Source organism: Adiantum capillus-veneris, chromosome 16 (genome assembly GCF_014529385.1).
Source record: "Adiantum capillus-veneris isolate H3 chromosome 16, ASM1452938v2, whole genome shotgun sequence".
Taxonomy (NCBI): domain Eukaryota; kingdom Viridiplantae; phylum Streptophyta; class Polypodiopsida; order Polypodiales; family Pteridaceae; genus Adiantum; species Adiantum capillus-veneris.
This window is the reverse complement of record NC_140946.1, coordinates 91471107-91599089: the sequence shown is the minus strand read 5'-3', so window position 1 is coordinate 91599089 and position 127983 is coordinate 91471107. Positions and strand designations below refer to the sequence as shown.

At 42.3% G+C, this 127983-nt stretch overlaps 1 protein-coding gene and 2 pseudogenes across 1 annotated transcript; 1 reads left to right on the top strand and 2 right to left on the bottom strand.

Moving 5' to 3' along the window:
* Nucleotides 1–22935: 22935 nt before the first annotated feature.
* On the bottom strand, nt 22936–32815 carry LOC147439448 (uncharacterized; annotated as a pseudogene).
* A 6603-nt stretch (nt 32816–39418) lies between these two features.
* On the top strand, nt 39419–82402 carry LOC147439446 (cyclin-dependent kinase D-2-like). Its single transcript, XM_086485299.1, has 7 exons — nt 39419–39664; nt 58530–58828; nt 58938–59046; nt 59166–59291; nt 59372–59607; nt 59684–59974; nt 81884–82402. The coding sequence occupies exons 1-7, from the start codon at nt 39569–39571 to the stop codon at nt 81936–81938; spliced, it is 1212 nt and encodes a 403-aa protein (XP_086341425.1). The 5' UTR covers nt 39419–39568; the 3' UTR covers nt 81939–82402.
* LOC147439447 (uncharacterized) lies at nt 72723–78651 on the bottom strand (annotated as a pseudogene).
* Nucleotides 82403–127983: the final 45581 nt, after the last annotated feature.

Here is a 127983-nt window from a genome sequence, read left to right as displayed (position 1 = left end):
TATTTGTTGGTGATATGTCGTATATGCATGAGGTGTCAACTCTCTCTTTCTCGCTTTCACGCAAAAGATGCTCAGAAGGGTGGAGGTGGGCTAAGCCAAGGGATGAAGTAGACTTTGGGGTTTTGGGTGGTTTGGGGGGGGGAGGGCTTGTGGGCAAGCGATGGAGGAGGCGGAGAGGGTTCAAAGGTGCTGATGAGGTGGTGAGGGAAGAGAAGGAAATCTTTTTTGCCAATGTTTTTATTTAAGTTGTATCAATATGTTGGTAGAGCCACCCAACTCATCAAAAATGAAACAAGTGATAAAATCACGAGGCCTGCCATCTATCTTAGAATTGGAAGGGTTGGTTAAAGTTTTAAGACTACTACAAAGCCCCTAGTGGATAGAAATTGCTAGGAAGTGAATAATAAGGATCTGAATCGCCTTGTTCACTTATGGGACAGTAACAGTAAGAGTTGAAAAACCATTGACTTTCTGGCAACCGAGTATCAACTAAATATTGTTAGTCAACAGAGTGATAAAAGAGCTTGACAATGTTTGTACGCTTTGCCGTACATGTCGAAGATGGGAACTTGCCTATGCACTGTGTGCGAGCCTCAAAAGGTTGCAAACACACAACTAGAAGAGCTTAGCAAGCTCAAAGGGGCAGGGGTGTGTCACTCACTCGTCAATGCTTCTGTAATGAAGGATCCTGTGCTGCAAAGAAGAAGGACCCGCCGTCGATGCCGCACGCAACCGCCTCAAAGTCACTGATGCTGCCGCAATGCTCGATCACTCTCTCTCTCTCTCTCTCTCTCTCTCAAGCATACACACACACACACACACACACACACACACGCCTATGAGCACACAAAGGAGAAGGAGACAGAGATGGAGCAAGAGCACTTCTTAGCTTACACCTTCAAGAATGAGGATTTTTAGGTCAAATGGACCTTTTATAAGAGTTTGGCCCATTCACACATAGGCGCCCACAATGGTCGGTCGTTGCAAAACTACTGTAAAAATAAGATAAGTGGTGTGCCTCTCATCGGCGATCACTACACACCTATTGGACCGACAAGCCCAGTCCATGACTCAAACAAATAAATAAAATGCGTCCGTCGAAGGTGATAGGGTGTCCGTGAGTGTTAACATGCCCCCCTTCCTAATGTAGATTCCGTCCTTGGAAGCTATTGAAATGAAGCCCTTTCGTCGAGGTGGAAGAGCATCCGAGATTGAATGTCCTTCGCCTTCTTTAATCACAGCAAAATCAACCCAAACTGGCACAATAGCTGCATTCTCATATACAATTAAAAAGCATATGCATTTGTAGGTAGACAGATTGATTAGTAACAGAATATTAAACAATTTGTCAGTAATAAACATTAAATTATAATATAATCAAACGTATAAACAGTTGTAAAGGCAAAAAACTAACAAGTTTGGGGTTGCTAATTTAACGATCGAAAGGCACTAGAGGTCAACTATTAATACCATGGGCAAACTTCTCAATTTTCTCTGGTCAATTAAGCTATTTAATTGCGAGAGCCAAGTATTTCATGTCCGAGGGCTGACTAGAGGCTATACTTAGAAGACCTTGCAGATAAGCTACGATAAAAGGAATTGCTCATGAAATCATGCTTGACTTATTTTCTTTTCTTTGACCCCCCAGAGTCTTTTCACATTGATTCAATTTTGATGTGTGTGCTTATTTTGTATTCCTTGGGTTTTTTGCTTTTCAAGGAAAAACGCTTACATTGGGAACCTCTATGGCTCTAGTACCATAGGTGATACATGTGAGTGAAGTACCAAATCAAGCTGGGGTTTCTCTTCCAGTTTAAGATTTTACATTGTGGCACTTTTGATTTTTTTTTTCGTCTTCAGCATTTTAATTTTGTAACTTTGGAGGGTCATTTAACACTATTACCCTCCCTAGGCTCATCACACTAGTGAACTCCCTTTATAATACTTAAGCTAAAGGTCAATAGGGACTAAGCCCACTAGAAAGCCCTAGTACATTGCACACGATGTTGCCTAAATCGAATTAAGAACCTAAAGTAACCATTGATTATTAGGAAGGCATTCCCCATGGTATTAAGAGAAGATCGTTAACTCCTAACTTGGTCAAACTAGCTTAGTTAGACTGTTTGATTCTGAAACCTAGACAAAGGATTATGACAAGGGATTATGACAAAAAATTATATAGAATTTAACGTTTAATCTAAGAAAATGTGTGGAATATTGTGCTACCAATCACATTTAAAGCAGACAAACATGGATGCAAAAACAAAGACAAGGGGCAATCCTAATGGTCAAGAAACACCTGTTTGTGTTGATGATCGCGCTTGATTTGAAAAGTGAAGAGAGAAAGATTCCATGAAGGTCCAAATACTAACAACAGCAACACGTTCTTGTACACACTAGGAAACGCAAAGAATACCTCTAGGAGACACATCAGTGGAAAGAGGCACCAACCCTTATTGAACACAATCAAACAACATAAGGAATCCTAACCTGATTATTTGCACTCCCCCTAGAGAGTCAAGGAAACAGGATATTATAGAGGTTAGGAGGGAACCCTAAGGCTAAACCCCTATCCTCGTCATCATCAAGAAAAACGAAGTCATCATCAGTGAGACCATATGTGCCATCCGTGTAATCATGTAACTCTTGCTCATCATTAGAGGCACAAATGTTCACTAAGAACATCACTAGATGTCTATAGTCATCTTGGTCAAGAGGGTAAGTTTGTGCAATTGGAGAGACGTCCTCTACTAAGTGTGGATCAATCGTGGTCAACAGACGTATCAGCCATTCTAACTCCTCGAAATTCCTCTCACAAGCTGGCGTACGTACCAAATCCCATTCATATGCAAGCACCGGGTAGACTATGTGAAACACTTGTGAAAAGTAAAGAGGGTACCTCTGACCTGAGGTAGGAGTGGACGACTCTAGCGTACTAGCCATATCTGTATACACAAATAGATGATGGTTAGAGTGAAAATATTATAATGGTCTTGTCAAAAGATTGTGTCCTTGTGCATAATGTGTTTTTATGATTTTGTAGGTTCCAGATTTTTGTTTGGTGTCTTTTTCTCTTTTACTTTTTTACTTTTTTTTTCTTGAGTATAGGGATAGATAGCTATATATATACCTTCCCTAAGATTGGGAGATTGAGAGGTCAGGGAGGAAGATTAAGAGGGGAGCAAGTAAATGATGGATGTCAGTAAACACTCCCCCCTTCCTTGGGTAGATCATATCTTTTGGAATGATATCGTCACCTTTGAAACCAATTGTTCCAAGTTGTTATAGGTGAAGACCTTGTCCAATAGTTTTCGACCGCCCTAGGCATTTCATCTATTGTCAAGGTGGTAAGGTATTGTCCCATAATTTTATTTGCAACGTTGTTGTAGGTGGTGAACTTACAACAGGAGGTGCAAATTCTTTTTTGTTTGTATGGATATGTACAATGGTAGGTGGAGGTTGTGTCGAAGCTTCTATCTCTATATATGAGCTACCTGAAGAGCAAGAAGCTTCATTTTTTTTCTCTATGGTTGAGCTGAGAGAAACAAGCCTTTCTCGCTTGGTTACCCAAACTAGCTCGGGAGCAGGTGTATAGTGTTCTGTAAGCTTTCCTTTCCCACGATCTTCAATCGGCTTTATCATCACAAGATTTTACTCACATGGGCAAGTGACAGGTAAGAACACAATTTACGTTTTGGCACCCAGATTTGATCATTTCCTTGATAGTAGCCTTGGGTTTCCAATAGTTGTTTAAGAATCAAATGCAACATTTTCTTACATTTCCGAGAGCGAGTGGGGCGTTTCTTAAAAGGCTCCTGTTTTTTAGCATTAGCCATGGTCGCTAAAGAAGCTTTAGGGACCCACTTGTATGTTTTCTTCATTATATTAGGATGCACTTTGTGTGTCTCAAGCTTTGTTTCAACTACACAAATTGAAGCTCTAGAGAGTTGGGCTATAGGGACATACGGTTCAACCTCCTGGACATGCAATGTTTTGGGTTTTATTTTTTCAAGAGGAAATATCTCAAGGACTATGGCTTGGGTGGTAGGGCTAAGATTTGGTTTCTTCATTGTAACGCTCCCAGTCCCCCAATCAATAGTGCATTTGGTGGCTATCATCCACTCTCGTCCTAGGTTTATATTGCGTTCCACAGTTTCAGCAGGCATTACCAAAAAGTCTTGAGCCACAACCCCGTTGTCATAACTGACAGAAGTGTGCCAGATTCCTAAAATCGTAGTTTTTTTCTTGTTGACACCCTCAACTTGGATATTACTCTTAAATAGGGATGGCTTTCCCAATTGACGCCACACCCCATATGACAACAGATTATATTTAGCACCTGTGTCTAGCAATGCGTTATATAACACTTCCCATAGGCGCTATTTAGTTCAATAGGGTATCGTAGAGGTGTGTCAGAGTCCAACCAACCATCCTCTATGTCAACGTAGAATGCATGTGTAACTCCAAGGTTGGACTCTCGTTGGCGTCTTATGCGTTGTTATTGCTCCTAAGCCTCAGCTTGAGCTTGTATCTTCTTCAATTCTGTTTGTGCCTTGGCTGCCTTTTTTTAATGGATGGCACGTAGCTCCTCTGGCTTAAAGGATCATAGTATCTTTTAACTTTTCTCCCATTGCGGAATCCAATGGTTTCAATTCCATCAAGAGTCTCCACACGAATGGTACCTTGTGGGATGATTTCACATACTCTATAGGGTCCTCTTCCTGCATATTTCAACTTTTTCTTCTCGTTTCGCACTCCATACATAAGGACTTTATCACCAACATTGATATCTTTGTTCTTTAGATGATGGTCAAACCATTTCTTCCTCCTATCTTTCTCCACAAGTGCATTTTGCACAGCCAACTGTCTCTCTTCATCCAACCTCTCAAGGATGTATAAGGGCTCAACTAAAGGGTTACTATCCCAACCTTCTTGTGTAGCTACGTGCAGACTAGGAATTACAAAGTCCCACGGCATAACTGCTTCTTGGCCATATACCATTTTGAATGGTGTACAATTAATAGCCACTTTGTAAGAAGTACGGTAAGCCCATAGAGCTGATGTCAACTTCAAATCCCAATTTGTGCGATGAGCTTTCACTATTTTGGTCAAGATAGAAATTAAGGTTTTGTTAGTGCTCTCAGCTTGGCCATTCGCTTGTGGATAATAAGGTGTAGACTTATGGTGGGCTATCATGAAGTTGGTAGTGAGTTCCTTTATCACTCCATTTATAAAATGAGTACCATTGTCACTCACAATTTCAAAGGGACAACCAAATCTTGTAATAATGTTCTCAAATATAAACTTGGCAGTCAACCTTGCATCCACCTTGCGTGTTGCCTTGGCTTTCGCCCACTCTGTCACATAGTCAGTGGCAATGATATCGTGATTGAGTGCTACAAGATACTGGACTAATTGGGCCTACAAAGTCTAAATCCCATTTTTCAAATGGTTGAGTCACTTTAACAGAATGTAAGGGCATCTTATCCTTTTGTTGTGTGATCTTGTAACGGTGGCATTCATCACATCCTTTTGCAAACAGTGATGCATCCTTGAATAAGGTAGGCCACCCATAGCCTGATTGCCACACCTTTCTAGCAGTTAGTTCCCCTGAAAAATGTCCTCCGGCTATACCCATGTGGGCTTCTTGCAGTATGTATAAATACTCATCTTCACGAGCACAACGTCTAAGAATATGGTCCTTCCCTAGCTTGTAGAAAGTTCCTGCAATTAGAGAATAAGGTTCACATTCTTTTAACAGTTTTTGAGATTTATTCTTACGAAGCTCTTTAGGTGGGAAACTGTTAACTAAAAAGTTCACAATCTTCTCACTCCATTTAGGCATGGTCTCGATTAGGAATAGGGAAGTATGGGGCAATTCATTATCGATTCTAGTAGGGGCTTCACCATTGGGTATGGGAGACAGATGATCCTCCATGACATGTCTTTTACCAGGTCTCACCACAAAAGTAAAATCAAACTCAAGAAGAATTAACAACCATCGTGTAATTCTTCCCATGGAACAAGGTTTATTTACTAGATACAAAAAAATTTGATGATCAACATATGGCAAGAAGGTAGTAGCAAAATTTCTTCACTGCATAAATCATAGCTAAACCTTCCCTCTCTGTATTGGTGTAGTTTCTCTAAACATCGTTTTATTGGCGACTTGCAAAGCTAACGGGATAGTCCAGTTTATGTTCTCCTGGTTGAGCTAGAACACACCCAATTGCAAAGTTTGATGCATCAATATGCACATGAAAAATTACATTTCAATCAGGCACTCATAGAATGGGAGTGCTTGTCAAGGTCTTTTTTAATGACTCATAAGCATGGTCACACTCCGCAGTCTAGTGGAACTCAGTAAGAAGCTTGTACAAAGGACGAGCTATCTCAACAAAGTTTAAAATAAATTTCCGGTAATAACCAACATAGCCCATGAACCTTTGAACTCCTTTATAGTTTGTAGGTGGTGGCAAATCAGCAATGGCTTTAGTTTTTCTCTCGTCTGTGGAAATCCCATTTTTGGACACTATATGCCCTAAAATGACTCCATGTTTAACCCAAAATTGGCATTTAAAAGGGTTTAAGGAGACGCGATACAATCTGCACTTCTCGAACATTTTTTGTAAACATGATAGATGTTCTTTCCAAGAAGAATAAACACAAAGGTCATCTAAGAAAGCTTCGCAAAACTCCCTCAAATATTCTCTAAAAGCGGTGTTTGTTAATCTTTGGAAGGTAGCAGGAGCATTGGTTAAGCCAAAAGCCATAACACGAAATGCGAACACTCAAAATTCGGTTATAAAAGCCGTTTTAGCTTGGTCCTCTAGTGCTTAACTATCACTAGACCATCATAGACTCCATTACTTCCATGGATAAGTATTCTTTGAGCCTTGGTATACACAACCTTAGGCTCCTCCGTGGTGTGGGATTTGAAATGATCGGGTGTAAGGTGTAAGTTTGTGGGGTCTTGTTGTTTTATGGACTGTGATTTCTCTTTCGGTTTCTTTTTTTGTTGAGCTAACTCTTTATTTTGTCGTCTCCTTATGGTACGGCTCAACTTTGGCTTCTTTGTAGCCTCTAGTTGTGCAATGTCAATGGGTTGTGGACTACACCACATAACGCTTTGAAGGTATTCACCCCAGTTATCTACTAGCTTTCGATGAGCATCACATGCCCCTATATAATTAAGCCATTTCGCGGTACATTTCCTTTCATTTATTCTAGCATGCACATTTGCTCGATATTGTCGTCTCTTATATCTCTTACTCTTCTTGTCTAATTTTCTATTACGGCTGATCTCTAGTGAAGATTCACTAGATGAATCGCTACTTGTGTCTTCTGCTCTCCTGGATAGATTGTTATCTAGGGTACGACTGAGCCATGGTTTGTCCCCACATTTACATTAAGATTTAACTCAGATTATTCGTCCTCAGAGTCAATTTCAATTGATGATTCTGACTCTAAATCGTGTGAGATATAGTCTTGTGAGACGCTACTGGTTCCAATGTTAGTCAAGCCTTCATCTTGTAGGTCATCAGAAGCTATATGCATTGCTTCTAGCATATTTAAGGGTACTAGTTGTGGCATTTCATCCCCCTCAAGTGCTACCAAGTTGTCCCCCTATTTTCCCAAGTGTCTATGGTTGTTGCTAGGTGGACCCAATCCACATTGTCAGACTCTGTCATCCCAGGTAGAACATTCATATAAGGAGAATTTTCCCTAGCATCAGTGTCCATTTTACATGTGTAACAATACTACAATGGGGCTGAGTGAACTGTGGTGTCAAATCTATGATCAATTATAAATTTGTTTTCTAGAGGATGTGCTCGACCAGTTATAAGATCCACTTGAATGACAGAATCTAGGAACTGCAAGTAGACATGGTTTTTAGAACAATCATGCACCGCTTTTTCTTCCCTCATGAAAGGACGTCCTAAGATCATCTCAGATGACATAATGTGCTTGGACAAAACCATAACAATGAAGGTATTTTTTATTTTGTGTCCAAAGACCTTGATCTTGAGATCTTCTAGCATCCCAATATGTTTAACAATAGACCCATTGGCCATCATTACTACTATGGTTGTGGTCCCAAGGTGAGGTCTTCCCATAGTTTCCCAGCAATTTTAAGTCACAATGCTAACCCCAGTGCCACCATCAAGGATTCCCTTCACAATTAATCCCTTGGTAGTGATTGGTATGGTCGCATTGGATTCATCACCCTCAAAGTATTGTCACAACTTGTTAACAGGTACTTCTACAACAGAGTTCTCATCTAGGTTGGGTTGTGGATCTAAGTGTTCATCCTTTATTGGCATCTCCCTAGCTCCATCCATCTGTGCAAATTGTGGTAGCTTAACTTTTAGTTCTCCATTGAGGAAAGCTCAAAGAGCTAAGAATAGCTTGGGGCCTCCATATAGTTTGGACATGATGGTGGTTAAAACCTCTAAAGCCATGAAATCCATCAATTTCGAAATATTTAAAGGAACCTTTTGGGCTTCAGTATCTTGACGTGGGGAAGATGGGATTTCCATTTCTTCGATAGGATCAGGTATCCCTCTGTAACATTCTCTCCAACAAGAAGCGACTACGCCCACTTTCCCATGACTTTAAGTCATTTTCTTCTTGGATGACACTAGGTATGGCTAGGGGTCTATGGACTTTGTGAGGTTGTTGTTGCGTAGGAAACACTGTGTTTGTAATCTGGATTTGCCTAGGTGCTAGCTCTAGATCCCTTTGGGTCTCTTCTACCAAACTCCTTAATTGCTTGACTCGCTCAATCACCTCTGTAGGGTTTGGGTAAGATCCTATCTTCTTTTTGGGTCCTGGCCATTGTGGCTCATGACTATCTTCCTTGTTGGTTTCTTTCCTAGTGGTCGTTTTGGTCTCCATGGTTTCATGTGAATCAGAATCCTCTTCAGTATCGTTCATATATACGGGGTCGTCACCAGTCCCTATGTTGGTCTTTGAATTGGGTTTGACTTTGTTGCTTTTTGCAATCTCTTCCTCCGTGTTTTCTTGTTCTTTTGAGAATGGAAAATTGATGCTGTGTCTCTTTCTTCAAGAATATAAATTTTTTTTTGGAGCATCGATCGGTTGAGTACATTTACTAGTACCACATGTGTACTTTGTGATGGCTCCTCGGTAACCTCAATCAAGTTTAATGGCGTGATCTTCGACGCATTTGGATTATTTGGACATTGGGCAATCAAATGATCTATGCCACATCGATTACACATGAGTATCGGCATTGTAGACGTGCTCTCTTGATTGGTTTGCATTAGTGTAGCATTCTTTTGTAGCCTAATAGGACACTCGGCTACATGATGTAGATCCCCACACTCGTAGCATTGAAGAGGCGGTCTCTTGGCAGTGTAATTGATATTTTGGTCTCTTGTCGCAAGAGTAGCTACTTGATAGATAGGTCTGACTTGTCCCCAATAGTCCTCCATGTATTATTTTGGACTTTCTTTAAGTGCATCAATCCCATAGGCAATATTAGGGTCTATATCTTCGTCACAACCTTCCAAACCAACAATAGATGACTCACAGCCCACTTAATCGGTGTTTGCTGTCCTAGCACTAGAGGTGGTAAGGGTGTTGTTTGAACAACATTTTGGGCCCTAGGGACCATGTGTTGTGACATTTGTTCAAGAGGTGGGGCTGGCATCAATGCAGGCACTCAAGGTGTGTTCGTCCATGCTAAGGTTGGTATATTGGCCATCGCATGCTTAAATACTATGCAATCCTTAGCTTGATGACCATACCTCCCACAAGCATTGAAATTTCCATTACATTTTACTCTAAAAGTAGGGCATTCACTGGTACTATGCGGACCATAGCAAACTGAGCACCATTGTTGCTCCCTTCTTGGATACATATGATTGTTTTTTGGAGCACAATTGTCTCTAAGACTCTCTTGAATGGACTTGGTGAGATCTGCTAAAGTCATTCAGATATATTTGGCTCCTTAGCAATAGGCTTTAGGGTCATTGGTTGATGCCCCGATGCTTGCGAGCTAGTAGATTTAGGCTCTACGGACACTCTTTCTCCTTGAATTGTTAAATTATCCTCCAATTGGATCGCATTGGTGGTGACTGCTTGCCAAGTGGTGATACCTCTAATAACTAGGCCATTGTAGATATCCTCATGTCGTAATCCTCTAATGAATCTATCAAGCAATTGGTTATTATTGAAGCGCTCATTTAGATTACAACGAGAATTCAAATGCTTCAAGCGACTAATAAAGTCTCTCACCGACTCTCCTTCCTCTTGTTGGGCTTTCTGGAGTTGAGATGCCACACCCAAAGCACTCCCTCTCGTATGTATTCTTTCAAGAGAAATCTCCCAAGAGTAGAGTAAATCGTTTTTTCTTCCATCCTTAGGGTTCTATACCAATCCCCAACCTTCCCACTTAAGGTTAAGCTTAAAGCATTACTCTTATGCAGGTCATTGTGTTCTCCTAGAGAATTACATATTTGTTCAAACACTTCGTTATGATTTCTCACATCCCCATCTCCACTAAATTTTTGTGTGAGCTTGGCTATTTGTACCGCCTTACTTCTAGGCTCTCTATCAGGCGTGTTACGCATATTTTGAGCAATAGATCGACCGATAACTTGAGCAAATGTTGCCAAGTTACCTAAGTGAGCAGGCACCGTGGGTGAAAGCGCTCCAGAGACTACATATGGAGTAGGTATTGGCATTGGGCTTGGCCCATGGAAGCCCTTGGATTCCAAGTTTGGTACGGGGTGTTGTGCCATGTGGTGACCCAAAGTTTTATGTGTAGCCCATGGCATAGCACACGACGCATGTGACATGCTAATGCTAGCCGGTATGGTCCCATTGACATAAGAGCTTGCATGTTGTGGTTGTGTAGCATAGGTTGTTGAAACAATGGGAGGGGTACGAGCTACATGCGAGGACCCATAGATGTATATGATTGGTACACACTTGTAGGTACTATTGCTGGCATTGAGCTACCATGTAGCAGTGCTTTACTAACAAATGAGGTCCATGGCGTGTTCCTTGGCATGCCCATCATTGGGGTAGGCATGGTATCCGTGGTGTCACAAGGGAAAGATGAGCTAGACTTGGAAAGGTAAAGCTATCACTTGTGGGCTTAGATTGCACTGAGACCCTTGGCGAAACAACATATGGAGGATCCATCGGACTTATTGAGGGAGTCTCCATTTGCGATAAGGTTGGTTGTTTAGCCTTCCCTGTATCCAAGAATCTCATGAGACCCGTTGATGGGCATGTGGATGCCCTTGTTCTGTCTCTCTAGCTCAATAACCGTATGGATGACCTCACAAACTCTTTGTTGTTGATCCTCTATACTAGTGGCACCCGTTGTCGATTGTAGGACATCTAATCAACCCTTGTGATAGGTGTCACATGTGTATAGGTCGGTTAAAATCTCCATTTGTAGTTCATACTCCCAATTTTTGTTTAGGAACGCAGCTAACTGAGTACTGGTATTACCATCCTTTTTCAATTGACCTTTGCTGTTGTCCTCTAGTGAACTCCTCCATTTGCTTTTGACTTCAAAAACTTGATCCAAACAATTTGTCGAGTTCCATCTAGGATTGAGGTGCTAGGGGTGTCCTTTGAACTAGATGCAACGTGTCTCTCTATGGGTTGACCCTTAGTGGTCACTAATTCAAGAGCACGTGATTGCTCGCCTGGCATGGATGTTGACATAGGGGCTTTCTCTTTTAACTCTCTCCTTTTCTCTGCCCTACGTAAGCTCTCGATTTCCTTTTCCCTAGCCGCAATGATATACCGCTCAACCTCTTGCGCTTTGGCAAGGCTTCTACCATCAAGTAATATAACCTCGGAGGGAAATAGCACTGAAGAGTCAGGGGGTGCAGTGAATGGAGTATTCACATGCACACTCTCCAGGAGCATGGGGTCTACGTTGGTCATGAAGGGAAAATTTCCTTCCCCACCTCCCTCATTTACATCATTAGCTTCAGGTTCGGAGCGAGTGGCTCTACTAAAACTTTCCTTCAAGCGGCTAAGCACGCTCGGCCCGGACTATGGGCCCATGGCATGCATGTCTTGGCTTGAGCTATCAGGATTAGGCATCAGGTAACCCTCCATGACATCGTAGTCAGAGGAAGAGTCACTAGATGCAATATGTGGGTCCTAAGTGGTACTACCTTGGGTTCCTGCTAAGGGCCTAGAGCCTAAGGTAGAGGAATAATGAGTGCCCGCGTAAACGAAGACACTCTCTATGTGCTCATCCTCTAGCACACGACCAGAGCGTAGATGCATGTGACCTCAACACTCCAGAAGTGTTGGTGAGTGCCCGTGAAGGCTGCTCACCTAGTTGTTTAGGTGTTTACAACCCGAATTTACCCTCTTTTTGGTCTCAGATTTCCCTATATACTGCACTTTACTGGTACTGTACTGGTAATGTACTGTACTGTCTCAGATGGTAGTATTGGGGACTGACTAGTATTGGTGCATGAGTATACTGGTACAAGTAGTACTGGTACTCGACCTTTACTAGTATTGGAATATACCTATATCGATATACTTCTATACTGGCACTTCTGGTTCTGGCAGTATTGGTCTCAGATTTCAGTGAAGTACTGGTACTGGTATATATATTGGACTTGTACTGATACTACTACTGGCCAGACCTATATTGGACCTGCTATACTGGTACTGGTAGTATTGGTAATGGTACATACGCTCTCTAACACACAACAGACTGACTTAGACTTACTCAACCAGCTCACCTCGCTGGTACTGATACTTGTATTGGTATTGGTATTGGTATTGGTATTGGTACTGGCTGACTAACTGCTTGACTGTGTGACTAACTGGTACTGCTACTAGGACTGTTGCGTGACTACCTGACTGACCGTCTGACCTAATTGACTGATTGACTACTTGAGCAATTGGTACTAGTACTGGTATTGGTAATGGGACTGCTACTGGGACTGACCGATTGACTGCTTTTTAATTTGTACCTTCTTTTGTGTGGATAATGTTCAACTGAGTGGCACCAAGCTCACGCACAGAGCATGTCTCCAGTGCGCACACTGCTGCCCACAGTGGTCGGTCATTGCAAAACTATCGTAAAAATAAGATAAGTGGTGCGCCTCTCATCGGCGATCACCTACACACCTATTGGACCAACAAGCCCGTTCCATGACTCAATCAAATAAATAAGATGCATCCATCGAAGGTGATAGGGTGTTCGTGAGGGTTAACAATGTTGTAATGCCAATCTGTGAATCCTGGATTGAGTGGAACGCTTGGAGATGGCCCGAAAGTAGTCTTTTTGGAAACCCCATTCTACAGACTTATATCATGCATTAATACACGAGAATAATTGGTCTAATCCCCCTTAACAAAATATGGAAGAGACAATCGTTGGAAGAACGGTGGGAGGAAATCATGGAGAACATCTGGAAGCCAAAGTGCTCGCGGTTTCTAAAGATATTTTTGTGAAAGGTGATGTGGGGTGCTATATTGACGGGCGTAAAGTTCCAGGAAAGAAGAATTGGGTCTGATCGATGCTTGGGGTGCAGGATAGCTAATGAAGATCTCTCCCACCTATTCATGGAATGCCAGGCAATCAGAGGCATGGCAAGGAAAATCTGCAAGTGGGTCCAAAGGACATGGCAGATCAGGTTCTCCAAGACTGATATGTTCCTTGGTGGCAAGAAGATTGGAAGTCATGCTCTTATTATCTGCACTAAAACTGTCAAGTACTTCTCCTTCTACCATATATGGCAAGCGATGAACCATCGTGTGTTTGAAGGAGATCTTGATGTGGCAAGCTTCTCAAAGATTATACAAGAAAGCAGCGTGATCATCTATACGCTCGGAAGCAAGCAAACCTCGGGAGATTGGTCTAGGGCTACCCATGCCGTGTTGTCAACCTACGATAAGTAAAATCCTAGAACTATAGTTCACCTACTTTGTAAATCCGGTTATGATTAGCCTCGATGAGAGGCGGAAGACATCCAAGTTGTAATCTTCAGCACCTCAAGGCTCGGCCTGAGCTTGAGGTTTTAGGTTGTATTGTAATTTTTAGTGCTTAATACAATTCATAATGATACCTATGGCCTCAAATTTGAAGATTTGAAGGGTGACTCTCCTACCATTAGTATTACTAGACCCTCGAATGGATGCCATGAAGGTAAAATAAAAACAAATGCGAAAATTTAATTGAGCATTTTAGGGCAGTTTTGTACGCTTGATTGGCGGGGGTAAAGCGCCCATAAGCAAATTTGGAGGTTTCTCTCTGAAAAAGTTTTATCCTTTTGTCGCCTCTTCGTTCGAAGGAGCTGGGGTAGAGTGTCAACTCTACCAAAAACGGCAGAGTGGAGGTGTGAGGGCAGTGTTCATGACATCAGCTTGGATTTCATGACATCAACTTGGTGGGGGTGTCACTGTGGCTTGCAGACGTGCTCTTAGTTCATCCACTCTCTACATTCATTTACTAGCAGCCCATGCATCTAGTGGCTTAACTTGTATCCTTATTGCACCTTACTAACTAATGAATGCATTTAAGCACTCTTTATAGCACTTAAAGCTACAGGTTGCACACCTCATACATATATAAAAATGCCACTGGCATGCAACACTATCTAGACTGCATGCCACTCTAAAGCACTAACCATGTGGGTGCAAGAAACACCCTTGTAATAGCATCCCCTACAAGAATACTACTTGACATAATGTGGAGAACTATCTGCTAGTTTTCTTCAATAATAATAATTTTTAATCATAGTCTTCATCCCTTGATCTGGTGCCCATTTCAAATCGCTCCTTGAATCAATTATCATTGTGAAGTACATGCATGACTATTGGAATTTTGAGCTTTTCAAAATTGTGTCCTGCTTGCAAGTAGTTTACTTGTGTAGCCTCGCTGCAAATGGTAGCAGCAACAAGTGTGCAAGATGAGGAACAACACGCTCCATGACAAAGGATTTAGCAATTTTGAGACTTGAGTCACCTCAAAGGTGCACCCAACACATCACTTGCTTCTATGTAAGTAATTGTAGATTTACAATATACATTATAGGGATGCTATATACCTACTGTATTGCCTTCTAAATCACCATAATTACCAACATACAAGTGATGTTGTTGATCTTTTGATTGAACTCCACTGTTAACAATTCCCTCGATGTTGCCCACACGTCACTGAACATCTACGCCTTTAATGGTCACTGCTTCAAAGCTTCACAAAGGAGCTCTAATTTGCAAGACATAGGCATCCTACAAAGCACACTTAATCCACAACCGTCTCTACAAAGATAATGCAGAATTGAAAGCACTCAAAGGCCGCAACTACGTAGTTACAACTATTCACTATCCTAGGTGAAATGAAATCTGAGAGCGAGAAGGACTAGAGAGAGAACAAGGACCTACATAGAAAGTCCGTTTCCCCTGAATTCTTGCTCAACATTCTAACAGCCTGCACTTCTTCTAGTCATCCTCATGGCTTGAAGGCATTAATGGTCACTGAGCCATCTCTTCTTCTGTTGGCTTTTCTCTACCTCACCCCCCACATAACCCCTCGAAACACACACACACACACACACACACACACACACACACACACACACACATGCTCGAAAAAACATATCCAAAGTACATCCATATAGTTGAAAGAAACCACAATGGAGAAAGGCATTGAAAGCCCACAACAAAAAGATTCTCTGTGTGTGTGTGTGTGTGTGTGTGTGTAGGGTCCTAGAATGGACTCTCCTCCCTTGCACACCAAGCGGTAGACCTGCGCTCTCATGCAAAGGTTGCATGCCTTCACACGGCCCCATCTTCCAGCATCGTGACTTCTTGGTGCCCTCATGGCAGCTTGCCTCCGACACTTTGTGGCCGTAGCATCTCCATGAGAGAGAGAGAGAGAGAGAGAGAGAGAGAGAGAGAGAGAGAGAGAGAGAGAGAGAGAGAGAGAGAGAGAGAGAGAGAGAGAGAGAGAGAGAGAGAGAGAGAGGGACTTCCACCTTCTTGGTGCACAACACCCTTCTCTCCATGTGAGTGCTTGTGATGGCTGTGGCCTAGCATCTGCCAAAGAGAGAAAACAAGTTAGTGTTGTGCCTAGCTCGTGGCCTCTATCCCCGGCCATGCTCCCCCTCCTTGTGCTTTTGCAACCACTCACCCTTGACGTTCCACCTTCCTGCACCATTAAGAGTTTTTTACCCCGCACAAGTCCACATCCACACACACACACAGCCCATGCCCCAAACCCTATTTGCATTTGTGGACCCAAAACCTACAAAATTCCAACCCATGCATGACAACATTTGTGCTTAGCCTGAGGCTATTGATGTGCAAACACACATGAGAGAAGAGAAATGTCTGCAATTTTTAGAAAGAATAGCTTGAGAGTCTACAACCATGAAGCTCTTCTTGCTTGTATCGCCTTGCTACACCCGCACTCCCTTATGCATCACATGCTTGTTTCTTTGAGCTTCACAAAACCGACCCTTGATCCTTGCACCTTCACATTCTCATGATGTTTTTGCACCCAAGCCCTCTCATTTTATGAGACGTTCCTCAAAGCAAAAGCTAAAATAATACGGAGTTTTGAGAGATTTTTATAATCATTCATATGACAACTCTACTAACCCAACCTTTCCACTCTAGGACACTAGAAGATATTTGAAGACCGTCTGCAATGATATCAAAGTCACTTCTAATTTTCTACCAATAGAAAATTAGAAAACAAGTCAATGTTTTTTTGTTATTTTTAGCCAAAAAAATAGAAAGCAACTCTAAGCCTTTGCCCTTTGGGTAGGCCAAAAATCTATTCTATAAGTCATCTACAACATAAGCATTAATGAGTATAATTTATGTAGTTGTTGCGAGAGGAGGCACAAAGCATTAATCATATGAGAAGGAAAATGTTGCTTTCAAAAATTCTACTTGAAAGCAGTGAATAATATAGTTGTTAGGTTGACGCGAGGGAAACTATTTGTAAATGTTAGGGCAACCAAGCATCCAAAAACCCAACCAATCTTTGTGAAGTTACATGTCTTAAATTTAGATTGTGTTGAGAAGGATAATCTCAAGAATATGGTTGCATATAACAGAACACTTTCAACGCTTTCAAAATGGTTTTACTTTCTTAGTGAAGCGAGAACTTTGGCCCTTGGCTAAAGCAATTTTTTATGCACACAAAAGAAAGATATGCACATCATGAACAACATGCAAGCATGTGGGAATTGCCATGCTGCTACAAAATAAGAATAAATTATTGGTAAAACATTCGCATTACTCTGCTTTGGTATCAAACTTGTGTTTTGAATCATCGTTCCACAGTAAAGTAGTGCAAATATAGTACCTCCTCTCATGGAATTAACATTCAATTGAAAGTTTAGCTACATCTCCTCACATAATCACTCATATTAGCATAGCTTAGCTTAGTAATTAGCATGGTAGAGGAGATGAGCATGCATTGAAGCTTGGCTCTTGGTTGGATTTGCATCACAAAGCCAAGAGTTGTTGGTGTAGGCCTCCCTTATCACAAGCTTGGAGTAGGTGGTAAGCTTTCCATTAAAGCTTGAGAAGGAGAGAGAGTCTTCTTTACTTCACACATGAGATTGTGTGAGTGTGTGTGTGATAATGCCTTGCAAAAATCGCCCCCCCCTCTCTCTTGGTCGACCCCTCTTGCTATTTGATCATGCTACCCTCTCATTGGACCTCCCTAGGGCTAGCCAATGACAATTAAGCAGCATAAGTGATAGCCTTCTGACATGTGTCCCCCTTTCCCCTTTTGTGAGATCTTTAGGTAATTTAATAATTCAACTAAACTCTCATTGGACCCCTTTGCCTCCTGGCCAATAGGAATCAGGCAAGCCATTTGGGCTGTTGAATGCTCATTGGACCCCTTGGGAGACTGTCCAGTAGTCTTCTAGAGGGCTTAATTCTCATTGGTTCTTTTATTAAGTGTTTTTAAATTAATTAAACTAGATTTACTCTAGCCTAATTCTCATTGGTCCACCTGCAAGGCCATCCAATAGGATTTGGGTACACCTTGTGGGCATCTGGCCTAGGGAGCTGACACGTGTCCCTCATTCCCTTTGTGTAAAGGGAGCTTGTGTGTGTTTCTCTCTCATCCCCTACAAGCAAGGATCGCCCCCTCCTATGTAGGGATTTGTAAAGACTTTTGGGACACACACAAAGCATCCAATTCCCCCCATGGTTGACCTTTGGACACAAGCTTTGAATTTTGGAACCTTAGCATTTTGGAAGTCTTAATGGGCTGAACCTTAGGGTCTTTTTAGCCCATTGTTGCACATGGCTCTTTTGAAGATGGCCCCCCCTATGGATCTCTATTGTGGCCGATCTGCTAGCTTAACCAATATTCTAGCCTTTTCTCCCCTTGCACTTCCCCATATTAAATGATTAGTTTAACATGAGAAAATCATTTAGGAGAATTAGATATTGATTATTATGACAATTGTGGCTTCATTCCATGTGCCCCCTTTAGAGGCATCCCTACTACCAATCTTATAATAGTATGATCCGTGGATTAAGTCAAATGTGTAAATTTCAATTAATAAAGCATTTTTACATTTTCTCACAATTTGAGCTTATATGTGGAGGAACTACTTCATGAGTCCATTACTCCTTCATGCCCATGAAAAACAATTTGGAGTATCTTTGCCTTTCGTGGGACTATTGAAAATGCATAGTGTGTGCATTGCCTAAGAGGCCCACATAATATATGAAGACACATAGATAGAGATAACTCTTTGATTCATTTGATCATGTTGATTACATACTTATATGGCACGTTATGGTGTGTCTTCACAAATCACATGTATGTGCACACTTGTTTTGCAAAACACTCCCCTATCATGGAAGTATGTGTATAAGAGAATTTCATGCAAGCTATATTAAAGTGCTTTATTGATGGTCTACGTTCAATCTAAGAGTGCTCTACAAGCCTAAAACCTTAAAACACTTAATGGATTAATAATTAGACAACATTGAGCTAAAACAAGTATTGTCATATTTTGCAGATGGTTGGACTACATTCACATCCCACTCAACATGGCCAATATTCACATCTGCTTAAAGAGAACTAATGACATGGTTATCACCCTCAAGACTATCTTCAAAACCAAATAAATAAGATGGGATCACAACATGTGATCCCAATGAGAGGCTTAAGGACAAGGAACAAGATGATCCACCCAACCATCCCTCCCAATACTTATAGGCAGGTCACCGTGCTAGTTCCCCATTGGTCCATTCCCGGTCCTTGGCCTCACATTATCCCCCCCTTAGAGAAGTGTTTTTTTCCTTGAAAACAAAAGCGGGGTATATTTTCTTAAGAATACTAATGTTTTCCCAAGTGGCACTTTTTTCAGGTCTTTCTTTCCACTTAACTAATGCTTGGCAACGATCATGATGACAATATATAAATCATGATAGTCAGGAATGCGCTCAGGTTCATGAGGCTGGGTTGGAGGTTCAATGAAATTGACCAAAACTTGGTGATCAACTTACATGAAAAATCGGATGAATGTGAGAGTGCATGTGTAAAGACAGTTTGAAGTCCATATCTCCAACTCGCTTTATTTTGAATGGGCCATAATATTTAGGAGATAACTTAGGCAAAGGACTAGTTTTTAGACTTTCTAAATGCTATGGAGTGCGTACGAATATTTCTTCACCTTCCATAAAAGTGACTTGCTGACGTTTCCCATTAGCACACTTCTTGTATCTATCCTATACTTGTCGAACATTTTGACAAGCAATTTTTAGCATATCCATATGGCCTTGGATAAAGTCCTTGACTTATTGAATTTTCTCAGTATCCAACCAATTGCAACTAGTGATTTAGGTTGAAAACCCTACATAAGCATGAAGAGAATAAACCTAGTAGTAACATGCTTTGCGCTATTAGAAGCAAATTCCAAAATAGGGAGATAATCTTCCCTATTGGATTGCTTCTTTCTAAGGTACACTTGTAGCATACCTCTAGCACTTGATTAACTCGTTCAGTCTGCCCATCCTCTCTGGATGATCTGCATTATTGAGATTCAATTGTGTTCCCAACCTTTTAAAGATAGCCCTCCAGAATTGATAGTTAAACTTGGGATCACGATCACTCACAATATTGCTAGGCAATCCATATAATCTATACATATTTTCAACAAACAACTTCTTTGGAGTTTTAATGGTGGACTTGGTTGGAATTAGCTTACAAAGTTTATTCAACCTATCTACAATCACCCATACCAAATCTTTATCTTGTACAATGTTTGGTAGACCCACATGTTGGAATTAGGGTTGTAGGAAAACACACACAGCTTGGAGAAGATGAAGGAAGCTCAAGGCACACAACAGAGAGTGTATCACTTAGTGTGCAATGGAAAGATAGATAGCCCTAGAATGATGGGCATATATACAATGCACGGGGAAAAAAACCTCCTAGTGAGGGAAAAAATGCCCCGTTGGTCCTAAGTGTGTTCACACACATCACTACCTCATGTAGATGACAACAAATCCCCCCTGGAGTGATGCGGTGAACGAGAGCTGGCACATGAGTAAAGGGAAATTCCATGCCTTGAGGACATGATCAATCCACAGAGGGGAGTAAGCCCAAAGCTTTGCAGAAATCTTTGAACTTCTCACAAGATAATGCCTTTGTGAAAATATCTGCAAGATTGTCCAATGTTGGCACATAAGCCAAGCTGATTTCTCCTATTGAGAGCCTCTCCCTGACATAGTGACAATGCACCTCAATGTGCTTTGTGCAAGCATGAAAAACTGGGTTTCTCGCAACTGCCAATGCGCTCTGACTATCAGTGTAGATAGTGTTGGTAGTGTCTTGTCCAACACCCAAATCAGCCATAAGGCGTCTGAGCCATACACACTCAATTGTAGCTGTGAAGGTTGTCATGTACTCAGCCTCACAACTAGAAGTGGCCATAGTAGGTTGCTTCTTGCTCAACCATGATATACATGAACTGCGAAGCATGAAACAAAAACCACTTGTGGACACTCACGTGTCAAAACAATCAGCCAAATATGAGGCCGAAAAAGCATGTAAGTATGGCGGCAATGATCCCTCCTTGGGATAAAACAAGCTAAGATGTAAAGTGCCACTCAAGTAGCAAAAAATCCTCTTGATTTCCTGCCAACGCTTAGACCCTGAACTATGCATACATTTGCTGACTTATGAGACTGCAAACTGAATATACGGCCTCATGTTGCATACATAAATGAGGCACCCAACAGCAGTTTGGTAAAGAGTGACATCAGCAGGATCACCAGCATCATGTAGACTCAACTTCAAACCTGTTTCCATGGGAGTGGCAATAGTACATTTTGAGACATTTTCAGCCATCCATGCCTGGAGTAATCATCAGTGAAAGTCACAAAGTAAAGGTAATTGCCCAAGGACGGAGTTTGCATGGGCCCACAAACATCACTATGCACAAGCTGCAACCTGCATGTGGCCCTAACTCAACTATCCTTTGGAAAATTAACGTTGCATCTTACACAAAATATAGGCGGCAAAGAAGCATCCATATCAGATTTCTGCAAACGCAGCAAACTAGCAAAATTCAGATGACGAAAACGTGCATGCCAAAGTTTTGCATCTGAAATAGCCTTTGAATAAAAACTGCATTTGCAAAATTCTGCCCACACTTGTCATACAAAGTGAGCTTATACAGCCCACGACATAAAATGCCAGATGCTACAATTTCATCATCGAAACTGAGATCATATACTACACATTTTTGTCATCCACAAATTTGACTACAAGACCAAGTCTAGCAAGTGCAGATACAGACAAAAGATTCTTCTTGATACCAGGTACATAAAGTGCATCAACAAGTGTGAAAGAACTGCCATTTGCAGCAGTAAGCACAATCTTTCCAACTCCCTGAACCGGATAAGAGGCATTGTTGGCATAAGTAACTGAATTCGCATGAGGGACAGACTCAAGAGAGGTGAACAAATCACGATGTGAGGTAATGTGATTTGTAGCACCACTGTCAAAATGCCACACATGTGAATATGCAGCAACTTACATGCATGCATCATGGACAACAGGACTATAGGTACACTCTGCACTAAAATCCCATTTTGCATCAACATCAGGATCACAGTCTCCTTTTACAGAAGACTCAACAATAGCTGCATTTGTAGTGGAACCAGCATTTGCAGTGGAACTACCTTTTTTCTTCTTAGCCTCTTTTGCCTTTAACTTAGGACACTGCTTGATCAAGTGATCATTAGCTTTACAAGAATGGCAACGCATCTTCTTTTCACTACAAGAGGTTGTGTGCTCTTGTGACGCTTTTAGCGATGGAAATACACTGGGTTTTTATAACCCCCGGCGTCGCTAAGAGCGTTGCTACAAGCGTTGATATGGGGACGTCGCTACAAGCGTCGCTATATGCGTCGCTATATAGCAACGATTATAGCGACGCTGCAGAGCCATCTATAGCGACGTTTATAGCAACGCTGCAGAGCCTTATATAGCGACGTTCATATCGACACCCGAGAGGAAAATTTTTTGGTGATAGGGCATTGAATGCCCTACCACCCATCAACCATATTGAATGTTTCATTAATTGATTCACCTTTGAAAAAAAGTGCAAAGGTAGATATAGACCCAAAATAGTCACCCACAAGACAATATAACCATTAACTCCATCATCCATAGTACGTATTGTTTGCAAAATAAAGATAGAAAGTGACAAGCGTGAATTGATGAAAGTAAATCAATGACAATTGTACACATAGGCAAAATCACTTGATTGTTAAACTTTGCAAATGTAATAGTCACAAACCATTGTCATTATTTCAAAAATATACATGGTTTTCAAAAAGACATATGAAAGTCGTCTTATGATACATAAGCTATGACAAAAAGAAACTAATGCTATCTAGCTATGGCTAAACTGACGTCGTCTAATCAGAAGTCTCATCGCGTCCAAGCGGCGTATCTGTCGGATTCTGCAAAAAAAAACAATAAGACAGCTTTTTGTAAGTATAAACATATAGCGACGTTTATAAAAAAATACAACAAATAGAAAAGAATAAACCCTAATACTAACCATGCCGCCGCAAGAACTGAGAATGTCTATAAGAGTGTTTAAGCCCTTCCTGCCTGCGTACTCACGCTCGTACGGTGTGGGATCACGTCCTGTCATCAACCACTGTCAAAACATACAAAGAATCCATTATGTTAGAATTTAAAAACCCATAAACCCTAAACTATCAAACATAGAGAGCAATGAGAAAACACTTACAAAGTTGGCCTTAAATGATGTCCACCCGCCGCTCCCTAAGTGGTGCGAGCTCCCTGCATCTACTCGCGCTCTGGCTGCCTCCTTTTGTTGCTTCCACTTGTCGAGATTCTCGTGTGCTGCTTTCTTCGCATTCTTCCAATCTTCTTTCGCCAGCCAATCTGATCTGTTCCACCCATGCTTGATTTCTTTTTGCACTTCGGAACTCTTGTGCTTGCAGTATTCGTGCATTCGAACCTTCATCACGTCTTCATTGAAGCGGTCATCCTGTGTTAGAACGGGAAACTCGTCATGAAGCATGATGATGACTCTGTCTTTTAAATCATTCGGTACTTCACTCCAGGTGTTTAGTATGTAGTGTCTAAACACCTGAGAGCAAAGACCGCGCATGCGCGAAATCACCTTCTTGCCTTCATCATCCAAGATGATGCCGTCGCTGAAGTCGACGGAGTAAGGCAAGCCCTCTCGCCGCTAACGCATGAACCTGTGTGTCCCGGCAAGGGTCTCTAGCGGCGTGTCAATGGGGGTACGGACGTCAGGTGTCTCCACTGGAGTTTGAGCCCCGAAGCGAGGAGTGTCCACTGGAGTGACTCCTAGAGGAGTAGCTAGTGGTGTGTAGCTCCTAGGCACGGCAATCAGCTGCGCAAAACCTGGTGTCGATGATGGTGCCGTGGCTGGTGTCGGGACGGGCAAAGAAGGGGAGGGTAAAGAGCCTCGTCGAACACGAGGCGGTGTCAAAGCATCGGTGGCGGCATCCCCATAACAACCGTCACTGCCACCACTAGAGCGCCGGCACCTAGACGAGTATGAAGATCGTCTCGTCGACACCGAAGCTTCAGAGCGTGCTAAATGCTCCGAAACAAAGGGAGATGCGGATGGAGTAGGAACGCGCGATGGTGCACCAGAGCGATGAAGCTCCACGTACCACTGTCTCTGCTGGGGTGACAAAGAAGAAAGAAAATTCTCATCATCCATACCTGCATTAAACACACGAACATTTAAACTTAATATTGAATGAATGGAGTAGAAAACATGGACAAGTAGAGAGAGAGAGAGAGAGAGAGAGAGAGAGAGAGAGAGAGAGAGAGAGAGAGAGAGAGAGAAAGAGAGAGAGGAGGAGGAGGTGCTCGTCGTCCCTGCTTGTGAGAACATACCCAGAGCATACGTACCTGGAGTGGACGCAAAGACCATTAAATACAATGACGTAATGATGCATATAAATGCAATGATGAAATGACGCGTTCTTCTTCTATTCAACTTGAGTGATGGAAGAGGCAAGTCAATAACTCAGAATTTTCAATCAAGAGAGAGAGAGAGAGAGCACAATCAAATATTGCAGTCGAAAAACCAGATGGTGGAGCTGCATGTGGCCATGGATTGCCCAGGATGTGAGCACAAAATCAAAAGAGCGTTATACAACATGGAATGTACTTAGAGAGCCAGAGTTTTTACAAAACAGAGCAAAATTGTTCAAAACGGAGAATGATACAAGAATCCGAACTATCTCTTTCTTTTTTGACGTAGAACTTGAAGGTGCTTGTAGCTTTGGAATGTTCAAAGTCTAGCAGCAACGTGTTCTTCTTCTATTCAACTTGAGTGATAGAAGAGGCAAGCCGATAACTCAGAATTTTCAATCAAGAGAGAGAGAGAGAGAGAGAGAGAGAGAGAGAGAGAGAGAGAGAGAGAGAGAGAGAGAGAGAGAGAGAGAGAGTGCACAATCAAATCTTGCAGTCGAAAAACCAGGTGGTGGAGCTGCATGTGGCCATGGATTGCCCAGGATGTGAGCTCAAAATCAAAAGAGCGTTATACAACATGGAAGGTACTTAGAGAGCCAGAGTTTTTACAAAACGGAGCAAAATTGTTCAAATACAATATTTATGGCTTTAAGAGATCTCTCTCTCATCCTCGCATAGCTCAGCATAACTTCCTATATCTATATAGAGCTCTCCGTTTAAACAGATGTCCTCCGTTTCATTTTGTAGATCCTCTGCATGCACCCCCATAGAGAGTAGCAGCTTGATGTTTGTCTGGCACCACCTCAACCGCTTCTGACTGAACATCTTCTCCGATCTCCTCCATTGATGCCGCTGTGATTGGCACATGGTAGCCTTCATACGTCCGTGCACTACGAGGGGCTACCTCTATGACGTACCACCAGTTTGATGCAGACTTTGTAGGATGAAATATCACCTGCCAGAGCCACATAACTTACATGAGAGCTTCCAAGCACATAAATTCTAAAATGGGATGTTAACTATTTACATACTTACTTGTTCACAATGCTCAAGTAGTACAAAAGTGTCTCTTAGGTCAGTCCATTTCTTATTTGAATCCACCTCAAGAAAACCAGACTCTCCTCTATGCACAGTAGCGTTGCGACCCTCTATGATTATCTTGAACCATTGTACGTCGAACAAGTCGACAAAAAATCCTTTATAATCGATCCTCAAAATCTCTTGTAGCGTGTCGAAGTAAGTGAGTTCCGCCACCACAGGATCTGCATCAGAGGACTGTCATCGACTAGACTGTTCAAATTTTACCATGATTCCACAATCTTGAGTAAAACGCTTTTTGTCGATCCGTTCCACCCTAAAATATCGACCTTTACACCATGCTGCTGTGTATGACTTATACTACAACCAACAAAGATTATGAGTGGCCGTTCAAACATCTAGAAAGTCACTAGTTGTACATTGCAAACTTACCTTGGTCGCGCAACCCCGAGAGTACTCCCACTCTTCCTCAGTCACTTCTTCACCGCACTGTTGTGCGCTTTTCAATTGGTTGTGCAACCATATGAAGCTCATGAATGTTGGTAGGCTCTCCAGACCCGTCGGATAGTGCATCGGTGGTCGTCTTCCTCGTCTCCACTCGATTCGTGCCCTTTGTTGCTCTTGCTTTGCATCCTCATATTGTGAAATCCACTTTTGCATCACTAGATTGTGAAGCATGCAAAATCGGTTGATTTTAGCCTCTAGATCTTCCGTCATCTTCTTCTCAACACCGAGATTGCACATGACAATCCCAGATATGCGCTCATCATCTATGGTTCACCATAGCGTGTCCCGGGCTTTATCAAATCCGTCTAGCCACTCTCCAATGTACACTAGGGACTCTCATACCAGCCAACCTTCTGCCATGCTACCCTTTGGACGTGCCTTCTGACACACATATCCCTTGAGCGTTTTCATGAAACGTTCTAAAAAGAACATCCATCTGGAATGTATTGTGCCAGCTATTTCCACCTCATGAACAATGTGAACAAGAAGATGCACATGAATGGTTAGCATGGTAGTAGAAAAATGTTTCTCAAACATGCACACAACCTCCGCAGCGTTTAGTTTGGTGAATGGTATGGAGTCTACGTTGATCTCCTTTTGTGAGATCCATTGCACCAACTTTGCAAGTTTGTAGATTGTGTTACAGACGTCAAGAGACAAACATCCCTCAATGGCAACCGGTAAAATAAACTGCAAAACACGTGCAGCAATGATATTAAAGTCCACACACGAATTTGTTACACAATTCCCACTATGATATATTCCACTATGAACATACCTGACACATTTTATGCCAGTCATTTGACTTCAAACCGGTAAGCTTTTCTTCTTTAGTAAAACACGTTCGGAGCGAGTGCATTACACCAATGGGGGTCCGCAAAGATCGAATGGTCTCTTTTACTTTGCGTTCTTGGGCTCCTGTGAAAATCCATGGTGCTTTAGGGAGTTTTATCGATCCATCAGACGTTGTTTGCGGCCAATATTGCTCCATACGATCCACATTTCTAAGGTCAACTCTGGCTCCCAAAGTATCTTTCTTGCCAGTCAGATGGTCCCATAGTAGATTACCCACATTCTTGAATATGTGCATTGGATCGAGCAAGTGATTGATCATGAGTCGGGGCTAGTATGGTAACTCGTACCATAGATATAGTCTCTTCATCCCTGGGGACAATCCATCAGCACACATCTCTTTCTGCTCTAACCATGCTTGTGCAGATATCCTCGGTGGCTCTCTTCCCAAAAAGCCGTCGCATAACACATGATTCTCTGGAAGATACGCTTGATGACCTTCGTAGATTTGCTTCGTCAATGAGGGCGCCCTACGTGCATTCAGTCTAGGTCCACATGTGACACATGCTCTGTATCCGCTTGTTTGAAGCCCTGCATTTATACACATGATAATAGATCAGCTTAAGAAAAACCAAGATTTACAGTGTCTGAGTGAGGAGTGTAAATAGATCACCTGAGCATTCTATTAGTTTGGGATAGTCATGCATGGTCCACATTAGAATGCCTCTGATCAAAGCATTCCGTCCACCTGTGTGTTGGCTCATATCCACCACTTCTATGCCAATCCACAATTGTTGTAGCTCTTCCAATAGTGGAAGAAGATACACATCCATATTCTTCACTTTATATCGCCCCGTCACAATCAAGCTTAGCCATAGGTGCCCCTTCTTTGTAGTCAACCATGTGGGAATGTTGTAGTTGACGATGACAACGGGCCATACACTGTAAGATGTTGATCTTTGACCAAATGGATTTATGCCATCCATAGCCAGGCCTAAGCACAAATTTCGAGCTTCCCTGGAAAAATCCGACCATGTTCCATCTATATGTTTCTAGGCTACACTATCTACAGGAATCCGTAGCACACCATCCGAAGATTTATTCTCCTCATGCCATGATGCTAGGGCGGCCATGGACTTACATTCGAAGAAATGATTGATGCGAGGAAGCAGAGGAAAATGTTGCAAAACCTTTTGCGAAATTTTTGTTCCGTGCAGATCTACTCGATATCTCTCGAAATCACATTTCGGACACTTCTCCATGTCTATGTATTCCCCTCTGAAAAGAATGTAGTCATTAGGACAAGCGTGGATCAAATTGTAATCCATACCCAAGTTTCACAAAATCTTTCTTGCTTCCTCTCGGGAATCTGGCATCACATTATCAGCTGGTAGTATGTGCTCTTTGAGCAATCTACACAACATAAAAATACGGTACAATTGTGTAAAAATCTATCAGATCATTATACATTTAGAGTTTTATTAAAGTAAACTAATTGTAATAGATTACCTGAAAAGCGTTGTGACGCTAGTGTCACTCCATCCAAACTTTGCCTGCATGTTAAGAAGAACCAGGAGCACTTTCAATCTAGACACACGTGCTCCATTATACAATGGCGTATCGGCTTCACTTTTCATATCATCATAGATAAGCCTTTCTGAATCCATGATCGTCTCGATCATTTCATCAATCTCGGGCTCAAACATTGCCTCGTTGGGAATGTGGTCTGCATGATCATCCCCTGAGCTGTCAGAGGCTACATCTTGTGGCCTCACATATGCTGCTTGACCAAAGCGCCTGCGCGAACACGTCTATTGGGTTGCAAGATTGCTGCCTGTTGGCCAGCGTCAGAGTCCGATGAGTTATAATTGGCAACAACTCGATCTATAATAGATGGATCGAACTTGCCAAATTTGCGAACGTGCTGCAAAGAAACGCGTCTTGTCCGTCGCACAGCATGCTTGCAATGATTACAAGGACATAAGATCCTCGTTGAGAGATAGGTGTTTCGGTTGGACGGCCCCACATCCTCGTCACTACTCATAATGATGGTAAAAATCTTATAACCTAGACAACAAATTTAATCTTCTATTGGCATTCTTGGTCTTTTATCTCTCTCTCTCTCTCTCTCTCTCTCTCTCTCTCTCTCTTTGTTCACACTGTAAACTATCTCACATTCTCTAGTCATGTCCAATCCCCGCACACCTCGGTCTAGAGGTGCACAGAGATCAGAACCACCGGGTTATAATCTTGTCTTTATTGGTCAATGCTTATATTTGTGGGTACAAGAAATCTACACACCCACGTCTACATGATACTGCATGTAGTGGACAAAACCCCTTTGCCTCTTCTCTAGCTAAAGCATTTCACAACATCTTAACATCTTTTCACAGTAGATCTTTTCACCATTCGTCTAACTCTAATTTTTTTACCGTAATCTCGAAGTTAGACTCTAATATAAAAACTCAATCCAAAATCTTATCTTAAATCTAACCTAATTGAACATGTGGTGATTTGCTCCATTGAAGGGTAAAAGACATACCAAACTCTTCTTCTCAACTTTTAGAGCTGCAATGTGAGATCTAGAGTGCTCCTCCTCTGACAATCTGCAAGCTTTCTCCAATTTGCCCATCAGGGAGGTGGTCTCTCCCAGCAGAATTAATCTGAGAACAAAGCGTCAACAGGTAATAACGTAAATAAACATAAATCTAATCTAATATAACGTAAATCTAAATCTAATGTAAATAAACCTAAATCTAATTTAATATAACGTAAATCTAAATCTAACGTAAATAAACCTAAATCTAATCAAACGTAAATCTAACTAAAAATAAATCTAAATCTAATCTAATCTAACTTAAATAAACCTAAATCTAATTTAACGTAAGTCTACATCTAACCTAATCTTTAACATCTTTTGGGATAGTTCCTACGACGTTAAAAATCTCTTCTTCTTTTGTGTGTGTGTGTGTGTGTGTGTGTGTGTGTGTGTGCCAATAAAAAGAGAAAAATGGTATAACCTTTCTATCACCCAAGTGTGATAGATTGGTTATGCCATTTCCCTCTTGAATAACAGGTCTTGAGTTCAACTCCTCCTTGGCTAGATCTTTAGATCTTTTTAATTAGTTTCCTACGACGTTAAATTAAACTCTCTTCTTCTCGGGTGTGTGTGTGTGTGGGTGTGTGTGCACGCCAATAAAAAAAGGAGAAAAATGGTATAACTTTTCTATCACCGAAGTGTGATAGATTGGTTATGCCATTTCCCTCATGAATAACAGGTCTTGAGTTCAACTCCCGTCGACTAGATCTTTAAGGTCTCTTGGGATAGTTTCCTATGATGTTAAGACTCTCTTCTTCTTCTTCTCTCTCTCTCTCTCTCTCTCTCTCTCTCTCTTCCTCTCTCAATGTGTGTGTGCATTCTTTGTTTATGCATGTGTGTGTGCGTTTTTGGTTTATGCATGCTCTCTCTCTCTTTTCCTCTCTCAATGTGTGTGTGCATTCTTTGGTTATGCATGTGTGTGTGCGTTTTTTGTTTATGCTTGTTCTCTCTCTCTCTCTCTCTCTCTCTCTCTCTCTCTCAAAAACACAATGTGTGTGTGTGTGTGTGTGTGTGTGTGAGAGAGAGAGAGAGAGAGAGAGAGAGAGAGAGAGGGAGAGACAAAGAGGGGAAGGGGACATGAGAGTGAGGAGAGGGAAGGAGCATACCTGGCTCTCCTTCCTCTCCTCTCGTGTGTGTGTGTGTGTGTGTGTGTGTGTGTGTGTGTGAGTGATTGTGGTGGAGAAGAAAAAGAGAGAGAGGGAGAGCGCGTTACCTTGCTTGCTTGCTTGAGCGCGCGCCAAAAACTCATATCTTAGAAAACTCAGATCTGAGATCTGAGTTTTCGAACGCTCTCGGTTATTTTTTTTATCCCTGACGGCGTCGCTATAGGCGTCGCTAAGTTACTTGTAATTTAGTGACGCCCATAGCGACGCCGTGGTTTTTCACATTTGAGCGTCGCACTCCGAGCGACGCTACTATTAAGTTCCTCTTGTAGTGTTTTGCCCTTGTCACCAAAATTTCTATATGAATTGCTGCCAACAGAAGCATTAGGAACATGTGATGTTCCACTCGCAGAAGAACCATAAGAAGTGGCTGCATTGCTATTATCACTCTTTCTTTGAGCAGCAATAAAATCCTGTTCAACTGCACGCTATCTAGTCCTGTTTTTTCTGGAATGCGAATCTTACAACAGCAATGTGCACAATGCATCAAACTTAACAACTTCAGGATATCCTTGGGTCATGAGTCTCCAAGTACTAGCAAAAGTTTGGTAAGAGTTTGGCAAGGCATGAAGAACAATCTGCACAAGGAAACTGTCTGAAATGAATTCACCTGCTAAAATAAGTTGCTCATTGATATCCTTGAGACCCGCAAGGAAAGTGTCCATATCATCTTCCTCATGCATAATCTTCGACTCCAGCTCTTTACGCAACAATGCAATTTTTGCCTCATTGCGGCTTGCATAAAGACCAACCAGAATATCCCAAGCCTGTTTTGCAGATATTGCTGAACGAATGTGAGGAGTAATGGTGCGCTTCACAGACAACGCAATCAATGCATGAGCCTACGCATCCTTTACATCCCAACAAGCTTGTTCTACCGTAGGCAAAACAAATATAACAGCAGCAAGACCTACCACATCCTCAACATCGCCTACATCCTCAGAACCAAGACGTACATCAATGCCCTACACAATATTCCAGATGCCCTTCGACACAAGAATATGTTGCATCATATAAGCCCACATAGGGTAATTGTCCCCATCCAATCTGTCCTCAACAACAAACATCTTGAACACATCTGTGTTGTTGTAAGCCATGGTAAATGTTGCACCTGATGTGAAAACTGCCCGAAAAAAGGAGAAACAAAGCGGGAACAACACGTGCTATATAGCACAAACCGTAGAGGACTGTAAGTGACATGTTATGCAAAAAATTACATTGATAGAAATTTTGAACAAAATGACAAAATAGCATGTGCAATAGTGCCTGTAGTGGAAACGCAAACTGAAATGAGCCCGAATCAAAAATTTGAGAAGACTAAGCTCTACGAGCTTATCCAAAAAATTTTCGACCTACAAACGCCCACCAAAGCTCATTGAAATCAGAGAAAGTGAGCAGATGTGTGCTAGAGCTACTGGCGACTAAGCTCGGGAGGACGCAACCTGCTCTGGTATCGATTCTTGGAATTACGGTTGCAAGAAAACACACACAAATTGGAGAAGATGAAGAAAGCTCAAGGCTCACAACAGAGAGTGTATTAATTAGTGTGCAATGGAAAGATAGATAGCCCTAGAATGATGGGCGTATATACAATGCACGAGGGGAAAAACCTCCTAGTGAGGGAAAAGATGCCCCAACGGTCCTAAGCGTGTTCACACACATCACTACCTCATGTATATGGTAACACCACAATGAAATCCATAGAGATACTCTCCCATTTACCATAGAAAATATCAAATGGATGCTAAATACCTCTTGCCTTCATGCACTCTGATTTATTAACTTTACATTTTTTGGTAATGCAAGAAGTAGTTTTGAACATACCCATGTAATCATGATTATTAAAATTGTCATCGTACTAGTGCATAAGTCTTCTTTATGCATGAGTGCCCTCACTTGGACTGTCATGACATTCATAAAGAGTTTAGTGCCAAATGCTTATGTCCATTAATACACAAACTCTCCCTTGGTGGAGTAAGTACCCAACATCAATGAAAAATTCTTCCATTTAGTTAATTTGTCATTTGAAAGAGGAGAACTGGATATGGAGGAAAAAGAGACACCACCAACATTGGAATGAGAAGGATCCCTCTTTTTGACATGACTCCACACCTTGGAGTATGCATCATCATGCTCACATTTACCCTTAAGAGACTCCAAAATTTCACTTTTAACTTCCATGAATAGAAGAGAATTGACCTCAGGCATTTGACTAAGAGTGTCAGCTACCACATTGTATCGTCCTTTACAATACCGGGGTTTGCATCATACTGCTAAAGAATCTCAACTCACCTTGGCCTTTCAACCCTGCAAATCGGATTGTTTTGCAACCGATTTTATACTTTCATAGCTAAACACTTTCAAACTGAGCACCATACAAATACTATCATAGCCTTTTTAAAGCGTAAACTATTGCATATGGCTCTCTTTCATAAGAAAAATAATTTTGCTGTGCAGAATTGAATTTCTTTCTTTCAAAAGAAATTGGTCTTTCCTCTTGAAGAAGAATTGCTCCAATAGCTTGATTGCTAGGATTTCTCTCAAGCACAAAAGGTTTCTTTGGATCAACAATAGTAAAATGGGCACAATAGCTAGAGTGACCTTAAGTGCATCGACACTTTGTTGTCGAGTTTCTCCCCAATGAAATGCTTTGCCCTTGGATTTCAACTGTATGTCATATGAACAACAATTTGTGCATAGTTTTAACAAACTGGTGATTAAAACCTACAAGTACTAAGAAAATTTGGAACTCTTCCAATTTTTTAGGAGAAGGCCATGTTTACATGCCTCAAATAGTGAATTTTGGCCTTCAAAAAATCACACTTGGATTTGTTAGCATCTAATTTGTGTTGTGGAAGAAGATCAAACACCTGCTTCACATGTTGTAAGCGCTCTTCCTCAGATGCACTCTAGACTAGAATATCATCTAGAAAAACAATGACAAGTTGCATTAGATACGTTTTCAAAACATTATACATGAGCATCATGAAAGTAGTTGGCACATGGTGTACTGCTATTGTTAATGAGAAAAAACGAGTACCTCATAAAACAACACCTTGAAAATCTTTTTTGAGTCGGTGTAGTAGTTGACAATGAGGAAAAACAAGCTATGGAAGCCAATTGTTTGTGCCAAGTCCATTTCCATTGCCAAGATACCTTGTTGAAATCAAATACAATCTTGATTATGAGTGCCAAAGTTCCTCTAAATTAACTTTTGGGGACAAAGTATCCATACCAAAATTCCTCTGAATTAAACGTGAAGCAATGCGAGCTTCAATGCTCTGAACCCCTTCGAACACCACTAGAGCCTACACGGTGGCATGCATTGGCTTCGAGAGAGCCAGTGGACATAGGTTGAGATGAATTTCCTTCCTTACCTATTGTACATACTACTAGGTCCTATAGCAATACCACTTATGTGCACATTGGCCTTTAAGTGGAAGATTGTTGGGGTAAAGGCGGTGTGCCTCTTACCCCGGTCAGACATGCTAGAGACGTCCGATCACCCATTACTTGTACACACCTTATTCTTTACTAGATAGAAGAATAAGGGGCTTTCTCACACACATAGTGTTGAGCTGCTCCACCACATCCTATGTTCTCTCTCTCCCCCTTCTCATTCTCCGCACATGCACTACATTCACGCACTCACAATGGAGGCACACCATCACCTACAAGGAAGAAGCACATCGTGATCTTGCCATCGACACAAGAACAAATTGTTGAGATGCCATCCCAAGGGGCCACTTTCAAATAGCCTTGCAACCTTGAAATTTCTAAGCCATCATTAATAATACATTTCCTCCTTTAGTTGGGCATGCTCTTTGATTGCTTAACTTTATAGTTGAGATCCCTTAAGAAAGCACATCCAAAATGAAGGTTGCAACTAAGAAACTTCAAACTCCAATCAAGCACAATACCATGTAGGATGAAGCACAAATTTCATTGAGTATATTATGCACATTTTGAAACCACATGTGCACTATTACCACTTAGTAGTAGTACATGCACTCAGAAAACAAAAAATGCTCTCTTATTAAGCAAGAATATTTAAGAAATCATGGGCCTCTTGACAAGGGAACTTCCATGGTGCCAACCTTCCTCATGGGTGGTCAGCATGGGTCAATTTTCCATGTCACTTGACAATAAAAAGTTTAAGTCCTTACTTAAAATACCTACGTAGGTGGTGTGACACCAATTGTAAATTAATGGCAGCTTAAACATAAGGCTTAACCTAAAATAATTAAAAGAAAGACGTTTACTTGGATCTTAAGAGCTTTATAGGCTCAACGATATAACTTCATTCAACTAGAATGAAAGCCCTAGATTTGATGCATAATGCTGTATGTGGTAATTAGCTTTTTGGATCTTGGAAGTCTGGCTTAAATCTAGTTTTTTTTAAAACCATATTTATACAAAAAAATTCTATTACATCCGATTCTTGGGGGTGGTGTCTCCATAAATTATGTGAAAACCTTATACATACAAATTCTGGTGTTGATGCTGTAAAACCTAGGTATCTGGCATAACCTAAGATTCTGACCGACATATAAGTACTGATCCGGATTTGATACTGATATCTCTGTAAAACCTTATTGCTGGATCAATTGGGCACAAAATAGGATCTTTTGAATTGAGGTGGATGAAATACTAGACACTGGTTTGAATTCTGGAGGGTTATGTGGTGGTTCATATTCTTTCAGAGAGTTACATGGGGATTTTTTGAGAAATGATTTTGGCTTACAAGTTTTGTTTCACAAAACCATAAGAATTGATTTACTAATGAAATCTGAGTTTGGAAATTGTAGATTCTAAACTAGTTATGAAACATACACTTTGTAGATAATACCATGATTATCTATTATTGTCTGGCTTAATCTCTCTACTGAGGATTGCTAGCCTTGCTGGACTTGACTTGCAAAAAATCTGACATACAACATGCTACTGATTACTAGGATTAAGGTTTGGCTTTTGGCTCTTGGATAAAATTTGGTCCATGTTTGAAATCTGAACTTCAATAGCAGGAGTCTTCTGCCAGCTGTGTCTAGATAGGAGATCTGGTCTACATCACATTTTTCTGGTTATGTCTAGATAGGAAATCTGGTCTACATCACATTTTTGCATGATCTCTGGATATGGCTAGTCATTTCTCTAGACTTGATCCTGCTCTCATACAATGGCTATATCTAGGAATGGTTTGAGATGGCCTGCTTTATGGATGGCTCTGGCTCTGGCTAATACTTCTGTGACCCTGGCAATTACTTCTCTGGGGTGATAGTTCAGCTACTATTTTAAATTCAAAAGGAGATCCTTTATGGTATTTGGTATAATGCTGATGAGTGTGCATACCTGTTGCAAAATACTTGAAAACTTAGATACTTCTAGTTCTCGATATTTGCCCTTTATCTGGTCTCGTAATATTCCTAGTTGATTCTAGCCTTTGATCACTGTCTTGCTAACCGAGCAGGATCTTTTACTTCGAGGCTCTGATCCAATAAATCTTCTGGTCTCTTTTCTTGTTGCTAAGTTGAAAATATCTTCTACTCTGATGGTTGAAACGTTGGATAACTTCCTGACATACAATCAAAAAATGGATCTTTTTTTATAATCTTGTATAGGGCTAACATACCCCGATTAAAGTAATTTGAGAGCTTGCTTTTTGGGTACAATGAGATTTCTAGTGTCATTAAATATCTAATGTCTAACCAACCCAAATGATTTTCTCATATTAAACTAATCGTTTAATGTGAGATAATAAACGGGAACAAGGGTTAGAATATAGACATGTGCTTACGGATCTATCTTAACACGGGGCCAATGGTAAAGGGGGCCAAATGAGAGATGGTCTCTCAAAGAGCAAGGTTAACTAATGAAGCTTAAAAGACCTTGGGGTTAGCTTCACTAAAGACTCCAATGGTTACTGTTAAAAGTCCTTTGACCTTAAGCAAGCTAGGGCTGTGCTTGAGGTGGGAACTCCACCTAAGGTGCTTGCCATGCTTGATGACTAAGGTACTTGAGGTACTTGTCACATTTAATCAGGAAGTTGCTTGAGAAGCTTCCTATGCATGGGAGGTAAGATGCTTGAGTCAAAAAGAGAACCTACACACTTAATGAGGAAGTTGCTTGAGAAACTTCCTATGCATAAAAATCTCAAAGTTAGGGGAATTCTAAAAGAGCACATGGGACATATGTCAAACTCTCACTAAGCTTAACCACATGGTGTGCTTGAATGCTATTGGTTGGGCTAAAGAGGGGTCCAATGAGCTTCTACTTCCATCTAACAAATATCTAGATATTTTCAAGCTCTCTCTCTCTAAGGGGTAAGGAGGACACTTGTCAAAAGACTACCCATGTACTTGACTGCATGCTGCATGTGATTGGCTAGGGGTCCAATGAGCTTGCAACATGCAGAAAGGTCACTAGTCGCTCAAAGCAAGGAGGGGGGGGTGCTAGGGGGATATACTCCACACACACACACACACACACTCATTTTGAAAAGCGATTCTCACTTGGTGAAAGTTGAGGAACACCACCTCCTTCTCCAAGCTTGTGAGAGTGAAAGCCTACACCAACACTCTTGGCTATGGAATGCAAATCCAACCAAGAGTCATGCTTCAATGCTTAAGCTTTCCATCTTCTCCATCTTCATTACTATGCTATTATGTATGCTAGCAAGAAGAGTAATGATAAGTGAGGAACTATTTCTTTCTCCTATGGAATGTTTCTTCTTCCTCTTTCCTATCCTCATTCCCCACTAGCTCTCTCCACCTTCGAAGGTGTTTGAGGCCTTGGAATTGAGGCTTGGGATAGTTAATGCTTTCTTCAATTTTATGTTATGCTTGTGATGCATGAAGATTTCCATCTTCATTGCATCGCCTAGGTTACAAGGAACACAAAGATTGTATTGTACCAAGTCTCTCTTGATGGGAGAAACTATAATACAAATGCCTATTGGAGGGGGGACCGTCTCCATATGAATCCGGTCCTCAACTATTGTCATGTTCTCTAAACTCTCTCTCTTGCAAAAGTATTGTTCATGCCAAGTTAACTAAGTACCATGTTTATGTTGCTACCATCAATTAAGTTCAACCGCTATGCTCACAAAGAATCTCTCAAAAGTGCTTCACCTAATTTCCTAATTCCACTACTCTCAAAGTTCATAGGCAATAACCATTACATCTAGCCATTATGTTCTACTATGGCTAGTTGGTTTGTTCTTTTGAAGGGCTCGACCTCGAAGCATATTTTAAGATGAAGTTATGAAACTTAGCATTGCATGCAAGTTTTTTCCATACATTTTTAGCTAAAGTAGTACATAGAATGATATGGATTAGTCGACATTTTTTATAGTAAATGGTTATTTAAAAAACCAATGGAGCAACTCTGGCAGGAATTTGATGTTAAAAAATCCTTGAGATTGTAATATGTATGACAATAGCTAGTCTAATAATTTTTAAGTTTGACATGGATAACAACTGATAGATTCTTTGAAGCTTGCCATACGTAGCCAAGTCTAACATATCTGTTGTCTTGACTATATGGATGCAGGTGAGAATTCTATCTTGGCTTAAAAAGGTTTAGCTTGCTGCAGTTCAAACTTTGAAAACACTTGATGATTCAATTGGGATAGTTTTGATACCTTTGTATAAACTCATTTGGAATGATACTTCCTTCTTATTATGCTGTACAATTATGAATCAAAGACCGAGTTGTTTTCGTACTAATCTTTGCCTAAACATCTTTAGCCAGTCATCTTTTGAACGTTGTGTTCCTTGGTGTGTATTTATTAAACTCTCCTCTCATGGCCGTCCGCCGCCCTCGTGCATGGGGTTGTCTTTTCCCATTCTGCCACTTGGCCTCTTCGCCCTTATCAATTTGTAGGGGCAGTTCCTATAGCAAGCCACAACCCCTAGCCACAGGTAGTGTGTGAATGCCCCTAGACTATAGGATACTTCACAATATTCAAGAGCGTGAGGGGAGGTGTTCCTTATGTGTATAAGGTCCTCTTTGGTACAAATAACACTTGCAAAGCATGCGAGGTAGATGTGCATTAGAGAAATGAGAATGTTTACGAGACCTAGTAGATCACTGTGAACTTGCTAGTCATCCACATCGATTAACAAACAAAATTACATACAAAAGGTGCCCTCACAATAGTTGTGGAAGAAGAGGTGGCAATGTTCTTCTTAACTAGAGTGCTTTGTTACTTGCATTCACATTGAGTTAGAATGTGGCTGCTATGTTCATCAGTTCAGCTTTCAACAAGTGTATTTTGCAAAGAAGGTTCTCGGGGTTATAGGTTTTGTAGGCTGATACTTCTAATTATGTCTAGCATATTTAACTACTTGGAAGCACAGGAGCGGGAAAAGAAACAAAAATGGTATTCTTAAATTTTTTTTCTTCCATAAACATGCTTTTGATTTAATTAGGGAGAGACTTGCAATTGGTGGGGTGTGCTTGTACAAACGGGGCGAGTATGTAGGGCTAGTTGCAAAGTTTATACTATATATAAAGCGGGCAGAGATAACCCCCCCCCCCCCCCCCCCCCCCCCCCCCCCCCCCCCAACACCCCACACACACACACCCAGCCACATGTCAAGTGCTCCCGAGTACGGCTCCTTTAGGCAATGCTCTATGTGTGTGTGTGTGTGTGAGAGAGAGAGAGAGAGAGAGAGAGAGAGAAGTGTATGTAAAAATGATATCCATGGCTTGCAAAAATTCTACCGTCTTGATAAATTTAACCTTTTCCTTTTCGTTTAGAAACTAATGATCAATCAACGAACCTTTAAAGGCCATTTTAAGAGAAGTACACAGACAAAATTTATGTGCTACGAGCAACGGTAGAGTTGTTGGTTAAAGCACACCATGACAGCTTGTAGTAGGCCGATGAAAACTTGCGTACCATTACGCCCTTGCAGGCGTCGCAGATGACTGTGTCTGGAGCTCAATTGCGAGAGAAAAATGGTTGATCGTCCCAGTGGCACCCAGCGCTACCTCAAAGGAGTAACGCTCGGTGAAGGAACCTATGGTGTTGTGTACAAAGCCCTGGACAGTCAGGTATTTCGCTGCATGGAATCCCGGCGTAACTACATGCATGCACTTAAGCTGTGTCTGTTTTGATTGAGGTTTGCTTATGCTTTGGCATGGCAGCTCACTATATTTTGGTAGTCCAGTGGTTTTGCTCTTGTGGGCACGCTTGTTTTAAATGATGGTTTTGTAGGGGACTTCGTTGATCTTGAGGTTCTCTGTGACACAATTAGTGCAGATTAGTGGAACGTAGCTTGTGTCTCGTCAATTTTTGTGGACATTTGCCTCTATTACTTGTTGAGAACCCGCCCTGTGGTTACCTGTAGCTGAACATTTTGTTTGTGCTTCTCAACTATGTAGTGCATTGCTTGTTCTTTCTATAAGCGATTTGCAATTGGTTGCATTAAAATTTTTGAAGGTGTGTTGGGATTTCAAGTGAAAAATGAGTTTGCTTTTTTGTTCCATTATTCTTGAGGTATCTGTTTTAGAGATGGTAAGGGATGCTGAAACCACAGTCTTATAACTACAAGACTAAGTATTGAGCACAAGATGTGATCCATGGATCTACCGTTTACATGTTATATAAATTTTTCTTGTGAGTCTCTACTTTGGCAGCAGCTCATAATTGAGTTGGGACATGTTAGATCAACCATTGTATTTCTCATTTTCATTGGCTACCTTCTTCCAATGACTTCAAATAAGCATGTATCCTTAATAGGGTTCCTTGCTTCAAGATGATGTTTGAGTTTTGGTTTTTGACAATTTGGTTATGGGGCATGGTTTTTAATGCTTCCTTCTGCTGACCAACTAGTCACACAGCCTCAGGCATGACAAGGCCAAACGATCAGTGTTCTGTGTTTAGAGTGCCTGCTATGGCCCATACTCTTTTTTGACCTTTATAAAGCACACCAGCTATGAATCATCCAATTAGTTAGATGGAAGGAGACACCATTACTTTTATTTTCTCATTGAGGTCAGTCAAAGGTACAACCTTGCTGATTCTTTCTTTGAGTATGTCTAAGATATAACCTTGAAGTTCTTCTGGCAAGGTCTTTTTTTCCCGTCATTCGGGTAACCACTGACTCGGATATATCTTTCCAATCTTTTAACCCTCTCATTTTATTTTATGAATGACGAGAAGTCCATATCAAATGTCTTGGAGATTACCTATTGTGTTTGATGTGAATGTTGTACCTTGTCATTTACTTCTTCCTCTTGATGTTGCTTGTGGATCTTCAATGTCTCTGGTTTTACCATTATAGATTGTAGCTGTGTGTCAAGGTTGAGAATCTTGGCTTTTTTGGAGATCAAAGTTTCTTTAAGGCTTGCCACTTCTTGCTGCAATTTTCTCATTTTATTGAGGATATGGGATTCCTAGAGAGTTCACTTTAGTAGAGGGGGAGGGACAGAGGGAAGGCTGGATGCCACAATGGTATGATTTTTGCTTGGTTGGACCATATTTGAATCAAGGGGTGCTGCTGTATCTAGGGACCCTCCTTGCCACAACGGCCCCCCTTGCCCTTTTTTTTTTGGGGGGGGGGGGGGGGGGGGGGGGAAGGGTGGTGGGTGTGTCAGCCTTAGCTAGCGGTTGGCGGCTACCCACATGTGGGCTCAGTAATACAAGTCAGCACAAGCACACCGCTTGCTTGTTAGCACAGGGCATACTTGTTAACACAAGCATGCCTTGCGCTTGTCAATACAAGCAGGCCCTTTGTTTATTTTTTGCGAGAGAGAGAAATGAAAATGAAATGAAATGAAATGTTATATTAACGTCTTCAAAAGGCCAAAATGACCTATGAGACCAATCAGTTACAAAATAGTGAATCTAATACCATGTCTGGGTACAAAAGAACTAGAAAAGAACTAGAAGTGGAACAAAATACTACTACTACTACTACAATCTAAAACTACGTGGGTGTAGCAGCTGATACAATAGGTACCCGGTAAATTGGATGTAACAGTGTGTGAAACAAAGATGGAAGAAATGGTGAGGATCCATCCTCATCTGCACTCTGGATGTCGAGAGAGTATGGCTCGAATCTTCTGTTGTAGTCTCCGTCGATGCTGTGTAGCTCCTCTCCTCAGTCGCGGTCGTCTGTATCTCTGTAGCTCCAATGCTCGGTCGATGAGAGTGCCAGTAGTGGTCGAATGAGTGTGGGACGAGCTCTGCAGTGGTGGCTGCTCCTCTGGCTGTCCCATATCTAGTGAAAAGAAATCTGTAATGTCTCTGGGACTGCCTCTCTCTAGCTCTCCCCAGTAAAGTGTCTCTATACCTGTGTAACTCAAGTAGATATAGTCCAAGACATCTCTGATCCTCATAACTCATGACCCTAGATAGAGGACCAAAACCCTCTCTGAATAAGCAGTGGAAACGCCCCCGTATCTCATAGAACACTGTGCAAGAGAGAGAGAGAGAGAGAGAGAGAGAGAGAGAGAGAGAGAGAGAGAGAGAGAGAGAGAGAGAGAGAGAGAGAGAGAGAGAGAGAGAGAGAGAGAGAGAGAGAGAGAGTCTCGTTGCCCCTCGGAGGACTGGCTTATGGGTGTGTGTGTGTGTGAGAGTGAGTGCGTGTGTGGATGCATGTCCTTCGAGTTTACTATTCTTGTTTTTTTCTTTTTGTTGCTTTTGTTTTTGTTTGTGTGTTTTGCTTTCTCTCTCCTCACTCTCCAAGGACTCCTCGGACGGTTTTCACTTGGATGCAGTTTTCATAGCCTCCTGCGTTTCCTTGGAGTTCCCTCTTCAACTATGGTCTTCAGGAGCCACCTTCAACAAGTTGACTGCTCGCTCTTCTGGATGAAAGCTCCATGTCTGTTTGAAAGGTGGGCATGGGAACTCCTGCTACACCTAGTGCAAGCTTTGAAGTGACACATAATATACATGTGTGTTTGGCTACTTTGAAAGCCACCTGGAGATGAGAGTTGCTGGATATTGGCCGTCAAAATTTTTGTATATATACCCCTCCTTTTGTATATGAAGTTATGCTAATAAGAAAGTTTTATTCCAAGTTTATGTATTAGCTCCCCTTTTTAGAAGTCGATTCTCTCTCTCTCTCTCTCTCTACACACACTCAATAACCATGGCTATTCAACAATTCAAGCCTCCATGAGAGTTGTTTCTCTCTCCCACAAGCCCAACAATTGGTATCAGAGCCGCTATCGGCTTGCCGATCCCCGCTTCCCTCATTGTGTGTAGAAAAGGAGCTTGGCTTAGAGGTGAGGTTGTGCAGAGAGCTTGAATCGAGCTCAAGAGATCAAACTTGGGATTTGCGGGCAGTTTCTAGCAAGAACGAAAGTGAGGAGCTCGTGAGCTTGCATCAAGGCAAATCGAGAGCTAATTGAAACTCAAGCCATGTAGGAATTCTGAAGTAGACATTGCAAGCTTGGAGTGCCGAGGTCGAAATGGATCTTCAAAGTATATCTGTAACAAAACAAACCTCCCCTTCTTCCCCTGCTTCTTCTTCTTCGACTACATTAACTGCTCCTTTCATTGGCTTCTTGCCTTTATTGTTATTGCTGTTACCTTGATCTTTTGAATAGCACCTAGAAGAAGGATGCCCCTTCTTACCGCAATTGCTACAGAATTTATTGATATAACAATCCTTAGCTACATGTCCCATTTTCCCAGAGTCGTAGCACTTTCGAACGTTGAAAGATGATGTAGTGTCTATGGACAATTGCTCCGTTTGTCAGTGTAGATGAAATTTTCTGCTTCTTTTCCTTTGCCTGAAACGAGCTTGCCACATCTTGAAGTGCTGGAGTTGGCTCTTTTTTTCAAGAATAGTGACTATATGGTCATAGTTGGAAGGAAGTTTTTAAAGGAGGACTGCAACTTTGTCGTCTTTTGCTACTTCTCATTGGATGTAGGTCAATTGTGTGATCATGCTTTTAAGCTATTGACCAAACTGGCTATGTCTTCCTTCTCGAGCATAGTGAGTTTGTAAAGTTGCCTTTTTAGGCTAACCTTACTCCGTTTGGCTCTAGCTCCGAAATTCTTCTCCTAGAACTTGCCAGGCCTCGTATGCATGTGTGCACTCATCTATAAAATCTACGTAATTATCATGGGAGTGCAGTAATTTTTATGCTGTTCATCTTTTTCTTGATCAAATGCACTAGATGCCTTGGTTTGTATGCCTTCGTGATCATTGAGAGGTGTTTTTATTACGCCCCATAATGTTTTCTTCATTAAATAACCCCTTAGCTTAGTTTGCCAGGTTGGAAGCCCTCCCCATTAAATGTTATAATTCCTCTTTCTTCCATGATGGAAGTGCTCGTGAAAAATGCCAAGGACTTGGTCCTTACCAATAGAGAGACTCTCTCTATGGCAATGTATTGTCCAATTTCACAAAGAAAATAGTGCAGGTGCGAGCGTAATAATCTCTATTGTGAAGTCACTCTTCATGAATAAGAATCATGAAGCACCTCTTCACAAAAAAGGATTAAATAATTTTTGTCCGTTTGAAAGCTTGATCGAGAATGAGTTTGCTAATTTTTACCTGCTTAAAACTTGAAAATTGATGGCGCCGAACAAGAGGACCCGTTGATTTGAGGCGTGTGTGTGTGTATGTGAGCTCGTTATTCTCTCTCTCAAACCTTCTCTCACCCTGCTTGTACATGGAGACTCTCTCTCTCTCTCTCTGACTCGTCGAGTGTGTGGGGACCCGAGTGTGTGAACACACTGATGTACACAAACTTGATTTTTTTTCTTTATCTCTGTTGAAACTGGACACTGCTGACGAGAGAGAGAGAGAGAGAGAGAGAGAGAGAGAGAGAGAGAGAGAGAGAGAGAGAGAGAGAGAGAGAGAGAGAGAGAACCACTCGATACTGGTGTTGACGAGTTGATGAAATAAGCCAACATTGCTCGTTCCAACCCTCAATTGCTACTCGCTCGGCACTGCCCATTGTTGAAAGGGCTTGCTTATCTCCGCTTCAAACCCTGCAATTTTTGAGCTCCTGTACGATTTCCATTCGTCTTAATTTCCTGCATGTGATCATTGAATACAATTCGATTTTCCTGCTGCAACTTGGTTTCGGCAGTGCTTGCTCGATTTTGCTTCTATTCGTTGTCCGATTCCAAATTTGCTGTCGGGTCTTGCTTTATATTGCTTCCGACTCTATGCTCCCTAATACTTCCTTTCTTCTTGCCCTTCTCTAGTTCAAGGGGAGGTATTATTTTGTCATCCTGTGTGGATAGTTCTTGTCATCTTTAGTGGATAGCGTCATCCTGTCTGGATAAATGGGTCTTCATTATGTAGTACATGCCCAAGGGGAGGATTGAAAGGTGGGCATGGGAACTCCTTCTACACCTAGCGCAAGCTTTGAAGTGACACATAATATACATGTGTGTTTGGCTACTTTGAAAGCCACATGGAGATGAGAGCTGCCGGATACTGGTAAAGTCCAAAGGTAGCGTGAAAGGTAGTCTTATGGACATCCTCCAGAAGTATGCGTATCTTTTGATACCCGCTCTTTAAATCAATGTGACTAAAGATGCTTGCACCTTGTAACTTATGGAGAATATCATCAATCCGAGGAATCAGAAAACTATTCTTGATAGTGATCTTTCTTCTGCACTAGTAAAACTGGAGAGCAGTACGGTGAAGTATTTGGTCGTACTAGACCTTTTTCTAGAAGCTCGTTGACTTGCTTCAAAATTTCCTCTTGCTGAGCAAGACTTGCCCTGTAAATACTTGGTACGAGATCAATGCGATGATTTTTCGGACGTTCCGAAGGTAGTTTATCTGGAAAAGTGTCGGTGAAACAATCCTTATACCTTTCAAAAAATTGAAAACGTTTAATTTTCAAACTAGAGAGCGAACCCTCATAAGTTTTATCCTTTTCTCGTTAGAAAATCAAGTAAGCACAAACACACTTCTTTATTTCCTTTTTAATGGAGATATGGCTTACAATAGGGAATAGCCAATCCCTTGCATCAACAAAAATTTTAACGTCCTTGCTCTCATTCTCAAAAGCAAGGGTCTTTTCCACGTAATTTGGGGCCTCATGCTTAAAAGCGAGGGTCTTTTCCACATAATTTGGGACTGGTGCATATGATAGTGCCATGGCGGCATTCCCAAGATGATATCACATCCTTTAATGGGTGCCATCAAGGGTTCTCGGCAATCTGAAGATTGAGCTGTTGTTGCATGGGAGTTGCATTGGTAGTCAATCTCTCGAATGCCGATCTGGAAGTGGCCGGAGTTCCAAGCTGAGCCGGTGTGAGGTCCAAGCGTTGTTCAATATCTAATAAGATAAAGTTGTCCGTTGATCAAGGATCATAGAAGATCAATATCCGCTGGTTATTCACAAATCCCCAGCCTTTTAGGACCTGACGCTTATCTTTTTTTGTTTCCATATTCCCTTGCACATTAGGAATGGAATTCGAGCTTGGTGGAGCGGGTTCCTTCTTTGATTGTTCCTTCTTCAAAGATGTTTATTCCTGTCGTTGCTGCCGAATAGGGTAGTCGGTCTTGATGTGTCCTTTCTCACCACAGTAAAAGCACCTTCCTTACTCTTTGAAGGTTTGTACTTGATTTGGTGTGAGACGCTTGAGCTGTTTGCCAGGACCTTGTGGCTTCTTAGGCTGATCCAGCCCCCGGGTCCTTAGGAGGAGGCTTTTTGCCTTGGTCTCTATGATCATCATAAACCGCTCTTTGACTTGCACGGTACGTGCTACGTTCCATCTTCTGGGGGTACTAGTGGAATGTAGATGCTCACAATGATTGGCGACTTCATCATCTGTTGAAGGGTATTGTGGGGATACACCTTCATGCTCTTTCGAAGCGGCTGCTTCGAATTTCCGCATCTTTTTCTCGTCGGAGATCTTCTTGAAAGGCGTAACTTGAAGGAGGACCGACCTATACTTGTCAACATAAGCGGTAACTTTTTCATGTTCCTTCTGAGCGAGCCAGTCCCATTCCTTCCCAATGTCCTTCTCGAAGTCGGGCGGAAGAAATTGTTCATAAAATTCAGATTTGAATTGAGTCCACATTCTGGCTTGTGTACCTTTCAGAATCTTGGCTAACCACCAGGTTCTTGCCGTCTCCTTCAGATACATCCCAACATGATGCAACTTGGATTTCTCGGTGAAGTTTCCGTTGGCAAAAGCAACTTTAAATTGTCTTATGGAAGACAGTACCTTGGAGATGTCTCTTCGTCCTGTGTAGCTGTCAAACTTGACATCCCTGTCACCAGATTTGAAAACCTGCATCTTGTGGTGACACTTGCGGTTATCCTTTTTGAACTTGGGCTTCTCTTTGGTATTACCTAGGGAAGTAGTAGGAGTTCTCTTCTTTGAAGAAGGTTTAGATACTGTATGAGAAGTAGTAGTGGTATAATTAGGAGAGTATGATGGACAAGAGATAGCGACATCCTTGCTTTCGTTGAACAATGAGAGTTCGTTTTCTTGGCCCTTGCTCTGGGAAGGTCATTTGCTTCGATCGGGAGATCCCCTGTGCGCTTTGGCACCTCTTTCCGTGTTTTCCTCTTACGAGTTGTTACCACCGGCAGGATTTTCTTGACGCCTATCGGCATGTGTTCCTTTCGGGCTCTTGATTCCTTCCAAAACTTTTTGAACAACTGGCAACGTGAGAAGCTACTGCAATTCCGCGAGTTGAACTTGTACTTGAAGTTCGTCTTCAACGGTTCTTATGTGGCTCGTCATGATTCTTCCCGTTCCTTCCCGGAATCTTCCTCCTTTGCAGAAAAAGAGAGGCGACCGAGCTCTGATACCACTGTCACAAACGGGAGCGCACACGAATAATCAACAAGGTGAAAATGAATAGACTTTCAACCAAAAGAGACGAGGAGAAGATCGACACAGTATTGGGGGTTGGTCCCCTCCCCCCCTCCCTTAAAGAGGATCTTTATCAGGGAGAATCTTTTTACAAGCACAAGAACCGGAGTAACCCCTCCGTTCTAAATCTTAGACTTGATGGTCAATTCCTTCCCATGCGGGAAATTCCGAGAAGCGAGCTCTCAAATCCGTGTGCACACTAAGTGTGAAACACCGCAGACTGGTGCCTTTGCACGATCACTTTCAGATTTTCGGCGACAGAGTCTCCAAGAGCTAGCACTGGCAAAATTTGGGAGTAGAGAAGAAAGCGCTGGCTGAATTTATAGACTCCGGAGTTGGCAGGAATAGGGGGCTAGGGGCGTGCAACAATAGCAGGGGTGGGTAGCGCTAGCAGAGAGAGAGAGAGAGAGAGAGAGAGAGAGAGAGAGAGAGAGAGAGAGAGAGAGAGAGAGAGAGAGATTGATTTTATTATCGTCCTCAGAGGTCAAATATGACCTATGGGACCAAAGTTACATGTGATGTAGTATGTGTATGGATGATGAGTGACTCTCGATGCTCCAAAATTGTAGTGATGAGAGTCGCAATGGAGAGCCCACACTTTGGCTGGGAGAGGAAAGTGTGTAGGTCTAAGTTATGGCTGAAAATGTGAGAGAAGCAAGTTCGGATGTGATCAAAAGCTGAGCACTCTAGTAGTGTGTGGTACTCAGACTCTCGAACTTGCAGTGAGCATAATGTGCACAATCGATTTGACTCTTCTCCATTGCCCCAATGCCCTATCTCGCATCGAAGGAAATGGGAGCTAAGCCGAATTGCTGCGATAGTGCGTATCGCGGACAAGGGAATAGGCTCAAGCATGTAAGTGTGAGTACGGTTTTCTCTCTCAGCGAAGAACATGGTTTTGTAGTTGGGGGCAATATAGGTGGTGTAATGTATGAAGCGTGACCCACCGGATTTCTCCCAAGCCGTAATACATTGGCGTTGTAGAAAAGCTTCATTCACTTGAGAGTCAATTGAAGCATCATGTAGCAAGTGTAATGCATCCCATCTCCCAAACCACTTCTTTATGTCTTGCATCCATCCCGTGCTCAAGATCTTGCTTTTATGCGTCTTTTGAACTTTTTTGCTTGCTTCCCATGCAATTGTAGAAAGTCGATGTGAGGGGTTTTGACGCATCTTTATCATGTACTCCACAACCCTTTCCATGTCCATAACCTCAATTGGAAGAGATCCCGACTCAAGAAGTAGGAGCATATATGGTGTTTGTGTCTTAACTTGGAGAAAGTTTGTAAGAAAACGCTTTTGGACATTCTCAAACTCTTTCCAAGTAGACTTTGAGATGCTCCCGCCCCACACTTCAACTCCATAAAGAAGAACCGGTGTCACCAATGCATCAAAAAGATACTTCTTGAGAACCCAACACTTGATGTTTCCCGCATTACACATGTTCTCAAATGCATAATATGCTCTCTTTCCCGCTTCCAAACGACGCATAGCACATTCATGCCACTTGTGATTGGATGGAACCTCAAGGCCAAGGTACTTAAAGCTCTCAACAACTTCAAGTGTCTCGTTATTGTACACAATGCATGGCTTCTCCTTATGGTTGGTTTTCACAAGCATAACCTTTGTTTTGGATTCATTTACAATCAGTCCACTATGCAAGCAAAAGTTCTCAAGGACAACCATAAGCTTTTGTGCATCTTCTAAAGTGTGTGCTATAGAAGCACTACATCATCCGCATACAACAAAAGCATGATTACCGCATTGCAAATAGTGACCTCTTCAATGCCTTCTTCTTGTATAAAGTCAAGTACCATTTGTTCCAATTGATCGATGCATAGACCAAAGAGAGTTGGTGACAATGGACATCCTTGTTTAACCCCAATAGTGCTTACAAAAATTTCTGAAATTTCTCTTCCATTGCGCAATTGACAAATCACCTTCTCATAGATTCGAGAAACCGCAAGCATAAACTCACTTGGCACTTGGAGTTCTTCCATCCTTCTCCACAAATTGTTACGTGGAATCATATCAAAGGCTTTCTTAAAGTCCACAAAACAATAATACAATCGCTTGCCTTTCAACCGACTTTCCTCCATGAGAACACGAAGAGTGACAAGATGATCAATGGTGCTATGGCATCGACGAAAACCCGCTTGTCCCTTTGCACGCTTGTCATTCTCTTTAGCCCAATCACTCAATTTCATCTCCATTATGCACCCAAACAACTTTTCCATAAGAGACCCAATCATTATAGTCCGGTAGTTGCTTACATTCTTTACATCCCCTCCTTTATGCAAAGGCTTAACCCAATTAGTAGTCCAATCATAAGGCATACCATGTTGAAGTGCAAGGTTGAACATATCACACATCCACTCATGGGTAAAATCTCCCGTCCATTTGATCATCTCCGGCTTGATACCTTGAAGATCTCCCGCTTTGCGAGTGGCCAACTTTTCAAGCCCACCGCATACATCCTCAATAGTAAAAAAAGACGGCATACATGGGAGTGAACCGTAAAATGGCATTTTTTCAGTATTTGCTTGCTTATATAATTGCCTACAATGTGTGTACATATCCACTAGACTCAATTTACCAAAATTCTCAACCCGCTTGCCTCTCAAGTTTCTCCAAAATCTTCCACATGCATGTGCCTTTTCTTGGACTTGAAATTCTTGTTGCTTTACTTCCCATCTTCTTCTCTTCTTTTGAATCAATGCTTTGTATGTATGCAAATGACTTTGATAGTTGTCTTTGTCCATAGTTGCATCAAGCTTTATCAAGGACTTTCGAGCATCTTGACATTCTTTATCAAACCACCTTTTGCGTGATCTATCTTTGTTGATACCATGGAGGTGCTTTATGGCAAAGCATTCTTCCGCACAAAAACAAATAGCTTTCTTGAAAGCTTCCCATTTAGTTTCCAATGGTGCATCACATTGAAGCTTTGTCATCCGTAATTTTTGCTCAACCATTTCAATGTACATTGGTGCCCGTTTGAAATCCATACATAGTGATAACTTCTCTTTCCTTTGGCTGAGATTATCATGCTTAGTTGCTTCTCCATATGAAAGGTCAATACATAAGGTGCGATGGTCGGATTCCGGGGTCCATTGACCAAACATAAAACTCTTTATGCGATACATGATGGCTTCAGAGAGTAGCATATAGTCAATCACACTATCCCCATTATGTCTCCTACATGTAAATCCATTGGTTCCACTCCACAAAGATACACCATTGGCAATGAGCATACCCGTGCTATTACACATGTGTAAAAGTAACTTTCCATAGTGATCCGGCTCTTTCTTATCCATTGAAGTACGATCATACAAGTGAACTTCCTCAAACTCCCTTGAAATGTATGGCATATCAAATTGTTGAGTATCATGTTGCAATGTTTTTGTGCGAGCATTCATATCCCCAAATACAATAACATCACCTTCACCTTTGAAATAAGCAATGTCCTCTTCCAAATTAGAAAATGGTTGATCTCTATCCATGCAAGCATAAAAGGGAGAATCATGATGAGGAATGTAGCAACCGGCTACAAAAATGGGTGCTCTTTTTGGTGTCATAATTTTCAGCCATACATAACGTTTGTACTTGTCATCTTTCACAATTGATACAAAATCTTCCAATCCTTTCTTAACCATACATGCTAACCCTCCTTGTCCTCTTCGTTGCTTGAGATTCTTTGACCACATCAATGAATGTACATTGTAATCCTCCAAGCCGTTAATCCTTTGTGTATCATGCTCCCAAGTTTCAACAAGAAGTACAACATCGGCTTTGCTTGTTAGTTCATCAATGCCACCCCCCGCATTCCATGGGTATCCATTACAATTCCAAAAGCATATTTTCTATTGTAACTCGGGCTCATAGGTCACGCATCCCTATTTGCTTGAGAGACTTGCTTTCTCCTTGGGCACATTTTCTTCATGAGAGATCTCCTTGTTTTTATTATTCTTTTCCTCATATGCCTTGCGACGCATATTTTGTTGCTTAATAGTGCGGTCTTCACATACAAAACATTTTGTATCCCTCAAATAGATCCAACTATTATCAAGGATAATCTTTCTCTTGGTCTCATCCGGCATGGTGCATACAATTGACCGTTCTCCCGAGCGAGGAGCTCCTTGCTTCCCCACTCTATGTGCTCCATAGACCATAACTCCGGACATGCCAAAGTGGGTTTTGAAGAAATCTTCAATAACAATGGCAAGAGAAGGAGGTGTCTCTAACTTCTCTTCGGGAATTCCACGAATAACAATGTTCTTGGAACGTCGCTCCCGTTCCTTCAACTCCTCCACATCAACATTCTCAACATTCTTTGTTTGAACCATAGCTTGCACGAGTGAGGAATTAGAAACCACATTGCTACCACATACATCAGCCCAAGACTTGTTTGTGCATACATTTTTCATGTCGCATACATCCCGGCTCATAGTGTCAAATTTCTCCTCTTTCAATACATGGTCATGCTCTACTTTGCTCATCCGCTCCTTCAAAGCATTCAAGTCCACAAGAGAGCGTTTACATTCCTTGACTTCCTCTTCAAGTTGCATCAAACGTGTTGTTTGCATCTCAAGTGTCCTCTTGAGATTCTCATTCTCAACCACAAGTACCCTTAGTGTGCCATTCTCCATTGCAAGTGCTCGTAAGTCTTCGCCTTGTTTGTTTACGGTCTCTTGCAATGATACCAAGTACGCCATGATCATGGTTTTCGATGTCGTTGGTTGGGTGGTTGTGTTGTTAATAGTTATCTCCACACTTAGGAGATTTTGGATCATTTTCCACAATGGTTGTGGACCTTGTTGAAGAAGAAGAACCCTTGCGAGTGCCGGAAGACATTGGGAAGACATTGTATGTAAAATAGGAGATGAGAATCAATTTTGTTGAACCTGTTCACTTTGGAAATGCTGCTACAGAAACACCTTCCATAACTCTGAAAATTTCTGTCTTTACATCAATGCGTAGAGGACTTTGTGCTCTTCGATTGAGGCTATAGATCACCCAAATCGGAGTTCGGATGAAGAAGTTATGATCAAAAGAGTGGACTGCTGTCTACTAGGTCAAAAAACGGCTGCGTTTTGAGAGAGAGAGAGAGAGAGAGATCTTGCAAATTTGCAGCCATAAGGAAAGAGCTGGCTGTATTTTCTTTTTTTTAATATAAGCCTTGCTTTAATTTGAAGTGGGAGTGGACAGCCGATCACTTTTTTAAAAGGGTGTGAACCTAGTCAAAACTCAAAAAAACCTATGAGCTGAAAACTTATGCACATGTTCAAGGCGTCCCTGGATGCAATTCTCAGCCACAAATGCAATGCAGACACAGATTCCTGACGGGAAAGCACTTTAAAAATACTTAAAAATATTCCGCTTTTTAAGAAAAGCTTCTCAAATCCGCTTTTAAGAAAAGCAGACACAGATTCCTGACGGGAAAGCACTTTAAAAATACTTAAAAATATTCCGCTTTTTAAGAAAAGCTTCTCAAAACCAATCTTTATTCTTGTCCACTTCCTGGTCTCTCCCACCAAACTAACAACACAACTCCTTCGCCATGCTTAATGTCACCCATCATATGACATTTTCCGTTCCTGATGGCTTTTATTAATTCGAGTAGATCTATAGTTCCTAACCTTTACAGCTCAAGTGTACACATCTAAATATCCTAATTTTATAAATAAAAATTACTAAAAAAAAAAAGAAAATAGTCCATTTAGCAATAGTCAGTGGGATACTTCTGTTGCCTCCTCCAAGGTAGGAGAGGAGTGTAGATGCGCCTTTCTTCACACATGGGCAGGATTGTTAGTTCTTTTTAGTTGGGACTATGTCCACATCACATTGCATTTTGCACCTCCCTTGTGGTTCATTTTGCATTCATTGTATAGGCCACCGTGATATCCAGATAGCCCTCACATTGTTATCTCACTTTTGTACTTCTTCAGGGTGATAGGCCATTGAGCATCTCCGGACATCTCTTTTGTACATAGAATACAACCCCCTTTTTGAGAGAGAGAGAGAGAGAGAGAGAGAGCAAGGCATTGATTGTACACGCGGATTGTTTCCAGGGACAGAGCCTTGGAAATAGTTTCTGCATCATGCTTTGTTGCATACCTCTCCTCGATCCGGATCTTTAGACGCTTCCGGCAACTGGCGCCGAACCATAAGATTGATCTTCGCAGATGCACCCTTGAATACGTCCCATTTGTCTCCATTTTTGCGCTGTTTGCTATGGATTTGAAAGGATTTTCGTCTAGCTTTGATCTGACATGTGCCTTCTTCTCTCGAGGAGGTAGAGAGACAACCACTTGTATGGAATGCATATGTGACAGATGCAGAAGGCCGTTAGCTAGGTGAGAGGACTCACATTGAATGGGCTAGATGGATGATGGACCGACAAGCTCTTTACGCCGTTGGACAGATGCATCCTTGGTTGGGGCACAAGTTATTGGCGCAACCTACGGGATTTGCAGAGGGGTTATTGCCCGTATGAAAGAGATTGATGAGGCAATTCCCCCCGATTGAGGGACAAACTACTTTACTTTCCCATCAAGGATGGTGGGTGTACTATGTTCCCATCTCTCGGGACCCGATTGTTGCATAGCAGGGGACTCTAGTCTTTAGCATTGCCGAGACTGGCCATGTTGGACATCACATCAGACTGGACTTTCAGGGTGAGGTTTCACTTGATCAGAGGCTGATAGCCCATTGGCAGCCTGCTAGAGTGGGTTGCTCTTTCTAGAAGAGATCATGCGTCGACCCTGTTTTTACAGTTGAGGAGGCTCCACTTTGGAGACTATGGATTTGGCAGGGCAAGCCTCTTGTTCATTTGGATTGAGATCCTGAAGAGTGGTACTGGCCTTCGTTGAGCGATGATGTTGACCCTTTGTCCTTTTTCGAGTATACAGTCTCCCTTGGGAGGAGGCTTCTTTTGCAAACCCAGCATCCACCTCATCATCCACGCCAATCCGAGGTGTGGCAAGATCAACGCATCCTCCCAGCTTTCCAACGTCAGTTTCGGTCGTGCATATGGACCCTCCGGATCAGTTGCAGGACATGCTTTTTCATGTGGATGATAGCACATGCTGGATTGCTTGTAGGCACTTGGCGTTAGTCATTGTTCATGATCCGACTTGTCAAAGATGCACTTTAGAGCCCGAGTCCTTGAGGCAATGTTTCTGGGTTTGTCCATATGCGCAGCCAGTGTGGATGGCAGTTTGTTGTTTGTTGATTAGAGTGGGCATCCATGATGGGTTTGTGACGTGGGGGGCAGTTGCATGGCTTTTGCAATTTTCGGGGTCACTTACCTTTTTTGAGGGCTTGCTGACAGATCCAGCCTTCCTGCTTACTCCCTTAGGATATAAACCAGACACTCTACTGATGATACCGGATGCATGGATTTTTGCCACCGCGACACTGTTTTCACCACGATATGTAGCATAACGCTTTGGACCATGTGGAAGGCTCGCTGCGTCCACATTCTGGGCTCTCAATCTCCCCTACGTCCACCCTTTTGATAGCCATTTGGACAAAGCTACTGCATACTCTTCGCAGTCAGTGGGATTCTTTAGCGGGCTCCTCCAGAGCAGAGGAGCAGCGTCGATGCGTTTTTCTTCACAGATAGGCTAAATTGTTTGTTCTTTTCCGTCGAGATCATGGCCCACAGTGGTTCCTTTTACATTCATCATATAGACCACCTTGATATATATACAGTTCACACCTTGTTAGCCCACTTTTGTACTTCCTTTGAGCGGTAAGCCATTATGCATTTCTAGAGGTCTCTTATGTACACAGAATACAGTCCCTTTTCTTGCCAAAATAATCTGAGAGAGAGAGAGAGAGAGAGAGAGAGAGAGAGAGAGAGAGAGAGAGAGAGAGAGAGAGAGAGAGAGAGAGAGAGAGAGAGAGAGAGAGAGAGGGGGGGGGGGGGGGGGGGGGGGTACTTCAGTGAGTTCCTCTCCAAGGAAACGAAGTGGTGTGGAGTGGGGTGAGATCTTCAGTCCTTTTCAGTCAAGACCATGGTCACATGACATGCCACTATGCACCTCCTCAGTGGTTCATTTTACATTCTTCATACAGGCCACCTTGATATATACATAGCCCTCACATTGTACTCCCTGTCTTGTACATCCTCTAGGTGATAGGCTTTTTAGCATCTCCAGAGGTCTCTTTGTACACAATATATATATATATATATATATATATATATATATATATATATATATATGGGGGAGAGAGAGAGAGAGAGAGAGAGAGAGAGAGAGAGAGAGAGAGAGAGAGAGAGAGAGAGAGAGAGAGAGAAGAAGAAGAAGAAGAAGAAGAAGAAGACATTTTTTAATGTCGTAGGAAACTATCTCAAGAGACCTTAGAGAGAGAGAGAGAGAGAGAGAGAGAGAGAGAGAGAGAGAGAGAGAGAGAGAGAGAGAGAGAGAGAGATAGATTTTATTATCGTCCTTGGAGATCAAATATGACTTATTGGACCAAAGTTACATGTGATGTGGTATGTGTGTGACTGATGAGTGACTCTCAATGCTCCAAAATTGTGGTGATGAGAGTCGCAAAGGAGAGCCCACATTGTGGTTGGGAGAGGAAAGTGTGTAGGTCTAAGTCATGGCTAAAAATGTGAGGGAAGCAAGTTCGGATGTGACCAAAAGCTGAGCACTCTAGTAGTTTGTGGTACTTAGACTCTCGAACTTGCAGTGAGCATAATGTGCACAGGCAATTTGACTCTTCTCAATTGCCCCAACGCCTTGTCTCACATGGAAGGGAGTGGGAGCTAAGCCGAATGGTTGCAATAGTGCGTATCGCTGACAAGGGGATAGGCTCAAGCATGTAAGTGTGAGTACGGTTTTCCCTTTTAGCGAAGAACATGGTTTTGTAGTTGGGGGCAATATGGGTGGTGTAATGTATGAAGCGTGACCCACCGGATTCCTCCCAAGCTGCAATACATTGGCGTTGTAGAAAAGCTTCATTCACTTGCGAGTCAATTGAGGTATTATGTAGCAAGTGTAATGCATTCCATCTCCCAAACCACTTCTTTATGTCTTGCATCCATCCCGTGCTCAAGTTCTTGCTTTTATGCGTCTTTTGAACTTTTTTTCTTGCTTTCCATGCGATTGTAGGAAGTCGATATGAGGGGTTTTGACGCATCTTTATCATGTACTTCACAATCCTTTCCATGCCCATAACCTCAATTAGAAGAGATCCCGACTCAAGAAGTAGGAGCATATATGGTGTTTGTGTCTTAACTTGGAGAAAGCTTGTAAGAAAACGCTTTTGGACATTCTCAAACTCTTTTTAAGTAGACTTTGAGATGCTCCCACTCCACACTTCGACTCCATAAAGAAAAACCGGTGTCACCAATGTGTCAAAAAGGTACTTCTTAAGAACCCAACCCTTGATGTTTCCCGCATTACACTCCTTCTCAAATGCGTAGTATGCTCTCTTTCCCGCTTCCAAATGAGGCATAGCACATTCATGCCACTTGTGATTGGCCGGAATCTCAAGGCCAAGGTACTTAAAGCTGCCAACAACTTCAAGTGTCTCATTGTTATACACAATGCATGGCTTCTCGTAATGGTTGGATTTCACAAGCATAACCTTTGTTTTGGATACATTCACAATTAGCCCACTATGCAAGCAAAAGTTCTCAAGAACAACCATAAGCTTTTGTGCATCTTCTAAAGTGTGTGCTAGAATCACTACATCATCCGCATACAATAAAACCATGATTACAACATTGCAAATAGTAACCTCTTCAATGCTTTCTTCTTGCATAAAGTCAAGTACCATTTGTTTCAATTGATCAATGCATGGACCAAAGAGAGTTGGTGACAAGGAACATCCTTGTTTAACCTCAATAGTGCTTGCAAAAATTTCTGAAATTCCTCTTTCCATGCACAATTGACACATCACCTTCTCATAGATTCGAGAAACCGCAAGCATAAACTCACTTGCAATTGGAGTTCTTCCATCTTTCTCCTCAAATTGTTACGTGGAATCATATCAAAGGCTTTCTTAAAGTCCACAAAACAACAATACAATCGCTTGCCTTTCAACCGACTTCCCTCTATGAGAACACGAAGAGTGGCAAGATGATGAATGTTGCTATAGCGTTGACAAAAACCCGCTTGTCCTTTTGCACGTTTGTCATTCTCTTCAGCCCAATCACTCAATTTCATCTCCATTATGCACCCAAACAACTTTGCCTTAAGAGACCCAATCATTATAGTCCGGTAGTTGTTTACATTCTTTACATCCCCTCCATACCATGTTGAAGTGCAAGGTTGAACATATCACACATCCACTCATGTGTAAAATTTCTCGTCCATTTAATTATCTTCGGCTTGATATCTTAAAGATCTCCCGCTTTGCGAGTGGCCAACTTTTCAAGCCCACCGCATATATCCTCAATAGTAGAAAAAGAGGGTATACATGGGAGTGAACCATAAAATGACATTTTTTCAGCATTTGGTTGTTCATATAGTTGCCTACAATGCGTGTACATATCCACAAGACTCAAGTTACCAAAATTCTCCACCTGCTTGCCCCTCAAGTTTCTCCAAAATCTTCCACATGCACGTACGTGCCTTTTCTTGGACTTGAAAAAAATGTTGCTTTACTTTCCATCTTCTTCTCTTCTTTTGAATCAATGCTTTGTATATATGCAAATGACTTTGATAGTTGTCTTTGTCCATAGTTGCATCAAGCTTTATCAACGACTTTTGAGCATTTTGACATTTTTTATCAAACCACTTTTTGCGTGATCTATCTTTGTTGATACCATGGACATGCTTTATTCTTCGGCACAAGAACAAATAACTTTCTTGACATTTAGTTTCCAATGGTGCGTCATATTGAAGCTTTGTCATCCATAACTTTTTCTCAACCATTTCAATGTACATTGATTCCCGTTTGAAATCCATCCATATCTATATATATATATATATATATATATATATATATATATATATATCTATATATATATATATATATCTATATATATATATATATATATATATATATATATATATATATAGAGAGAGAGAGAGAGAGAGAGAGAGAGAGAGAGAGAGAGCAAGCTCAGTTAAATGGTTCATGCAGACAAATAGAACAGTGGCAGTTAAGAAGATTCGCCTTGGGAAGTATAAAGAAGGGGTACATGTCACAGCATTAAGGGAGATTAAGCTTCTGAGGGAACTGAAGGATCCGAATATAATAGAAATGATAGATGTCTATCCACACAAACGCAACCTGCATTTGGTTTTTGAATTTATGGAGAGTGACTTGGAAGCTGTAATACGTGATCGTAATATTGTATTATCAGCTGCAGACATCAAGTCTTACATGCAGATGACACTTAAGGGGCTGGCTCATTGTCACAAAAAGTGGGTTTTGCACAGGTAATTCACGTGATGGTTATAATCTAAGACAAGTGACAGCAGCCTTCAAGGATTTGAAGCCCAATAACCCCCTGAGTGAAGCCTAGTAACCTCTTTTTGTGCTTTTCAGGGATTTGAAGCCCAATAACCTCCTGATTGCTTCTGATGGTCAGCTTAAACTGGGGGACTTTGGCCTAGCTCGGATTTTTGGAAGTCCTGATCGACAATTTACCCACCAAGTATGAAGGTTTTGCTGAAGCTTATAAGGGCTGATAGCGATGATGGAATTATCAAAATTTTTGTTGGTCTTCTGCTATTAAATTGGAAAAGCTCTAATCTCAAAGAATTTTTAAAACAGGTTTTTGCACGATGGTACAGAGCCCCAGAGCTACTGTTTGGCAGTAAACAATATGGAGCTGGTGTTGATATTTGGGCAGCTGCTTGCATCTTTGCGGAACTTATGCTACGCAGGCCATTTCTGCAGGTTTTTCTTCTGTTAGAGGGTCTTGTTTGGCCATTCTGTAAATTCATCCTAATGGCAGTTTTTCCTGCTGAATGGTACAGGGTTCCAGTGACATTGATCAGCTAGGAAAAATATTTGCAGCTTTCGGAACTCCCAGAGAGTCACAATGGCCAGATATGACATGTCTTCCTGACTATGTAGAGTTTCAGTTCTGTCCAGCTCCTCCTTTGAGGTCACTCTTTCCCATGGCAACAGATGATGCCTTGGATCTTTTGTCCCGTATGCTAGCATTTGATCCAAGGTCTAGAATTACTGCACAACAGGCCTTGGAGCACAGGTTAGTCGCTGGGTTTGATAATTGCTCGATAACTTTATCACAATTTGATACTGTTGAGTTCACATTTTTGAAACAGGTACTTTCACTCTGAACCAGCAGCAACAAGACCAGAGTTACTTTCAAGACCACCATCTAGGTCAGAAGGTCAACCCAAACCTTCTGAAGCCCCTTCTTCTGGGGGTCCCATAGTTCTATCTCCACCCAACAAGTCAAGGAGAGTGATGCTTCCTCCTGGTGTAGTAAGTGGTGATGTGCATTCAGGACAGCTTGAGAAAGGTTACATGACTATGGGTGAAACCCCAAATGAACATTTTGGACTGCCAATGTCAACTGATACACAGATGCTTTTAAGGCCCAAGCTCAACAGGTATTTTGGAATGACATGCTTATGACTAAAACATGAAATAGTCAAGAAAGTACAGCAGCGTATTTATCTTCACTTTTTCTTGAAGGGCCCCTGTTATTTTTATCCTCACAAGTTTTGTCAGTTTTAAGACATTTAACCAGTTGGAGGTTCAAACTTAGGTGCTTGAAGGTCATACATGTTTAAAAATAGTTGTGCGCGCAACTCCTTTGTGTTTGTTTTTGGGATCTCTCTGCCGTGTTTTCTTGTAGACATGTAGTTAACATCAGGTTATACAATCGTGCCTTCTCTCATAGTTTTTGATATTACTTTTTCTAAGCTTGACTGGACCCTCATTTTCATGAGCTATAATCTCTAAAGGGAATGTGGACAAATAATGTGAATTCCGTCTCGATGTGCAACCCTCGGCTAGCTTTACAAGTGGTGCGCATGGATGATACATTGGGGGAGGAACTTTATTATTTTCCATGCCAAGGATGCTAGAAATTGTCTCTCTGGTTGGGGTTGGTCTGAACATGGGGCTTGCTGGGCTTGATTGATACATGAAGTCACTCAGTTTTTCTGAGCATTCTCAACAGGCAGTTCGGGCTGGAGTCCAAACAAGGAAGAATGATTAGATGGAGGTATTGAGGATATTATGCTATTATGCAGAGACATTTTTTTGATTGTTTCATGATTCATCTTCTTGGATGTGTGCCTCCTCTTTGTTGGCACGTTTTCCCTTGATGGGATTGGGACCTTGGGGGTGGTTGTATGGCTTGTGCGATTTTCACGGTCACTTCCTCTATATGAGGGCTCTCCTTTAGATCCAGTCTACATGCTTACGTCTTTGGGCTACAAATTGGGATCTCTTGATATGCTTCCATCCACTGTGCACCAGTTTGACCTTCATCCGCAAGATACAATCTTTGCTATGATTTGCTTTGTTACTGTATGGATTATGTTGAGAAAGCACTCTAAGCACAAGAGCTTGTAACTTGGGTGTGCATGTCCCAAATGTCTCCCACCATTTCACCCTCTTGCAATGTGACGAGAAAATGTATCACTCAAGCTTGTCCTTGTCTAACTTTCAATGAGAACACCTTACAAATCCAAGTCGCCCTTAGAGTGTTTCCACAAAGAACAAGAGGGTCGAATCGCTTCCCCGTGGGAACCCACTGCTGCTGGGCAGGCGCGTGAGGACCACTCTGAGTGCCAGGCTGTCGCGGTGGACCGTGCCGGCGTCGACCACGAACCTGCTGCCATCCCTCCTCCGCTTGAGCCCCAGGCTTGAAGGGTGGCTCTGCCTATGTGCTCTATGTCTCTGCCTGCTGTTGCTGGCCAGCCCTTGAGGGCTGGGGATGGGCGGCGTGTGGTGTAGGTCGGGGCCTCCTTCGTGGACAGGCCTTCGCAAGATGGCCCATCTGTCGGCAAATGAAGCACTAATTCGGGAGGCCCGAATACTCCACGCTCTGTCTAAACCAACCCCCACTCACCCGAGGAAGTAGGATGACCTTTGGGAGAGTGTGGGTGTCCCTAACCAGAACACGAATTGAGGGAATACCGGCCGCCTTGGCAACTACTGAGGTTGCCGTGCGAGGTGTCTCCAGGACAGTCCCAATCGTTGAGCCAATCCTGGACAAAAGTGGTAGGTACTCCCTCCTCAAACCAGGAAAGCAGATGGAGATGGGAAGGTCTGCCTCCTCTACTAGGACATTTGAAGCTGGGTCAAAACCATGTCTCCACTGTCAAAAGTGGGCTCGAACTGCTCGGATGGTTAGGGGGCTCATCGCGATGACCTTGGACGGCATCTCGGATGTCTCAAACTTTATGTGATAGTAGCCGCGTTCGAGGAACTGAACGTCCAAGATCTTGCCTACCTCTGCGAGAAGGTGGGCCTGGAGAAGGTCACGCAGCTCTCCTCTTCTGGGTCTGGTGCCGAGAATCTTGCAGATGATGGAGGTCGCCTGGAGGCGCTCCACCTCTGCAGCGAGGCTTGCTTGCTCTGGCGGTGAAAGAGCAAGTCGAATGGTGGGCTCAGCGGGGTCGAGCAAGGGGACTTCATTGGAGTTCCTTTGTGGCGGAGCTTGAGCCTCCATCTGTGTCTCCTGCTGCGGAGAAGAGGCGAAGAAGTATCGACGAGGAGGGAAGCTCCCGCTGGACCAAGCACGCCAAGGTTGTTGGCGAGGCCTTACAAGCAGGAGAGGCTAAAATGAAAGTGTAGGCGGGCGGGGCAATGGATTAAAAGCAGTGAGTAGGCAGGTGGGCGGGGCAAAAAGCGGGGGGAAGGACAGGGCAGCGGCGGGGGATGCTGGGCGGGCAGCGGACAGGGTGGCGGGTGGGGTTGGGCAGGCAACGGTTAGCGAGTAGGGCGTTGGACAGGCGACAGTGGGTTGGGCAGAGCGCACCGGGACAGCCAGGTGGGTTGCGCGTAGGAGGCAGAGCAAGGGGGTATGCGCGGGCTGTGAGGGCAGCGATGGCGCCGGGGGGGGGAGCGAGGGCAACAGCAACGAGCCTGAGTTGCAAGTGCGATCATAATTCTTAAACTTTACTAAATACTTCCGTGTAATCTTCTCGGACTTAAGTGGCCGCTTCTGATGATGAATGATTTGCTCCGGTTGGAGTATTTCTTCCGTTTCCTCAACCTGGCTGACTTGGAGGCGGTCCCACATATGGCCGGAGTAAACCAACATGGAAAGCATTGCGGATCTTCCAATTAGATGGTAAGTCTAATCGGAACGTCACATTGTTCACTTGGTCAATTATCTTAAACGGCCCATAATAGCGATTGGAAAGTTTTACCACTTTCCCTTTATGAGTCGCTTGTTTTTTTAGTCTTGCCTTCTCAAACTTGAGTAAGACGAATTGACCGACTGTTAAGCCCAGATTCCTTTTGTGCTTGTCTATAGCTTTCTTATGTTTTTCCTGAGAGCGCAAAATTGCTCTCTTAATTTGCTCGTAAGCCGTGTCCAAATCTCGAACAAACTCATCTTCTGCGAAAATCTTATCCTTAGTGACAAGGATCTCTGGAGGCAAAGGCTTACCATAGAGAATCTCAAAAGGTGCTTTCCCGTAGGCGAATGCACGGTATTGTTATACGCGTGCTCAACATGGGGCAAATACTTTCCAATCGGATTGTCTTTCTGACACATAAGATTTCAGCATATCCAATACTACGGAATTAGCGATCTCACTCTACCCATCCGTTTGAGGATGATATGCAGAAGAAAAATTCAACTTCGTGCCAAGGTTATCAAATAAGGCACGCCAAAAGTTGCCTATCATGCGAGGATCTCGACCACTCAGAATAGACTTGAGTAGCCCATGATGCTTAAAGATCTGTGCTAGAAAAATTCTAGCCATATGATCTGCTTTGATTGTTTTCTTAACTGGAATAAAATGAGCTTGCTTGCTAAATCTGTCCACGATGGTCCAGACCGCATCATTTCCAGTTTGAGGTTTGGGAGATCTGTAATAAAATCCATGGCAATACTCTCCCAGGGTTGATCAGGCATAGGTAAAGGTTGGAGTAACCCACGCGTCTTATGCCGATCATACTTTACTTTTTGGCAAACCAAGCATTCCCTAACATATTGATCAATGTCGACTTTAAGGCTTGGCCAAAAGAAATCTCTTTTCAATGCTAAGGTCGTAGGGAGAATTCCCCAATGACCTGTATAAGGTGAAGCATATGCTTCTTCCATGATTTTCTTTCTCAATGGTTCTGCCACGCAAATTGCCATTCCGAATAGAATATGTATATTCATCCTCTCTGTTCTGTAACTTATTCCAAATGGAGGAGAAGTCTGATCATTCGGATACAACTCTGGAAGTGATTCCAGTTTTTGGTGATACACAGAAGTAACTGCGTTCACTCTAGGCCCTCTAGACAATGCGTCTGCAACCACATTCTTACTCCCAACCATATGGAGTATCTAGAAGTGAAACATGGACAAAAAGTTGGCCCATCTCATTTGCTTCTCAGATAATTTCCGTTGCGTAAGAAAATACCGCAAACTTTGGTGATCGGTTGTAATCACAAAATCCGTTCCTAGAAGATAATGCTTCCAAGTAGACAAGACGTGGATCACAGCCATAAGTTCCTTCTCGTAGATCGAGGCATGCAATTCTGCATCCTGAAGTCGTCTACTTTCATAAGCCATTGCATGGGCTTCTTGGTTAAGCACTGGACCGATGCAATCACCCGAAGCATCGCAGTGAACCTCGAATGGTTTCCTTAAGTTTGGCACTATCAAAATAGGTCCATGGCTTAATAAGTACTTTAGCCTATCCAAGGCACCATGTTGTCTCGATCCCTACTTGAAAGGGATCTTTTTCCTTGTTAGGTCATGAAGTGGTCCTACTACTTGAGCAAAGCCTCGGATAAACCTCCGATAGTAGGAACACAATCCCAGAAACCTTCGTACATCATGTACCGTAGTGGGAGTTGGCCAATCTTGCACTACTTGGATCTTTGCGGGATCCATTTTCACTTGGTTGTGTGAGACTATATGCTGAGATAGTGTATCTCAGTGAGGAAGAACTCACTCTTCTTTGCATTCTCATGCAACTCATGCTTTCGCAATTCCTGAAACACTATGTCCAAATGCTTTCGATGTTCATCCTCAGTCTTTGAAAAGACGAGTATGTCATCAAAGAACATTCCTGTGAAAGTTCGGTGTGGGCTGAAAATTCGATCCATCATTCGATTGAATGTGACAGGAGTATTGTTCAAGCCAAACGGCACTACCAAAAATTCATAAAGTCCAAAAGTTGTGCAAAAGGTAGTCTTATGTACATCCTCAGGGGCTATGCGTATCTGATGATACCCGCTTTTTAAGCCAATGCGACTAAAGATGCTTGCTCCTTGCAACTTATCGAGTATATCATCAATCCGGGGTATCGAAAAGCGATTCTTGATAGTGCTCTTGTTTAGAGATCGATAATCTATGCACGTTCGAAACGTGCCGTCTTTCTTCTCCGCCAGTAGGACTGGAGAGCTGTAAGGCGAAGTACTTGGTCGTACTAGACCTTTTCCAGAAGCTCGTTAACTTGCTTCAAAGTTTCCTCTTGCTGAGCAAGACTAACCCGATAAGGGGGTAGGTTTGGGGAGAGCTACCTGGTACGAGATCAATGCGATGATCTTCCGGACGTTCCGGAGGTAGCTTGTCTGGTAGAGTATCCGTGAAACAATCTTTCTACTTCCAAGAAATTGAAAACGTCTAATTTCCAAACTAGAGAGCAAACCCTCATTAGTTTTATCTCTTTCACGTGTTAAAATCAAGTAAGCAGAAATGCACTTCTTTATTTTCTCTTAATGGAGATATGGCTTACAATGGGGAATAGCCAATCCCTTGCATCAGCAAAAATTTTATTGTTCTTGCCCTCATACTCAAAAGCGAGAGTCCTTTCTACATAATCTGGGACCGGTTGCATATGGTAATTGTCACAAACTGGTGACGTGGCTACCCATGGTACACAAACACCTGCCCGGCCGGCTGGCTGTTGCAGGCTCAATAAAATGCTGACTTTGGATGATCTTCCGGACGTTCCGGAGGTAGCTTGTCTGGTAGAGTATCCGTGAAACAATCTTTCTACTTCCAAGAAATTGAAAACGTCTAATTTCCAAACTAGAGAGCAAACCCTCATTAGTTTTATCTCTTTCACGTGTTAAAATCAAGTAAGCAGAAATGCACTTCTTTATTTTCTCTTAATGGAGATATGGCTTACAATAGGGAATAGCCAATCCCTTGCATCAGCAAAAATTTTATTGTTCTTGCCCTCATGCTCAAAAGCGAGAGTCCTTTCTACATAATCTGGGACCGGTTGCATATGGTAATTGTCACAAACTGGTGACGTGGCTACCCATGGTACACAAACACCTGCCCGGCCGGCTGGCTGTTGCAGGCTCAATAAAATGCTGACTTTGGCATAGCTGTACGGCAGCCCCCGCAAAACGCGGCGCATCTTGCGGAAAACCATACGGCCTGATGACGTGGCAGCGACGTACGACAACTTTTTGGGCAGCTTTTGGCTACGCAGTGCAGGACCGTTTTTCCTACGCAATTGACCTGCTTTATTCTACGCAATATAGTAAGTGAGAGAGGGCTTGATTCAAATTGCTTTATTTTACTCAATATGGCTTGAGAGATGAAGGCTTTATTTTTGAAAGCTTTTGAATCAGCTTTTGGGACTCTGCTTTTAGCATCCCTTGTAACTCTTTATAAGTGAAGTTGGTCTCTCTCTTCTCAGAGCATCTAGACGCAGAGTCTGAGAGTGAGTCCCAACCACTCTATTGTACTTTGGCAACATATTTAATGCAAAAAGAAATACCGAAAGGGGCACCAGTCTTTGGGGCCAATATCTCTAGGCACGGAACTCCGCCGGGCCGTGTCGAATCAATTGTGAACTGTGAATTGTTTTGAAGTGAATTCTTGTCGTGTCGTGTTAGAATCTTGACTTGGAGTGTCCAAGTCTGTTATAGTGGTATCAGAGCGCGGCCGATTTCTCTTCTACTGGGAAATCTGATCCTTTTTACGCGACACTTATGGATGCAGACAGAGATGAGTCGACTTCCTCTGCATCTGGAGATGCGGGAAGAGATCACGAAGAGGATTCACGCGAGGAGTACGGCCCGCCTCGGCCTACTCGGGCGGAGCTTGAAGAGATGGAGGGTCGACAATTGATTGACGATGCAGGGAAGATGATGTTAAATTTTGCGAAGGACTTGAAATTTGCAAAATTTATGACGGAGACCTCCTTCGACGAGGTGTATGCACAGTGACAGCAAACCACAAAACCACCCCCCAAACCGCTACTTAAGAAACCTCCTACTCCAAGGATGTTTACTGAGCAAGAATTAGAAGAGGTGGTTGATGCACGGATTTCTCAACTTTTTGATGCGCAGAACAAAACTGAAAAGTAACGACAAAAAGCAGAAGAAAGGAACTGATTTCCCGGGTTATTTGGGTCGTCTATCTACTTTTACCTCGGCAAGAAAGTAGAAGAAGCGTGTGCGGTTTGAAGGATAATTTAGTTCTTCTTCTTCTTCTTCGAGTTCTTCTAGCTCTTCCAATTCGAGCGAAAAAGACAGAAAAGGCAAAAAGCGAAGCAAAAAGCAATGCTTCGGAAAGGGCAAGAAAAAGGCAAAGAAGTCTAAATCTCGCCCAGTTTCGGACAGTTCTACAGAGGACTCGTCTTTAAATAGTTTGGACTCCGATGACTGCAAATTTTATGCAAGGAAGAAGAATTTTTACAAAGCCAACCAATATGACTTTGTGGAAGATAAAAGCAAGAAAGTTTGAGCATTTCCCCTGAAGTAAGAAGCACCCCTCCAAATCTTGGAGTGCTCTGAGTAACGCACTCCAGAGAAAGCTATGTCAAATTGCTGTATGAAGGCCAAAGCCTTCGAAGCATCTCAAAATCCCGAAAACGTGGTCCACGCTTCTATTGAACAAGAAAGCGTCAGTTAAATGGCTGAAATTTAAAAGGCTTTTAATTTCTTCCTGGTTGACTCGGGAGTACGAATTGCTTATAACCATCTTCGGATGACCAAGAGAGATTCTTTGGACGCATATTGCGAGAGATTCTGGAGCTCTTTTCTACCAGCCTCTTCATTTAAGAAGATCTCGTTCAAAGAACAGATTGAGCGGTTTACCTTGGGACTTTCTACAGAGATCCGAGATCACTGCTTAGAGCAAAAGTCAGATTCCTTTCAGGAATTGATGAGTCATGCGAAACGGGGTTTTGCCATTCACTCAGGTAGTTTGACCTACCCCACATATGAAATCATGACGCAAAGGAACGAACAGACTTCGAATAATGAAAGTAGAGAGAAGAAGAGCAACCCAGAAAAGAAAGAAAAGGATGCACGAGCCAAGCTTACTCTTCGGGAGAGAGCTCTCTACATCAAAGAGGGGAATTGCTTTGGATGCAGGGAAACTCGGCATATCTCCACTACCGAAAGAACAGAACAACAAGGATGAAGACAGGCTGGAGGGTTCGAAAGTAGCTGAGGAACGTGGATGAAAAGGCAAGATGAAAGTAGGACTGGTTCCGGATTGCATGGGTACTGACCCAAGCACGATTGACGAGAGTACAGAACTTTGCCGAGCTTGGGGCAAAGTGAAAGACGAAGAAGCCCTGATTTTCTTTGATGGAGGAGCCAAGGCCAACTTCATTTTACCTGAATTGGCAACGCGGCTCGAGATCACACCCGATCGGATGGGACCACTGACAGAGGTAGTTCTAACGGCACTCGGCAGGGACGTAACCATTACACCTGTCATTGGCAAACTTCGGTTGCATTGTCAGGGGTATTTGGGGCAAGTTTGTCCCTATTGTATCGGCTTCTGCCGTTTCAAAATTAATGAAATCCAGTCTTTTGTTTACTCGATCTTTTTGAGAGAGTTGCGTGATGAGAATAGGACAAATATATCAGAACTTGATAAAGAACGCTAGGATTTTCTCCACACTCATGCCGATTGATTTTCAGAGGGCTTGCCAGGCGAGTTACCACCCGCTCATCCTGAGGATCATACCATTGATTTGATACCTAGAAGCACACCACTGAACTGGCCACTTTACCGTGTGAGCCGGGCCCAGAACAAAGAAATTATGAACCAAGTGAAAGACCTCTTGGAAAAGGGTCTTGTCCAGCCTAGTACTTCACCGTATTGCTCTCCAGTGTTGTTGGTTTTTAAGGATCTTGGAGAATGTGCATCGATTATAGAGCTCTCAACAAAATCACCATCAAGAACAGATTTCCGATTCCCATTCCGTTCCTGGAATTCCCAAGCGTAGGCCGAAGCCTTCCCGCTTTCTCCTTCGCAATGCAGTACCTGCAAATACACACAAACACGGGACAACAACTCGTATGGCGAATCCACAATAGTTACCTGTCGCTCGCGCGGGAAAGAGACCTCCGTGCTTCGTAGTCTCTCGATCTCTTTCATTTTTTGGCGGCAAAGTCTCCTCTTGTTGGCACTAGCAACTCCTCCTTTGAGTGAGGACGTGTGATGCTTTTATAGCTCCCTGGCCACGACAGGAATAGCTGAGCGTAGGTTGCGTGCGTAGAGATCGCGGCGTCTTTTTTTTCTTTTTGCTCTTTTGCTAGAAAAAGGGAGAGAGAAAACTCTGGTTGGTTTTGTTGCTTTATTTTCCAGGTGGCTCCCCACTTATTAAGTGGGCGGCCGGCATATTTTATAATTGGTATGAATTTGCCCAAAAACTCAATAAAACCTTATAAGTTAAAAACAATGCTTTCACAGCACTTCCGAGGCGTCCCTGGATGCAACCACATGCACAAATGCAATGTAGACATAGATTCCTCGCTAGGAAGCATTTGCTCCTTCTGGAAAACACGTTAAAATATTCCGCTTTTTGAGAAAAGCTTCTCAAAACCCATCTTTATTCTTGTGCTTGCGTCTTTACGTGTATTCCTCTTTCCAGTTCGGGTTTCCTGCCAGACCAACGAAATATTCCCTTTTCGATGCTTCCGTCACCCCATGAGGTGATGCATCGGAATTATTCGTTTCTCGGTCTCTCCTACCGAATTGACGGTAAAACCCCTTCACGATGCTTAATGTCACCCATCATATGACGCATCAGAGTTTTCCGTTCCTGATGGCTTTTAATAATTCCAATAGTTCCTAACCTTTCTGTTCAAGTGCACATATTTAAATATCCTAATTTCAATAAAAAGAAATTACTCGAGAAAATAAGAAAATAAGAAAATAGTCCATTTGGCAACACCATGCATGGACTCCAGTTGACTTGCATAGACAACTATGGACTCCAGTTGACTTGCATGGACCACCCGAATGTCCTTCTACCTTGCATGCTCTGCCAATTTCTAGGTGCTACTAGTCTTGCTCCTTTTTTTGCATCCTTTGGTAGCCCTGCTTCCAGAGGCCTTCCGCACCAATGTGACCATCTGCTCAAGTCCCTCTCTCATAGGCGCCTTGCACAGGTCGAGCACGTGGAGATTCACAAGCAAGAGAATCTCCTGCAGCTTATCAAGCGGTTCTTGCAAAATTTCAACAAGTATGCCAACAATGCAAATCATCAGCCCTGTCCATGGTTGTGGCCCAAATCGGTGATAGTTGCAGATTAGCCTTGCAATGGCCAAAATCAGTGACATTATCTAACTATGTTCGTCTTGGAAGATTGATTGATTAGGAGTGACCAACAATTTTTTGCACTAGATGTGCCATGCATGCCATTGCTTGGACCACTTGTTTGAGGACATTGGAAAGCTTTCTTGGGCTGCAAAAGTGCTCAACAAGCATGGACAATTGTAACATTCGTCACAAGAAAATCCATATTCTTGGGAATATTTAGAAATCTTATTAAGGACTTGTTGAAACCTACAACTACGCGGTTTGCATACATCTTTCATCGAGGAGATTTGATAGCATAATACCGTGCATGCCATTGCTTGGACCTCTTGTTTGAGGACATTGGAAAGCTTTCTTGGGTTGCAAAAGTGCTCAACCAAGCATGGACAATTGTACCATTCGTCACAAGAAAATCCACATTCTTGGGAATATTTAGAAATCTTAATAAGGACTTGTTGAAACCTACAACTACGTGGTTTGCATACTACCTCATTATGCTATCAAATTTCTTGGATGATAGATGTATGTAAGGTCTTCACAAACTTATGGTTGACGAAAAATTTATGAAAAGAAAGTGCTCAACAACCCTCCTGTAATTCAAGGTGTCAAAAGGGCAAGGTACATTGATCTAGAGGTGTATGAGAGATCGATGGGTCACGTTCTTGGAGAGATACTCTTAAGCGCGACTTGGATTTGCAAGTTGTCTCATTGATGAGTTGGACAAGTAGAAGTTTGAAAACGGTATATTTTCTCATCCCATTGCAAAAGAGGAGAAAAGATTGCAAGATGGTGCTAAATGGTGGGAGACATTTGGAGTCAGTGTCAAAGTCGACGATGCGGAAGTGTAGAGCAATGGGGAGAATACACGAGAGAAAAAGAGAGAGAGAGAGATACTATTGAATCAACCAACCTTGGCAATGAATTGATTGATTATTCAATGGGGGCTAGGTGTACTTATATAGTCACCTTAGCAAATTGCCCTACCCAGACTTTGACAAATTAGTAAAATAAATACCTAAAGCCAAAATAAATATTGGGATCACATTGGGCAGTTCACTCGAGATGCCATAACTTTAACACCCTCTCTGTAGCTCATAGTGATAAATAAATAGTGAGAGCAAGTCAATGAAGAAGCTACCATTGGAAGCTACCATTGGACACTCCAGCATCGGTCGGGATACTGGATACCTCAGATATGTTACCCTCCACTTTTTACTTAGAAGAATGCCATCTTGAGCACTAGTCTTCTTGTAGAATATTGAAGTGTAGACCACGCTATCTCCAAGAATCCCCATTAGTGAACCGTGAACACGTCACTTCCAAACTTTCCAGACAATGAACTTTGAATTGTAGACCACACCACGCTATCTCCAAGAATCCCTATTGGGGAACTGTGAACACGTCACGTCCAAACTTTCTAGACAATGAGCTTTGAATGCCCATAATCCGGCCAACAACAATGGATTGGTGCACTTATCCCTAGTGTTCTAGATACATATGATTGGTTCCTTGCAAGATGCAAGTGCATTGAACTCCGACTCACGGGTTCAAATACCGATAACTTGAACTCTAACAGATGGGTTCAACATTTGTAGAGAGGTTCCTTTTTCCCCTCTTTGTCGTTTACAAGCCTCTCTCTGATTGAAGCTAGTCGCGGCAATGGCCAACTGACTAGAAAATTGACTTCGTGACCATTGCTGCTGCCACCACATGTGCCTTGCCGATCTCTTGTGTCAATTCTTTATCACCGTTATCTCTATTCAGCTTGCCTTTGCCTTTGTCATTTTGTGAGTTCTTGCTTTTGCCTTAGGCTTTACATTCCTGAGCCAACAAAGCGTCGTCACATTTATAACAACGATTGTCGGTCCTCGTGAGTCATAGGTACCGAGGCAGCTAACTAAGCAATGGTATACGGCCATCCTTGTCAAGCTTGCCTTTGCCTCTGTCCTCTAGCGAACTCGTGCATTTGCTTTTGGCTTCACAATTCTGAGCCAAACAAATTGATGTCTTCCTTGAGAACTTGTGTCGAGTATAGGCCGCTAAGTGGATGCTAGTCAATCTACTTTCCATATCCTGTCGTCGTTGTTGGTTCTGGTTATTCTTTGCTTTTGTTTGGGGACACGTAGGGACATCGGTTTGTGGCACAAGGTAGGCACTTGCAAGCAGTCCCCGACCCCACCAAATGCCTAGCATCTCAAAACGTTGGCCCAAGGGGGAAGAAATGCTCACCATCCAAAAACTGTCACCTAGGACCAATAGACCTCGTTGTGAGTCCCTCCTTGGCAAGCGTTTCAAAAAGCACACCCACATCGTTGCCCATTTTGGCCTCCCAAGACGTGCATCTCAGAATACTCTTCTTTAACAAGAAGCCTTGTTGTAGTGGCGTTTCAAACATAGTTACATGGAACGGCGGGTCGAGGTCAAGAACGGCGATGGAACGGCAAAAGTTAGGGAACAGGGATGGGGTTTGGAACGGCAAAAAAAAAGAGAGTTTTTTTTGGTATTTTTTTGACTTACACACATGCCACACATAGAGCATCACTTTGACCACAAATTTACACTAAATAGACCAAAAAAGGACAAGCCTCAAGGATAACAAAAAGTACAAAGGGCTAGGTAGAGGAGTAGACTCTGGACTCTAGAGTGATCAATGATCATTGAACTCCAGAAGTGCTCGCCTGTTGAATCTCCACATCATCATCATAGTCGAGGTCGAATGACATATGAGGCCTCGCGAGGCTTGCAATCCTCCTCTAGCTCCTCCAAAAGTGTCTCGGCCATAGATGGATTCTCTTGTGCCATCTCCCACTTAGTGAAGGGATTTGCCTTGTGTGAGACGCTCTTGGAAAGCATGCGCAAGTTAGCGCTCAGAAACACCAAATCATTGGGCCTCTGGACACCAAGGCGATTTCTCTTCTTAGAGGCAATGTGGCTGTACACACTCCATAGTTGCTCCAAGCAACTAGCGGTACATGCTTGGCTAAGGACACAAACAGCCAAGCGTTGCAAATGTGGGCCATCTCCTCCATAGTCCTTCCACCACAAAACCGAGCCAATTTTGCTGCGATCAACCTGTGCATCTACACATTTATAGGAGCCCTTCTTTTGCATGTAGTTGAGTAGCTCATCTCTAACCTTGCGCCTAATGTCACTGCTAGGCTCAAGGCGCTCCAATGCAAGCCGCCATCCTTTGCTCACCTCCTTGTCGGTCTCTTGACGCCTTCCCTGAAACTCGGGGTCAAGCACATAAGCTGCCGCATGAAGTGGAGAGTAGTATCCATTCCACCTGGACCCACACAAGCCACGAATCTCCGCATTCTAAATAGGGTCAGGCACAAGCGTCTCAAGTGTCTCTATCATCCGATCCATGGATTCTACTTTGCCAATGCATGGCTGCAAGCTATCCACAACTCGAAGTAGGTGTAGAATAGGCTTGACCATGGCGTCAAGAATCTTCACCTCCTCCCATCAAGCAGCATCATCGGCCCATTCTCGACATTTCAACCCTGTTGCTGATGTAGACTCCGGCATGGCATGGAACTCATCATTGAGAAAGAGGCCCCTTAAGGCTCCGCCACATGTAAACAAGCGGCCTAGCATAAGCCAATTGAATGCAAATCTTGTCTTTGAATATTTGAGCAAGGACAAGTGGCTCCTCTTTGAGAACTCGTGGCGCACTTTTTGATGGTTGAGCACAAAGGACACAATTTGATTGGCGTCACTAATGGTGGGTGAAATCCATGACAAGCTCCCTATGTCCTCGAGGAGGTTGTTGAGGCAATGGGCCATGCAAAATGTGACATGGATAGTGGGACACATGCCCTCAATGATAGCCCCGGCTGCCCTGTTTGACGCCTCTCCATCTACAACCATACAAAGGACATTCTCCGGGTCGATGATCTCTATGGTGCTTGTCCACTCCGCAACAAGCATCTCCGCGGCCTTGCCACTGTCGGATGCATCATGTGACTCCACAAAGTACATCTCCCCCCAAGAGTAGGCCATCACTCCATGGATGGACCGCTTGCGGGTGTCGCTCCATCCATCTACAAGGAGAGAGACACCATTGGTCTCCCACAAATCCTTTGTTGCTTGGGCCGCTTGCTCCATGTCAAGCTTCTCTTTGTCAAGAAGGGTGGTGCGAAGCCTCTCCGATGAAGGTGGCACATAAGAGGGGCCATATTCCCCTATTTTCGTAACCATGGTTCGAAAGTATGGAGATCTATCCACACAAAAAAGAGCATGTTTTGTTAGTATGGAGAGTCGAGACCCCATAATGAAATACAAAATGGGAGATTGCAATGTGCATATGCCATAAGTCACAATGGAAACTCACCGCGAAGCATGGAAGGCAATGTGGTCGTGGAAGAAGAATCGGGCAACCGACCTATCCACCTCTTCCTTCAATTTAGGATTCCAATTTTTGTTGAGGGTGCTCTGGCGATGCGCAATGGAAACCCCCGATGTGGATGCATTTGTCTTGAATGCTTGAGAGATGGAGCCAAGGTTGGCTTGCCTTTGCTCTCGCGGTGTCGTTGTGGCGGAGGGATCAACGGTAACAAAACGGCCTTTCTTGGCCGCTTCCGCGACCTCACACCGCGAGCTTCTCAAGAAGCTCCAACCTCTTCTCGGGAGTAATGCGTGGGCAAAACTTCACCTCGTGGCCGGGTTCATAAAGAAGATGGACTGGCACTTTGTTTGCACCACCCGTTCACTTGTACGGGCATAGCTTGCATGTCCATGGTCTTGCACCGCCACCTTGACCACGCGCGGTCACGACCATGTTTGCATGGCGGGCCTCCGAGAAGAGCCGGCTTGAGAAGTAGAGTTAGCTTGAGATGACATGATGGTGGAGAGAGAATAGAGGAGAGCTTGAAAGTTGAGAGGGTAGAGGAGGGAGAGAGTGGGTAGAGAGGAGACTCAAGGGTAGAGGAGGGAGAGAGTGCCAAGTGGGTAGAGAGGAGACTCTAGAGTAGAGCTCCGAGCCTCGAGGAGAGGGTAGACCGTAGAGGTGAAGCGCCAAAGGTAGAGAGGAGAGGCTTGAGCAATGAGAACTTGAGGACCGTTGGCCGGGTTCATAAAGAAGATGGACTGGCACTTTGTTTGCACCACCCGTTCTCTTGTACGGGCATAGCTTGCATGTCCATGGTCTTGCACCGCCACCTTGACCACGCGCGGTCACGACCATGTTTGCATGGCGGGCCTCCGAGAAGAGCCGGCTTGAGAAGTAGAGTTAGCTTGAGATGACATGATGGTGGAGAGAGAATAGAGGAGAGCTTGAAAGTTGAGAGGGTAGAGGAGGGAGAGAGTGGGTAGAGAGGAGACTCAAGGGTAGAGGAGGGAGAGAGTGCCAAGTGGGTAGAGAGGAGACTCCAGAGTAGAGCTCCGAGCCTCGAGGAGAGGGTAGACCGTAGAGGTGAAGCGCCAAAGGTAGAGAGGAGAGGCTTGAGCAATGAGAACTTGAGGACCGTTGAGGTGGAGAGCTCGAGTGAGACATATGTCAAAGTGACCCAAAGGGTGGCTTTTATAGCCACCGGGTTGCTTCAAACTTTCAACATCCAAAAAAAGATCTGTTGGGTTGCCAATTGGCCGTTTGAAACGGCCCAAAATTCAAATTAAAGAAAAAAAGATTGTTGACCGGCCGTCCGTTCCCGTTTGTCCCCAGCTGTTTCGGTCCGTTCCTCGTCCTCGGGACGTTTGCATGCGTTCCCGCTTGGAATCTCCCCACTGGTCCGTTCCTTGCCGTCCCAGCCCGTCCCCATCCCTGTCCCTGTCCCCGTCCCCGTCCCCGTCCCGTGTTTCGGCCGTCCCCCGCTCCTAGGCCCCGTCCCCTCCGTCCCCTGTGACTGGTTTCAAAATGCTCGCAGCTTTTTTACTAAGGCGTAGCCGGAATTGAGGGCGTCTCAATATGCTGCATGGACTATTTCCCTTGCTGCGTGTGTAAACTACCTCAAGGCTGCGGCGTCACCATGCATTTCAAAATGCTAGGGTAAGATTTCCGAGGGATCCCACTTACTAGGGGAAAGAAAACGCTACCAATGGTTGGAGCGTTTTAAAATGCTGCCGTCGCTCCTTCTATTCCTCTTCTCCGCGGTGCGGCGCTTCTCCTCCCTTGCGATCACCGAGCCAAGAGCTCCGATACCATGTCAAAGTTGACAACGTGGAAGTGTAGAGCAATGGGGAGAATACACGAGAGAGAGAAAGAGAGAGAGATACTGCTGAACCAACCAACCTTGGCTATGAATTGATTGATTATACAACGGGGGCTAGGTGTACTTATATAGTTACCTTTGCAAATTGCTCAACTAGTTTCTCGTAGACCATACAAGATGTCGGTGCCCTTGTCTACAGAACTCAAAGAGCAACTTACTCAACTTCTTGAACAAGGCTTCATTTGACCCAGTGTTTCTCCATGGAGTACTCCCGTTCTTTTTAATTGAAAGAAGGATAGTACTCTACGTCTTTGTATTGATTATTGTGGATTGAATCAGGTAACAATCAAGAATACGTATGCAATACCAAGGATTGATGAGTTAATTGATCAACTACATGGAGCTTCTATCTTCACAAAAATTGATCTTAAGTCAGGGTATTATCAAATCCGGACCAAGGAGGAGGATATACCAAAGACTGGATTCAATACTCTCTTAAGGGGGAAGGGGGAACCAACACGAGAAAACGGCAATGATGGCTTCAATATACTTAAAACGACCCCATATACAAGTCTGCTCCTAGCCGACACACACCTCGGCGAGCTCAAAACACCAATTGGCAGCCCTCTTGGCTCCTCATAAACACCATAGCCTCACCCGTCTTGTCCTCGGCAACACACAATGGCCTCCACCACACAATGGCGAAAAAAGCCTCCGCAATTTCGAGAAATCCCCCCTTGTAGGAGTGGGCCAACTCCAAAAAGAAAACAATCGGTTCATATCTGCTCGTGCAACTCATACATAGCTCTTTTGGCATTTTCTTGCATTTCATACACTTCGCATTATTACATTTAGCAACCACTGCATGTGCTTGACACCTTCGCAAGCTTTCCTTTTGTGTGTGTGTGTGCGCGCGCGCGCATGTGAAGGCCCTCTTGGACCTGCCAACTCGCCCACTCTCTCTTGCTCTCTCTCACACAACACATGATCCACCGCTTACCCCTAGGGCAACAGTCATGGCGCTGTGACTGTCCCTTTGGGAGCACTTATCCTCGTATAAAAGATTTACCCTTTTGTGGCCGCGGGAACGACCCCAACAGAAGCTGCCACGTTAGCACTGCAACGCCCATCTACCGTTGACGACTGCCTGCACGCCCGCGCGTGCCAAGTTTGCTACTGCGAACGCCCTAGCAGCGCCAAGAGCACGGCCCATCGAGGCCGACATAGCCCAGCTGAAGGGGAGCTCCCCTCACACCTTCTCAGTGCTCCAATGTCCCCCACGTTTGAGTATAAATAGCGTAACCTTTTCAGCTTCGTTTTCGTATGTGGGATAAGGCCTTGTGCGACGTGGCATGCCCTAGAAAATCACCAAATAAAAAGCATAAAAAATTCATTTTTTCCCCATTGCTTCTCCCATCTACCATTTGATGTACAGATGTCCAGTGACCGAGCCGTCGAATTCCAGTGAAAACCCCGGTTCCCGGTTCAAGGGGAGCTCCCCTCACACCTTCTCAGTGCTCCAATGTCCCCCACGTTTGAGTATAAATAGCGTAACCTTTTCAGCTTCGTTTTCGTATGTGGGATAAGGCCTTGTGCGACGTGGCATGCCCTAGAAAATCACCAAATAAAAAGCATAAAAAATTCATTTTTTCCCCATTGCTTCTCCCATCTACCATTTGATGTACAGATGTCCAGTGACCGAGCCGTCGAATTCCAGTGAAAACCCCGGTTCCCGGTCTCCAATCCACACAGATCCCGCCGCATTTCGATCTTCCCGGACCTGCCAACCGATGCGACAAAAAACTGAAAAACCAATCTGGCACCGCACCGTCGTCAACTGGCACAAACTTCAACCCGCAATATCTTGGCCTCCGCAACTCCGTTTGACGAGCTGCCACTTCCTGTTAGTTCCTTGTACTATCCACTACCTCCTCAAAGCTTGGCGAGCTTCAAAAAACCTATGGTGACACATTTTCCAATGTAGTCAAACCGACTTAGAATCGGCCCCCGGCAAAACTTCAAACCCTTGTAACTTGGCATCCGAGACTTCGATTGTCAATCCGAAAAGATCGGCACGCTCCATAACTCAAGCTCTACACATCTATTCGTTGAAACCAACTTTAACCACCTTTCATCACCTGTCCTGTCTGTCTTGGATCTGCAATGCACTCCAGCTTCAACCTGCCATATCTTGCACACCATAGCCCCATTTGGTGAGCCATCTGGACCAGCGCGTAGACCACTTCAAGCACTACATCCCCAAGCAAAAAACGAGCATTTCAAGCCTCTTTACATGCCGTCCTAATCAGCCCATTTTGGAGCCCATCTGGCCTATAAAACCACATAAGACATACATCATTGCTACCACCTGCCTGCCTAGGAGCTTTGTACCTGCTTTAGCCCTTTGCCATGCTCTTGCCAGCATACCCATACCTGTTCGTGCCCTCTTCTATGGTCGACACACTTTGGCTGCACCAACGTGCCGTGCGTCTCTTCTGTTCTCTCTCCCTGTATTTAGGTTTTGCTCAATTGTTTCTAGTTTCTCTCACGTGTGTTGCTGTAGATCTTCGGCTTGGGGTGTCCAAGTCTATTAGAAGCATAGAGAAAAGCTTTTGTAGGTGGCGTAGATAAGGAGCATAAGTTGACAATGGGTTTGCTGACTAGGTAAATGCTCAATTGAGCTCAAGGAATTTGTGTATTAGGTAATGAAGTTTCAAAGTTTGGAGTACACAATGAAGTATTTCCAGGAGGCCCAATTGATAATTGTGGAAGAGGGCTGTTGCTAATTTGGCTACAGCTTCAGAATTATAATTCTGTATGAATTATCTCAACAGCTGGGTGTATAAGTGACTAGAGCATTGTACACCAGAAGATCATCCTGGGACAAACATTCTAGGTACGTCCATAAGTCATATTTGCCAAGGAACTTGTAAGGTGCAGCGGAATGAATGTTTGAACTTTGCTCAAGATGAGTGCTTCGAATTGTGCTCAAGGTTCCTTTTGTTCTTATGGAAGGGAGAGCCTTCCGTCCTTAATGAGAGAGTGCAATAATCACGAACAAAGTGAATGGACACTGTGCGTGCAAGTGTATGAGACTGAGAGATAGAGAGAGAAGAGAATACGACACCAGAGACGTTGTAAAACCCTCCTCCGAAGGCCCCACTCTCGTTGGCGAGAGTGGTCTACTATTGATTGCATAAACTGGTACAAATTGAATGCATGTGATTGATGCAAGTCTAGGCTAGATCAATGACGACGACGGGGATGGCGAGACCGATCTAAGGGCTGAATTCTGCTGTTCTTGTACTGCTGTCCAAAAACGCTAATGGCTGAATTCTGCGGCTGATTTGCTGCTGTACCAAAAACGCTACTGGCTGAAATTCACCGGGACCAAAACGCTGATGGGTGCTGATCTCTGATGGCTGAAAACTGCTGGTCTTTATGGTGGTCAAGGCTGAAATCTGCTCCTAAAAACGCTGATATGGCTGGTCTTCATTGCTGAAATCTGTTGGTCTTTATCTGCTGAAAATCGCCATGCAAAAGGGGGCAACTTGTGGCGATGATGCTGGGAAAGAAAACGCTAGGCCATGAGGTGGTATGGCGATGCAACTGGATCAAAACGCTAGGGCTGAGGTCTTCTGGGCGATGAAGCTTGCTGATGAAAACGCTAGGGCTAGGTCTCTGCTTGGAGGAAAATCGCCACCAAGGGAGGTTCTTGCTGAGAAGTTGCCTGTTGAACGATGGTGCTCCTGCTGCCTCTTCTGCCAATTAGTGCTAGTGTAGGTTTGCTTATATACAAACTTACTCAATTTGCCCTACCTACTTTCCAACAAAAGTCACTTAAAAATAATAAGTGAAAAATGTCAAAAATAGGTAAAATAGGCTAAATGCACTGGAAAATTCCCCTGAAGGATTCTGATGGGAATGCTTATGATCATGCTGTGTGCAACTAGAGGATATGCATCTACACTAAGTGTCTGGACATGCACGGTCTGCGAACAGACTCACAAAAGTGCAAAAACACTTCTAAATCTGGACTGACTGAACCCTTGTCGTGCTGTAGCTTGTCCACAGACACATAGGGTTGGATGTGTCACGTGATAGAACTCATGAAACATTTCGAAAGTTTTGAAACCTTCTTAAGACGTTTCAAAGTAGAAGGGTTCTTTAGTATTATTGGAGGCACACGTCCACTTATATACATTAAGTTGATTGAAGGTTCCCATTTTGAAGGAGCCTTGAATCTTGTTTAGTTTGAATTGTCTGTAAAAGCTTCATGCGTATATTTTTTAATCTTTTAAGTATCTTGTAAGTTCTGGAGAAGTCTCTTTGGTGGCATTTCTAACGTTGACAAACCGTTTTGAAACTTTTAAAACTCATTCCACACAAAACGTTTGAACCTCCATGGGACTACACCGTAATTTTAGAGCCTGTCACACCTTGTGTACTAGGTTGACGGTCATCCTGATGTACAAGTCTCTCCTCTCCTCTCCTCTCCCATGTTTTCTCCCAGCATTTTCTTGTAAGTAGACTTCGAGCTTTATTGCGATCTCAAGGAGTGACCTAAAGAGAGAGGGGTGGCTTCCAACAATGCTATTGGCTGTACATTGATCAATGATAGCAATAATACAAGGAGGGGAAGAGGTGAAAAGGGGAAGGGGGGGGGGGGGAGGGTGTGCACGCGTTGCTAAGGTTCATTGGGATGGTAGCATGGGCCCAAAAAGAAAAAAGAATATCAGAAAAAAATGAGGACTACGAAGCTGCCTCCATCCACCCCAAAGCTCAAATTTGGGTGGAACATATAAAAAAGTGATGTACCCAGAGGCTCTCTAGGGTGAGGTACCGGGGTTTTTCTGGGGGGGGGGGGTGTACTGCTTTAGGTTCGTTGGGATGGTAGCGAGTTCCTCGACCCAAAACAATAAAGTATATCAGGAAAAAATGAGGACTACGAGGCTGCCTCCACCCCAAAGCCCTAATTTTGAGTGGAAAATACAAAAGTGATGTACTATAAGAGTCTCTCTAGGGTAACCAGCCCTAGGCTAGCAGAGCAATAACCCTAACATACAACCCTTCCCATAACCTATGCATTAGATACAGGTCTGATCTCTAACAGTTTCAGTAGAAATGTGCCTTCTAGAAAATAGGGAACATACTAGAAATGCCGCAACCTGGACACCACCAAACAAACAAGTGTTATTTTAGTGGAATCTTATGGCTTGAAATGGCTCACAATAATTTTCCCTCCATTTTTCAAGATCTTTTTGATGCATGCCAAATTAGTATGAGATTTACTATATACTATTTTATGTGGTACTCGCTGTGTGCAAAGCCACTTCCAGCATGTAGAGGTGGAATAGGCTCATAGGGCAATATCTGTCCAGTGTCTCTGATAACAGCTTAGATTTGCTACCATTGGAAAGGACGAAGTGTGTTACGTTGCACAAACGATATGATTCAGTTGAACTGGCAAGTGTTGCGAAGAGAAGATTCTTGCCGTGTTCTGTGGTCGGGGAGTATATCCCTCTTGTTAATTGGTAAGAGGGCTTGCGATTGAAGGAAGAGCCTGGTTGATCCCTCTTTTCAAGTTTTGCACCTTTCTGTACAAATATAGAACCTATAGTAAGAGTTAAACATGTAATGATACACATTTAGTTTTTGCGCAGTACTGACAGGTCACATTTGAAGAGAAAGCTTGATATGGACTCTGCATTTGCTTAGCCTATCGCATCATAACAGCAGGATGGAGAGAGTTGAGCCATTTATCAGACATTATGAATAAAAGTTGATTAGTTAATTTCGGAACTGGCAATCGGCAATCTCTACCAATATTCTGAAAAATCAGAATTATTGCTACCCAAAATTCTTAAGATCAAGTTAGAATCAGTTGAAAAGTACACAAATTTATTTGTTTGCGCTCGCACTTTTTATCATCTGATACAGAGGGTCCGAAGGATCAAGTTTGTCAGTTTGGCGCCTTTTCACTGGATATGTTTGTCTTGGGGAAGGCCACTACAGCAGCCTGTTCATATTACAGTATTGTATACAAAGTCACTCCAATGGCACAGCTTTTAAAAGCTCTTGGTGTACTGATCAAGGAAAAGGATCAAGTGTCATTGAATCGACACATGAAAACCTTATCTGCATGCAGATTCTACGGGTCAAGTCATTAACGTTTTTTGGTATTTTCTTGTCCTTAAGTTGAGCATTATCTTGTTTCATTGTGTGAAAGTGTTGCGTGATAAGAATAATCATAATCACTATCGAACAGTTCTTTTCATTTGTAGTTTTGGCATTACTTGTTTTGGGCCAATGATTCTTTGTAATCTGTGTGGGTTTTTTTTGTTTGAGAAATGCTGTTTTGCTGAGGTATAAGTGTGCACAATGCTTTGGATTTTAGCAAGGGCTTTCACATAGTAGGTGACAATTGGAAAGAAGAAATGCAGATAAAGGCTTGCATTTGTAAGGCCGAGGGTGCATAAACAAAAAAAGAATAAGATGCATCAGATGAACATTATTTGACTAAATGCTTAATTGTTTTTGAAATTTCTCTTATGAGAGAGAGAGAGAGAGAGAGAGTTTGTGCAAGGATGAATAACTATACATGAATAAATAGTACCTTGTTTGACATTAAAACGTTGATAGTTACGTTGAAATTTAGTCAAAAGATTGTTTATAGGTAGCTTTGTGCATGGTAGTAAGGCTACACTTGCATGCACATTGGCATGGACAATGGAGAAACTGTCATAATGAATCCTTTCATTTTTCGAGTTGTGCAATAAAATTTGAACCTAGCTTATTTACTCATTACAATAATAAATGCATATTGTGAGATGTAAGCATAATCAATAATCTAGAATCACGCATATTTGCAATCAACATAGTAATTGAAGGTCGGATTTTATGAGGGCATCACTCTCAAAGGCATGTGAATACACAAATCAAGTAGCCTTTAGGAGAATGAGTGCGGTGACTTTTGGAGGCTAAGTATATACTTTTTCAGTATTCAGCATACCAAAAACATAATTTTTGTCCTTGCTACCATAGAATTGCAAAGAAGTACACGAGAGAAGTGGAACAATTGGGTGATGGTTTTTGGAAGACACCTCTAGTAAACCATACCTTCCTGAGTGTTCCAAATATGGAGAGAGAGTTGATAAAAACAATTTGCATGCAATTTTTTAATACTTGTGGCCCACGATCACCGGCTTTCCCACTTTTGGATTGACTGTCTATTCTAAGAGTTACAAGAGTGTAGAGCGGCTTACATAGCCTTTTCTTGTTTCTTGGTGTTTGGCCATGTGCACACAGTGGTGCAACTTCTCGTCTTGCTTTGCTCCAAGGTGTGTGAGTGGTGTATGCCCCCCCGGGCTACCACATGTGAGAGAGGCGTGTGTTGTGAGATTGCTAGAAACGGGCGAAATTGGGGTGGTTTCTCTTTTTGTCGATTGTGGAAAGCGTGTGTGCGTTTGTATGCATGCAAACGGGGACATGCTTGCAGAATTGTGGTGTTGTGAGTGTTTTCTAGTGGATAGGGGTGCTATGAAAGCCTTGGGCTATATAGAGGCGTTTTCGGTGTGTGCTGGGTGTGTTTCCCTTTCCCCTCTCTATCTTTTGATGCCCCTACTTAGGAGTATTTGAATACTCCAATTTGAAGGTGGAGTTGTGGTTTGGAGCTGCTAGAGGTGTAGTTTTTGAAGAGCAGGTATTGTTAAAGATGGCATTATCAGGTTTTCCAATTTTCACTGGGGTGGAAGATGTGGAAACTTGGCTGCAGGATTATGGTCTATTCATACGGGAGAGTAGGCTCACAAGAGAAGAAGACGCGGTTCAAGTTTTTTTGTTGTTGGTTCGTGGTCAAGCTAAAAGATGGTATGACGGCGGACTTGATGACGTTGGAAGTGGCTTTTCCACGCCAATATGTGCAGTTGCATGAGGTAAAGCGGAAGTTAGATGGTCTAAAGCAATGCTTGATTATTTGAAATTGAGCAAGCTTATGGATTGCCTGCATGAGGAGGTTAGAGATAAAGTCGAAGGGAATGGGCCTGTGACATATACGGAAGCGGTAAATTTTGACAAGAGGCCGAACCAAGAAGATTTTGAAGAATCGGCAAGCGAGGCAGAGTCTGTCAAATGCTATGGTGCCTATGTCGGTTGATGCAGTGGAAGTGAAACCAAAGTTGGTGCAGAGGGAAGAGCCAGTGCAAGAGGAACCGAGGGTTCTATGGTTGCAAAGAGATGGGATGGTTTCGATGCTAAAGATGCCAGATAGGGAAGTACCAATTATGGAAGAAGAGCAAGTGGTTGCACATCGGGTAGAAGATGCACTTGCAAGCTCAGGTAAGGTTGGTCAAGCTCCAGTAAGGTTGGTCAAGATCCATTGGTGTGCGCCATGGATCAAAAGGTGCACTTTGCAGATGATATTGAAGCAGTGAAGGTAGAGAAAATCCCCGATTGCACATTGGGTAGAAGATGCACCTGCAAGCTCAGGTAAGGTTGGTCAAGCTCCATTGGTGTGCGCCATGGATCAAAAGGTGCACTTTGCAGATGATATTGAAGCAGTGAAGGTAGAGAAAATCCTTGATCTTGAAACGGAAGAAGAGGTGGAAGCAGATGATAGCAGTTCTATGGATGTTGATATGACATGGGAAACCGATTCGTCTCACTGAAGGTATGAGGAATTTGATCTCTTACTTGTGGATAAAGATGTGAAAGATGTATTGGAGGAGCAGAAGGAAGGTGCAAGCCAATGTGTTGGATAGAAGCAAGTGGAGGAATCCATGCCTACAGAAGTGGACATGCAGGTAAAGATGCTATACGATGCCATGCTAATGGCTATGTTGGTGAAAGTAGCTATGGAGTATGCTATAGTGGTGCAGTAGGTGCAAAGTTTTGCCGTGGAAAGTAAAGCAAACTTGGCTTCGGAAGGAGAGCAGAACAGTGCGATAGAGGATAATTCTCTATCTCCTTTGGCCAAAGATGAAGCAAAAGAGCAGGTGATTGAAGAGCATGCAACTGAAGCTGACATGCAAGAGGTGTTGATCGACCTTGAAGGGCCAGTGACGAGGAAGGGCTTGATGATGTCGGTGTTGAGTTCGAAGGGGATGTGACGGAGAGTGTGGATCCCATGATAGAGGAACCAATGCCGGAGGTGTGCTCTATGGTGGTAGATGGAGGAGATTCCCAAGTTGTGTCCAAGATTTCAAAAGAAAAGTATGCTTGTAAGTGCAGCAGTGCAGTGTGTTATCCGCCAAATATGGGGTTCCCTTGAGACGATCTCTACTTTACACGATTGGGTGGCAGAGTCGAACGTGTTTGTTCAATCAGATGATGTGGTTTCAAAGCTAGATATGTTAAGAAGGCAGATTGATGCTAAAAGGGATGCAACGATGCTATGGGCTTATTGTGTGCATGGATGGCTACGGATAATTCTCTATCTCCTTTGGCCAAAGATGAAGCAAAAGAGCAAGTGATTGAAGAGCATGCAACTAAAGTTGACATGCAAGAGGTGTTGATCGACCTTGAAGGGCCAGTCGACGAGGAAGGGCTTGATGATGTCGGTGTTGAGTTCGAAGGGGATGTGACGGAGAGTGTGGATCCCATGATAGAGGAACCAATGCCGGAGGTGTGCTCTATGGTGGTAGACGGAGGATATTCCCAAGTTGTGTCCAAGCTTTCAAAAGAAAAGTATGCTTGTAAGTGCAGCAGTGCAGTGTGTTATCCGCCAAATATGGGGTTCCCTTGAGACGATCTCTACTTTACACGATTGGGTGGCAGAGTCGAACGTGTTTGTTCAATCAGATGATGTGGTTTCAAAGCTAGATATGTTAAGAAGGCAGACTGATGCTAAAAGGGATGCAACGATGCTATGGGCTTATTGTGTGCATGGATGGCTACGGATAATTCTCTATCTCCTTTGGCCAAAGATGAAGCAAAAGAGCAAGTGATTGAAGAGCATGCAACTAAAGTTGACATGCAAGAGGTGTTGATCGACCTTGAAGGGCCAGTCGACGAGGAAGGGCTTGATGATGTCGGTGGTGAGTTCGAAGGGGATGTGACGGAGAGTGTGGATCCCATGATAGAGGAACCAATGCCGGAGGTGTGCTCTATGGTGGTAGACGGAGGATATTCCCAAGTTGTGTCCAAGCTTTCAAAAGAAAAGTATGCTTGTAAGTGCAACAGTGCAGTGTGTTATCCGCCAAATATGGGGTTCCCTTGAGAGGATCTCTACTTTACACGATTGGGAGGGAGAGTCAAACGTGTTTGTTCAATCAGATGATGTGTTTTCAAAGCTAGATATGTTAAGAAGGCAGACTGATGCTAAAAGGGATGCAACGATGCTATGGGCTTGTTGTGTGCATGGATGGCTACGAACATGGGTAAAGCAATATTGGGAGTGGATGCAGATGGATGCAAGAGAGAAAAGCCAGGTGTTTGATCTAAGAGGTCAGGCTATGCAGGGGGTGGGCCAACCCACTTGAGGATTGACAGTAGGCACGAATAAGACATTGTACATATAGTAGTTTGTTTGGTTTGCTCACCCTATTTGCTAGTTTTGTAGTTTCTAAGCGAATGAAGATGGTTTTTGGTTAAACATAAATGTTCAACAAGGGGTTGGGCAATGATGGTGCAACTAAAGTGTATCGACCATAGCAAATGGCACAAACAGGGGTATGTATGATGACAATTGTAAGAATGGAATGCTAAAGTAGGTACGAAAGACCTGGATAGGCAAGTGACATTAGAAATGTATGTTTGATATGGTTTTCAAGATCAAAAGGCTATGCTATAGTGCCTATCAGAGGTGCGTGGTCAATGTGTGAAAATTGAAAAAGTTGGTCTACAAGTTGGTCCAGACGACTCCTCAAATGGAGCTACGGTGTGCAAGTTATGGTTGTTCAGAGCTGCAGTGGTTTGCAGATTCCATACGGACATGATAGGTGATGACAGGTTGTCAAAGCAAATATGAATGGATAGACGTGAAGTGCTCGAGTTGTGAAGCATACCGGTCCTTTCGGATTGTCAATTGGAGCTTAAACAAGAGACTATTTACAACCATGCTTTGATACTATGTTAAGAGATAGAAAAGGAGAGAGCTTGAGCTCTTACACACACACACACACACACACACACACACACACACACACACACACACATGCACGTAAGGATGGAGGCAAAAACCTTCTTCTTCTTCTTCTTCACTAACTTAGGGTAAACGTCTACAATGCATAAAAGATAAAATACAACATAAGGCAAAATTAGTACAATGATATAATGTGAACCGCTAGTGAATGAGTTGGATGGATAAGTGTGCCATCACTTTGATAGGTAAACCGAGTCGATCGAAAAGTCTAAGAGATGCATACTTGTTGGTTGGATATATTGATGCGAGCAAAGATTCCAAGCTATATGATCCAATCAAGAAGGAGTCATTCATCTCAAGTGATGTCATATTTACTCCACCCTATTCTGGGTGATGCACTTCCATCTTGCAAAACCAACTTTAGCACATAACATGGTTGCAAAAATTTTGACAGCATTTCGGCAACACAAATATAACCAAAAAAAAAATCAAGAGTCATACCGACTTCCACAACCAAAAATCACAACCAAAACCATAAGGGATCTTCATCCTTAGACCATAAACCATATTCCTCACTGAACCGACTCTTACGCTTGGAGTTTTGACTACACACGCTGCACTCCAACTGAGCCAACACACATGGTCCTTAGAGAACAAATTTTTATGTGTTCAAAAAATTCCCACCAACATCATTTTTGAAGTGTTTAACCATGCACAAATGATGTACTATTACTGCACTCAAGTCCTCTTACACATAGAGCTAGTTTTTGGCCTAGAGGGGTGGTAAGCAATATACGCATGTACTTACGATATTCACATCTATCCTTGAGGTTCCATACATCACACAACATCACCACATCAATCAAATCATGATGCAAAACAACCCCTCCATATTGATCGACCATATGCCATAACTTCACATGTAGGTGCAAAACAAATTTTCCCTATTTTCGACGGATGCACACACGACATGCAAAAGAGAATGTTTGACCTCATGCCAATGCATCAAGATCAGACATATAACATAGAATAACACCTTATCACATCACTTCACTTCACTTATATGAGACTCATGCTAACAACCATGACATAAAAAGAAAGTTGTTTATGCAAACTGTCCCTACGGTTCGGGTTGGCTAATTGTACATCTTTTGTTAAGTTTATGTAAATCAAACACATGAGATCAAATCACCAAAATATTCTTTTAGGAATATATGAGCCTCTCATGAAACTCATGACTCTATATGGTACTCCCCATAGGTAGCACCCTTACATGTATAGGTAATTTTGTACAAAGAACGATTAATAACTGGCACCCATGAAGTGTTAAAAATTATTTAAATACATTTATTAGCAGTTAAAATCAAGGTTTTAGTTTGGCTAAGTGGGTTTCTCCATCCGTCAACAAGCCTATATAGTGGCTCTCCAAGGAGCCTGGGGTCCAAAATATTGACGAAGTGTAGTGAACATTAAGTAGTGTTTTGACCATAACCCTTCACTCAAGTGAAATTTTCACATGACACATGGAAGAGAAAACACTCTAAATGATGTGTGTAATCTTTGATTCAAAGGTTTTGGCTTGATTCGTAATGGTTTAGGAGATACGACCAAAATAATATCCCTACCACCTACCTGATGTGAAAGCAAATGATGCTTTTTATGTAGCTACGTGATGATAAATACACCGTATGCAGCTTTGGCAAGCCATACACATATGCCTACGTATATAGAAAAGAAACCTCCAAGAGCATAGTTTCTCAAAAACAAAATAGAGAGAGAAAGAGATGATGGTTATGGATTTTGGAGCCTCTTAACATGAACAAGAAGTGATTGCCGATGATCAAAAGGCTTCTTACTTTGACGCAAGACAATGGTGATGAGAGATACGTAGAGGTTTCTGTCACGAAGTTGATGTAGAGCGCGTACACCGTGAAAAGAGAAGATGGTAATGGAGAGCTTGCACCACCTCTGTATAATACATACATAGAGTTTCACTGTATTCAATGCAACAGACACACAAAAAACTGAGCACTAATGCTCCTTTTATAATTCACTGGCTGGCTTGTTCCAAGGCAAAACAGGGCTCCCCCTTTTATCACTCATCAACTGGCTGCAATATGCCCCAAGGTGAAACACGATTGGTTATATGCCCCAAGGCAAAACATGTTGGCCCCTTCTAGGTTGGAATAGCTCTTAGCTTTTTGGGACTTTTGTTGAAAACATGGCCTTGCTTTTGGAAGTCGACTCTGGTCAAAACCATCTAATTTAATTGTTGCAGTAATTGGCTTTGTACACATCTAACCAACTAATGAGACGACAAGTGAACTAGACCGCACCATGATGTCCCGAAATAATCACGACACTTACTATACCACAAAAACATATTTATGGTGCCGCTTTTTTTTTTTTGTTTAATCTCCTTTCTTCATCGTGTGTTCGTTTTTCACTCATATTGTAACCAAAAGTAATATTTTTGGGATTAGACAATTTTAAAAAGCACATTGTTTTTTGGGAACGCCAAAAAGCATGAAAAGCTAAAAAAGTAGGAAAGCTAAAAAGGAAAATTTTCTAAAATTGAACCATGGCTACATCTAGCATATCTGAACTAAAAAACGGACCCACTTCTCACCAAAAAGTGCCGAAAAGCATGAAAAACACTCAATCAAATTTGTACAAAATTGAATCCTAGTTTTCTTAGGACTTGTAGATTAAGAATCCGACCCTTCCTTTTACAAAAAAGCACTGAAAAGCACAAAAATCAAGATTTTTTTTTTTCATTACTGAACCAAGCGTTTGTTTGACCTATTAGAACATGTAAACGACCTTGCTTTCCACTTTAAAACCTCCCAACATTGTATAGCAAGCATTTTAAACCAAAAAGTAATGTACACAGAAAGTTTTATTTTTCTTATTTTTTAAAGAGACCAAAACATCGGAGACCTTACACCATTGTTTCACTGCTATATAACTTAGTGACAAATCAAATATGACATTATAAACGTGTCCCTTGAAAGAAGATTATTATCCTAGAATAGGTGAAATCATTTTAGGAGCGGTTCCACAAGGAAGGATCTTATAAACAATGAATGGTGTCACTTTAAAATGTTATTTAAGGTAGGCATATGTACTTTCGCCACATAGATTTGGATATACTTATTGTGTTTGATTATCATTTGCTACACACATTTTTCCTAGCTTGCTTTATTGATGTTGGAACTTAACCATCTTTCTTCCATTTGAAGGCAAGGTAACCATAGGCTCTCAATCCCATGCTAGTAACTCATGAAATAATCCTCACCACCTGTAGTATATACAAAAGGCATAAATTTAGAGTATTATATTCCTCTCTATTTAACCCATCTGATATTTTTAAGAGCAATCCCATCATGCGTTAAAGAGATCGTTTAATTCAACCGAGGACATCGGAGGTATATGTAGTGGAGAGAATATATGAAGTATATTTCTTGTGTCCACTTTACTGACTCCAATTTATTGGTTGTTGGGATAAGCCTTTAGCTTACAATCATAGAAAGAAAAATCCCTTAAGCTAAGCATACACCATTTATGTGTATAGTTAGCTTTCCTCATGGAACCTTATAAGCCACACATATGTTATTCATTCCCTAAATACATGCTACACACTTGATAGCCACATGTTATTTGTGGTAGCTCACACGACCCTTGCCATTACCATTTGTGTCATATCTTAGCACTCATTGATTCCACTTCTACACCTTTAGCCTATATAAGGCCACTATCCAAAGCTTGTAATCTCCCTCTCCAATTTTTATAATCAATCAAGTAAGTTATCATCCTATATTTGTGCATTGAGCTTTCTCTCTAATCTAGCTAATTATCTTTTTGGTTATGGTGCAACCATGAATGCTACATTGGTTCACCCACCATGTCACTTACAAGTGGTATGAGAGCTAACATGTAATTAGCATCTCCTAATTAACCTATTCTAGATTTAGGGCTTTCTCTCTCTGAGCACTAAGTTAATTCATAATTATTTAAGCTAATGCTATTCAATACTAATTATTTCTAGAATTGATATTTGGGCACATTTATACGATCACTATCCTCGCCAATGATTAGTAGTAATTAGATCGAGCATTAGGTTGTGTAATGTTTTGATTTTAATTTGATTGATTGATTGTGTGTGCATTACTATAATATTTTTTCACTTTCTCTAGAGCCGCATTAATTTTCATGAGAGCATTAATAGAGGATTGATATATGTGTATGTGTGTAGATGTTTTCATAAGCTTTCCGACGCACTAACCTATCCCAATTTTTGGGCCAAGCATCGAATGCCAATGCCTTGATTAGATCCGTATGTTTTTGTGGTTGTTAATAGCATCAAATTTTGCTCATCAATTGCATTGATTAAATATGTATGTGTGTATCCATGCACACTCATTTTGAATTTTGAATGTGTGTGTGTGTGTATGTGGCCTTGAATACAAGAGCCCTTGTAATGATTTTGAAGAAGCTAGCCACGAGTGAGACCCATGCCTTAGTAGAGTCCAAGCCACTCATAGAGCCCTCATGCCACCATGTGTCTTTTACCAAACTTTGGAAGCTTTTGTTGCCAGTTCATCACCATGTGACTACTATAAATCTCATGAGCCAGTGCTCACCACGAGCCAACCAGCTCACCGTAACTGCCTTGCCAACCCGCAACTCATAAATTCCGCCTCATCACCACATCTCGGCAAGCTTTTTGTTGCACACCCAAGTTGACATCACTTGGTGGATCCCACATGAGTTGCTCATTTTTGGCTGTCCCTGTGCTGCCCCGCTATCCACCTCCATCTGCTACAACCAAGCTGTCCCAACTACAATTAAGTTGGCTGCACTTGCTAAACCACATGCTTTAATAATTTAAGACACTAGCCCTCAAACTATTGCCCTGCTACTTGATGACACTGCAAGCTGCCTAGCACATTGCTCAACCCGTAGAACTCAACGCTTGTAAATGGTCTTTATTTGTGCACCTTCTCACGTGCAACACCTGACCTCACATGTTTGTCAATGACCTTGGGTTATTGGCAATTTTTGCTTTTTATACAAACTTGAAATTTATCATTTAAGGGGCCATTACCACAATACCCATTGCTCCTCAGTAAATCCAGGTTCCCTCGGCTCAATAATCCCTTGGATGCACACCTCATCTCCAATTGGTGGCCAAAACCAAGTTCTGACATCACCATTATCTCTTGGTTTTGCACATCCCTCCTAATCTCATAGCCATAGCCATAACCAAAGGCTGTCTATATTACAGCTATTTCTAGCACTATGGCCTTGTCTCCAAGGTATCAAAATGGTTTAAGGTAGTACCACAACCGCATCATTCAAAACATTCAAGATTCAAGAATTCAAGGCATTAAAGCATTCAAGTTTTAAATATGTATGTAACAATTTGAGCCATCAAAGATCCCGCATTACACACATAAGCAGTTGAATGCAAACGTTGTCAAAGGAGATAGATATTACCTATCCCAAATACCCTCCTACATTATTTTGTGCCTCGTCTCCAAGCTATTTCTAGTACTGTGGCCTCGTCTCCAAGGTATCAGAATGGTTCAAGGTAGTAGCACAACCGCATCATTCAAACAATCAAAAATAATTCAAGGCATTAAAGCATTCAAGTTTTGAATATGTATGTGTAACAATTTGAGCCATCAAACATCCCGCATTACACACATAAGCACTTGAACACAAATGTTTTCAAAGGAGATAGACACTACCTATCCCAAAGACATGGTAATACCCTCCTACATTATTTTGTGCCTCTTTGATGCTAGGCTTAAATCTTTTTTTCTCCCCAAACTCACATAGTGTGAGTGCATAGATTATAAAACAAAAAAAATACACAACAATTTGTGCTCAATCCGAGCCACAGAATCACAGAATACATCTAGCAAATACCAATCCAAGAAGCGTGGCTTTTTACAGGGAAGACACCAAAACCAAATAGCCATCAACATACTCTTTCCTACAAGTAAAATATATCACCATAGACCACCAGGCTAACAAAAGAAGACAAACTAACCAGAGCTCCCATTGGACGGCACCGCTTTCCACACATTACTATACCACCTTTGGCCAGAAGCATCACCTAAGAAAATCGATACTGTCGCATAAGGACGGAGCAGTAACTCCATCACCACACAGGAAGAGACCAACAATCCGTCGATGAGTGCCCACCATAAGACCATAGCATGCAATCTTGCCGACAAACCAATTTGATGCCACCAAAAAAAGACCACCGGTGATAGAACCACCATCAGAAGTCCATCAACCTCGCCCTTGATAGATAGGGGTGCCACCATGCAACAAGCCACTGGATGATGCATGCCCCCATCAGTCGAAGGCCAATCCATACCCAGATTTGCGTGCAAACTCACAACCGAGCATAACCAACTCTGACACTAGCAAGGGATAAGAGAGCCAAACAAGCACATTATAGAAAGCACCGGATCTTCCACCATCCACCACCAAGCTCTGACCTTGGGACCTCCTAGTGCGTTCCAACAAGGGCAAGGTGAGTGAGTTCTCTTCCCTGGGAAGAAGGTAGCCGCCAAGCCCTACCGACAAAAATAAGCAAAACCCTGAGCCCCAAACACCATCATAGTCGGAACCTCCACTCCAGGACGTCCCCTGTCCGCAGGCCATCATCGACCCTCCCCGCCAGCCACATAGCTTGCAGGACACTATGAGCCAAGCATGAAAGCACCACAGACCCCCTAGATTGACCACCTAGAGGGCCCCCCAATTCATTGCGCATCTATTGAAGCTGCCCCTTGATGCTTCTGAGCTAGGGTTTGGAGCTTGCATCGTGTAGGCATCGCGACGCCAGTTGGATGGCAACTCTTGTTTTCATATTCAAACCTTGGCATGCAAGTGGCTAGGCTTAAATCTTGTTTTATTGATAAAAGCATTTTGTTATTCTACCTAACATATTGGATGCTTTGATATTAAACTGGCTCAAAATCTACGCAGATTCCCTACATTAGCCTAGATTTGGTAAAGTAAAAGCACCAACATAAGCAGGTTTTGAACCTTCACCGCTGGCGTTAACGGCCTACAGAGATTGCAGTAGCCAACCAACACACGAGCAAATTTTGTGATTTCAATTGCACACCTTAATTTTTTTTAAAAACTCAATTGCTAGCGAGAGCTACTAGCGTTTGCTCCTCTTCGCCCACCTGCTCGTCACCTCATCGCCTCTGCCTTTCTTGGATGCATGCAGACCACTTGCGTGCGTGTGCTCCTTTGTTGCATGTTTAACCCTGCTTGCACGTGAAAATCTGCTTTCCCTTCATTTTCTTTCGCTGCTGAGGTAGAATCACTGTTGATTCTGTCTATAAACAATTTTTCCAAAATTATTGACACATACTTGTTGAAGAAAGGAAAGTTCTTGTTTATTACTAGTAAACCGGGATGTATCCTCCCATCGAATAGTAAATTCTTAGCACCCTAAGAGCTACTGCTTTTATTGAAGGATGATCTTTTAGGGAGGCACCTCTTTCTTGATCACCCCATCAATAAGAATCTTAGAAGAATTTGATGGACTAAGTAGGGCAATGGTAGGACGATCCTCCTTAGTTGAATTACTTAACAATCCTAAATTTTCTGTGTGGGTGCCTACAAGAACTGTGTTTGGATTCACAAATAGAGTTAAGTCAATTTGATAATCAAGAAACTAACATGAAATGAAAGAAGCACACGTAACAAGGAAAGCATAGGAGTTGTCACAGGTTTGTAATCATGTGTCCCAAGTGCCTCATAAAATTTTGTTTTGCATATTGTTATTGTAGAATAAAGATGCATTTGATGTTTTCCGTACCTCAATTCTCAAGAAATAATGTTTAAATCCCATGTCTGTCAACTCAAAATTTGTGAGGGTTGCAATCATTAAAGACCTAATTAGCCCACTTTGGTAGTGGTTGTTTCTATGGTGCTGTAATAGGTTGGTTCATTTCACATATTCAAGGCTTTTTATCAGAATAGGCTTCTTGAGGTGTTGTACCCTTTAAAGACTTTATGCAATTTTTGTTGAGAACATATACATCACCGAAAAAATTCAAAATGAAAAATTGGGGGCTTCTTATTTGAGTAGACTTCTTGAGTTGTCTTACCCTTTAAAGCCTTTGTGTAACTTCTATTGAGAACATACACTGATATATTTTCTTCCACCAAAAAAGGATTTGGTGTTTCATTATCTTTAAGCATGCATGCAAGGTGCCATCTCTACCATAGTGCAATTGTAACATTTCCCAAATCCATTTTGCAATTATATGTGAGCATCGGTGACGTGACCTTGATGCCATGCTCCTTGTAGTATTGGTTGAATTTGTTTTAGATAAATTCTTGTCCTCGATTTGCAAAAACTTCTCAACCTTATTCCTTGTCTGTGATTCTACAAGCTTGTGCCACAATTTGAATTTCTTTAAAATTTCATCCTTTTCACAAATGTAGACTTGCCTCTTTCTACTAAAATCATTGACTAGGAACAAAATGTAGAAAGATCCACCCAAAGCAAAAGTAGAAATTTTACCAAAGATATTTTTGTGTTCCAAATTTAGAGGAGATTGTGCTCTATTGTTACTCTCTCATGAAAATGCCTTTCTTTGTTGCTAGCCTATCAAATAAGCCTCACATACTTCATATATTCATGAGATTGTAGTATATATGCAACCATTCCAGAGTACCTCTTTCTAAGGTGACTATAAGTGTGCTCAGCTAGTAAAGATTGTCTTATACCTTATTCGTTGTTTTACCTTCAAAATCCAAGATATTTCATTAGAAAAAATTTAGACTCGAACTTGAGCCTTGTAAGAAATGCCATGTCAACATAAACAGAGACAATCAAAAAGTAATATTTTTAATTTTTATTAAGAAACATATAAAATAATGCTTAAATTTTACATCATGGCATACTTTATTAAATACAAAAGGACAATTACTCAAAATTCAGTGCTGTGTATCTAAAAAGATTGCTTTTTGTAAGGACTAGTAGGCAAAGAGGAGTTATAACAAAAAAATGTAGCAAGACAGTTGTGATGAACGTTCTTCTTATTACACTTTTGACACAGTGCTGGAGATTAAGACAAGGAGAAAAAAAGAGCTATTGCAACGTGGAGCACCATAGAAAATAATCATGCAACACTCTCCATGGCTTCCAAAGAATCCAAAATTGTGGTAAGCAGTGATTCTTTCTTGCTCTTTGTTGTTGTGTCTTTCTATCTATATATATTGTTCTATCTATCTATCTATCTATCTTTCTTTCTCTCGCATTCTTTGTCTCTTTCCCCCTATCTCTTTGTTGTTTGCTGACTATAGGTGGTCACCTTGCCAATAAGTGAACATGTGGATTGTCTTACTCATAAATGGAAGCTAGATTGTGAGTGAAACAAAAATCTTGCCGATGCAATATAGCCTAAAGGATTGTAGGATCTTCTTTCTACATTTTTGTTGGTAAAGATAGCACCCAATCTAAAGATTTGTGTTGCAGCTCATGTTCAAGTAGATCACACCAACTTTCTTATTTACACACAGGTACTCTATTTCTTGCTCTTGTTCACTTTGATAATAAGCCACTAATAAAAGGGCTTTTGGAGGAATGCATTCTATTGTTCCATCTCAAAAACTATAGAGCTACCATGGTTGGTATTATGGACAAAATCTATGTTGCCCCAAGGCAACAAAAAGGGTCCGCGGGGCCGGGGGGGGGGCGCTGTGTGGTTAATAGGTCTATCTAAGTGGGCTTTAAAAAATCTTTCTTCACCACATTTTCATTGTGTGTGTTTTCATTGATTAAAGTGGAAGAAAAGGAGGTTATGCTATTGCTGACATAATGCTTAGTTTTGTTATGAAAGATTTTTGTTTTACTTTCCTTAAATCATGCTATCTGTGATACATTATATAGAATGGAATTTTAATGGAATCACATGTAGCCAAGATGCCCAATACTAGTTTTATTATGAACGATATTTCTTTTTCTTCCCTTCAATCATGCTGACAAGTGCAAGCGCAAAATGGACCCTAGCGGTCTCTTCGCCAGGACTGTGCACGCCGAACTCGTAATAGGGAGTAAACTGGGGGCACCACCTAGCTTTGAGCGGCTAGGACGTGGACAACAGCGGTGCAAAATAACAATAATCACAGCACATTGGGGGGAGGGAGAGAGAGAGAGAGAGAGAGAATTTTCTAGGGAAAATTCACATGTGCAGAGATCCCACTCCTATGAGTAGCGACCCTTAGAGTCAGTGTGTGTACATGGCTTCCCTCTCAAGTGCTGACTCCTGATAGTGATCTCTCAATGTTCTTTTATAGGTGCAGGCTGCATTACTTTAGCATATTATGATTAGGTTTGGGCCCTAATCAGGAGAGACAAACTAAGAAGCCGGGTCCCAGATGGTTGACCCCTGCTTCATTTTAGGAGGATTTTAAAATGATATCTCCTAGGCGGGCCTTTATGACCATCACCTAGAGAGAGGTGGCAATATACAAATGTCTTTTTACAATGTTTTGGTTGAAAACGAAAAAAATAGATTACACTACAGATGTTTATTGCGGAGATGCGTCGTGGACGAGATGCCGGTGATTTGCAAGCTTTACTGATGTGTCGGTTTAGCGCGCTCGTCAACCTCGGTGCCGGCTGGGGCATGCCTTCGACGTCTTTTCTTGAGTCGTCATCGCCATTGCGGGATTTTGTCGTTCTTCTTAGTTCTTTGGGGATCGATGTCGAGCTCCTTCAATCTTTTCTTCTTGTGCGTACGTATGGCGTGCATGTGTTTGTTTGAATGTGTGCGTGAGTGTGTATGTGCTTGTGAATGTGTGTGTGTATGTGTATGGTAAAAGAGAGAGTAGGGTTGTGTGGGAGTGTGTGTGTGTGTGTGTAAGTGTGTATATGTGTGTAGGTAAGTGTATGTGTGTGTATGGAGAGAGAGAGAGAGAGAGAGAGAGAGAGAGAGGTATGGCGAGAGTGAGAGATAGAGAGAGAGCAAGAGTGTGTGTGTGTGTGTGTGGGTGTGTATGAGAGTGTATGGGGGGGGAGAGAGAGAGAGAGAGAGAGAGAGAGAGAGAGAGAGAGTTTTACTACACAGAGAATGAGAGTGAGAGTGTGTGTGTGTGTGAGAGAGAGTGAGTGTTTGGGGGTGTGTGTATGGGTGGGGAACGAGAGAAAGAGAGAGAGATTATCCTGCTGGCCCGACTGTCGACACATGAACAAGGGAGAGAGAGAGAGAGAGAGAGGGAGGTTGAACAAGGGAGAGAGAGAGAGAGAGGGAGGCTGAACAAGGGAGAGAGAGAGAGGGGGTGTGAGAGATGGGGACAGAGAGGCTGAGAGAGAGTGGGTGTGGTGTGTGTTAGGAGGGAGAGAGAGATCCTATCTCATGGCGGTTCCCTGGTTGACGAATGAGAAAGAGAGAGAGAGAGAGCTGGTTGCTTGCTGACGAACGAGAGGGAGAGAGAGGGAGTGGCAGAGATAATGGAGGAGAGAGAGGGTGGGAGATAATGGAGGAGAGGGAGAGGGTGGTGCCAAGGGGGGGCATCCCACTCTTTCATGCGTGCGAACAAGGGGGTGGCGGTGGCGATCTGCAGAACAAAAAAAAAAAAAGTTTTTTTTTCATTTGTTTATAAGGCTCCCCCAGAGTGGGGTTTGTTCCCGCGGCCTTGGCTTTTGAAAGATGGCCGTTATTAGCCCTCCCCTTCTGGCTAGAGGCGTTCATGCCTCTAGCTCTGCCTCTGATTCTCTAGCAGCGGAGTTGGAGGGTTCTCCCTCCTTTGGAATATCTACCATGAACTCCGGAGAAAATCTTAAGAAGTAGCTTTTGAGCCTCCATCCATTGACTCTGGTCTTGTGAATTCGACCATCTGCCTCCATCAATTTCCTAGTGTCAAATCTGTTGTCGTATCTCAATACTAACATGCCTTTCTTCAGACTCTTTTCCTTAAGCCCTTGATTGAATGTGAGCCGGTGTTGTTCTGCTTGCGATGCATAGTGGTTGATCACTCTTCCCTATCTAATTGAAGCCTTTCTAGATTTAAGATGTGGTTGCAAAGATGGGCAATTGGGTGCTGTAACTGACTAGCCATGACTCGCAAGCTTGCTAACTGTACCTCGATGGGTAGAATGGCCTCTTTTCCATATACTATATGGAAAGGGGTGAAACCTAGTGATGTTCAAAATGTCGTGCGGTAGGTCCAAAGAGCGGCCATGAGATGCTTATCCCAATCACTTGTGGGGTTATTCACCTGCTTTGTGATGATCTTCCAGATCATGCCGTTTATCTTTTCTACTAGACCATTGCATTGTAGATAGTACAGAGTGGAGTATCGATGTTTGATACCTAGATTTTTCATTAGTTCTCCCACCAAGTTGCCTCAAAAGACCTGGCCCTTTATCAAATATTATCTCCAGAGGTGTGCCAAGGCGGCAACAAATGTGCTCAAATATGAACTTTTCCACTTCTTGGGATGTAATGCATGTGGTGGCTGCTCCTTTCGCCCATCGGGTCATGTAGTCTACACTGACTAGAATGCACAGTTTACCCGACTGGGCTCTTGGTAAAGGACCAATTGCATCTATCCCCCACTTCTCAAATGGGCCATCTGAGATGATAGGAGTCTTTGGCTCATAGGTTAGTGTTCGATCACTGGATACTTGACAAGCTCTGCATGTTTTACACCAATGATGCACATCCCTTTTCAGACTAGGCCAAGAGAATCCTGCCTATAGAATCTTCCTACTAGTAATATCTAGAGCAAAGTGGCTGCCGCAAAAACCATCATGGAAACTTGAGATCACCTCCATGATTTCACTAGAGATTGGCACTCGACTGAGGATCTGGTCTTTGCCCTTGCAGTACAAGGTGCTGTTTATAAGGCGATATCTTGTTGCCTTTCGGACAAGCCATTGTTTCTGGCCATTAATGGGATCTCTGGGACATTCACCTGTTTTCAAGAAAAGAAATACGTCTTGACAAGGCTCCCTGGCTAGAGCATCAATGATCAACAACTCAAACTGCCTTTGAGTAAATGGGAAGCCTAAGGCTTCCAAAATTTTGTGCCAATATCCTCCAGGATCCCAAGTGAAGAATAGGATAATCACTTTAGCTCCTTCCAAGATAATACTTAAAAATCACGATCCCCAAGATTGTACCAAGAGTCCTCCATCTATGGCTTCCGTTTTCATGTGGCAAGTCCTAGTTTTCTTTAGAACCTAGCTCACCACTATCGATGAAGCTAGCAAAAGAGTCACAATTGTTTTGGGTGTTGTCAAAAAGGTCCATTGCCTTTCCTAACATTAGTAATAAGCCGCTGACCTTGCAGATCAAAGACAAGCTTGATACACACTGTACCAAAGTGCATAGAATATACAAAAGGTACACTGCAATCCACTTGTTGCAAAACACTCCATCTCGACTATATGCATGCAGGACCATACTGCCATCTTTCTCACATTGAGATCCATTTTCTGTGACCCTTATGACCACCCCTTGTGCTAAGGGTTCTTTAAATCTTTTATTAAATGCATCAAGCACAGTACGATCAAACACAATCTCTACATCTAGGTTGACAAACCTAGATCGCCAATAGGTTGCCACTGCATCCACTTGCTTAAGAATCTCATTAGGGTGGACTCCAAAGTCCCACTCCTTGACAACAACCATTTGAGTTGTGTTTGCGATTGCTTCTTTTGATTGGTGTAGTTCCAAAAACTTCATGCTTCCTTCTTGCAATTGTATATCTAGTGGATCCACCTTGTTGTGATCAGTAAGAATGAGACCCATGATTTCAAGAGTGCTGTCACTATCATTCGTTGTTGTAGATTCCTCCTCCTTTGATGTTATAATAGAATCACTAGAGAGTGCACTAGTCTCTAGGTCCATCCCTTGTTTCTTATTGGCCTTTGTATTGTATGGGATCTCCTTGCCCTTTCTAGCTTGCATATTGAGAATCCTTGTGTCAAATATTGATTTTCTCTCATGGCCATGAGCCATGGTCTCTCTGACATTATTGGGTAGCCCTCCCCTTGAGGGATGCTCATGCCCTATATAGAAACATCACTCACAAGATCACAAGATTTTATAGACTCACTAACTGTGAAATCTAAATGCCAGTCTTTCGTCGTGGCTTAGACTTTCTCTTGATTGACTCCCCTTGGCCTTTATCTTTTCTTCCTTTTGTGAAGCTTCCTCATGTATTGAGTGATTAAATCCCATGGTGTCTACCTCTTCAACATTGGTCTTACCCTCCTCTACTCCCTTGATGTGTTTCTCCACCTTACCTTTTTCGTTATCTTCAAGACATATGAAAATCAATGCCTGGTCATTGGCTAGTGGTGGGGAAAAGGGTAGAATGAGAGGTTGTGGTGGTGGCGGTGGTTGAACATGTCGTTGTAAGATTTGGATAGGTGGTGCTTGTTGTGTTTGCCTTGGTGGTGGTCGTGTTTTTCTTGGTGGCGAGAGTTGGTTTGTCTTACTCCTCTGTTAAAATTCTGCCTCCTTAGGTGTGGCCAATAATACATGCCATGACCGTCTTCTCCACAATTGTAGCAGTAGTACTCCTAGTTTTGCCTCCATTGTCCTCTCCCTTGCTCTTGATTGTGGTTTTGTGCATGCCCTTGCTGCACCAAATTCACAGATAGATTCTCTAGCTAAGGAGTGATGCGACTCAACAGGTCTTGTTGCTCTTCTGATACCTCTTGTGGTTGGGTTCTCTAAGTGGCTGTTGCAATTACTAGGGTTACTCGGACTGAGCTTGATTCCTTTGACTTGTTGAATTTTACTTACATGCACAGCTTCTTGTCTTTAAGGCGAGCTACTTCCACTGCCAACTCACACGTTGCAGGGAATCTCCCCTTCACCTTCTCCTTAAGCGGTGACCACATGCTAGCAATGAAACGGTCCTTCTTCAGGAAATTAGGCGCTCCTTCACCTTCCTCTAGTGAGGCAACCCATCTCTTCCACAAATACATTAACTTGGATTGGTAACTGGCATACTCTAGCAAAGCTCCCTGCTCTAACTCTATCAACAACTGTCATAATTTTTTTGAGGTTGCACCTCCACCAAACCTTTTCACAAAGGCAGCATGTAGTAACTCCTTGGTGGCTTGGGGTAAAGCATTGTACCAAGACTTGGCCTCCACTTTCATCAATAGAGGAAAGATTCATAGTCATGAGGCATTGTCATCCTTGTTATCCTTGTTGGAAACCACACAAGCGATGTCAAAGTTATCCAAAAAATCGGTGGTGATGTCTTCTCCCTTCTTGCCACTAAATGTGGGAAAAGAGACACTTGCCATGGTAGTAAATCAATGAGTAGACAATTACATATTTTTTTTTGGAATGACTTAGTGGTTCATAAAGGTATATACATGGGTGGAAAACTTGAGCAAGAGCTAAGAAGAGCGCAAGGCTATAATAGAATAAAGATGCTTACATCAAAAGAGTGGTAGTAATCAAGAATGGGCAAGATGATGGGACATGGACATCTAAAAATTTCATCAAGCATATCTGCTCCAAATAGGAAAACAATCTTTTGCTAGTAGAATATCTTCCTATCAATGTACACGTTTACATGCATGTGTTGCAAGAAAAGGAAAGAAAAGACTTCTTGCCTATTGTTGTTATCCATGTTGGGTGTAGGGAAAGGCTTTGACCACTAAAGTTTCATACCTTAAGTGTTGACAACGTGACACCTTCACCACATGTCTCTACCTCTTATTGAAGTCCAAATAATCCTCCATATTGGGTTCAAAACAGAATGGGCGAGAAGAGTCTACCTCAATCGGCTTTCCATTTTGCATGCGGTGGCGACGCTTGGGTGGTCGTACTTCAATTGAACTCTCTAGGCCTAGAGAGAGTGTAGGCCCACTTGCTTCCGCCAAATGCTTTAGGCTTTGTGGCTTGGACTTTGTGGTTGATGTAGTTGACAACTCTTCTCTGACCGTTGGAGAGAAAACACTTGGTGCTACACACAATCTGACTGATGTGAGAGTGCTGATGCGGTTCTCAAAAGAAAAACTCACCGTTCTTTCTTCACCTCCTCTCATTGATAGAATGCTTTGGTTGACAGCAATGATAACATTTCATAGCCCTCCCTCTTGATGCTTTTGATTAGCACGAGCAATGCAAGATGGGAGCTTACCTCTTGGATATGATGATGTTACAACCTGGCAGTAGCACTTCGATGAAGGCTGTTAGTGCCTCTTTAATTTCTTCCTCCTCCGTTCTCCAATTGGAGAATTCTCGTAGCCACTCGTCCATGGTCGATGATGTGCATCATTTTCAGCGTTGTAAATTGAAGGTTTCCAAGAAGCCTTCCTCAGCGGGGGCATCAAATGACAAGTGCAAGCGCAAAACAGACCCCAACGGCCTCTTTGCTAGGACCGTGAACGCCGAACTTGTCACGGGGAGTGAACAGGGACACCACCTAGCTTTGAGCAGCTAGGATGCGGATAGCAGCGGTGCAAAATAACACTAATCATAGCACACTAGAGAGAGAGAGAGAGAGAGAGAGAGAGAGAGAGAGAGAGAGAGAGAGAGAGAGAGAGAGAGAGACGTAGATGATGAAAACCCCTCGGGATGTGAGGGAAAACTTGATGCAAGGTGGTATTTACAGAAACCATCGTTTTGGTGAGGTGGAGATCATGGTGTGTGTGTGTGTGTGTGTGTGTGTGTGTGAGAGAGAGAGAGAGAGAGAGAGAGAGAGAGAGACTATAGTGTGTTCTCTAGGAAAAAATCATGTGTGTAGAGATCCCACTCCTATGAGTAGCGACCCTTGGAGTCAGTATGTGTGCATGGCTTCCCTCTCAAGTGCAAACTCTTGATAGTGACCTCTTAGTGTTCTTTTATAGGTGTAGACTGCATTAGTTTAGCATAATATGATTAGGTTTGGGCCCTAATCAGGACAGACAAAGCAAGGAGCCGGGCCCCAGATGGTTGACCCCTGCTTTGTTTTAGGAGGATTTTAAAATGATATCTCCTAGGTGAGCCTTTGTGACCATCACCCAGAGAGAGGTGGCAATGTACAAATGTCTTTTTACAAGGTTTTGGCTTGAAAACAAAAAAAATAGATTACCCTACAGATGTTTACTGCGGAGATGCGTTGTGGACAAGATGTCAGTGATTTGCAGGCTTTATTAATGAGTCGATGTAGTGGACTCGTCAACCTCAGTGTCGGCTGGGGCATGCCTTCAACGTCTTTTCTTGATTCGTCGTCGCCAGCGCGTGATTTTGTCGTTCTTCTTCGTTGTTTGGGTGTCCATGTCGAGCTCCTTCGGTCTTTTCTTCTTGTGCGTGCGTATGACATGTGTATGTTTGTTTGAATGTGTACGTGAGTGTGTATGTGCTTGTGAGTGTGTGTGTGTGTATGGAGAGAAAGAGAGAGAGAGAGAGAGAGAGAGAGAGAGAGAGAGAGAGAGCTGGCAAGGAGGGGAGATAATGGAGGAGAGGGAGAGGGTGGTGCCAAGGGGGGGCGGCCACTTCTGCATGTGCACGAGCAAGGGGGGGTGGTAGTGGCAGTTTGTAGAACAAAAAATTTGTTTTTTTTCATTTGTTTACATTATAAGGCTCCCCCAGAGTGGGGTTTGTTACTGTGGCTTTGGCTTTTGAAAGCCAACCGTCAATGCTATGCGTGATACATTGCCTAGAATGGAAAATAATGAATCACATGTAGCCAGGATGCCAAATTTTATGAACATAACCTCAATGCTTACTTGAACCTTTGTGTATTATGGGTTTGCAAGATTCCTTACGAGAAGAAAACTATCATTTTCTAGAGCTTTAATTTGCTCTTTTTACTATCCTCTCTCTCTTTCTTCATAATGGAATTCACACGTCCTTTCTCATATAGACTTGTCTACCATTACAACAAACCACCTTAAACAACAATAACAACCATTTCTCCAACCTTGCAATCCATAATTGAGATGTAAAATTCTTCTAAACGTCTCAAAAGTTCACACAAAAGTATTTTAAAATATGTGAAGATGTATAGCTTTACAAAAAGTTAAAGCTACAATATAAAACATCTTGATGTGACATTCCAAATTCAATATCTAATCTTATTCTTATTTGCTCAATTAATTCTCATGATCATCAACAATGATTGCATCATCTATATACAAGACAATCACTACACACTTGCCATCATTTTTAAGAGAAAAATGATTGGCATATGAAGATTTCTAACACCTTTGTGTTTCAAAATTTAACAATCCTTTAACATTATGTCCTTGGAGTCTATTTTGGACCATCCAATGCTTTATTCAACTTGCATTCAAACTGATCGCATGATAACTAGAGTACAAAGGATCTTCATCTCTACTTAAAAATATACGAAGTGTGTATAAGCTAGCAAAGGTAAGATCAAGTGTCATATATATATATATATATATATATGTGTGTATGTATGTATGCAAGTGAAACTTTTTAGAAGAATGGTTTCTTATTGTCCTTGATAAATAAAATTGGAGAGCATGTGGTGCCATATTAATGTGTTTGAGAAAAAGACATGATTAGTTGGAACACTAGCAAAGGTTTGGGTCTCCAACTTTACAAGTTTTAGAATCACCCCAATCCGAGCCCTAGAGATTTGTTTCACCACAACACAAAAAAGGGGAAAGGCGAAAGGAGGGGGGGGGGGGGGGGGGGGGGGGGGGGGGCATGCACTTTTATTTTCTTGCGTTGTGGTGAGAGAAACCTCTAGGGCTTGGATTGGGGTGATTTAAGGTCCTATGTTAATGTTTTTTGACGTTTCAAATGCAACAATTGTAAAGTGTGAGCTTTGTCCGAGAATAGGAGTGAAGAGAAGGAATTATCCCATATGTAGTGGTGCAAGGTTGTAGAGCTACTCAGACCTACTCAAAGGTTGAAGAGATACTCAAAGCTAATTTAATGAATGAATAAATACAAATCTGTTTTGCATTACATCTTCCTTGTTTATGGTGAGCTTGTGATGGCTTAGCAAATACTCAAGATCGTGTTTATGAGTCCATGCTAATTGATCTTGGAACCTAATTTGCTTGAATGATAATCTAGACAACACACACTCACTTGCGTGCTAACTGTTTCTCTTTTATCCACCCTAGCTAGCACGATTGGATTCGCATCAAGTGGTATTAGAGCACCATGAGTCCAAGCTAATTGATCGTGTTTATGAGTCCAAGCTAATTGATCTTGGAACCTAATTTTCTTGAGTGATAATCTAGACAACACACACTCACTTGCATGCTAACTGTTTCTCTTTATCCACCCTAGCTAGCGCGATTGCATTCCCATCAAGTGGTATTAGAGCACCATGGTTTTGCTGGCTAGGTTTGTTTGTTGTGCATTTGCATGTTAGTAATTAGCATCTCCATTAGAGGGATTAGTATTTTTGAATTATTTACGGTCCATTGGCATTCTCCATAACTATTTTCATCTCTCACTAATTAAGCTGTAATCTAACTATGTGTGGGCACGTCCTTGGCACACCCAAGAGGCCACTATCCTCCATGGCTAGGTAGGCTTGATTAAGGAAATGATTAATATTTTTTTGTGGTTTTTTGTGCTCGCTTTTAGCTTACTTCATTGCAAAATTTCTCCCATTAAAGCCACCATTACCTATTGCAATTTTTGTGTGTACAAAGTGCTAATTGACATTGTTTTGCAGAGCTCTCACATGCACTTCATTTGGCTATCCTATTAAGCTCGCAAAATCCCTCTGTTTTTAGGTTTCTATAGCCTATTAAACCTCTAGAATTTTTGTTGCAGAACCTATGTGTGTGTGTGTGTGTGTGTGGAAGACATTAAATGCTCACCACCCTTGCTCACCAACTTATTGTCCCTTTAATCTTGTGAAGAGCCACGAGGTGTGAACCCCCTAAATCAAATCAAAGGGTAACCCCAAAAGGGCACTCACACACAAAAAGGACAAGTCCACGACGGATCTCAACCCAGGCGGTAAAGCTAAATTCAAAAAGAAATCGGGTCCGACCGAACGTTTCCCAACAACCGCCTGCTCTAGCTCCCATCCATGATCGATTTGATCTCCTGCTTTGGCTGCCCGGACCCACGCGGTCAAATCCCTTTAAAGGGATTTTTCGGTCCGCCCCTATGGCGTCCCCCTTCCCACGCAACCCAATTTCAGGCCCTAAAGCCCTTACCCCCTTTATTTTGGCAAGGGCTTAGTCCCACAAAGGAATCCTTCCATCCGAAGCTTGCAAGGGAAGGCATTCTTCCATCCGAAGCCTACAAGGGTCAATTTCCATGAGTAGAAGCTTCAAGGTCTAGAGTTTTTAAAGATCCACAGGCAACCTTGCATCATACATTCAAAGGGTTAGCAAGATTCAAAGAAACATCCCATCAAAATTGTGTTAGCACAATGGAAGAGAAAGGGCTTAGGAAATTTAACGGGGAGGGCTTTCACACTTGGCAGACCAAGTTGAAAGGTTACTTAATGAAAAAGGGAATATGGGAAAATGTCAAACCAACCTACGTTGCATTTATACGCCCGTATATTATAAATTGTACGTATATTACGGATTTATACGCTGTATATCCGTATTATACGCGCATATCCGAATAAAAAGGAGTATATTTCGATCGAAATATACTTCGATCCAAAAATATATATCCTTATAAAAAAAGAGGCGCCGCGGCAGTTCGAACGAACTGCTGCGATTGTGATTGCTAGAGAGATAGAGACAGAGTTGCTAGAGCTTTAGAGAGAGTAGTAGACAGCGAGCACAACACATCCAGAGCGAGCCACAGAGCAGGTAAATTTTCTTTTAGTGTTTTTTTTTGTTTTTTTTGCAGTTAATTTGTTAACAATGTTGTTGTGGAGCTTTGCTCGCACCTTGGTGTTAGTTTGTATTTTGTTTTTTACAGGCGCTGTTGCTGTGGAGCTTTGCTCACACCTCAGTGTTAGTTTGCAGGTTTAGACACCCGTCCTTGGCTGTGTTGATCCTTGTGACACACTGCAAGGGGGGTTAGACTTTAGACGCTTCGTCCTTGACTGTTGCTGACCTCCGTGTCGCACTTCAGGGAGTAGCTTAGGTTGTACAATTAGACTTTCCGTCCCTGGTTGTTGCTGACCATCGAGTCGCACTACAGGGAAGAGTTAACTATCATGCATCTTTTCTTCCTAGTTATTGCTGACCATTGCGTCGCACTATTGGAAGATTGGGTTTAGAAAAATTAGATTCCTCGTCTTTGGTTGTTGCTGACCACCGTGTCGCACTGCAGGGAGAGGTTTAGGGTTGTCAAATCCATCGTCCTTGGTTGCTGCTGACCATCGTGTCGCACTCCAAGGAGATTGGATTCAATAGATTCCTCATCTCTGGTTGCTGCCGATCATCGTGTCGCACTGCAGGGAGAGGTTTAGGATTTTTATATCCATCGTTCTTGGTTGTTACTGACCATCGCATCGCACTACAAGGAGATTGGATTCAATAACTTCCTTGTCTCTGGTTGTTGCTGACCACCGTGTCACACTGCAGGGAGAGGTTTATGGTTGCCAAATCCATCGTCCTTGGTTGCTGTTGACCATCGTGTCGCACTCCAAGGAGATTGGATTCAATAGATTCCTCGTCTCTGGTTGCTGCTAACCATCATGTCGCACTGCAGGGAGAGGTTTAGGATTTTTAAATCCATCGTTCTTGGTTGTTGTTGACCATCGTATCGCACTACAAGGAGATTGGATTCAATAAATTCCTCGTCTCTGGTTGTTGGTGACCATCGTGTCGCACTGTAGGGAGAGGTTTCAAGTTTTTAAATCCATCATTCTTGGTTGTTGCTGACCATCGTGTCGCACTGCAAGGAGATTGGATTTAATGAATTCTTCGTCTCTGGTTGCTGTTGACCATGTGTTGCACTGCAAGGAGAAGATATATATTATACATTCTTCAATCCTGAATGCTTTAACCATCGCGTCTTTCATTACTGTTGGTATTATGATGCATGAAATGTTTAGATCTTTCATTACTGGAGGTTATTATTGGCCATGAAATGTTTTCGTTTAGATTTATTAACAATCATATATGTCAAATTTTTATCTATTCTGGATTTACCTTACTTATATTTCCTTCATGTATTTTTAGGCTTCAGTCATGGTAGAGACAAAGTTAACGCGTCAGCATCGCAAAATTATTAGTGATGCTCTTATTTTGTCTCTCTATGGAGCTTCAAACGATCATTTGCGACGAGCATTTGATCCACTGCAGGCAAAGTTCGATGATTTTGTGATTGAACTTGTGGAACATTGTTGGCTGAAGCTGTGCAGTGCATTCCCAGTTTTGTTTGACCCAGCTCTGCGCACTAATGGAGTGATGCATAACAAAGTAAAGCGATTATTAGGCCAGATCACTAGAAGTTTTGAAAGTATGGTTCATCTAGAAATCAAAACCAAACCTGGAATCAAAGAGCGAATGCAAATTGTAGCACAGCTACATTCAGAATTGGAGAGCAAAGATAAGATCGAAGGCTCTTCAAAACGTCCTAGGACAGATTAGGATGTACCTCCTTCATCAGGTGCTCAGTTGTCCGCTGTAAACCTGGATGATACGATGTGTCCTCCTGTCCTACACTTACTTGGGGAGCATTCCATCTTTCACTTGCAAGCACCCCAATTAGGTGAAGGACGTTTTGCAAATGTGAAACAAGTAGCAGTGGCTCATCCTCTCTTCAAAGATCCTTTCTACGCGGCAAAGATATACAAAGACCAAATAGGAAGCAAGCCAACATTGCAGATTGTGCTAGAGGAGGCAACTGCTACAACCGTTCAGCATTGTGGCATGATATTGCCCCGTGCTCTTGTTCGGTATAGCAAAAGACCTATGTTGATCTTCAAGCTTTGGAATGGAGGTCATCTTGAGCAGTGGATTTAGGCATGTCATCATGATGGAAGCAAGCCTGCAATCAGAGAGTTCCAACACACATCTAGAACTATACAACAGTTCACAGACAACATTTTGCCAATATGCAATGCTCTTCTACAGACGATTGAATTCGTGCATAGTCACGAATTGCTTCACAATGATTTACACACTAGAAATATTCTACTCCATTTTGGCGAGCGAGGAGTGTATGCTGGCATTGCGGACTGGGGACAAAGTACACCATCAAACACTTTGGCAACATTTCCCAAGCTGCCAAATCTCACCCCTCAATGTAGAGCTCAATTTGAGCGAGATTATCCATGGACTGCCCCTGAAAATATCAGCACCAATCCTCCTCCATTCACCAAAGCATCTGATATATATAGTCTCTCGTATTTAGGCGCTTGCTTGCATGTATTCTAGAGCCCACCGAAGTTCTCAAGCGCGAGTTTTTGTGCAATGTAAACAAACATCTTGCGAGTGGAAAATCTCCCAAACCATTAGATAGACCTAAGATATGGGATTTAAGCCTTTGTTTGAATGGAAGCCATAATGTTGGCTATCATATTGTAATCGAATCTGGCTTGAGACCTATTGATGATTAAATGAGTAATCAACTTTTTTGACATTAATGGTGTCACGTGTGCAATGTGTAGTGTCACGTGCGCAATGTTTTTAAAGTTTTTCAAGTTGAAGTTTTAAAGTATTTCAAGTTAGATCACTCAATTCTTTAAACCATCTCTCTTTTTCAAGTGCTAAAACTTGTCTCGCTAAAGTTTATTATTTTGCATTTCAGTTATGGAAGTATTGCTCCCGACCAGAACGCACAACAGCCTAATGATCCTTTTCTTAATCATGCATTGGCTCAACAAATTTACAAAGAGGAAGAGATTCGGGTGGCTCCAGGAGATCTCAGTGCTTTGGTTGCAACCCAACAAGACGAATCAGAACTTCAAGGGGAGCCACTGAATTACAGGCAATGCAAACAGTTATGCCCGAATCACTTCGTACGCAACACATTATTTCAAGTCATTGGAAATGCTAAGGCTTCTTCTCCCTTGAAGGTTTCAGATCTGCAACACACTCTCCTCGCACGAAATATCCTTGCAAGATTTATCCAAGTGTACAGATCGCCACCAAATAATAATCAGTGGCAATTTACTTTGTGCAACAATGTTATTGCTACTATGTATTGCGGCTCAAAGTTGATTGGAACGATCATCCCACTACAGGAGGTGTTGGGAAAGGGCGCCCAGCCGAGAAGATTCATGCATGAGAAGCTAATCAAGAAGACCCTCCTCGCAAGAGAGGTTACACATATTTGCCTGAAGAAACTGCAGTTATTGAGTAGCTTGCAACCCAAGGTGTGGATTTGGCAAGTCAAGGAGAGACCCCAGCCATGTTGCGCACTCGTATAGCAGAGCTAGAAAGAAAGTTGGCATGGTACGAGGCAAGGTATGGGCCTGTTTAACGAAGAAGAGATGGGCAATGCCGGCCCAAGTGATTTAGTTGGCAATTCAGAATTTCGTGTATCTGATCTCTTTGGAGAACAAGCCCATGATTTAAATTAAATCTCCCAAACAATACATAGCTCTTTTTGTATTTTAAATCTCAATATTAGTAATTAAAACCTCTTTTTGATATGTAAATCTCTATTTGTTGGAAAAAATGGACGTGACAGATGTTGTTGCAATTGTGTAAGTTAATTTCTCTCTACTACCCTCTTTTTAACAGAGAGAGAGAGAGAGAGAGAGAGAGAGAGAGAGAGAGAGAGAGAGAGAGAGAGAGGGTATGGATTGTAAAGCTAAACTCCACATAATTTTCGCATTGCAAAATTAATTGAGGATATAGTACAAACTTTACAGCTCATCCGTCCCCTCAATCACAGGCACCATGTCATCAATTTCTTCGACATCTGAACATTCCAAATCAATATCTTTCGGGTTCCATTCCATTTCATCATCAGAGTTGAGCTCATTTGCAACTGCTTCGTGTGTTTGGAAGCGCCCAAAGCTTTCTTCTGTGGCACATGTGGCTAACTTTGTAGGCTTATGCATAAGTCGCATGTTACAAAAGACATACACCAAGTCCGCAGCTCGTTTAGGACTTAATTGATTTCTTTTTTTAGTATGCACAAAAGCGAATGAAGACCAGTTTCTTTCACAGCTACAACTTGAGGCAGCAACATACAATACTCTCACAGCCACATGTTGAAGTTCCACTTTTTCTCCACGTACTCTTTCCACCAAACTGGTGCGCTCATCGTCTTGATAGCATCTATATGCCAAGGATCCCCAAACGTTCCCTCTCTACTAGTGGATGCTGTCTTCTGTGTGTATGCCACCTGTCCATCCACATTGCCTAATAGTTGAGCACACACTTTCTTGAAATCACTGATCACTTCATTGTTTGAAGATTGCTCGTGCATCTGGAACTTGGGATCCAAGACAAAACCTGCTCCATGTAAAGGAGTATGCAACTGCTCCCATCGTCTTTTGAGAAACGTCATCATCATGGCTTTCTCTTTTCCTGCATAAGATGTATTATCTTTTAACTTGCAAGTGGCTTCATGCATGTACCAATAAACCTGTCCAAAGATAGAGGCTTCTTTGTCCACTAATCGTATCAGATTAGTGAAAGGTTCTGTGACAATAACTATTTTGTCTACATTTCTCCACAAAACAGGAGAGTTTACAAGCTGATAGAATTTGGAAGCAGTAGGTTCATACTTGGGATATTTATCAAGCCAAATGTCCCATCTTCTATCTTCCACTGTTTCAACAAGGGCTGCTTTTACCTGCTGCAGTGTGGAGAGAACGTAATATGCTGTCGCAAAGCGGGTCACACAAAAATCTGTAAATTTTTTGTTGGCGACTTTGTTCTAAACAAAGCATAAGAAAATGAATGCTCTCTTATAAACTTCACCAAGTGGTTTGCATCTAGAAGAGTTTGCTTAATAGAAGGAACTTTTCCAAAGTCCTTTAAGAGAAAATTCAAAGTGTGAGTAGCACATGGAACCCATGTAATCTCTGGATACTTTGCTTCAATTGCTTTTCCAACTGCTTTATAGTTAGATGCATTATCTGTGACAATGGTGGTCACATATTTAGGTCCCCCTGCTCTTCTAATCGAACGCTCATAAACACCAGCAAGATATCCACTAGTTTTTTCTTTCAGGGATGTATCGATCGCTTCAAGAAAGATGGCACCTCTTGGACAAATCAACATCACATTAATCAATGGTTTCTTCTGGCAATTTGTCCAACCATCTAGAGCAATTGTGCATCCATACGCCGGCACAAAATCAAGAGTTGTGCGTTGTAAAATATTCTATGATGTTGTTTTTACTTTATCTAAATATTCTGTACGCATCTTATTATAATCAGGAACCACAAAACCCTTCTTCGCCGTGCTCATTAAAGCATCTTTGAAGATAGGATTTCGAATGACATTAAAAGGAATTCCACATGCAACAAATGCTTGAGTCCACTTAAGATGGAGTTCAAGCAGCCATTTTTTCCCAAATGCCTGTTGCAAAGTAGGGTCACTTGATGCAAATTCTTCTCCAATCCATGCTTCACTTCGGCTTATGCTAGTAGTAGAGCTTTCGGTAGGATTAGAGCTACAATTCCCAGCAAAGGATGAATGGCATCCTCCTTGACCTGTAGTAGGGGTCGAGTGAGGGTTTTGATCATTCTCGAGCATCATCTTGATGTCCCTAGCCATAGATGGAGCCATCATTTTGGGACCTCCCTTTTTGTTGCCCTCAAGAATTCTCTTTGCTTTGAGCGCCCACTCGGAAAATTTTTCAACAATACCTCTTGGGGGGTATTTGCAAGCTAACACATTTCTAGGGATTTTGAAAACATGTTCTTTTATCCTGTGAGCATTTCCACTAAAATTATGGCCGCAGGTCTTATACCTCAGCTTTGATGTATTCTTCCCACTGACCAATTCATCTACGTAGCTCCACTCGTATCCTTTCACCATCTTCTTCAGATCTCCAAACTCAAACAGAACTAGTTACTAAAGGCACATCTAAAATTAAACTCTAATACCATTTACATTACTATATTCATCAACGTTTTCAACTTCTTTAAATTATAAATACCAAAAATAATTTTTTCTCAAGTGTGAGCTTTCACTTTACACATGAATCATGATAAATAAATCGCTTAATCTATCTCAATAACTTCCAAGTGTGAGTAAACTCTACACAAAGCAAGATATCTTTAAAAGACCTATCTAAATTGGCTCCAAGTGTGAGTGTAACTCTACACGTGGCAAGCAATCAAAATTCACTACTTTGTAAATCTCTTTTAGGTGTGAGAATACCTCTACACAAACAGAGAGATTATTATTTAATCTACCTAAATTGTCTGTAGTGTGAGTATTACTTTACACATGACAGTCAATCATTAGATAAATCTAACATAAGTTACTTCGAGGTGTGAACATAGTTCAACACACAACAAGTAACTCTTAATTTTAACTATTTAACTAAAGTTACTTCTAAGTGTGAACATAGTTCAACACAAAGCAAATAACCGCTAACTTTAACTACCTTGAATCACCTCCAAGTGTGAGTTTCCTCTACACAAGGGAAGTAATCATTAACTATCTTACTTAACTTACCTCTCAGTGTAAGATATACTTCACACATAGCAGGTAACTCAAAACTCCAAAGCCTATAAAAATAAATATATCCAAGCTCTAAATTTTCACTAGAAAAAATAGGCATATTTAAACTAGCATTTTTATATTTTTCTTCGTGTTGTAAGGCTCACCTATAGTGAGATGAGGGAAGAGAGATCAATGGAATGAGCAAAACATTCCGTTTCAGTATATATAAACAAATTTATTTCGATCTAATTAATATTTTGATCGAAGTACTACTTCGTTCGAACTAATATTTTGATCGAAATAATATTTTGATCGAATTGTTAAGAAATTATACGATACGGTGTTTTTGCCGATGTGGCACCGTATAATACGGCCGAATAAAAATGGGTGTCGTATAATAGGCCCGTTTAAGGCGTATTATACAATACGTACATCGTATAACGTACAATGCAGCTTAGAAACCAACTATCACTGATCCGTTATCCATTGATGGAGCATATATACAGACACAAGCTATGAGCGCACAAAATCAAGCTAATGACAATCACTGCACTACATGACAATTATGTACACTTCACTAATGATTGGGAAACCTCATCAACTGCAAGGGAAGCACTAGAAAAAAACTTTGGAGCTAGGGAAAAGAAGAGCAAAGTGAGCTTAAAGAAAGATCTATACAAATTACAAATGGAACATAACAAAGATATTGCAAACTTGGTCAATCGCCTCAAAAGCATGACCACACAACTAGCTTATGTAAACAATGCAATACCAGAAGAGGAAAAATCACCTTACCACCTAGCTTTCACCAGATCATGAACATCATTGAAGAGAAGGATCCAACACCAGATTTTCAAGATGTCATCAACTCTTTAATGTTCGAGGAGAAGAAGCAAGGGAGGAATGCTACTTCAAGTGGAGGAGCTTTTGCAGTTAGCTCTAGTAACAAAACTTGTTTCAAGTGTGGCAAAGAAGGGCACATAGCAAATGAATGTTAAGCATCGAAGACTTGCAGCATTTGCGAGAAGAAGGGTCACCTTCCTTCCAAGTGTTTCAAAAGGGATATAGGCAACACCAACAAGAATCCAAGGCCCAAAGTGTATTTGGTAGAAGAAGACAAAGATGACGATGATGAAGAAGGTGGCAATAGCCTTCTAGTTTGTGATGACATTCTCTAGCTTTTTTTTTGTTGTTTTTCCTTATCCCTTCAGTTGTATTTGTTTGGAGATAGCTTGGACCAGCTTGGTCTCAGTTTTATGCATCTATTTGAGGGGAGGTGTTGAGTGTCTCTTAAATTAGAGATAGTTTGCCTCCTAGATCGGGGATGGTCTCCTAGATTGGAGATGTTCTTTTGGATTGGAGTATATTAGAGATGTCAGTTTCTTCAGTTTCTTCCTAGTCCAAACCCCAAGGGGAGCATTGTAAAGTGTGAACTTTGTCCTAGAATATGAGTTAAGGAGTGAAGAGAAGGAATTATCCCAGATGCCGTGGTGCAAGGTTGTACAACTATTTAAAGCTCATTTCACGAATGAGTAAATACAAGTCTATTTTGCATTACATCTCCCTTGTATATGGTGAGCTTGTGATGGTTTAGCAAATACTCAAGATCGTGTTTATGGGTCCAAGTTAATTGATCTTGGAACCTAATTTGCTTGAGTGATAATCTAGCCAACACACACTCCCTTGTGTGCATGATGTTTCTCTTTCATCCACCCTAGCTATCACGATTGCATTCCCATCAAGAATAAGGTCATTTATGCACGCTCCCTCTTTTTTGTATTGATGTTGTTTTCACATTCTAAACATATAAAGTAATAGGCAACTTATGAACCCAAGAAGAGTGCCACAAAGTGGTTATCACACCACAATGTGAGAGGGGAGAGGGGAAGTGATAGTTCCTCCCCTCTGGCGTTGTGGCACAACCACCAGTTTGTGTTACTTTGGCCCGAGTCATAACTTGAGCTCTAGGGCTAGGGAGCAAGTATATTGGGTTTCTTTTTTTGCAATCTCAAACAATCTACATATGCCAAGCAAAGAGCACCTAGGTAGCAAGCAATTGGATTGCAAAAAGTGTTTTCATTATTAAAAGACAATAGAATGTGGAAATTTTAATAAAAGAAACAAAAATATTAGAAAGAGAAATATACACCTATTTCAATATATGATCCAATGTGCTAAATCAAACACCTTAGTTTCCAATGTGCTAATATTTCAATTTATTAGAAATCAAGTTAGAAATGCAAAGGGTTGGAAACATTGAAGCGTTGGTACACTCAAAGTGGGTTTGTGCTAGGAAGAGTAAGAAGCAGGGCCATGAGTATCTACAAGAGCATGCCATGGTGGTAAAGTAAGTATGAAGTTCAAGGGCACACAGGTGGATTCAAATGTGTATGCATTTTGGGGTTGTTTTGGCCAAAGTTCTCTACTATAGGACTTCTCAAAGGTGAGTGATTGGAGAGTTTAAAGTGCCAAAATGGAAGTGCAAAAGGTGTTTTCCAAAGTGCACTATAGGTTGGTTTTTGGAGATTTACAGCTCAAGATATGGCAATTTAGGGTAAGAGTGCTTTGCAAATTCACACCAAATTCGCCAGGTGCAGCATGATAGTCAGAGCATGGATGAGCTTATAGATCTCAAGTGTTCAATATATGGAGCATGTCGGTCTTTGTGGATTGATAATCAAAGTCTGAATGGTCAAGATAAAAACAATTGAATATTTACATGAGTCCAATCTTGCACCATTTTGACCGCCTTGATAAGCGTGCCATTGTACATTTTTTCAAGCTCACCAGGATTTTAGAGGTAGTATGAATTATTTCAAGCTAGTTAGGAGTGAGAGCTTGCCAAACAACGTTGTGAACACCATTATATTAAAGACTAAAGCTAGTAGATGGCGGGGGGGATATGGTGGAGAGGGGGAAAGGGGAACACACCTAGCACACAACACAATGCCTCACTATAGCCCATGGTATACACAGTGCCCCAATCCACTAGAGTTCACCTTCAAAGTTTGACACTATTGACAATCAAACCACCACCTGCACATGAGCATATGCACACAGGCTGTGCAATACACCAAACAGACTCGACCATTCTGCTCTGCTTAACTCACAACCTTCCACACACTCACAGCCTCCCTGTATCTCCCTTTATACGATAACTTCGGGAGGGGGGGGGGGGGGGGGGGGGGGGGGGGGGGCACACACCGACACACTCCCAAAAACACACACACACAAGTAGAGAAGAGAAGGGGGAAGGGAGAATCGACACGAGGAGACAAAAATGATGGATTTCTTTAGCACCAACACAACCATTTACAATGAACTCTACGCCAGCAACAGTCCTCAGCAAAAGAACTCAATTGCCCCCCCCAAAAATAACCCTTAAACATTCATGTGCACCTCCTTTTATAGGAATGGCTAAGCCCAAAAAAAGAAAACAAATGGACTCCCCAGCTTGTGCATTCAACTTGAGCTCCTTTTGGTATTTTTCTGCATTGTTTACACTTGTTCTGCTCATTTTAGAAACCCTTGCATGGGCTCACCACATCGGCAAGCTTCTATTCCCACTGTGTGTGTGTGTGTGTGTGTGTGTCTCACACACACACACACACACACACACACACACACACACACACACACACACACACACACACACACACACACACACACACACACACACACACACACACACACACACAACTGCTGTAGGATGCCGACCCAAGCGCTAGCAATGTCGCTAATGGGCCCCCCTCTTGCTCTTAAAAAATTGGACCCGTGGCGGACGCGGGACAGAGCCCTATGGGCTGCCACATCATCTGTCAACCCGAGCCACCAAGTCCTCCCACATGTGTGTAGCAATGCCCTCAACAGATGGCACAACCACTTGAGAGGCCCAAAACACCGCCAGGTCGTGCTCGACATGTCACCACCCCCCTGCGCAGCGCCCGCAGAGAGGAGCTCCATAGCCATATGAGAGTTAGCTCTCTCACCCACTTACACACCAACAATGAGTCACGCCCTCAACAATATAGGCTCCCTTCTCCATTGCTACCCACACATGTGGGTTTTTGTGAATGCCACATGGCAGCCCCTGGTGAAACCATCCCCCTTTGAATTGAAAATCCACCAAAAAACTTGAAATTTCAATTTTTTTTGTCCATTTTCCTGGTGTTTCCATTTGATGCACAATGCTCGGATCGCCGAGCTCTCAGAGCCGACAAAAACTCCTTCTCTCCTGCTTCAAGCCGCATAACTCTTGTTTTACCTGGAATTTGGGATGACTTGAACCGAGGCCGCAAAAATGCAAGGAAACCATCTGTAGTCAACCTCGAGCAACCGCACCCCGACTTTGACCGGCCATAACTTGCAGTCCGTACCTTCATTTGACAAGGAATTAGTTTTTGTTAGCTCCATACACCACATAGAATGCCTGCAATCCTTGGAAAAGCTCAAAGAATCTCAGATGGCACACCGATCGAGGCGACCCAACCTGCATAGAATTGGACCCTAGTGAAACTTCATCTACTAATATCTTGACATTCGAGACTCAGATTGCCGATTTGAAAAGACCAACAGACTCAATAAATCTAGTACTACGCATCTATCCATTGAAACTAGCTCGGACTACCTGGCACCACCTGCCCCGTCCGTTTCAGATCTGCAATGCACTGCACCTTCAAACTCAAATATCTTGGGATCTGTAGCTCTGTTTGACGAGCTGTGTGGACCTGCTCCTTCAACACTTCAAGCTCTACATTTCTAGGCAAAGAGAGTTCACCTTGAACCTCTTCCATATTCCACCCAAATTAGACTTTATTGGAGCTCTTCTTGGCCTATGAACCGCATGAGCCATACACATCCGCTACTACCTATCTGCCTAGGATCTTTGTAGTTGCTCCTGCTCTTTGCCATGCATCTGCTAGCCTACACATTCCTACCTATGCCATCTTCTATGGTCAACCAACTTTGGCTGCACCATCATTTCCCACCCCCTAGTTGAACATTTATGTTCAACCAAAAAAGAGCTTTATTCCAATTCTAACTGCAAATCCTGGCACAAACTATCAGAGATTTAAAACCATATATACAGAGTTTGATTACAGCCTACTGTCAAACTCTGTCAAACTCAGAGTTTGACAGTAGGTTTGACAGCCTACTGTCAAACCTTCAAGTGGGTTGCCCCATCCCCTACATCACACAGCATTCGCTTGGATCCAAAACCTACCATAAGTTCCCTCCACCCGTCTGTAACAACATACCATAGTGCTGCACCGTAGCACAAAGCCCATCATGTGTGTAGACTGCCCATCACCTGCCTTCAACACTCCTTGTATCCCTTTGAAAACTGCCCACTACATACCAAGCAACATCAAGTATACCACCATCCAAGAAAAGATGTACCTGAAAATATACCTGAGCACATGTATGACCCTCCCTCCTATCCATGTAAAGTGGAGGCCTCATCCATAGACCCATGCACCTGTCAAACCATCCACCACACAACTACATCTACCACCATAATGATCAACCATAACTCACATACCTTCAATGGAATCCAAGCTACCACCTGGGATTCTCCTTGACCTATAACGGGACATGCCTCCTGCATCAGAATCTCCACCACCCGGGGGATTCACCATGGAAAACTCACCACAGCATGTAAGTGCAGAGGAGGGTTTTTTTTACAAGTTACATAAGCGTATAAAATAGGGACAGGCCCCCAATAATTTATCTCCCAAGCTTAAAAATAAGGGAGGAGGGTATCATATTTATGGGGGTGGGGGGAGAACTGACCTAGGTTGGTTACTTGTAACGATTGGTCATTGATGTGCACTAGAACTTATACGAATTTAGGGGAAGTTTTTTTATTAGGTCACACATCAAATTTTTCATCAAGCCGGTCATAGATAAGGGTTGATGCAAAATTTGATTTACACCAGCTTTGGATGGGTCAAAATTGGATGAGTAGCTAGAGTGCAGTCTGATCGGGCACATAGTTTGAAAGTCAAACTTAGACACATTGAGGATACATCTAGTTATCAACAAATGTGGCTCCTTAGTACACTACCAGTCACTACGCTACACACTCTTTGACTAGTTTTACTCAGTTAGATCATGTGAGACCAAAATTTTATATGTAAGATAGGGGTATGATAATTTTCTTCATTGATTGTTGTATAAGTGTAGAAAGGGGGTTCATATTCCCTAATATGAGTTATATATAGGGGTTTTATCAAAGTTGTCCACTCACAAGTGGCATCTAGAGTGAATCCCCTGGGTTCCACCATCTTTGGCAACACAACCTCCTCTTTGGCACCGCACTCAATTCGAGCATCATCACGCCCTCCTGCTGCAACCAGCTACTCTTAAAGGTCAATCACCTCCACTTGCCTATAAGCTTCAGCCGCTTGTACTGCAATCACCTCTTCTGCCGTTGCATCATGCTCATCCAAGGCTGAGAGAAATTCTCCCCACACTGCCTCCTCCTAGTCGTCATCCATAGATAGGGCCACTTCATCCCTTGCGGCAAAAATCTGCACCATCTCTATCTGCATAACTCCATTGGTGAGCATAGACTCCTCCATTTGGTTTCCATCAAGAAGAATGGCTTGCTCTGTTCCCAATGCAATTTACAACTTTAGATGCAGTGATTGAAGTTGGTGATATTGAGATGAATTTTCCTCTTGAAAGGATGCTCAACAATTTGGGTGAATTCATCTATGTACAGGATGAACAGCTTTCACGTAACTACAAAGTCAACGTAACTACAAAGTCAACGTGCCCATCAAGGACACTATGCAGGCTCACCTAGCACGACTCCAACAAAGTCAACGTGCCCATCAAGGACACTATGCAGGCTCACCTAGCACGACTCCCATTGCCATTGTGGATAGTCTGTTAGATGTGCACTTAGCTCAAAAGGAGTTAGTAGATCTTTGCACCTCGCCTCGATTTTTGCTTCCAAATAACTTCAAAAGGAGTAAAAGACAGAAACTTTTGCAGGTCGAAAAGAAGGGCACACTGACAAAGCTCTTAATACAAATACAACAACTGGAACAATTTGCAGAGATTCCAAGGGATTACAATGGTGATCTTGTTTTAGAATTTCCACCTACCATGGGGAGGTTGCACCATATGGATGCAATGGAGCATAAGTATAATCCTCACTTTTGGTCGAAGCCACAAATGTCCAATATAGTTTTCCCAGGTGTAGTGCGTCTTAGTCATTGCATAGGATCTCTAAAGTGCATGAATGAACAACGTGCCCACTTGGCTAATTATCATAATCCCACAATACAAATTATTTCAGCGGGGTACATACAAAAGGCAACTGCACCCGGACAATATTGTAATATTGGAGATAAGAGCCTTACATGCCACTTTTGCAAGGAAATTGCTTTCTGTATTGCAACATGTGATTGTGTAGTATACTATGTCATGCCATTTGATGAGACCGCCACCAGAGTCATGATGTATCGTGGCACTCATAGACACAATGTGCGCAGTGGCACATCCAAAACACTAACTGACAACACCAAGGTGATGGTGCAAAGGATAGTGACCGTTGATCCACATGCAAGAGTTAGGAAGGTTCAAATGTGTTTGGCAAAAGAAATTATAAGTACAACACTTCTTCGCAACAACACCAACGAAGGAATTTTAGGCGAGCAAAACACCAATGAAGGAATTTTTTGGACCTGATGAACCAAATGAGACAAGACAAGGATGGCGATCTTCGACCTGCGCGGATCGAGTTTGATCACACCAGACGTGTTAACGATCGGGTGACTATGGACTGTCATGTCTATGATCCAAGGTACATGGTGCACCTTGACAACATTGTGGGTTACCTTTGACTCTCTCGTTAACAATTTGTTTGCAGCATGTAGGACCTTTTGACTATTGCAACTTGTGAAATGAAACAGGAAGACATGGAAACACAATGTCTGTTTTGAGAGTGCCTCAATGATGTAATGCAATCATGTGGGTGTGATAGAGCTAATTCCTTTGGCTTCATGGTGGATGAAGCTCAAGCAAACTAGAATGCCATTTGAATAGTTTTCAATGGTGGCGACAAGACCAATACAACGAGCGGTCGAGAGCGTTCTTGTCTTTTCCATTGGAAGAAAAGCTTGAATCAACACACAATGAAGTATGTGGTGCAAGATTCTCAACATACACACAAAGAAATGTGTGAGAAGTGGAGGCAAGAACCAACAAAAGAGGCTGCAACAGAGGCTCGTCTAATACGCCAATAGTGGCGTAACGGTCATTGCATAGACCATAACATTCCATACATGGATTCATGGCTTAGTTGGTTGGAAATTCGTATTGCACATTGGGGTGGCATTATGACATGCATAGAAAGAAGCCCTGATGGACCAAACACTCCACGCACAAACCTTGTGGAGAGCAAACATGGCAGCTGGCTAGCAGGGGAGGGTTTTCATAAATGCATTTCATTATATGATGCATGTACAACCGACCTTGCAAATTCCATCTTACAGAACACAAAGGCCATTTCATACAGCCATGGAAAACACATTTGGAAGGGTCCATCGATATAGAAGCTTGCGAAACACCATGAAAAACATCCCAATCAAGTAATAAGAGCAGTGAATGAGGTTACTAAGGGCACTCCAATGTATAAACAATCGACTCCATTGATAGGAGATAAGGAGACATCAAGGAGAAAATGCAAGCCAAATGAGGTTATCAATGTGGAAGATGATGCATTGCATAGGCCTGAGTACAACTCAGTCACCAAAGATCACAAGAAGTGTGGAAGACCCCGTAAGATCAACTTTGCACAAGAAGGGATATCACAAACCCCAAAACTAAGTATAGGTTTGGGTGGGCAATATGTAGTGGAATGCAAGGTCAATGAGGCAATGTGGGCCATACGCTGAACTCCACAAGGTAGTAGAGTCACATGTAGTGGCACGCCAAGAGGCGGACAAAGTTGTGGAAGCAATATCGCAGGTTCAAGCCTTGGTATACCGGCCCCATATTTTGAAGAATATCAAAAGCACCTGAATGGTGTGGTGCACCAGTGGTTTTGGTGCCACCTCCTCCTGTTGTATACTCATCTAACGGTCATGTGCTGTATGTCTACTCACTTGTAATATAGAGCACGTTGAAATGTAACTAGTATTCAATAAGTATACCCACACAAGTAGAAATTAGTCAACGGTACTGTTTTCATGCATCTTCATCATATTGTGATCTTCATTGGTCCAAAATGTTGAGGGTACAATCTTTGTGACCGACGGTGCATATCACGCATACATTTCATTATGTGTGCTCATGTGTGTACTTATTGGGAAGGTCTTACCATATCTAGCAATGTCTTGTCCCGTGGTCATGTGTGTAGTGCCTCTATGCACATGTGCTACATACATATCAACAATGGTGCACATTGTGTGTGTATTCATGTGTGTTGTGATTTCATACACATATATCTCATACATTTCTATCATGACATAGAACGCAATTTCGGATTTCTTTGAGCTTGGAGACTTGAGCTGAGGGTGTCAGATTGCTGCAAAGTATGGCAATTACCTTTGTGTAGGGCTTTGAACTCCGGTTATGCAGTGTTTGAAAATATCCTTGCTTATGGAGTGTTAAAGGTGAGAGATTTTGAAGCTCACACAAAAATTGCTACTCTAGGGCTTGTGGGAAGCACCCCCTAAAAGGGGTGGGACGTCCTTGTAGGCCATGGGAAGGTGGGCTTATGGAGTCGATCAAAGCTGGGGACAATCAGATGGAGCGGGTGACCGTTCAAGCAGCAGTGGTAGCAGCCAATTGTGGGTGACCGACGGCAGCAAAAACAGATTGTCCGATGTTGGATGTTCGGCCGGACCCAACAAGGAAATTCAATGAGACTATGTCAAGTTTTAGGATCCACCCCCAAGCTGCGCATTTACCCAAATAGGCTATACGACTTGAGCCATAGACCCGTTGAAGAAACAATGTATAGTTAGCACCTTAACCAACTGGCCCATGAGCCGTCATTAAGGAAGAAGCCCTTTATATAGGCAATTAAACTTTATTATATAGGAACTCACACACAATTTACATGCCTAACTTTGGAGGGGTGAATCAAGTGCTAATGAAGGGCAAATGTGGAGCTTAAGGATTGGTTTTGGAGCTAAAAACACAAAGATTTCACACATACAATTAAAAGATTAAATCTTGAACAAAGTCAACATCTTGAGGAGTCCACTATGTAAAAATTGCATATAGCACGTGTAAGCAAGAGGTATTTAAATAATCCCTTACCTATATTTTTTCAAGTATTATATGTATCCCTTATGTATGCATTTTTGTTCAAAAACTAACCCTTATGTCTAAAATTTTTTACTTTCTCACTTTGAAAACACTTAAAGTAAGTACATTTTTTTATAAATATACCTAATTTTTAATCCCTTATTTTGTTCGCACGTGCTATCTTACATATTTCCTAGTGGACGCCCGGGTCAACATTCAATAGCTCTATGAAATGGCATCAATGAGCACTTTGCACACATAGATATTGCACTAGGCAATGATGGTTCTATTGAGAGATATGATAGAGCAGAACATGCTGAAAATGAACGCAAAGGATGCACAAAAATTGAAAAATTGCACACACACAATACGATAACGTGAATCTAAAAATAATGCAAGGAAACGATGCTAATTACGAGTTCCTCCTCACCTAATCACCAAAGGGTAGTGGAGCATGCTTGTGTCCAAGTGGTGATTAGGGAGTGGGATTATTGAGAACATCAATGCAATAGGGATTAATAGGAGAGAGAAATTAATTAGGCCTAGGTAGCGTTGGCTCTAAATACCACTTGTTGGGTTAGATGCAAAAGCCTGTTCCCTAATCACCAATGTCTTAGCATTAGGCTATGGTGGATGAAGCCTTAGCTTGCCCATGGTGTTAGGGTTAGGGTTAGAGAGATGGAGATTAGTGCCAAGTGCAAGAGCATAAAGAGAGATAATATAGACACAATGATAATGATCAAAGTGCAATGATTCATTAGAAAAATAGCCTCTTAAATAGGTTAAGTGATTTTCAAGCATCGACTAGAGAGGTTGCATCCTCTTGCTATTGGACCATGTCATCATTTATCCTTCCTAGGTGGCTAGAGGGTTTTCCAATATGGTTCCACAAGTTGGGCTTAGCCTAACATGTATGCACTCTTATGTTTGTGTGTGCAAGGATAATAACACAACATACTGAGGAGGATAGAAAAACTTTCTTATTGAAGTTTTTCAATTTTGATTGAGTACCTTGGGTGTGTAAGGCACCCTTCTCCAAAGAGCAGTAAACTTTAAAAAAAAACATACCATCAAGATGAGCATCACTAACTTGTTTTGGTCTCTCTCTCTCTCTCTCTCTCTCTCTCTCTGTGTGAGATTGCTTCTATCTTCTTGGTCTAGGATTCTTTCTTTTTACTCTTTGACTAGTCCTCTCACTCACTTTTAGAAGAGCTAAAAATGGATCTGGCCTACTCAGTCAATGATTTGCTATCACTCAAATTCCCTCTTCCCTTATGGCCCTTTTCCTTCTTTGCTTGCTGCCCACTTTCAGATCTCTTTGTACCAGGTCATTGAATTTCCTAGTCGGTGCTAGTACCTCTTGCTCTCTGAGTTTTGTACTTTTAAATCCACTCAGAAACCATGCACGCATCTTCTTCTATGAAGGAGGTTCGTCCAATTGTCTGGTCAGCTCCTTAATCTTTTTGACATATCTTTTGATTAACAATTTTTCCTGCCTGATCTTGTCGAGCTCATAGAGGATATCATCATCTTTACGGTTCTCAGTGTTTTCCAAAAGAAATGCCTTTTTCAACTTGATGTAGGTCCACAGTTTGCATGTTGGGTAGTGGTAATACCATTCATTGACTACATGAGGTTTGTGAGAAGTATTCACTCCATTCATCTTCATCAATATCCTTCAGATCTTCATGTTGTTTAAAAGCCTATATGTGTATATCCAGGTCATCCTTGCTACTATCATTGAATGTTGGAAAGGATCTGTCCCCATGTCTAAACCTATGAGAATCCCATTCTCGCTGGTTTTTCTTTTGTGATGGGATTTCTTTTGCTTATGTTGGTGTTTGATGTGTTGATCAATATCAGCATCCCATATGTCATTATAGTAATCATATGTGTCAGTAACAATATCAAGTTCATCAATCTAATCTGGTTCTTTATGTGAGGTTGCTCTTCTACTACACCTACTACCATCATTGACATCTATATGCACCTTTGGTTTTCTCTTCAGATCTAATTTTTGAGACCCAAGTAAATGAGAGCACCTTTGAACTCTCTCGTATGCCTTTGCCTTGATTGGACTAAATGATGAGATTTCCCAAGTCCCATAGTGCCTCTCCTTCTAAGATCCTCATTCTGGGACTAAGGTCCTTCATCAGGGATGTGATCTGATTTGTTAGCCACTCTGCTAATATGGTCTTGGCCCTTAACAAACACATCAGTGGTCCTTCTTCCCTTCACTAAAAGTTGTGGCAGCATTGCAAATATACAATTGAGACTGGTTCCTTTCAAGAGCTTAAGCTCACCATCGTGATCGTCAAAATGGAATGAGTTGGTCACTTTATAGCTATTCTAGGTTAGAAATTCAGAGTCAGATGTCATATTAGAGTAGATAGAACTTCATATTGGCATAAGGAAACCACATAGACAACTAAACTAAAAGGATAGAATCAGATGTTGAACAACCAAATACTAGAATTGGTATATTTAGATAGTGAAGCCAGAAGTACAATTGAATTAGCACTGAGTGTTGGATAACAATAGAGCTGGATTAACAACTAGACCAGAAGCTCGATGAATATACAAAGTGATAGACAAATGATCGACAAGTGACAAAGCCAAAAATGAAAGAAGCGGATCCTATTTATAGGTATCCCTACTGGGTTCTGACCGATTGTGCATTGTACAGTAACAACTTGATAATTACTATTGCTACTGGTAATTCAATTTTGTATTGGCGCTTTTATAGGTGCAATTACCTCTATCCACATATAGTATTTTGCCTACGTATAAAATATTGGTTTAATATTGCTTGACAATTGTTCTTGCTACTTAAATCTAATATCTTTTGGAATTTTTTTACTAGATAATAAAAGTGCATTTCATATATATGACTATGTTACAAAATCAAAAGATTT

Coding starts and splice junctions, on each gene's coding strand:
- LOC147439446 (XM_086485299.1), top strand. CDS start 39,569: ATGGTTGATCGTCCCAGTGGCACCCAGCGCTACCTCAAAGGAGTAACG. Junction 39,665..58,529: donor ACAAAGCCCTGGACAGTCAG/GTATTTCGCTGC, acceptor TGGTTCATGCAG/ACAAATAGAACAGTGGCAGT. Junction 59,292..59,371: donor TACGCAGGCCATTTCTGCAG/GTTTTTCTTCTG, acceptor TGAATGGTACAG/GGTTCCAGTGACATTGATCA.